Here is a 144,179-nt window from a genome sequence, read left to right as displayed (position 1 = left end):
GGGAAGTTCTCTGATAGGATCCTGTTAAATAAATTTCCTAGACCCTTATCTTCTGTCTCTCTGTCTCTAGGCCCTCCTCTACACCCATTATCCTCAGATTAGGCCTTCTGATGGTGTCTTCTAATTGTTGAGTCGATTTATCATATTTGTTGGATTTGTCTGTCTCTTCTTTCTCTATAATATCTAGGCTGTCTTCCATCCTAGAGATTCGATCTTCTGCATGGTTTAACCTCCTGTCAAGACTTTCTACTTTTTTTTTCTTTCCTTCTAATTGGTCGGCTTTGATGGCTTCAAATTCGTTGTTGGAGCTTTGTTTTAGATCTTGTATGGACTTATTTACTTCCTTAATTTGGTTTTCAATGTTCATTCTCAAATCCCTTAGTTTTCTGGTTATGGTTTCATTGTACTCCCTTTCCTTCTGATGGTCTCCATTCAGCATTCCATTTGTGACCTCCCTGGATTTTTTCAGCTGTCTGTTTGTCGATTCCATGAATGCCTCCATTAATCGTTGTCTATTCTCACCTTGCTCATTCAATTTCTGTATTAATCTTTGATTAGCCCCCTCATTGTCATGAGATTCCTATATTAGTATTTGTGTAGTCTCATCCTGCTCACACAGTTCCTATAGCCTCATTACACTCATACAATTCCTCTATTAGTCTTTGTTTAGCCTCTTCATGTTCATGTTTTTCACTATCCCACTCATGCATTTCCCTATATTGCTCACACAGTGTCCTTTGTAGACTTTCCATCATTTCATTCAGCATGTTTACTAGTAGTGTTTGTAGAGAATTTGGAAACTCTCCTTTGGATTATTCATTAACTGCTCTGTTGCTTGATTATCATAAGTGGGAGTTGAGATACCTGGAGTTGCCATTTTCTTGTGTTTCTCTGGCTTGTTCTGCCCATTTGGTATGAAAGCAAAACCAATTTTGCACTGTAACACTATTTTAAGGCAAGCATCAACCAGAACCCTGTAGTTGCACAGATTGTTTGATGCAGTCAAAATGATTACAGATACAAAGAGGTTATAATTCTGTAAGTTAAGGTTATGTCAGTGCTTTTTAACACTGCCCCAACTCTCAAGTTACATAGGTCATTATTTTACATTCTCTACATTGGCTACAGTGAGTAAATTTGCTCATCTTTACACTCTTCATTTTTGTGCTTGCTCTTTGCCACCTCCCCACAATATTTCCAATCCCAATATTCATTTCAGGAAACAGTACAGTAGTTGTTCAGAGGAGTACTTCCCTAAGTATACTATTCTTTAGTCTGTTTGTGTCTATATGCATAGAGCCCTGTATATGTTACACGCATATTGGTATTTTAGATCTAGCTTTCACATATGAGAGAAAACATACACTGTCTTTTGAGATGATTAAATTTTTCTCCTCCATTGTTCTGATACTTCTTGAGTTCATGAATTAATTTTATATGTCAAACCAACCATCTTACCTTGAACAACCTAATGTGCTTATTTTTACTTACCCTTTGCATTGGGCTCTAGTGTGTCACTCTCCTACCTACAAGATGGAACTCACAGAGTATTTCATAGGATGATGTCTATGAGTTCTATGAGAAATGGTTATGTGAATGTACTCCTTAAACTGGAAGTGAGGGGCATATTTCAAAATATTGTTGTGTTATTGAAAGTTTCTTAGAGAGAAGAGTGCAGACAGTAGAACATGCCTGTGTTTCAATCTGGGATGTGTTGGTCCCAAGCATGAGGGACTCCATTCTGCACTTTTAATTTCCTTTCCTCTGAAATGGGGAGGAGGGGTATTAATAGTACCCATCAGTACCCATAGATTGATGATGTCTTAGCACCCATTGTGTGACTGATTAAGGGATACAAAAATCAGAGGAATATGCGGGTTGTTGTCTGTTTGATAGTACACAGACCCAGGTGACAGTGAATCTCTGAATTCAGATCCATATTCTAGCTGGCTAGCTCACACATCTTCTGTACCTCTCCAACTTCCATGAGCTCAAAAGTTTGCTTTTGAAGAATGGCAATCCCCTGTGGCTAAGAGATTCTAGTTGTGTATAAGTTGTGCAAAAAATGAAACAAAACAAAAATTCCAACCTTATGCTCAGGAAGATTATCACTCTAGGATCAGAAAAACTGTATTGCAATCTACTTTTACTGTCATGCAATTTAACGAATTTTAATAGCTATGTCATTAATTTATGTTTGTTTTTATCAGACTCCTTTGGCTGGTCCTTGAGAGCCTTTGAATAGAACATTCCCTTTTTCTCCAGTCACCCATCATTTAGGGGTTTGGCTTTAGTCTCTATCCTTTTCTGAACCCCTTTAGTGTATGGATATTGTGGTAATGAAATGACCATAGCACCGTTGATCCATGCCCTGCCCTTAACATTCTTTAGCTATTTATGCTGGTGATATTTTGAAATCTTCAAATAGTCCTATTTTAAGTTTTCTGAGGAACTTCCATATTCTTTTCCATAGAGATTAATTTACATTCCCAGAAACAGGTTTTTCTCCACATCTTGCCAGCACTTTATCTTTCTGATAATTGCCATTCATCCTAGAGTGAAGTGATATCTCATGGTGGTTTTTCTCTGTATTATTGTAGTTTCTTTCTTTTTCCCTCTCTTGTGGTCTTCAGTTATGATTGTATGATTTACTCCAATATTGGGTTTTGCTTTCTTACTTATTATTTATTATTGTTTGCTTTATCACCTTTGTCTATTGCAGATTTTTGCTTTGTTTTACTGTGAGACTTAGAAAACAAATCTTGATTATAATCTATTTTGAAATGATAGCATCTTAACATATTAAAGTTAAGAACTAAGAATTACTAAGAATTACTTCCGCTACCTACTTCCATTACTTCTATATTTTATGTTTCTTAACTCCCTTAAATAGATACCTAATTCGAGGTTTTCTGGGTTTGGTATGTTGGCACTAGAATTTGTGTGAAACCCTAGTTTGTCCAAGTCCATTTTGTTGGTATGTTGTTCACTATAAATCAGGACATATCTAAAGATAGTGTAATTCATTCTTACAAGACTGTTTCTGGGCTAAGGTAAAACCAAATACCTTATTCAGAGTCATCAGTCAATGGTAGGATATTGCCAGATTTCCCCTAGCTCTGAGTAGGATCACTCTTATGTTATGCCTGTAGTACTCATCCCTTAAACCAAGAACTTTCAAAAGAGGCATCTTTATTTACTGCCACATATAGGTTATTTCCTGTGAATTCCACTTTTTGTTAATGACATTTTCATAAATACTAAGGCTTATATCTCATATCGTTGACTCTTTCCACTTTTTGAGCTCATTTAGTAAGTTATAGATCACTAGAATTTTTTTCACATATTGTCTCCTCTATCATTGACTTCATTTCTATTACTGAGACTCAGTGTGAGCTTTCTTCTCAATTGCTTTTTTCCCCATGCATTTTATTATTTAAAGGTGCTGTACAGAGAGGTTAGAGCTATATAAGTGAGGTAATGAGTGTGTTACTTTTTGGACAATATCATCCTTTGCCTTACTTGTTCCCAGTTTTCTCCCCCACTTAAAAGGCATATAGTTCACTTTCAACACGGTGTTTAGTGAGTCCAGTTTCTAACTGGACTTTCTCCAAATAGTCTCTTTCTATTCTAATACACCTAGCAAAGAGATTCCAGGGAGGTAGATGTGGTTCAGCAGTAAAGTACATAATTGCATGCATGTACCAGTTCAATACCCAGCACCCTCTACCTCCCAGAAAGTTCCACTTACAATCTCCTAAAGATTCATCACACAAGGTTATTTACTCTCTGAAAATGTTTGGTGCATATCCTCTTTCTTAATAAATAAACTATCACACCTCAACCTGGCACTCATTACCCACCTCAGTAATATCTCAACTCAATCTCTATATTTATTTCCTATCATAGTCAGCAAAAATATCTTACTTTAGTCAAAGTGAACTGATTGTAATTATTTACACACATTCCATGATTTTTTTCTCATTATTTTGTTTGGGGATTTTTTTCTTCTGATCACAAAAGTACCTGATAGCACATTGTATCTTTTGTGTTAGTAGAGAAAGTTTTCCTTATGGATATGTAAAATATCCTGGTTCCAAAGCAGATCACATGCTGTTCTCTGTTGCTTTCTTCCATCAGATTGTTTATCCTTAAGATCATGACTAATGATTAGTGCCACTTAGTTGCAAAAGAAGGCACCCAAAAAGTAACAGGGTATAAAATTAACCCTCAAAAATAATGGCTTTCCTGAATGCCAGTAATGAGAAGGGAGGAGCTGAAATTAGGAAAGCAACCCCTTTTGTAATAGCCCCACAAAAAATAAAATACCTATGAATTAACTAAAGAGGTGAAGGACCTCTATGATGAAAACTTTTAAAAACCTGAAAAATGAAATTGAAGCAGAACTAAGGAAGTAGAAAAACTTCCCATGCTCCTGGATTGGGAGGATTAACATCATGAAAAATGGCAATACTGCCAAAGGCTATATACAAATTCAATGTGATAGCTATCAATACCCCAACTTCATTCTTCAATGAAATAGAAGCAATCCAAAAATTCATAAGGAACAATAAAGAACCTGAATAGCAAAAACAATTCTTAGCAGAAAGAACAGCACTGGAGGAATCTCAATTACAAATTTCAAACACTACCACAAAGCCATACTAATCAGAACAGCTTGGTACTGGCACAAAAACAGAACTGAGGACCAATGGAATAGGATTGAAGACACAGAAATGAACCTACAGACCTATAGCCACATAATCTTTGACAAGGGAGCTAAAAATATAGAATGGAAGAAAGACAACATCTTTAGTAAATGATGCTGGCAAAATTGGTTAATCACTTGTAGAAAAATAAAGCTAGATCGTTCTATATCACCCTAAACCATAATCAACTCCAAATGGACCTTGAAATAAAAGCAGACACTCTGAAAACATTACAGGAAGGAATAAGAGAAACTTTGGACTCCTTAGCACAGGCTGAAATTTTCTTAATAGAGACCCAGAAACAATAAATCAAAGAAAGGTTGAACAAATGGGATTGCATGAAGCTGCAGAGCTTCTGCATGGCAAAGGACATAGCTAGTAAGATCAATTGAAAGCTCACGGACTGGGAGAGCATCTTCACTAGCAATACAATGGATAAGGGTCTCATATATAAAATACACTTAGAGCTCAAAAAATTAAATCCCCCAACAACAAACCCTCAATTAATAAGTGGGCTAAAGACTTAGACTTCTCAGAAGAAGAAATAAAGGCCGTTAGAGCCATGAAGAAGTGCTCATCTTCTCTAGCCATAAAAGAAATGCAAATCAAGACAACAATGAGATTCCACCTCACCTCAGTTAGAATGGCTATAATCAAGAAATCTAGTAACAACAGATACTGGAGGGGATGTGGCCATAAGGGAACCCTATTGCATTATTGATGGGAGTGTAAAGTTGTTCAACCACTTTGGAAAGCAATATAGAGGTTCCTCAAAAGACTCCACATAGAGTTCCCTTATGACCCAGAAATCCCACTTTGGGGCATTTACCCAAACCATCACATACAATTCTATACTAAAGTTATCAGCACAACCATGTTTATTGCAGCATTATTCACTATAGCTAAGATATGTAGCCAACCCAGATGCCTCTCAGTAGATGAATGAATCAAGACAATGTCACTCACACACACACACACACACACACACACACACACACACACACACACACATACACACACACACACACATAATGGAATTCTATGCCTCCATCAGAAAAAATGACATTACCCCATATGTTAGGAGATGGAAAGACTTGGAAAAAGTTATACTAAGTGAAGTAAGCCAGGCCCAAAGAAACACAGGTCCCATGGTTTCCCTTATTTGCAGTAACTAGTACATGTCTAGGACAAGAAGAAAGGTTCAAAAGTTATGTACATATGACCATATAAGATGATGTTAAGAGAAATGAACCCCAGGACAGAACACAAGTGGCTTTTTCTTTCTTGATATTGTTTTTAAGTACTTATAATGCACTATGTGATTCTCTTGTTTCTTTTGTATATTCTTCCCCCATGGTATAATCCCTGTTTTCACTGTATCTGATTCCAGTTTCCTGCATCTTGTATATACATTTTATAATTTGGGAAGGTGAAAGAATATAACAAAATGCTTAAATAAGGATACAGGTTGACCCATTGTAGCAATGAGATGTACAAGACACTATTGCACACAATTTTAGGAGGTGGGAAGGAGGAGTTGGGGAGGTTGGGAAGAAAGAGATTGTAGGGGAAAACAAAGGAGGAGGTAACAATGCTGGATAGGAAATGTACTCATTACCCTACTCATGAAACTGTAACCCCTCTGTACAGTATTTTTACCATAAAAATATACAAAAAAGAAGTCACCTAGTAATAACTCAAAATTTTGGCAGAAAAACATAATAAAAATTAGGAAGAGTTATGATTAGAGGCCCAGAACATTTTTAATAATCTGTAGGTGGGAAAACTTTGTTGTCAGAATTGGAGAAACTCTATAAAGAAATGATTTCCAGAGCTGAATTATAAGTGATTATGCAGGCTGGTAAATAGCAAAATTGAGTTGTAATTCTTAGACACGTCTTCTTATTGTGTTGTGGTTAACAGATTCTGAGGAAAACCCTAAACAATTATGCTCTAATTATGTCTTTGGCAATATAGTTATTGTTGAAATTAGGATATGTACTTTTAAGGTGCCTACTTTGAAAAACTGGCCTCCTTTAACCTAAACTTATCCTGATTCTGTGAAGCTTTAACTTCTCACCTAACTTTTCTATTTCTCCTAGCATCACACTCCAACCTTGGCCCCTGATACCTTACCAGTCTTTTGAGCTTAATTTTAGCAATGCCATATTGAGGAACATACATGTACTTGATGTGCACAAAATAGGTAAATTATTTAATGACTTATGAAGTAGGTACTTATATTTTTAAATGGTAAATTTAAGAAATTCAAACCTTGGAAAGCTTGCAATGCTCATATTCACACAAATTATTAAGAGTCATGGGTTAAGATTTATGCTTCAAAGCCTAAAACCACAGAAAAGATCACTCTAAGGAACATGTTCCTGTAATATTATCAGAGCTTCCCCTGAAAGTCTAGCATGGAATTTGAATGAGCTATTTACTCTAAATTCCTTTCTCCTGAACCCTCCCGGATGCTCTTAGGTTTCTCAAGAGGGAGCATTTTTCCATGGGGAGGGAGCCCTAGGCCTATCATATTTATATTGGACCAATTTCATGGGTTTTCAAGAATGACTTTAGAGACAATAGCAACAAGAGGAATGGATCTTCCACATGTGAACAAAAGTTCTTAACTTCTATAATCCTCACACTGAAATTCCCACTCCACAACACTATTGAGCAATAATAGCCTCATTCCAGCAGTGCTTCTTGACTGTGGACATTTATGGAGGTTGTAATGTGCTAGCTATACTATATGCCTGTATGTGTTGCTTATACTTATCTGTGTCACTAATAAATTATGAACCTTGCAAACCATAAAATAAGTAGAAACAATATATTTTATAGTCTGTTCCTCTTAAAGAAAACTTTTAAGGGCATAACAAATTTATAAATGTCATTGCACAACAGTTGAGACCTGATGGAAATAGAGTGACATCTGAGACCTGAAGCTATTCTAACACTATATTGCAGATTTGTTCTAGGGAGAATGTTAGAATTCCTTCACTCAATTGGTTAATTTTTTTGGGGGGTGTGGTCGTGGGGCCTGAACTCTGGGCCTGGGCGCTGTCCCTCAGCTCTTCAGCTCAAGGCTAGGGCTGTAGCACTAGAGCCACAGTGCCACTTCCGGCGTTTTACTTTTTGCTTCTGTGGTGCTGAGGAATCGAACCCAGGGCCTCATGCATGCAAGGCAAGCGCTCTACCACTGAGCCACCTTCCTAGCCCCTCAATTGGTTCATTTTTTTTTTGTCGGTCGTGGGGCTTGAACTCTGGGCCTGGGCGCTGTCCCTCAGCTCTTCAGCTCAAGGCGAGCGCTCTACCACTTGAGCTACAGCGCCACTTCCGGTTTTCTGGTGGTTTATTGGAGATAGGAGTCTCACGGTCTCTCCTGCCCGGGTTGGCTTTGAACCGTGATCCTCAGATCTCAGCCTCCTGAGTAGCTAGGATTACAGGTGTGAGCCACCAGCGCCCGGCTCAATTGGTTCATTTTTTTAATACAGTGACTTCATAGTACTAGCTAGCAATTTCTTTGCCCTTACTGTAAGCTTTCTTCCCAAATAGAAGTAACATGTGCTTGGAAGTTGAGGGGGAAAACTGAGCTGGTAGTAGTATTTCACACATAGTGTTTACTGTTTGCTAGGAATTAGTCTAACAACTTTACCTCATTATCTGTTCATCACTTTTCTCTAATATGTGAAATCTTCCAGACAGAGACTATATAGTTCTACCAGGACACTGACCTTCTCTTACACATTCCTGCATCCTCAGAGTACTTCTCTACCATTTTGGTTATGTATCCCCTGCCTAGAAAAGCAAAACCCCAGGCTTTCCTTGTTTTACTCATGAAACTTTATTTAATATTGATATTGGATTAATTAGTAAGTGTTAAGCTAGATAATGAGCTTTACATGAACAAAGGGCTGATTTTCTGCTAAGCTAAGTTGTGTTTAAATTGTAAATCTGTCTCCTATGACATGTATTAACATGGTAAAATTACTTAAATACTCATGTTATTTTTCCCTGTCAGTTAAATGAAGACAAAAATGTCTGTGCTACTGAGTTGTTGCAAGTATTGTATGAAATGACATATTGTACAGTGCTTTGCTCATAGTTACATGTGACAATTGTCATTGTTCAATATGATCATTATTTTATTATAAATTACAGTAGTGCCATTAATGTTGCATTGTGACCAAATCTCTAGTTTCTTGGTGAGACATAGAAATCAGCTCTTACATGCAGTTGATCCACAATTGTGCCCTTTAATCATTTCAAAATCTCTGCAGAAACTTTATGCCCCTGATATTCTGATTTGAATTCAGAACCTCATGCTCACCCAGCTTGGTTGTTTGGTTGGTATTCTATCACTTGAGCTATGCTTTCAGCCTGGCAATTTGTTGGTTATTTTGGAGATGGAGTATCTCTGATTTTTCTGCCTTGGACTGGCCTTGACAGCAATCCTACTAATCTCACCTGACAAGGTAGCTAAGATTAAAAGTGTAAACTAATGACTCCCTTCTCTGAAGATAGTTTCTTTAAAAAATAAAATAAAATTTACCTGGGCATGATATCACATGCTTGTAGTATTGGTACTCAGGAGGTTAAGGCAGAACGATCTTGAAGTTAATACTAGTTTTGATTACACAGTCAAAATAAAAATAAAGAAAAATAAAGTATCTCAAAATATCTAAACTAGTCAATTAAATAAATGAACATATCCAACTTGTGTTATTAGAGTTTCTCCTTTAGTACATTTTTTTTGTTAGTCATGGGGCTTGAACTCTGGGTCTGGCTGCTGTCCCTCAGCTCTTCAGCTCAAGGAGATCACTCTATCACTTGAGCCACAGTGCCACTTCTGGGTTACTGGTGGTTGATTGGAGATAAGAGTCTCACAGACTTTCCTGCATGGGCTGGCTTTGAACTGTGATCCTCAGATCTCAGCCTCCTGAGTAACTAGGATTATAGGCATGAGCCATGGGTGCCTGGCTCATTTAGTACATTTTTATAACTTTTTTTTTCTTTTTTTATGAAGGTTCACTTGAAGAAACAATTTGCAATCTAGTTTGGGAACTATAAGTTTAGAAAACAATATTCATATTCTCTATAATAGTAGACAAGGTTTCCCATGTCCTTTCTTTTTATTCTTGGAACCCATTTGATAAAGAAGTCTGGTGATCTGTGATACCTACAAGAGAGGAGTTGAATTGACAGACAAAGCTCTCTAGGTGCTACAAAGAGTACCAGTATTGAGCAGCAGATGTTTAAAACCTGTTACACCAGAGAATCACTTAGATGCACTTGTTGAACATATGTATTCATGGGCTTTATTTACTCCTAGAGTTCCTTGGGGAACAAATCTTTTTTTTTTAATTTATTTATTTTATTGTGAAAATACTGTACAGAAGGGTTACAATTACATGGGCAAGATAGTGAGTACATTTCTTATCAAGCATTGTAGCCTCCTCCTTTGTTTACCCTTCCTATCCCTTCCCAGCCTCCTCCCGGCTACCCCCAACCCTCCCCCCGCCACCAAAGTTGTAAAGTTCGTTTTTGACATGACAATTTGTACTTCTCATTGTTGCAATGGGTCCACCTGTATCCTTATTTAAACGACATGTTTTTCTCCTTCCTCTCCATAAATTGTACTGACATCAAATACAATGAAAGCAGGGGTTATACTGTGGGGGAGGGACATACAAAGCAACAAAGAAATCATCTTATAAATGCGTTAGAAACAAATGCATGAATAAAAAAACATTTAAATACATATCTTAGGGTTCATTTTCCTAACATCACCTTATCTGACCTTTTCTGCTTGACTCATACATATACTAGATATTGCAAATAAGGGAAACCATGGGACCCATGTTTCTTTGGGCTTGGCTTACTTCACTTAATATAATTTTTTCCAAGTCTTTCCACTTCCTAACAAATGGGGCAATGTCATTATTTCTGATGGAGGCATAGAATTCCATTGTGTATATATACCACATTTTCTCGATCCATTCATCTACTGAGGGGCATCTGGGTTGGTTCCAGATCTTAGCTATGGTAAATAATGCTGCAATAAACATAGTTGTGCTGGTAGCTTTAGTGTGGTCTTATTTGTAAACATTTGGGTAAATGCCCAATAGTGGGATTGCTGGGTCATAGGGGAGCTCTATGTGGAGTCTTTTGAGGAACCTCCATACTACTTTCCAAAGTGGTTGAAAAAGTTTACACTTGGGGAACAAATCTTGAATAAGACTTGGGAATGAACATTTTTGAGTAAGTTCTCCTAATGATTCCAAAAAGAAGTCAGGCTTGGAACCCACAGTATAGTCTCTCTCCACACATACACACACACACACACACACACACACACACACACACACACACACACACACGGGCAGAGACCAGGTATTTGCTTCTTGCTAATGTTCAAACCCAGTAGGCCAGTGCGTGTATGCCATGCTCATCTAGCAAAGTTGGGTATTATTTATTGATCCACCAAAGGATTGGTTGGCTCAACATGGAAGATAAGTTTTGCTGTGCTTATTTTGTATCAGACGTTTCTTCTCTGGATTGAAGAAGGAATGTGGCATCCAATTATTCTATTCCTGTGTCCCCTGAAACCACATAAAAAAGTCGTTACAGTTGTAGAAGTTTGTATTTTTCTTCATTTTTTTGCAGTGCTGAGCATGGAATTCAAGGCTTTGTGCATGTTATACAAGTGTTTCTTCACTCAGACACAGCTACAGCTTATTCTTTTTTGTATGGTATGGGAATTGAATACATTTTTCCCTCATACTGAGAATGTGCTTTGTATGCCCTATTGATGGTGTCAGAACACAATTGTTCCTACTTGGATTAGCACTATCATTTCAAAGTTAACTTTCTTATAGCTTTTTTAATCTATGAAAGCAAAGCAAATGAGCTACTTAGACCCAATGCTATAGCATTTTGATTAACAATGAAGACTGGCTTTGTACTCCTTGTGTTCCAATATTTTTCTTGGCTTATTGTCAAGGCAATCTCTTGATTTAACTATTTGTGTATCTTTCTGTAACTACTGAAGCATCTTCTATATGCACATATCCCAATTTTCAAAGAATTCTGATATAACTCCCTAAAATGTACTTTGATGAGTTAACCTCTTCCTTAGAAGTCACACTTTCTTCATAGTGCTAGGGAACATGTTTTGACAATGTGTTGTTCAGAAAGGCATCCAATTACTCATACTTCTTTATGTTTTCACCAGTATGTGCAAAATGGGAGGCATAAGATGATTGTAATTGTCATTTCTTATGCAAATTTTCCCTTTACACAAAGATGATTTCATTCCTACATTTGTGGGATTGATATGCTGCCTGTAGGTATGACATAATGTCTTTATATGACTTAGAACTGGGATGTGGATGGGGGGGGGAGATTCACATACCAATAAACCTGTTGTGCATTATAATTATACAAGTTGCAAATGCATTTAATACCCATAGCCTACCAAATGTTGTTGTAGCTAAGGCTATCTTACCTTAAATGTGCTCAGAAAACACACAAGCCTATAATAAGTCAAAATAATTCAATATGAATCCTATTTCTTTCAAGTAATTTATTGACTTTTGTACTGAATGTAATGATTTCTACTGAATGTTTATCATTTTATGCCATCATAAATAAAAAAAAATCAGGCCAAGTCATAGAAGACAAGGAGCAGTTACTTTAAGAAAAAATAATGCGCCCTACCTATGTCAAAACCGAATTGTTTGAAGTTCATTAGTTATTTTGTGGAATACATCAGTTTAAGAAGCACTATGCCAAGGTATATGATTACTATCTGATTCATATATAAAGCTAAAATATCAAAACAGAGGTTTTCATTTCCTCTGGCCACCTACTAGTACAGATACACATTTCTTTCAGCTGTTTTGCATTGTGATTTTACTCTCCAGTTGACAAATTTCCCAAAACACCTGCCATTTTGACATGAGGTAAATTTGTCAAACTTTTGAGAAGAGGAAAACTTAAGACAATGGTGTTAGTGACTTCCAGTTGTCATTTTAGGGATTTTTATGTACTTTACAGGTAGTAAAATGACTTACTGTGTTTTAAACAACTAAATCATGGTAATATTAGAGGGGACCATTGATTCTGTCATTTTAATCTTGCATGCTAATTCTGTCCAAAAAGGGGAACTTCTTGTGTTGCATTCAATTTCATAGAAGGCATTTAATGTTTGCAAATATAAAAGCATGAGTTAAATGCAACATATTATTGATGGGTTCCATGTGAGATTATGTCTTTCATTTTTATTTTCCACCTTTATATATCTAATATTATATGGATATAACGTTTCACATGCAAGAGAGAAAAACCTAACAGTGTATTTGGATACCACCTATAAAGCACTGTTTTTGCAGTCTTAGGTTTAAAATATTGGAGTTGTTGCCTTTTCTTTTTTAAGGTTCTGAGCATCAAACCCAGTTGCTTTTTGAAAAACAAGCCAATAAGTAATATTTCCTTAGACATTTTTGGACTTTCCAAAAAAAGCTTTATGTATTGTGTATAAAATAAAAAAATATAAAGCTTAAAATGAAAGCAAATATAAATCTTTGGCACATTGAAATTTCATTTCCAAGGGTTTCTTTTTGTTATATGTCCTGGCCAGCTTTTTTTCTTATTCTACCCATACAAAAATCAACATACCCACAGCTGTTGATAGCATACCACTTAATGGTGGATACCATGGTCATTTAAATAATATCCCCTTGCTGTGTATGTTTTCTTTAAACTAGCCAATCTACAACTTCTATGAAAAAGCTTAAGGGACAGTGCCCATAGATTTAATCTGTTGAGATGAGGCCTTGGTAAATTTTTCACTAGACTGGCCTTGAACAGCATCCTTCTAATCTCTGACTCCTGGGTAGCTGTGATTACAGGAATGCGCTTCTGTGCTCAGACTGTAACTCTTTTTCTTCTTCTTTTGATTTAAAATAATTTTGTAAAAATAATTACAAAACTATATTCTGAGTCCAAAAAATAGTCTGATCTGATTTTCCTAGCTATGCAAATAGACATGTCCTTTTATTTCTCTCTTTATAAGCTTTAGTTTTCATTACTTGCATAACACTCTTAACTGTCTTATAAGCATTGAGGAATTTAAAATAGATAATTCAAATTTAGGTGTTTTGTCATCTATATACTACATATATAGGTCTGTTTTATAAAATAAACTTATATTTTAGAATAGTGTTAGATTTATAAAAATCTGCAAATAAAACCATAGTTTAGGCTGTTATTAGCATATTAAAGAATATGATAGAATTATTATAATATATAAGCTAATATTTATACATCATGAAGGAAATGTTAAAATTTATTTAAATTTCTCCTCGTTTTATCCTAATGTCCTTTGTCAGCTCTAGACTATCATATTACTAGAGACATATTCGCATTTAGTCATCCCATTTAGTCATCCTTTCTCTGTTAACTCCTTTAGAATATAATTGGTTAGATGTGGTTTCTTTCTTTTTTCCAGAAATTGCTTATTTTATTAATTTTCTTTTAACAAAATGTTTAGTGTATTTATTTACTCACATATGTGATTATGTATAAAATCCATTACCATGTTGTTCTCAGAAGCACCATGTAAATGAATCTGATGGCAAGAATTCGATAGAAGTAGATTGTAGTTACTTAGGACTGAATTCAGATTTCAGAAGTTCTAAGTAGATCCTATTTAAAAAATCAAATAACTCTATACAACTGGGTGCCATCAGCTCGTGCCTGTAATCCTAGCTACTCTGGAGGCTGAGCTCTGAGGATCCCGGTTTGAAGCCAGCCCAGGCAGAAAAGCCCTGATGAGAGTCTTATCTCCAATTAACCACTCAAAAAATGGAGGTGGAGCTATGGCTCAATTGGTAGAGTACTAGCCTTAAGCACAGAGAGGCTCAGGAATAGCACCCAAGGCTTAAGTCTCACAACTGCCAAAAATAATCCCAACTTTATGCATATATCTTATTTATGGTTAACACTAAGACTAATTTAAATTGTGGGGATTTTTTTTTAAATTTTATTTTATTTTATTTGAGAACATACTGTACAGAGGGGTTACAATTACATGGGAAGGATAATGCATACATTTCTTACCAAACATTGCAGCCTCCTCCTTTGTTTACCCTTCACCTCCCTTCCCAGCCTCCCCCTCCCCCCCCACCCAATCATACCCCCACCCCCCACCGACATTGTAAAGCTGGTTTTGACATGACATTTTGTACTTCTCATTGTTGCAACAGGTCCACCTGAATCCTTAAACGACTTGTTTGTCCCCGTCTCCTCCACATGTTATAATGACATCAAATATAGTGAAAGCAGGGGTTACACTGTGGGGGAGGGACATACAAAGCAACAAAGAAATAATCTTATAAATGCATTAGAAACACATGCATGAAAGAAACAAAAACATTAAAATACATATTTGAGGGTTCGTTTTCCTAACATCACATTCTCTGACTTTTTCCGCTTGACTCATACCTATACTAGATATTGCAAATAAGGGAAACCATGGGACCTATGTTTCTTTGGGCCTGGCTTACTTCACTTAATATAATTTTTTCCAAGCCTTTCCATTTCCTAACAAATGGAGAAATGTCATTCTTTCTGATGGAGGCATAGAATTCCATTGTGTATATATACCACATCTTCTTGATCCATTCATCTACTGAGGGGCATCTGGGTTGGTTCCATATCTTAGCTATGGTAAATAATGCTGCAATAAACATAGTTGTGCTGGTAGCTTTAGTGTGGCCTTGTTTGTGATCATTTGGGTAAATGCCCAAAAGTGGGATTGCTGGGTCATTGGGGAGCTCTATGTGGAGTCTTTTGAGGAACCTCCATACTGCTTTCCAAAGTGGTTGAACAAGTTTACATTCCCACCAACAATGAAGTAAGGTTCCTTTCTGCCCACATCCCCTCCAGCATCTGTTGTTGTTAGAATTCTTGATTTTTGCCGTTCTAACTGGAGTGAGGTGATATCTCAATGTTGTTTTGATTTGCATTTCTTTTATGGCTAGGGATGTTGAACATTTCTTCATGTGTCTATTGGCCATCCTTCTTTCTTCTTCAGAGAAGCTTCTCTTTAAGTCTTTCACCCACTTACTTATTGGGCAGTTGTTTCTTTGAGGATTTGTTGTTGGGTGGTTTAATTTTTTGAGTTCCAAGTATATTTTAGATATGAGACCCTTGTCCGTTGTATGGCTAGTAAAGATCTTCTCCCAGTCCGTGGGCTTTCTATTGATCTTGCTAGCTATGTCATTTGCCCTGCAGAAGCTCTGCAACCTTATACAATCCCATTTGTCCAACCTTTCTTTGATTTGTTGTGTTTCCGGGTCTCTATTCAGAAAATTTCGGCCTGAGCCAAGGAGACCCAGGGTTTCTCCTATTCCATCCTGTAATGTTTTCAGAGTGTCTGCTTTGAGTTCAAGGTCTTTGATCCATTTGGAGTTGATTCTGGTGCAGGGTGATATATAAGGATCTAGCTTTAGTTTTCTACATGTAGTTAACCAGTTTTGCCAGCACCATTTACTGAAGAGGCTGTCTGTCTTCCATTCTATTGTTTTAGCTCCCTTATCGAAGATTAGATGGCTATAGGTCTGTAGGTTCATTTCTGGGTTTTCAATTCTATTCCATTGGTCCTGAGGTCTGTTCTTATGCCAATACCAAGCTGTTTGGATTACTATGGCTTTATAGTAGAGTTTGAAATTTGGTATTGATATTCCTCCAACAGTGTTCTTTCTGTTGAGGAGCGTTTTTGCTATTCGGGGTCTTTTATTGTTCCATATGAATTTTTGGATTGCCTCTTCTATTTCCTTGAAGAATGAGGGTGGAATTTTGATAGGTATTGCATTGAATTTGTAGATAGCCTTGGGAAGTATTGCCATTTTCACGATGTTAATCTTTCCAATCCAGGAGCATGGGAGGTTTTGCCATTTTTTAAGTTCTGTATTGATTTCCTTTTTCAAGATTTTAAAGTTTTCATCATAGAGGTCCTTCAGTTCTTTAGTTAAGTTAATTCCTAGGTATTTTATTTTTTGTGGGGCTATTACAATTGGAGTTGCTTTCCTAATTTCAGCCACACTTTTCTCATTGTTGGCATACAGAAAAGCCATTGATTTTGGGGGGTTAATTTTATAACCTGCTACTTTGCCAAAGTTTTGAATCAGCTTGAGTAATTTGGGAGTGGAGTCTATGGGATTCTTTAAATACAAGATCTTGTCATCTGCAAAGAGGGAGAGTTTTATTTCTTCTTTCCCTATTTGGATCCCCTTTATGTCTGCATCTTGTCTTATTGCTGTAGCTAGGCATTCTAATACTAGATTGAAGAGAAGTGGAGAGAGTGGGCATCCTTGTCTTGTTCCTGAGTTAAGAGGAAATGGCTTTAGTTTTTCACCATTGAGTATAATGCTGGCTGTAGGTTTGTCATATACAGCCTTTATTGTATTGAGGAATGTCCAACGGATTCCTAATTTTTCCAAAACCTTCATCAGGAAGGGGTGTTGGATCTTGTCGAATGCTTTTTCTGCGTCTATTGAGATAACCATGTGGTTCTTATTCTTGCTCCTGTTGATGTGATGAATAATATTAATTGATTTGCGTATATTGAACCAGCTTTGCATCCCTGAAATGAATCCTGTTTGATCGTGGTGTATGATTTTTTGGATGAATTGTTGAAGTCGGTTGGCCAAAATTTTGTTGAGAAGTTTTGCATCAATGTTTATCAAAGAAATGGGTCTATAGTTCTCTTTCTTTGATGAGTCCCTGCCTGCTTTTGGGATGAGGGTTATGATGGCTTCATAGAATGTGTTCGGTAGTGAGCTTTCTCTTTCAATTTCATTGAAGAGTTGGAGGAGAATTGGTGTGAGCTCTGCTTTGAAGGCCTTGTAAAATTCCGCTGTAAAACCATCTGGTCCTGGACTTTTCTTAGCTGGGAGGTCTCTTATTGCTGTTTCTATTTCAGTGCTTGATATGGGCCTGTTAAGATAGTTTAACTCATCTTGGTTTAGTTTTGGCATGTCAATATTTGCTAGGAAGAGGTCCATTTCTGTCAAGTTCTCAAACTTATTAGCATAAAGTTTTGAGAAGTATTCCCTTATAATGTTCTGAATCTTGCTTGTTTCCGTGGTGATGTTTCCATTCTCATCTCTGAGTTTATTAATTTGGGTGTGTTCTCTTCTTTTTCTGATAAGATTTGCTAAAGGTCTGTCAATTTTGTTAATTTTTTCGAAGAACCAACTCTTTGTTTTGTTGATTCTTTCTATAGTTTTTTTGGATTCTAATTCATTTAATTCTGATTTAATTTTAATTATTTCTTTCCATCTACTGGATTGGGGTTTATCTTGCTGCTCTTTTTCAAGGAGGTTCAGATGTCTCATTAAATTGTTGGTTTCAGATCTCTCCAATTTGTTGATGTAGGAGCTCAGAGCTATAAACTTGCCTCTGAGTACTGCCTTTGCTGTGTCCCAGAGGAGCTGGTATTTTGTGTGTTCATTTTTGTTGAATAGCATGAACATTTGAATTTCCTTTCTAATCTCTTCCATGACCCACTCATGATTCAGCAGTGTGTTTTTCAGCCTCCATGTGATACCGGACTTTCTTTGGTGGCTTTTGGTGTTGAGTTCTAATTTTATTCCTTTGTGGTCAGAGAGAATGCAAGGTATAACTTCAAAGTTTCTGAATTTAGACAAGTTTGCTTTGTGGCCTAAAATGTGGTCTATTTTAGAAAACGTTCCATGTGCTGCTGAGAAAAACGTGTATTCTGATGCTGCTGGGTGAAATGTTCGGTAAATGTCTGTTAAGTCTAGTTGATCTATGCAGCTGTTTAGATCTGCGGTTTCTCTGTTGAGTTTTTGCCGAGTTGATCTATCTAGTGGGGAGAGTGGTGTGTTAAAATCCCCAACAATTAATGTCTTTGGATCTATATGGGATTTGAGGGAAAGTAGTGTTTCTTTGATAAATTTGGGTGCTCCATTGTTTGGCGAATAGATATTTAGAATTGTAATATCCTCCTGAAGGAGAGATCCTTTAATTAGTATGTAGCGACCTTCTTTATCTCTTTTCACGAATTTTAATTTGAAGTCTATTTTATCTGATATTAGGATTGCAACTCCTGCCTGTTTATGCGGTCCGTTTGCTTGGTAGATTTTGTTCCAGCCTTTAACATTGAAAATGTGTTTGTTTTTATGGGCAAGATGTGACTCCTGCAGGCAGCAGATAGAAGGGTCTTGTTTTTTAATCCAACTAGACAGTCTATGTCGCTTAATTGGAGAGTTCAGTCCGTTAACATTAAGAGATAGGACTGAGAGGTATTTGGGAGTTCCTGCCATGTTATCTACCTTCTTGGGGGCTGCGAAAACTGGGTTCTTCCTATGGTTCTTGGATTCTCAGTTTGGGTGCAGTTTCTTGGCCTTTATTGCGGTCTTGTTGGTTTTCTATGTGTAGGACATCTTTTAGAATCTTTTGTAGGGCTGGTTTGGTGGAGATGTATTGTTTCAATTTTTCTTTGCTATGGAAGGTTTTTATTTGGCCTTCAGTTATGAAGGAGAGTTTAGCTGGGTACAGTATTCTTGGTTGATAGTTGTTTGTTTTTAGGGCATGGCATACATCATTCCAGGCTCTTCTTGCTTTGATTGTCTCTGCTGAGAAATCTGAGGTGATTCTAATTGGTTTTCCTTTATAGGTGATTAATCTTTTCTCCTTGACAGCTTTAAGGATCTTTTCCTTGTTCTGAGTTGATCCTGTGTGGATTATAATGTGGCGGTGGGATGTCCTATTCTGGTCTGGTCTATTTGGGGTTCTAAAGGCTTCTTGTATCTGGACAGGCCTATCTTTTTGCATGTTTGGGAAGTTCTCTGCTAGGATCCTGTTAAACAAATTTCCTAGACCATTAACTTCTGTTTCTAGGTGCTCCTCTACACCCATTATCCTTAGATTAGGCCTTCTGATGGTGTCTTCCAGGTGTTGGTAGATCTATCATATTTCTTGGACTTGTCTTGGATGGTTGTATGTTCTTTCTCTATAATATCTAGGCTGTCTTCAATCCCTGAGATTCGATCTTCTGCATGGTCTAACCTGCTGTCAAGACTCTCTACTTTGTTTTTTATCTCTTTTCCTTCTAGTTGGTCAGCTTTGATGGCTTCAAGTTCTTTGTTGAAGCTCTGTTTTAGGTCTTGTATGAATTTCTTTACTTCCTTAATTTGGTGTTCAGTGTTTGTCCTCAAATCACTTAGTTGATTGGTTATGGTTTCTTTGGGCTCCCATTCCTTCTGTTGGGTTCCATTCAGCATTCCCTTTGTGGTCTCCCTGACTTCCTTCAGCTCTTTGTTAATGGATTCCACGAATGCCTTTAGTGATCTTTGTGTGTTCTCTACCTGGTCTCTCAATTCCTTTATTACTCTTTGATTAGCTTCCTCCTGTTCGTGGGATTCCTGCAGATCTCTTTGAGTGTTCTCAGCCTGCTCACGCCATTCCTCCCTTTCTCTTTGAGTATTCTCAAGTTGTTCACGCAAATCCTGTATCAGTTTTTGAGTAGCTTCCTCATGCTTATGATATTCCTGTATAAACTTCTGGGATGCCTCCTCTCTTTCCCTATCACACTCATACAGAGTCCTTTGTACGTTGTCAAACTTCTCATTTATCATGTTTGCCAGCAGTGTTTGTAGAGCTATTTGGGAACTCTCCTCTGGATTATTCATTATCTGTTCTAACCCCTGATTATCAAGATTGGGAATTGAGATACCCGAATTTGCCATTTTTCTTGTGTTTTTCCGGCTTACTCTGCCCATTTGAGATGAAGATAGCACCAGTTTTGTGCTAGAACACTATCTTAAGGCAACCATCAACCAAAGTTTGCATTTGTACAGTCAATAGTCTACAGATACAATCTAGTTCAACAGATACATCTATTCGACATCAAACAACTATATGTTAAAGGGCTTCGACCCACAGAGAAGAATTTGGAAAACCAGAAATTATTAGGGTTAGGGAGAGATGTGGGTAAAAAATAGGAATAGATTGGTGTGGGGAGGCACAGGGAGAGTTAACTATGTCCTAATCACAATGCAGGAAATAGGTTGGGTAGGATGCAAGTAGAGAGAGAGAGAAAAAGAAGAAAGGAAAAGGGGAATGAAAAGAGACCAGAAAAAAAATAGAAACGTAAAAATTAATGTTATTTCAGAGATTAAAAGACCATCTATTTATAGAGGAATATGAATATGTTGAGAGAAAGGGAGGGACATATAGGAGATGTGAAAAACTTTAAAAAAATGCTTAAAATATTATATAGGTATAAAGAGGTAGTACTGCTATTAACGAATTTAAGTCTCAGAGGTTTTGAATTGAGTAATAAGTTTGTGGAATCAGTGTGTACACAATGGGGGATAGGGTCTACTGGTTAACTACGGGTTTATCTGAGGATGTGCAGGACAAGAGTTAAGTCACATAAAGAAGAACAAAGAGGAAAAGATGGAAAGGATAGGAAAATGAGAAGAAAAGATCAGAAGTTCAGTAGAGCTAGACAAAAAACAAAAAGATAATTAAGAATGAAAGAAAAAGAGAAAGAAGACAAGAAAAGAAAGGAAAACACACATTCATGTATTCCTAAAATAAAAATTATAAGAGGAGAAAAAAAAAGTTAATGGAAATTATTTTTTCAGAAGAGGCAAAAATTAAAGATTAATAAAAGTTTTAGAAAAGCAAAAAAATTTTTTTATATATATAAGGTAACAAAAAACGAAAAAAAAAACAAAACAAAAAAAAAGAAAAAAAGAAAAGAAGGAGAAGAAAAAAAAAAGTTCTTTCTTTTTTTTTTTTTTGGGAGGGGTGGAAAGAGTCCTGTATCTCCCTTTTGTCTGTAACCAGAGTCTGGTTGGAGTCTCTGGTCAGCTTGAGGTCCTGTGGCTTGATTGGTTTCTTAAGTCAGTTTGTTGGAACAGGCAGAAAAATGCTCTGCTTTACCCAAGATTTTGAGATCCCCCTCCCAGGTTAGTTTACTGGGAGGGTGATCTGCTTTGAGAATCACAAAAGAGGGGGATGCAGTGATGAGGCTAGGTTCTGGGTAGAGTTGAGGCCTTTCAACAAACAGTAGCTTTTCCCTGGAGCTATTTTGTGAAAAAAAACTCACAGCACCCAGCCTGGAGCCATTCTCAGGGTTTCTGTTTTTCAGTTGATTGTGGTGGCTGCTAGAGGGAGGGGCAGCCTCTGGCTCTGGTTACCCGGTGAGGAGAGCCACTCCAATGGCTGGCGCCTGAGCTGGGTGACTTTTCCCTGGATGGAACTGAGTCTGTGAGGTCACTTCGCCGTTAAATTCTTGTGACCTGCTAAATGACTCGTTTTATTCCAAGGCCTGAGCTGGAGCTAGCCGCTCCTCCGAGCTTTGTCGGTATCCAAGATGGAGATCACCGGTGCTGGGGGCGGGGAGGGGTGGCCTTCCCTCCTCTGCTCCCTGAGAAGGAGTGAGGAAGTCGGGCTTCTACTCACGCCGAGTCTTGGATCCCGGGTCGTCTCTGGTCTGCAAAGTGCAGGATGAAGTTGTCCGCTCCTTGTCGGTTCTTGCTGGTGTTGAGCGTAATCTGCTCGTCTGCTGCGTCTGGCTCCTTCGTCCCGGACTGTGTCTCAGGTGTGCCCCCGCGGTGGCGGTGGTCGCTGCCGCGACCCTGCCGCCCCAGCAGCTGCTGGCAGGCGCTCAGATGTGTCTGCTTGGCTTTCCCTCTCTTGACTAACTCTCTGTCCTGTGATGGCACACTTGGTGTGATTCTCTGGCTTGGGACTGTTCACTGGAACTCTGAAACTGTTTTCTATGCAAGAGCTTGTTCAGATTCCAGCTTCTCCTCCGCCATCTTCCCGGAACTTCAGAAGACCTCATTGTGGGGATTTTTAAAATAGAAAAGTTGTCCTTATTGCAGGAAGCTTAGGGATGCAGGACTTTGCCTGATTTAAAAGTCTGAACTCTACTTTTGAAGGTAGTCATGAATATCCATGTATGACCTATGAAAGGTCTGCTCTGTCCACAATGGAATAAAATTAGAGCTCAACACTAAAAATCACAATAGAAAATCCTGCAAAACATGACGACTGAACAACACATTGTTGAATCACCAATGGGTCATGGAAGAGATCAGATCCAAAATTCAAAGGTTTATATTAAACAAAAAGGATCACACAAAATAACAGCTACCCTGGGACACAGCAAAGGCAGTTATCAGAGGAAATTTTATAGCTCTGAGTGCCTATGTCAACAAAACGGAGAAAGCCTAAACCAACAATTTAATGATACATCTTAAGCTCCTTGTAAAAGAAAAACAAGCCAAACCCCAATCCAGCAGATGGAAGGAGATGATTAAAATTAAATCATAGTTAAATGAATTAAAGACCAAAAACATCATAGAAAGAATCAACAAGACAAAGAGTTTGTTCTTCGAAAAAAGTCAACAAAATTGACAGACCCTTAGCAAGCCTCACCAAAGAAAGAAGATAACACATCCAAATAAAATCAGAGTTGAGAATGGAAACATCACCACAGAAACTAGCAAGATTTAGAATACCATAAGAGAATACTTCTGAATTTAAGAATATGGAAGAAATGGATTACTTTCTAGCAAAAAAATGACATTGCCAAACTAAATCAAGAAGATTTAAACCAACTAAATAGACCCACATCAAGTAACATAATAGAAACAGCAATAAGAGACCTCCCTTTCAAGAAAAGCCCAGGACTAGCTGGATTCACAGCTGAATTCTATAACCCCTTTAAAGCAGAACTCACTCCTATTCTCGTCAAACTCTTCAATGAAATTGAAAGTGAAAGTTCACAACCAAACTCATTCTAAGAAGCCACCAGAACTCCCACCCCAAAACCAGACAGAGACTCATCAATGAAAGAGAACTATAGATCCATTTCTCTGATGAACATTGCTGCAAAACTTCTCAATAAAATTCTGACCAATCAACTTCAGCCACTAATTGAAAAAATTATACACTATGATCAAACAGGATTCATTCCAGGGATGCAAAGCTGGTTCAACATACACAATTCAATGGAATTCAACACATCAGTAGAAGCAAGGACAAAAACCACATGATTATCTCCATAGATGCAGAAAAAGCATTTGAAAAGATCAAACATCCCTTTTTGATGAAAGCTCTAGAGAAATTAGGAATCAATGGAGTATTCCTCAATATAATCAAGGCTGTATATGACAAACCTATACCCAGTATAATACTCAATGGTGAAAAGTTAAAGCCATTTCCTCTAAAATCAGGAACAAGACAAGGCTGCCCACTCTCTCGACTCCTCTTCCATATAGTATCAGAATTCCTAGCTAGAGCAATAAAAAAAGAGGCAAACATAAAGGGGATCCAAATAGGGAAAGATGAAATAAAACTCTTCCTCTTTGCAGATGACATGATCCTATATCTATACAAACACATAGACTCCACTCCCAATTTACTTGAGCTGATCTAAAACTTTGGCAAAGTAGCAGGATATAAAATCAATCCAGAAAAATCAGTAGATTTCCTCTACAACAACAATGAGAAGAGAGAGACAGAAATTAGGAAAGCAACTCCATTTGCAATATCCTAAAAAAATACCTAGGAATCAACTTAACCAAAGAAGTGAAGGAGCTGTACAATGAAAATTTAAAAAATCTAAAAAAAGAAATTAAAGCACACCTCAGGAAGTGGAATAACCTTCCATGTTCCTGGATTGGGGGGATTAACAGTGTGAAAATGGCAATATAGCCAAAGGCTATATACAAATTCAATGCAATATCCATCAATATCTGAACTTCTTTCTTCAATGAAATAGAAGAAGCAATCCAAAATTTCATATGAAACAACAACAGACCCTGAATAGCAAAAGCAGTCCTTAGCAGGAAGAACAATGCTGGAGGAATTTCAATGCCAAACCTCAAACTCTATTACAAAGCCATAGTACTCAAAACAGGTTGGTACTGGCACAAGAACAGGCCTGAGGACCAATGGGATAGATTCGAAGGCTCAGAAATGAAACCACAGACCTACGGACTCCTAATCTTTGGCAAGGGAACCAAAAAATAGGATGGAAGAATTCCTCTTCAGTAAAATAGAACAATAAAGTTAGATCTCTATATATTACCCTACACCAGAATCAACTCCAAATGGATCAAAGACCTCAAAGTAAAAGGAGATACCTTGAAAATATTAAAGAAGAAATAGGAGAAACACTTGGGCTCCTTGGCACAGGTAGAAACTTTCTTAATAAAGATCCAGAAACACAACAAATAAAAGAAAGGCTGGATAAATGGGATTTCATTAAGAGACCTTACCACCCACACAAGGATGATATGAGACAAGGGTCTCAGCTCAAGAAACTAAATTCCCCCCCAAAACAAACCCCCAAGAAACAACAACCCCGTTAAAAAGTGGGCTAAATATCTTAAGAGAGACCTCTCTGAAGAGGAAATACAAATGGCCAAGAGACATGAAGAATCGCTCAATATCTCTGGTTATAAAAGAAATGCAAATCAAAACAATTTTGAGATTCCACCTTACACCAGTTAGAATGTTCATAATCAAGAAATCTGACAACAACAGGTGTTGGCAGGGATGTGACCAAAGGGGAATGCTACTACACTGATGGTGGGAGTGTAAACTTGTTCAACCACTCTGGAAAGCAGTGTGGAGGGTCCTCAAAAAACTACACATTGAACTCCCCTATGACCCAGCAATCCCACTTCTGAGAATGTACACAAACCAGGCCACACTAAACCCACCAGTACAATGATGTTCATTGCAACATTATTTACCATAGCCAAGATATGGAGCCAACCCAAATGCCCCTTGGTAGATGAATGAATCAAGACAATGTGGTACACATACACAATGGAATTTTATGCTTCCATCAGAATGAATAACATTGTTCCATTCATAAGGAAATGGAAAGACTTGGAAAAAAATTATATTAAGTTAAGTAAGCCAGACCCAAAGAAAAACAGGTCCTATGATCTCCCTCATTTATAAGAACTAGAATATGTAGAAGATACTCTTTAACTGGGGATCTCAAGAACCCAAATACTTAGTGCAAAGGATCATATGTAATGAAGCATATTAACATGAACTCCAAGTTATGGGAACAAGAGGCTCTCATTATATCCTGTATATAGTTCTTTTTTGTTTGTTTTACTTCACTTCTCTTAGCTTTTTGTACTTTGTGTTTTTCATAATAGACAATGCAATATGTGGAAGGGAAAGGGAATCACAGAAACAGCAGAACAACAGATGAACAACAGCAATATTGATAATCACTCGACACTATGTGTGATATGAACATTACAAATTGGGAGGCAGATAGGGAGGGGTAAGTGGGAGTTAAAGAGGGATGGGGTAATGATGATTAAAAACAAATTACTTATTGTCTTACCTATGTAACTGTAATCCTCCAACACATCGCCTTTTCAATTAAAAAATATCTACTCTGTGTATGTAGTGTGTGTGTGTGTTGGTTAAATGCATCTTTATATATGTGGTAATGTACAGCAGTAAAGTCTTCAAACTGGCACAATCTGAAGACTGCTTAAAATATTTTGGAAAGTTATTTCCTGAGTTTGGTGTTTTCTCAGAAACATGAGAAGAATTTTTTAATTCCTGGGTGCCACCCAGGTCTTGTAAATTAATATCTTGTGGGCTGAATGATTCTGCAAGAATTCCATTTTGTTGTTTCTTCTTGAAGTAAATTTCCACTGTGGTTATGAGACCACTGATCAGAAATAGGTTATAGACAAGCACTTGAGATTAACTCCTTGGGAACATTTCAGTTATTTGCTTCTGAAGTATTTAGCTTATCGATAATGACATAGGATTGTTATTGAATACACCATGTACTTCTCTAGGTCTATGAATGATTCCTCTAGCAATTTTTACATAATGGGACATCTGTCCACACAGTAAAGAAATGATTCAATATTCCAAGTAACTAAGGTGCATGGAGCCCAGTGCTAGTGGTCCATGCCTATAATCATACTGTAATAGCTACTCAGGAAGCTAAGATTTAGATGATTGAAACTTGAAGCTAGCCTGGGCAAAAAAGCTCATGAAACTCTATTTCCAAAATAATCAGCAAAAAAGCTGGGCTGGAGGTGTTGCACAAGCTGTAGAGAACTAGCAAAACAAATAAACTAAGTGTGAAGCCCTAAGTCAAATTTCAGTAACACACACACACACACACACACACACACACACACACACACAGAAGAGGGGGGGAAGAGAGAGAGAGAAAGAGGGGGGAGGGAAAGAGAGAGGGGGGTACATGTAATTCAGATACTGAGTTGTGATTGGTGCTATCAGACAGAGAAACCTTTATTTGTTAAATAGATAAGCTAAGGGGAAAAAATGACTTATATGGTAAACACAACATTGAAGTTATAGAACCCAGAAAATAATGTTGTTCAGGCAAGTTTCTGTCCAACTTAAAACCTGACAAAAACACTTCTGGGTTGGGCTGTGCCAAACTCTTCTCCAGACAAAATGAGGTATGTGTCAAGCAGCTTTGACAAGTACAAACACATTAGACAAGCCAATCTAAACTATAGACTCAGGGAACCTTATTCTCAAATTAGTCACAAGCATTTGTTTTATGGAGGTAAGGTTAGTTCATATGGGGGGATATGTTAAGTTGAAGACTCAAGAATTTCCCACAAAGAATCTAAAAACTGAATTCTTCTAATGACATGTTATGCCCTAATCATTTCTCTTCTTTTTTCTTCTATCTCTCCTCAGTTTGATTTTTTAATTAAAATTATTAATGGAAACATTTGTCCATAATTTTGGAGAACTTGTCAATATTGGAATATTAGAGTTTCTCCTCTAGGATATTATCTTCCTGGAACCAAGAATCTCATATGTCAGACCAGGGATATAACTCAAAGGTAAGGTGCTTGCCTTGCATGTGCAAGACCCTGGGTCTCAATGTGATTAGCGTTTATTTTCTTCCAGTCTATAATTAATCTTTTCATCTTTGTGTGTGTGTGTGTGTGTGTGTGTGTGTGTGTGTGTGTGTGTGTGTGTTGTACCATGGGACTTGATCTCAGGGCCGAGGCTCTGTCCCTGAGCTTTTTGGTCAAGTCTAGCACTCTACGTCTTGAGCCACAGCTCCACTTCCAGATTTGTATGAGTAGGTTTTTTGAAGATAAATGTCTCAAGGACTTTCCTGGGCTGGATTTGAACCATGATCTTCAGATCTCAGCCTCCTGAGTAGTTAGGATTATAGGGATGAGCCACCATCACTGAGCTGAAGAATTTTTTTCTTTTTTTTCTTTTTTTTTTTTTTGTCGGTCGTGGGGCTTGAACTCTGGGCCTGGGCGCTGTCCCTCAGCTCTTCAGCTCAAGGCGAGCGCTCTACCACTTGAGCTACAGCGCCACTTCCGGTTTTCTGGTGGTTTATTGGAGATAGGAGTCTCACGGTCTCTCCTGCCCGGGCTGGCTTTGAACCGCGATTCTCAGATCTCAGCCTCCTGAGTAGCTAGGATTACAGGCGTGAGCCACCAGCGCCCGGCAGAATTTTTTTTTTCTTTACAGAGGAAATATTTTAATTTTGATGAGATCTAGTTTATTAAATATTTTGTTTGGATTTTGCTTTTGTTAGTAACTCTAAGAATTCTTTAATATAAATGTTGTCATCTGTTTTTGAAAGAAATAGTTCTTGCTACTTTACAAAAAGTGTTAATGAGATCTAAATGTTTTTAGGATGTAAGATCATATCTGCAAATAGGGATAATTTGGCTTCTTTCCTTCTTTAAATTCCTGTTATTTCTATTTATTTCTTATTGCTCTTGCTAGGAATCCCAGTATGATATTCAATAGGCTCCTCTGTGTCAGAGTGTAGACGAGGCCCAAGCTGCAGCCTGTCTAAATAAAAGCTTAAAACAGCTGTAAAGTCTGACTCTCAGTGGTCTTCTTGGTGGGGGTCCTGCGACCTGGCCACAACAAATTAGTGGGGGCTCGTTCGGGATCCCCCCAAAGACCCCTGAGACGTCAGACTCCAAAGGTAAAACAGTGCTGTCTTTGTTAATTTGTCTTGTCCTGTCGTTTGTCTGCTTTACTTTCGTTTTCCTTTGTGAGGATGGCTGCTATGATTCATATTGTGTAAAGGGTTGTTGAAGCGGATGCGCTTGCACGACAATCCTGGAGGAACTGGGAGACGTCCCAGATCCTCTTGTGAGGGGGGACTCCTTGGAACCCTGCCGTGTGAATTGTGGGGCGGGGGTTGGTTTGGTGTTGGAACAGAACTGACCAAGAGGGCCTCCTAACCGAGGCCCAATTTGCCCAGTGGATCTGCTCCTTCTGCTGTGGGGCGTGGGTGTGGAACCCCACCGTTACAGGAGTCAGCGGACCAATTCGGGAGATCTCCACTTCGTAAGTTTTTTTTTTTACTGTCAGGCCTGAGTGTGTTTTGTTTGTACTGTTTATTGTTTTTTTGGACTGTATGACTGACAGGACTGGAAACCATGGGCACCACTCCATCTAGCCCCCTAGACTTACAAAAAGAAACTAAGAAAAAGAAAAAGAAAAGATACCCCTCGGTTTTTCAGGGAGATAACTTGGAAGAAGAAATATTTCCTCCCCCATGCACCCCTTCCTAGGTTCCTTTTGCAGAACCTGAGAATGATCAAGAGGAGGAGGGAGCTATAGAACACTCAGCACCTGCCCTTAAAGTTTCTGAGGGGCCAGTCACTCGATGACACCTTGGGATCAACCCCCCTTCTAATGCAGCTGTTTTTCCCTTATGTGCTATAGGTCCTGTGGATGTGGATGGTCAACAGCAACTCCAATATTGGCCATTTTCTACCAGTAATCTATACAATTGGAGCACCTAAAATGCCCCCTTTTCTGAGAAACCCCAGGATTTAATTTGTTTGCTTGAAACTATTCTCTTTACTCATCAGTCCACTTGTGATGATTTTAGTCAGCTTTTACAGGTCCTTTTTTTTTTAACCACTGAAGAGAGAGACTGTATCCAAGAGGCAGCCCAGAAACATATCCCTGGCCCCACAGGAGTGCCCATCATGGATCCTGCCCTGATTGCTGCCTATTTTCCTGAGATCTGACCAACATGGGACTACAATACAGTTGAAGGTAGGGAGCAACTCCTCGTCTATCGCCAGGCTCTGTTGGCAGGTCTCAAGGTGGCGGCTCGCCGATCTACTAATATGGCCAAAGTTTATGATATTAGACAGGGAGGAAGTGAAAGTCCGGCAGCATATCTTGAGCAGTTCATGGATCTTGAGACCCAGGAGTCAGCTCAGATGATTATGTTTGCCTATATAAATCAAGCTGCACCAGATATAAAGCTAAAGTTGCAGGCTCTAGACAGACTTGGTGAAAAGTCTATTAGGGATCTAGTAGCCTCGGTGGAAATGGTTTATGATAAGAGAGAGACAGAGGAGCAAAGACAGGAAAGGAAGGACAGAAATGTGAAATTGAGCGTGAAAAGAGATACCGGGCCAAGGAAAAGAGGCCAGACTTGTTGGACTCGCCACTATCGCATGCCGAACATACCTGGTTCACAGACAGCAGCAGTTTCATTCCAGATGGAAAAAGGTACGTGGGTACAGCAGTCACCATGGACACTGAGATAGTGTGGGCAGAAGTACTCCTCCAGGGAACATCTGCACAAAGAGAAGAACTAGTGGCAATAACAAAAGACCTACAAATGGGAAAAGGGAAGAGACTAAACATTTACAGGACAGTCGGTATGCTTTTGCCACCGTGCATGTCCATGAAGCCATTTACCAAAAGAGGGGGCTGCTGACAGCTGAGGGAAAGACTATTAAAAACAAACAAGAAATTTTAAGCCTCATCCAGGCCTTATGGGAACCAGCAGATATTGCCATTATGCACTGCCCTGGCATCAAAAGGTAAATAACTTGGCCTATCAGGCAGCTAAGGAGGTGGCCCTCCAGCCCAGAGCAGAAGTACTGACTCCAGTTGACCCAGGGCCACGAGCTTTGCCTCCTGATCCTCAGTACTCCCAAGAAGACTTGGAGTGGATAAAGAAAATTCCCAGCCGGGCGCTGGTGGCTCACGCCTGTAATCCTAGCTACTCAGGAGGCTGAGATCTGAGGATCGCAGTTCAAAGCCAGCCCGGGCAGGAGAGACTGTGAGACTCCTATCTCCAATAAACCACCAGAAAACCGGAAGTGGCGCTGTAGCTCAAGTGGTAGAGCGCTCACCTTGAGCTGAAGAGCTGAGGGACAGCGCCCAGGCCCAGAGTTCAAGCCCCACGACCGACAAAAAAAAAAAGAAAATTCCCATAGCCTATAAACCCCTGGAGAAGAGAAGAAAATACTGGTGGAAAACTGGTGGTGGGAAACTTATCTTGCCACAAAGATTGGGCAAGGGGATTCTTAAGAGAATCCATCGGGTCTCTCACATGGGAACCCGAAGAATGTAGGACTTGCTCTGACACTCAGAAGTAAAAATTAGGCAAGGAAATCAACTCATTGAGGATATTGTTAAAAATTGTAAAGCCTGTCAGCTCACCAATGCTCCCAATCAACTGGTTACAAAAGGAGCTTGCCTGTGTGAAGACAGGCCAGGTGTGTATTGGGAAGTAGACTTCACAGAAATTAAAACTGGAAAATTTGGATATAAATATTTGCTAGTTTTTGTAGACACCTTTTCAGGATGGGTTGAAGCCTACCCAATAAAGCATGAGACCGCGAATGTCATGGCTAAGAAGACCCTGGAAGAAATCCTACCCAGGTATGGCTTCCCATCCACCATTGGGTCAGCCTTCGTCTCAAAAGTAAGTCAGGGAATAGCCGCGGCACTGTGCTTATAGACCCCAGAGTTCAGGGCAGGTAGAAAGAATGAATCGGACTCTAAAAGAGACCGTAACTAAATTGGCCTTGGAGACTGGTGCAGACTGGGTATTGCTTCTTCCTTTTGCCCTGTATAGAGTAAGAAATTCACCCTATCAACTTGGCTTTATTCCTTTTTAAATAATGCATGGACACCCTCCACCCATTATCCGTAGCCTTCAGACTGAATTGCTTGCTGATTTGGGTGATACTGAATTTCTGTTTAAGCTTGACTATTTACAGCTGGTGCATAAGAGTATGTGGCCCCAGCTTAGAGAATTATATGATTCTGCTTCTATTCCGCCCCCCCCCCCCCCCCGCCATTTGTTTAAACCAGGGAACTGGGTGTTTGTTCGAAGGCACAACTTGAGATCTCTGGAACCACGGTGGAAGGGACCTTACATGGTGCTACTGGCTACACCTACTGCCCTTAAGGTGGATGGCATTGTTGCTTGGATCCACTGCTTCCACGCCAGATCGGCTGACCCCTTTGCCCTGGACGACTGTGGGGAAACATGGGAAGTCTCCAAGCATCCTACCCAACCACTCTGCGTATGCCTCAAGAAAAGAAAAATGGACTGATTGTTATTGATATTCTTGTTTAATAGTATGGATAAGGTCAGAGAGGGACTATACCTGTTCAAGATCAAGAGCTCTTAGAGTTTAGTTTTGGGCTGGAGCCACAAGATTGTGTCTCAGGACCGTAAGTCAAGGAGGGGAATGAAGGATTAAAGTTTTGAGGCAGTGACCACTTGTAGCTTGTTTAAACTAAACCTAAGATCAGCAAATTCTGTCTAGCAGAGCAACACATGGTGGTAATCCAAACACCTGGTTGGTTGTGTGCCTTTATAAGCCCTGCAAATCTTTAGCTCAGGGCTCTCCTCCTAGGCTCCTCTGTGTCAGAGTGTAAGACAAGGCCCAAGCTGCAGCCTGTCTAAATAAAACCTTAAAAGAGCTGTAAAGTCTGACTCTCAGTGGTCTTCGTGGTGGGGGTCCTGCGACCTGGTCACAACACTTCTAGGCAGCAAGAATTAAAGGAATCTAGACAGTTTTAAAATTATTTTATTTCATTTATTTTAATCTACCTTTTTTAGAGATTGTCTATGTATGCCGAGGCTGACATAGCATTCCTGGTCCCAACTGATTCTCTTCCTTCAGTCTTCCAAGTAGCTGAGAGCCAGAGAGCAAACTGAAAATAAGCAATTAAACTATCTTCCCACCATAGTTCTTTTCTATGAAACAATTATATGCACACACATACATGCACTTACATGTGTGTACATGTTCCTAAAAAGCATTTCAGGGTGTTTCAGAGTAAATGGAAGTTTCAAAGTAAAAGTGTAAAGCAAGGTTTTATTTTAGTCTAACAAGGTAAAAGAGAGATGGAGAAGAGAGGAACATTTCTTGCAATTATAGAGGTTGAAAAATTCTAATACCTGAAATCATTAATCTGGAGGCACAGGAGAGCCAATATATGATTCTAGTTTGAGATGAAAAGACATAGAACTAGGAGAGCCCAGGGTATAAATTTTTGTTAAAAACTGACAACCTTGAAACTTGAGAATACCTAAAATTCTATTCAAATCTGACACTGAATCCAAAAGATCAGAGAATGGTGTCCTGGATCAAAGCTATCAGGCAGTAAGGATTTCTACATGCCTAGACTTTTTGTTCTATTCATTTTTAATCAATTGTGTGATGCCCACCCACATTGATCAGGGCAATTTCTCTTACTAAATTTATTATTTCAAGTGTAAATCTCTGGAAGCACAATCACAGATTCACTTAGAAATGATCTTCTACCCTCTATTTGGGCAGTGGCTAATTGAGTGGGTCCCTCATGGCCTGGGGGAAATCTGTAAACGAACTGGTGGTTACTCACTTCTTCCCTGGAACAGGAACCTTAGAGATATTTTATACTTAACCATATCTGGAACTGCTAGGATAGAGCACAAACTGATGACTGTAAAGTATAGGTTTAAAGAAAGATAGAGTGATCTTTCTTTCATAAATAGAGGTATTAAACCCATTCAAACTAGATCTGAGAACAGTATCTGAGACTAGAAACACAGATCTATTTTGATAATAGAGAAGATCTGGCAACAAACATTTTTCGTCACCAAGGATGATTGGGTACTTGATTTTTATTCTTTTCATTTCTTTTATTCTCATTGATGTCTCTTGTAACCTACTCTGTCTATGCTTTTCCTTTCATATTCGGAACTCCAAGGACTATTGGTAATAACATTCAATGAAATGAGAAATAACCATTGCAGGAAACCACCTGAACACAAATAGACAAACCACCCTCAAAGAAACAACTCAATAAATTGGCTAATGACTTAAAGAGAGACTTTCAGAAGAAGTAATAATAGTCAATAGACACATGAAAAAGGACTCAATATCTCTGGCAACAAAGGAAATGCAAATCAAAATAATACTGAGCTTCCACCTTACCCAAGTTAGAATGGCCAATATCAAGAAAACAAATGCTGGTGAGGATGTAGCCAAAAGGGAATTCTATTACACTGCTGGTGGGAACATAAAGTTGTTCAGCCACTCTGGAAAGCAGTACGGAAGTTCCTCAAAAAACTTAACATGAAACTATCTTATGATCCATCAATTCCACTCTTGAGCATTTATTGAATAGAACACAAACAAGGTTACTCTAAAAAGCCATCAGCACAGCCATATTCATTGCAGCAGTATTCATCATAACCAAGATATGGTTATCAGGCCAAAGGCCCATCAATGGACAAATGGATTAAGAAAATGTAGTTTATATTTTACAATAGAATTTTACTCATCTGTTAGGATGATAGTATGCTATTTTTTCAAATTCTTTATTGTGATTAAGTGATTACATAATTTCCCAAATTTCACAGTATTGTGGGATAGTTAAAGTCACAAACACATTCTAACTTTCATGGGGTAAATTGTCTATCGTGGTCTATAACATTTATGAGTTCTATGAGCTTTGCAATACAGTTATTTCTTCCACATTGAGTGATATGTACACTTCTTTTGTTTTGCATAGCATCAGCTCTTCCCTCTTTCCCACTCGGTCCCTCCCTCCCATTGCTGCCATTGAATTGCTTAGTTCATTTTGATCAATGTCCAGTGCAGCTGATGGGTCCCACTGCTGTATGTTTTACCCTGATTCCCTCTAGTTCTGTGTCTTCCTCCTGGTTTCCCTCTGGTGTGATCAGCAGCATAGGGTTATTTAGTAGTGATTCACCAGATGAGTGGAAGTCCTTTGTTTCTTAAGTCTTATTAATTTTTGTCATATCACCTTACATTTTGGATTTAACATCCACTTATCAGGGAGACCATATGCCATTTGTCTCTTTGCTTTTGGCTTACCTCGCTCAACATGATTTCTTCTAGTTCCATCCATTTTCCTGAAAATTATTTTATCCTTTCTAATGGCTGCATAATATTCCATTGTGTATAGATACAATTTGTGGATCCATTCATCTGTGGTGGGACATCTGGGTTGATTCCATATCCTGGCTATTGTGAACAGTGCTGCAATAAACATGGAGGTGCATGTGTATTTGTATATTGGTTCCTTTTGTTTAGGATAGATGCCTAGAAGTGGTATGACTGGGTCATAAGGAGGTCAATATTTAGCTTTCTGAGGACCCTCCAGACTGTTTTCAGAAGTGGTTGTATAAGTGGACATTCCCACCAGCAGTGTAATAGGGTTCCTCTTTCTCCACATCCCCTCCAGCATTTGTCGTTGGCTAACTTTAGGATGTGGGCCATTCTGACTGGAGTAAGATGGTGTCTCAGGGTTTTCTTTATTTGCATTTCCTTCTCAACCAGGGATGGTGAACATTTCCTCATGTGTTTCTTTGCCATTTGTATCTCTTCTTCTGAGAAGTCTCTCTTTAGTAATTGGTTTGTTAGGTTTGGGAGGGATTAGTTTCTTGAGTTCCCTGTATATACTGGATATTATCCCTTTGTCTGATATATTGCTGGTAGATATTTTTCCAGCCAGTTAGTTGTCTTTCTAGCTTGGTTGCTATAGCTTTAGCTGTGCAGAAACTTTTTATTTTAAGGTAGTCCCATTTGTCAAGTCCTATTTGTTGTGACCGTGGGACTCTGTTCAGGAAGTTCCTGCCTGTGCGTACAAAATTCAAGTGTCTCTCCTAGTCTGTACTGCAATAGTTTCAGAGATTCAGGTTTGATGTTAAGGTCTTTAATCCATTTTGAGTTGATGTTGGTGCATGGTGATAGGCTGGGGTCCACTTTTAGTTTTCTGCATGTGGCCTTCAAGTTTTCCCAGCACCAGTAGTTGAAGAGGCTGTGTTTCTTCCACTGTCTTTGGCTCCTTTGTCAAATATCAGCTGACTGTAGGCATGTGGTTTTATTTCTGGATCTTCTATTCTATTCTATTGGTCTTCAGGTCTGCTTTTGTGCCAGTACCATGCTGTCTTTGTTATTATGGCTCTATAGAAGTGTTTGAAGTCTGGCACTGAGATCCCTTCAGTGTTGTCTTTTTTGCCTAGAATTTTTTGGCTATTCTAGGTCTTTTGTTATTCCATATGAATTTTTGGACTGTTTTCTGTATTTCAGAAATGTACATCATTGGGATTTTAATAGGAATTGCATTCAATTTGTATATTAATTTGGCAGTATTGCCATTTTCACTATATTAAGTCTGTCTATCCAAGAGCATGGAAGGTCTTTCTATTTCCTGGTGTCTTCTGTAATTTCTTTCTTTAAGTTTTTATAGTTTTCCTTAAATAGTTCTTTTACATCTTTGGTTAGGTTAATTCCTAAATATTCTATTTTTGCGGGGGGGTGGTTATTGTGAATGGGTTATTTCTTTTATTTCCCTCTCTGCTTGTACATTGTCAGTGTACAGGAAGGCCACTGATTTTTGTGGGTTGATTTTGTATCCTGCAACTTTGCCGAAGTGGTTTATAAGTCCTAAGATTTGGGGGATGGAGTTTTTGGGATCATGGAGGTATAGTATCATGCCATCTGCAAAAAGGTTTAGTTTAACTTCTTCCTTCCCTATGGGGATCCATTTAATGTCTCCTTCTTGCCTTATTGCTCTGGCTAAGGATTCCAGAACTATATTGAAGAGGAGTGGAGAAAGTAGGCATCCTTGCCTTGTTCCTGATTTTGGGAGAATTGGTTGTAGTTTTTCCCCATTGAGTATAATATTGGCTGTTGGTCTGTCATATATGGCTTTTATTGTTTTAAGGATGTTCCTTCTATTCCTATTTTCTCCAGAGCTTATAAAATGAATGAATGTTTTATCTTATCAAAAGCCTTCTCTGCATCAATGGAGATAATCATGTGGTTGCTAACCTTGGATCTGTTGATGTGATGGATTACATATACTGATTTAAGTATGTAAATCAGGATGAAGCCTAGTTGGTATGTAAATCAGGATGAAGCCTAGTTGGTTGTGATGTATGATTTTTTTTTTGATGTTTCAGGATTCTGTTGGCTAGAATTTTGTTAAGGATCTTTGCATCTGTGTTCATCAAGGAGATTGCTCTGTAGTTCTCTTTTTTTATTGGGTCTTTGCCTGGTTTATGGATGAGTGTAATACTGGCATCATAGAATGAGCTTGGGGTAGCTCCCTCTTTTTCTATTTCATGGAAGAATCTGAGGAGTATGGGTGTTAGTTCCTCATTAAAGGTCTTATAGAATTCCATAGTGAATCCATCTGGTCCTGGGCTTTTCCTTGTTGGAAGACTTCTAGTTGCTTCCTGTATCTCATTGTAAGATATTGGCTTATTTAATTGATTTATTTCTTGCTTGCTCAGTTTGGGCAACTTGTATTTCTCTAAAAATGCATCCATTTCTGCTAGATTGTCTTTATTTAGAGAGTATAGATTCTGGAAATAGTTCTTTGTAATTGTTTGGATGTTTTGGGTATTTGTTGTGATTTTTCCCATGGCATTCCTGATCTTGTTAATATGGGGTTCCCTTCTTGTTTTTTTTTAAATTAATCTCGTCAAAGGTCCATCTATTTTATTTATTTTTTCAAAAAAATAGCTTTTTGTTTCATTAATTTTATTTATTATATTCTTAGTCTATCTCATTAGCTTCAGCTCTTAATTTGACTATCTGGCTCCATCTAGTAGCTTTAGGTTACATTTTTTTCATGTTTTTCTAGCAGTTTTAATTGCAACTTGAGATTATTTACTTGGTTTGTCACTATTTTCTTGATGTGGGCACTGAGGGTGATAAATTTGACCCTCAGGACTATATTTGCTGTGTCTCACAGGTTTCATTGTGATGTATCTTCATTTTCATTGAATTGTAGGAGCTTTTTAGTTTCTTCTTCAATTTCTTCTGTTACCCAGATGTTGCTTAGAAGTGTGCTGTTCAATTTCCATGTATTTGAGTAATTTCTATGGTATGCTTTTTTGACAACTAACTTGATTCCATTGTGGTCAGATAGGATACAGGGGATTATGTCAATCCCCTTGTATTTGCTTAAATTCCTTGTATGAACTATGATATGGTCTATTTTGGAGAATGTTCCATGTGCTGCTGAGAAGAACGTGTACTGTGTCATTTTAGGGTGAAAAACTCAGTAGATGTCAATTAGTTCCGCTTGAAATATGGCTTCATTTAATTTGGTGTCTTCTTTGCCAACCCTCTGGTTGGTATACTTGTCCTTTGGTGAGAGTGGGGTATTAAAGTCTCCTAGTATTATAGTATTTGGATCTATTTTATTCTGTAAGTTTGAGAGTATTTGCTTAACATATTTGGGTGGTCTATTATTTGGGGATTATAAGTTGATAATGGTAATACTTTCTTCTTGGATTGTTCCCTGTATTAATATGTAGTGTCCTTCCTTATCTTTTTGCATTGATTTTAGTGAAAAGTTTATTCTGTCAGATATCAGGATAGCTACTCCTGATTTCTTGCTTGGGGCATTTGCCTGGTAAATATTTCTCCAACCCTTCACTTGGAGTTTGTTTGCCTGTGAGATGTGTCTCCTGAAGACAACAGATGGTTGGGTCTTGTTTTCTGATCCAATATGCAGTTCTTTTTCTTTTGATTGGTGAATTGAGTCCATTGATATTTGTGGTTACTATAGGGAGATGCATTGTGTTTCCTGTCAATTTCTGGTTTTCCTAAGTTTTTCTTCTTTCCTTTCTTCCTGTGCTTACTAAGTTGTACTTCTAGTGATACCTGTCTGATAAGAAGCCCTGTATCACCAATGGAATAGAATTGAAAACCCAGAAATGAACCTACAGACCTATAGCCATCTATTCTTCGATAAGGGAGCTAAAAAAATAGAATGGAAGAAAGACAGCCTCTTCAGTAAATGGTGCTGGCAAAATTGATTAACTACTTGTAGAAAACTAAAGCTAGATCCTTATATATCACCCTGCACCAGAATCAACTCCAAATGGATCAAAGACCTCGGAGTCAAAGCAGACAGCTGAAAACATTACAGGATGGAATAGGAGAAACCCTAGGTCTCCTTGGCCCAGGCCGAAATTTTCTGAATAGAGACCCAGAAACACAAGAAATCAAAGAAAGGTTGGACAAATGGGATTGCATGAAGTTGCAGAGCTTCTGCATGGCAAAGGACATAGCTAGCAAGATCAATAGAAAGCCCATGGATTGGGAGAAGATCTTCACTAGCCATACAACAGACAAGGGTCTCATATCTAAAATATACTCGGAACTCAAAAAATTAAATCCCCCAACAACAAATCCTCAAGGAAACAACTGCCCAATAAATAAGTGGGCTAATGACTTAAAGAGAAACTTCTCTGAAGAAGAAAGAAGGATGGCCAATAGACACATGAAGAAATGCTCAACCTCACTAGCCATAAAAGAAATGCAAATCGAAACAACATTGAGATACCACCTCACCCCAGTTAGAATGGCTATAATCAAGAACTCTAACAACAACAGATGCTGGAGGGGATGTGGACAGAAGGGAACCTTACTTCATTGTTGGTGGGAGTGTAAACTTGTTCAACCACTTTGGAAAGTAGTATGGAGGTTCCTAAAAAGACTTCACATAGAACTCCCCTATGACCCAGCAATCCCACTTTTGGGCATTTACCCAAATGTTTACAAACAAGACCACACTAAAGCTACCAGCACAACAATGTTTATTGCAGCATTATTTACCATAGCTAAGATATGGAACCAATCTAGATGCCCCTCAGTAGATGAATGGATCAAGAAAACGTGGTATACATACACAATGGAATTCTATGCCTGCATCAGAAAGAATGACATTGCCCCATTTGTCAGGAAATGGAAAGACTTGGAAAAAAATTATATTAAGAGAAGTAAGCCAAGCACAAAGAAATATAGGTCCCATGATTTCCCCTTATTTGCAATATCTAGTATATATATGAGTTAAGCAGAAAAGGTCAGATAAGGTGATGTTAGGAAAATGAACCCTTAGATATGTATTTAAATGTTTTTTCTTTCATGCATGTGTTTCTAACGCATTTATAAGATGATTTCTTTGTTGCTTTGTATGTCCTCCCCCACAGTATAACCCCTGCTTTCACTATATTTGATGTCGATATAATTTGTGGAGGATATGGGGAAAAACAAGTCGTTTAAGGATACAGGAGGACCCGTTGCAACGATGAGAAGTACAAGTTGTCATGTCGAAAACGAACTTTATAACTTTGGTGTGGGCGGGGGGGGGGGGGGGGGTGGGGGGGGGGGTGGGGTGGGGGGGTGGTGGTGGTGGAGGGGGGGAGGATTGGGTGGGGGGGCGGGGGGGGGGAGGCTGGGAAGAGATGTGAAGGGTAAACAAAGGAGGAGGCTGCAATGCTTGATAAGAAATGTACTCATTATCTTGCCCATGTAGTTGTAACCCCTCTGTACAGTATGCTCACAAGAAATAAAAAAATAAAAAAGAAGCCCTGTATCATTTTAGATCATAGACAAATATGATCAGAATTTAATAGCAAAGGAAATCTCACGGAGGAGTAACACATTGCTAAATGAATGATGAATGGTTCATCAAGGAGATAAGAGGGAAAAATTTAAAAATTCTAAAATTGAACTAAAATGAAAGTACAATCTATGAGTAGTTATGGGATATGTTAAAGGCAGTTCTAAGATGAAAATTGATTGCTGAGTGCCTACATCAATAAAACAGAGCAATCTTATAGCAGTGCACAAATGCTGTACCTAAAACCTGTAGAAACACAAGAATGATTCCTGAAGCAATAAGGTCTTCTTTGAACCACCTTATAGGACTGGCAATGACATAATGATCTACTAAGCCATACTTTGACCAGTACTGCTTAATTTTGCAGGCCTCTGATTCTCTGACCCAATGTTTCCTCTGTTTAAACCTAAAGCTCAAGTTAGTATCCTTAAGATGAGCTGAAATGGTTATTTTCTCTCTTCCTATGGCTGCTAGCACTCACATCAGTAACTCATTGCTATGTCCTATTATTATGTCATATTATTTTCTTTTATTGATATAGTAGGATAAGTGGCTGGGCCTGACATGTTGGAAGTCCCAATACTGGTCTTTTGGCCTTGGACTCTGGTTATACAATCAGCAGAGTCATTACGATTACAAGATTACAGAAGATGTATTTTTCAGCTTGTAAAAACTTAGGATATACAGTGGCAATTACTCTTTCTGGAAAGTATTGTTTAAAAATGCATAAAAGTGGCTTAGACTATAGGTCAGTGCTTCACATGAACGAAGCCTTGGGTTCCATTCACACACCAAAACAAAATAAAAAAAGTGAACAAATCTCAAAATAGAACTAAATTGAAAGCTAAGAAGATAAGGACACACAAAGCAATGACATTGAGCAATAAACTTTAACATTAATGAATAATGTATATACAGTTATAAAATTAGTATGTGTCAGAAACATTTCAATATACCATCTATGTACTGCATAAATAAAACTAATACCATGAATATTAAAGTCCTTTAGAATATTAAAGAACACAGATTCAAAATAAAATTTTATTAATTTAAGAAAGCACTATGAAATTAAGTTAACTTATTATACTGGAAAAGACCAGTTGAAATGCAATCAATATATCAAAGAAATCTAATTTGTTAAATAAGGAAGTAGTGATCTGACTCTAATCTGGAAGTTTAATGAGAAAGAGCAAATACACTAATTAGAACTAAAATCTGGGAAGTAATTATACATGAAAATTTAAAGGATAGATAGTCCTTGATTATGTTTATGTAAATATATTTGGAAGTAAAATGAAATTAGGGATTTGAACCAAAATTGTTCTCAAAAGAAATAGAAAATAAATTACTATGGAATATACTGCAAATGATGTTGAAGAGATTTCTTTTTAATTCCAAAGTAAATCCCAGGGTAAGAATTTATAGCCTTATATTTTTAAAGGAGTTATTTATTTGTTGGAGATTTCTTTCCTTAAGACAAACTTTTGTTTCCCAAACGATTCTAGCATATAGAGATAGATATATTTCAAGGAAAACTTTCAATTTCACTAATGGAGTACAGACAATAAATAGTAGGAAAGATAATACACACAGTGGAGTAGAAGTATCATTTCTTTGTGAGTTTCTTGTATATGTGGAATTAACTAATTTATAATCCATAGTAATTTAACCTCTATTTACACACACACACACACACACACACACACACACACACACACACACACAAAGACCAGAATATTTTACCTAAGGGTTATTTAGAGGTTATTTGGAGAAAGGATGAAGGACAAGCTCTGAAAAACAAGAGCACTAGTCATCATTTTGAGTGAAATTTACAATTAAAGAGAGACTCAATATTTGGAAGGGTAGCTCTCTCCCTGTACCAGAACAAGAAGGCTGACTGTAAGTCTCTACAGATTGATACTAATGGAGAAGGCGGATCCAATCTGCATAGCCAATACTATCCTTGTTTATCTTGCTTTCCTCCTAGCCCGTTCTTCATTGCATCCCTGATGCCCACTCTTTAGTTTCACTTGAGGATGTTATTTCAGTCTAAAATCAAGCTACTTCTTTGGGATTTTATTTATTTCTCAATGTATCTTGAGATGTACATGAGATGTACATTTTAATAAACATTTTTCCTGTCATTTTTGTCTTCTAGATGTGTGTACGTTATAAATTGTGTAAGTTGTCAGGACTAAAATGGAATCATTTATATCAAAACCTAACAAAATGACAGGAGGTTGTATTAGTTACTATACTTGTTAATATAATAAAACACCTGACAGAAGCAACCTAAAGGAGAAAGGATTTATTTTGGCTTATTGTTCAGAGACTTCATGGTAATGCAGAACATCTTAGAGCAGGAGTATTTTGAGAAGAAAATTGTTCTCTTCATAGCTGACAGAAAAGCAGAATGAAGAAGGGACTAGGGACTAGATTTGAGCTTAAAGGCATACCCTCAGTGTCTTATTAGAAGAGTTGCTTATAAGTTGTTTTGTGCTGAGAAACACTGACTACTTGTATGGACCCATGAAATAACTGGGAGCAGAATAAAGGCTAGGCATTCCAGCCTCTATTTTTGTATTTATGTCCTGAACTAGGCCCTCCTTCTGTCACTTGGAAGATATCTTAGAAGCCAGGAAGAAACAGAGAGGATATTAGACAAGCTGATAGACATCAGTGACTCTTAATGAAACAAAAGTTTACCTGATCAATCTTAACACAATAGACTATCCGACAACCAGTGATGCAGCCTCTAGCCACTCCTGACCACCTCTGAGCACTTTTGTTACTAGGACTGATTTAATTATGCATACTTTCTCATCCATGTCCCCATTTCTCCCTTTATATAGACAAAAGTCTATATAAAGAAGACAGTTGAGGGCTGGGAAGGTGGCTCAGTGGAAGAGCTCTCCCCTTGCATGCATGAGGCCCTGAGTTCGATTGCTCAGCACCACATAAGCAAAAAAAATCCAGAAGTGGTGCTATGGCTCAGGTGGTAGAGCACTAGGTAGCCTTGAGCTATAGAGTTAAAGGATACTGTCCAGGCCACAGAGTTCAGGCCCCATGACTGACCAAAAAAAAAGATGGTTGAAGATGGGCTGAGGTGTTGTCTTTCTGTGACATGACCATGCTGAGTAAAAACCTCCTTTCTCTACCTTCCATCATATCTCTTTGTCATATAATATCTGGAACCCAGACCTGACATGTGGAACACCTATTTTTGGGTTTAGGAGTAAAACTCCAATTTCATTACTTTTGATACTAGTTGCCACCTCTTTAAACTTTTAGAATCTCCTAAAAAACATCACTATATGGATAGCAAACATTCAACACATGAGTCTATGGGAGTTATTTCATATTCAAACCATAACAGAAGTTGTGACGAATATTCAGTCACAATATTCAATTGCAAAAATCCCTCCAAACCACAACTTGATGCAAAGTCTCCACAACTCTAGATAAAGTAATATTTCCATGAAGATGCCCACTTAGCTTTGTATGGACGCCACTCATATTGATCCTTGTAGCCAAGACTATTGTTTCAAAACAATGTATGTAACTCTCATTGTCTTACCTTTTCAAAAATTGTCTTCTTTTGCCTCCCTGATAGTGTGTAATGCCTGTCATATCACATATGTTCTAGATTGCAGTGCCCTGTCATTCCCAAGCAAAATATTTGCTCTGGAAAAAAATCTCTCTGCTGATTCTTGACAAAATATTTAATCCACTTCTTTGACTTCATGACATACCATAATTTTTTTCATTTATTATTATTATTGTTATTATTATTATTATCTTTAAGAAGTTGTACAAAGAAGTACCCATTCTACAAAACAGTATATGAATACAAGGTGTCTGACAACATTGTCACCCCTTGCTCCTAACACTTTTCTTCTCTCACTTTTCTTTCCTTTTTTCATATATAATTTTTATTGTAAAAATACTGTACAGAGGGGTTACCATTACATGAATAGGGTAATGAGTACATTTCCTATTGAGCATTGTTACTGGCTCCTTTGTTTTTCTGCTACCATCCCTTCCCTCCCCACCTCCCAAGCTCCTCCCCTCGCCCCCCGAAGTTGTAAAGTTTGTTTTCAACATAATGTCTCGTACATCTCATTATTACAATTGGCCAACCTGTATCCTTGTTTCAACATTTTGTTATTTCCCTTCCTCTTCCCAAATTAGAAAAATGTATATATACAATGCAGGGCATTGGAATCAAATACAGTGAAAACAGGGGTTATACCATGGGGGAATAATATACAAAAGAAATTTAAAAATCACATAGTACTTTATAAATACATTAAAAAACAACAGGAAGAATGATAAAACCACTTGTGTCCCTATCTTGGGATTCATTTCGGTTAGCATCATCTTATATGATCACGTGTACATAGCTTTTGAACTATTCTACTTGTCCTAGACATATATGAGTTATTGCAAATCAGGGAAACCACGGGACCTATGTTTCTTTGGGTCTTGCTTACTTCAATTAATATAATTTTTCCAGGTCTTTCCATTTTTTAACAACTGGGGCGATGTCATTCTTTCTGATGGAGCCATAGAATTCCATATATTCCATATATATGGGATATATTCCATACATACATTTGTATTACACACACACACAAATACACACACACACACACACACACACACACACACAAACACACACACACACCATATTTTCTTGTTCCATTCATCTACTGAAGGGCATCTGGGTTGGTTCCATAGCTTAGCTATGGTGAATAATGCTACAATAAATATAGTTGTGCTGGTAGCCTTAGAGTGGTCTTGTTTGTGATCGTTTGGGTAAATGCCCCAAAGTGGGGTTGCTGGGTCATAGGGGAACTCTATGTGGAGGCTCCAGTTTATATTCTCAACAACAATGCAGTAGGGTTCCCTTTTGGCCACATCCTCTCCAGCATCTGTTGATACTAGATTTTTTGATTATAGCCATTCTAACTGAGGTGAGGTGGAATCTCAATGTAGTTTTGTTTTGCATTTCTTTTATGGCTAGACAAGTTGAGCCTTTGTTCAGGTGTCTATTGGCCATTCTTATTTCCTCTTCAGAGAAGTCTCTCTTTGAGGACATACCATAATTTTAGGCATACAATTTACCTCTTTTAATTATATTATTTAGATTCTTAGACAATCATTAACTCTATGTTTATAGATTATTGACTCTGAGTATTTTATATAAACAGAAACATACACTATTGTAACTTTTTATATCTGGCTTTTTTTTTTCAACCTGTAACATAATCAGTACCTCTTTTTTAAATTAAGTTTTTTTTTTATTGTGAAAATACTGTACCAAGGGGTTACAGTTACATGAGCAAGGTAATAAGTGCATTTTAATATACTATTTTATGTATTACTATGTTAGTTTGTTATTCATCAGTTGCTACACACATGCTACACGCCTGCTATTTTCCCATATTACATATATGGTCCTATTGTAACTCTATTTAATCATTGGAGGAACGGTTATAATACCCTTAGAGAATAGTGTATTTCAATTTTCATACTTTTTACTTTTTAACTTCATTGTTGTTAGTTCTTTTTTTGGGAGGGTAGGAGCAGTACTGGAGTTTTAACTCAAGGCCTTTCACTTGCTAGGCAGCTAATCTACCACCAAGCCATGCCTCTAGTTCTCTAGTCCAAATATTCTGAGATAACATCTTGCTTTCCATGTTACATGTACTTAGGCCACAATCTTCCTCTTTATACTTCTCACAGTAGCTGAAACGATAGGTGTACCCTACAACTCACAGCTTCTTTCATTGCAGTGGAGTCTCCTGTACTTTTTCTTTTCTCAGATGTAGGGCCTGAACTCTGGGCCTGGGCACTGTCCCGCACCTCTTCAGCTCAAGGCTAATGCTCTACCACTTGAGCTACAGTGCCACTTCCAGCTTTTTCTGCTTATATGGTGCTCAGGAATCGAACCCAGAGCCTCATGAATGCAAGGCGAGCACTCTACCACTGAGCCACCTTCCCAGCCCCTCTCCTGTACTTTTAAACATGGGCTGGCTTGAAATTCAGTCTTCCTGATCTCAACCTCCCAAATAGCTAGGATAGAATTGTAGTAGCGAGCCACTAGCACCTGGCTATGTATTGTTTTTATTTATTATTTTTTTCCTTATTGATATTTGCTTACAGCAAAGTATCATTGTTTTATTTTAAAATTTTTAAATTTAATAATAGCAAGTTTGAAGTGTGATTTTGCTGACTAAAATCTGGGCCCCCACAATGTCAAAGTATATTACTTACTTTTTTCTTGTACCAAGTAGGATGATCCTGTCTTTACATATAAATTATAAATAAGTATATGATATATGCTATAAATCTATGCACAACATAGGTAGATGCATAGACAGACAGATATACTGAAAACGGGATAGTTTCCAACCTATACTATAGCAAGTGTGGATTCCTATTGCTTTCTTGGGTTTGGGAGATTCTTTTTTGTTGTTGTTGGTTGTGGCACTTGAATTCTAGGGCTGGGTGCTGTCACTCAGCAGTTTCAATTCAAGGCTAGTGCTCTACCAAAGGAACCACAGTGCCACTTCCCATTTTCTGAGTGGTTTATTGGAGATAAGAGTCTCACAGACTTTCCTGCCTGGGGTGGCTTTGGACCGCAATCCTCAGATCTCAGCCTCCTGTGTAGCTAGGATTACAGGCATGAGACATCAGCACCCAGTTGGGAGGTTCTTTTCTTTTCTCTTGTTTTATCTTTTTCCCATAGTAGAGCTTGAACTCAGTTCCTTGCACAGTTGATTAGCTTTTTTGCTCACAGTTGATGTTCTTCCACTTGAGCCATACTTCTCACCCTTTTCTATTTTCTGGTTAGAGATATGGAATCTCCTGTACATTTCTGTTTAGACTCATCTCAAACCAAGATCTTCTGGATCTCAGTCTTCTGACTAGCTAGGATTACAGGCATGAATCAATGGCTTCCAGTGTTTTTTTTCTCAATGGACACTGCATGCTTATCCTGTGAAATACATTTCTCTCTCAATGTGGATATCATAGATACTGAGTATTTGCTGTAAGTATTGAATGGGTATGGAAATGGATTCTTAGCCTGTGTAGTCTGTGCTAACCCCAGGTAGTGTTTAAAATGTCAAGGAAAAACAGACTGTAGTGTTGATTTGCAACATGTAAAACTAATCAGGCTCCACAAAAGTCTGAAACAGGACTAACCTTCAGACCTGTAAGCTTCTTTCACAGCCATGTGAATTCACCTTTGAACATAGTTAACCTGTTCACCTTCTCGATATCAGATATTTCCTAAAGTCTAAAAGGGCACTCAATTGCTTTAATGAGGTAGCTTAACTTTTACCAGAAATTCATGACACATGATACAATTTCCCCTGCTTCTTATGGCTTAAATGTGTAAAATGCAGGTGCCATTTTGTAACCCCCCCCCCCAGAGAACCATTTCAAGACTGCTTAAATCTGTGGTTTCCCATATTGCAACCCTAATTTTATCCTTGTTCTCCACTAGATTGATTTTATTCTTGATTAACAGAATTGAATGAAATTGAGTCAGTTGGTGTTTTCAGAGAAGTGTTTAGCTTGGAAACCCCACATGTTTATTGTCAGAAGTTAAGAGTTATAAAAATATACCTTAAGGGTTGGGAATGTGGCTTAATGGCAGAGTGCTTGCCTAGCATGCATGAAGCCCTGGGTTCAATTCCTTAGTGCCACATAAACAGAAAGAGCTGGAAGTGGCACTGTGGCTCAAGTGGTAGAGTACTAGCCTTTAGCAAAAGAAGCTCAGGGACAATGCCTAGGCCCTGAGTTCAAGCCCCAGGACTGGCAAGAAAACCACACAGACAGACACACAAACAAATACCTTAGTGATAGTGAACCATTTGCTATCCAATTAGTATCCTATTCCTCATGGATACTATGGTACTCTGTCCTTTGGGGCTAATTTGGTATTTCTCAGGAGCTGACAGCTCTCATATATAACTGAAGTCTTCTTTGGGAGTTGCTTAGTTGTACAGAATGGTGTGGCCACGTATCTTGGGGCCACTCATCTCTCTTAAGGGCAGTGGTGTCACAAAGGCCTGGCACACTCATCTCAACTTAGAACTACACTGAAGGGCCATCCTAAATTCACAGCTTCCCATGGGGATCAGCAAAGTGCAATACTATTTTTTGTTCACACATTTCAATCATTTGACCTCTGCTATTATAATATTTTGAGTACATGCGTACTGTTTGGAAAATGACACCTTTTGTTAAATTAGTCTTCAAGAAGTTGTTTTTACAGGATTCAATTCAACTTTTAAAGGAAAAGAGGCTATGTGGTGAATCTTCCCCTCTAAAGGGAAAACTTCTCACGATTACACTTTTTTTCCCTTTTCTTAGTCATAAGCATCCTAAAACCTCTCTCTGATAGACTTTCTGCACACTTAAAATTAGCACCTCACAATTAACATATACAGTAACTGTACTGCACATAGTTCACATAATATTTTAAAACCACTATTATGCTACCTACTTCTGTGGATGTGCGCAGGTGTGCACTCTAATATTGTCAGTCCTCTAGGTGACAAGTTAACATAAGAGTAGGGGACAGATAGAAGGATAAATGGGACTCAGCATTGGGAATTGCACTAGGAAACTGAATACTAGAAATGCATTGCTATTCAATGGCATGTAGCAGGTTTTTTCATCACATCAGAAAAGGCTTCTAGTGCTATGCACTGAAGGTCTTCTGGATTCTCAAGCCCACATTTCCTTTCCTATACTTTATAGCTAGTAATGAATCTAACACTGCGACATCGAAATTTTAGCCTCTTTCCATTGCCTCAGAGTTGGGCAGCCTCAACACTACCAGCTATTTCTGCAAGTAGCTTTTACACTGCAAGTAGCCCTATTGTTTCAAGTGGAAGTTTAACTTGTATCTTTTGATCTTTCTGGAAAAGAAGTTATTTATGTTTATAAATGAATGAGGAATTGATGCTTTTTTCTCAGGAGCTGAAATCAGCCCAGCATTGCCTCGGCTCACCAAGTACCATAAAAATAACATGGAAAGACAAGGTCAATGTATGTAGTCATTTCTGGATCCAGATATAGAGAAATATATGGTTTAGTATGGTGGATCTGATTATTTCATAGGTGTCTTCTGAGATTAGAGGTTGATTAAGGTGACTGTGCCAAGCTATGTGACTGAATTGTGAGGAGTTGTAAGGCTCATTTTGCCAACAGAAATGGACAACCTTGGGCTGTTTCATATTAAAGCTCAGTGTATATCTGTTGAAGGTAGCTGCTAAATGTTGGAGATATAACCATGAACAAGATAGACATGATCTTTCTGTCCATGGGGAAAAGACAATGATAATTGCTATAGAAAGGTAAAGACATGAGACACCCAGCCTCTGTGCAGGAAAGCAAGGCAGGAAGTTCTTCTCATGAGGAACTGGTATTGATAGTGTGGTATTGTTTTGACATCCCCCACCTCTTGTTTTTCCTCTCATGTTATAGATTTTTCAAGTACATACATAAAGTGATATTTTCTGATGGTGTTCATCTTTGTAAGCTTATTTTATAGAAACCAATTTAACTTCTAAAAAAAGGAAAGAGATATTTTTGTCCATGAAATTCTCATGGGGAAAAAAAGACACATGACACAGTATCAGACATTTAATAAATTTAATAAGTTAATAGGAAGTATCACAAAAACCTGGAGTGGATAACATACAGGAATCAAGAATAAGACATCACTTTGCAACCATTCACAAAAAGTACCATTGGACAAAGGAGAAGGAGAAGAATTACAGGAAATAATATAAGGCAGTCTGTTGCACATGTCTTAAACACATATACATATATAATAGCACATCAAAGTGATTTGTTTGACAGTAAATTCAACACATTTACATTTATCACATGGACTGTTTTAAAACACTTAGAAAAGTTTGTAGCTTTAACACTGAACTGTAAGATTTATATCCAAATGAGTATATTTGTTTTCATACCAAACAGCACAGAACTTACGAATAGCACACAATTTGAGGATAATTTACTGTGTTGGGTACTATTAAGTACTACTACTTGATGATATAAGAATTATTAACAAATGTGCTGTAAGCTATTATCATTCAACTTATTGCTAGTGCTTTTGGAAATCTGTGGTTTATATTTTATTTCTCTGTAAAACATGTGCTATGAGCTTGCCCTGATAATTTAGAAAGAAATCAGATGTTTCCAATTTTCTCTAATACTATACTTCAGATCTGAATGTATGCTCTTTTTAAGGAATGCTGAAGGCTTTTCTTTATGCCTCTTTATATCAGCTACTCTGCCCTACATTAATACAAATCGATGGATTCATGCAACACACATAGCATACATGCAGGGCACCATCTGTATGTGCAGAGCTCATGCTAAGTGCATGCTGTGTCTCTTCAGACATTTTCATTTCTGTAAGAAATAGATCATCTCATTCAATTTCAGATAATTGTTTTTACATGCAATTCAACTGACTTAACAGGCAGGTAGACTTGACTTTCGTGTTATATGTGGGCATGCTCAAGCAATTGACTGGCATTTGGCAGTGTTGTAATCAAATAGAGACTGTTTGAGTTTCCTCAAAAACAGCCACACTCCCAATGCCCCTGTGGCAGACTAAGATTTATCTATGCTGTGTGCTGAAAACACAGACCAGGGGTATTGAAAACTCAGATTCTGCAGTCACCAGTTTGAAAATACTAAGAAGTACACCCTAAAGTGTATGAGCAACTGTCAGGCATAAGAAATAGCATCATGAATTCTTCAGAAATTTATCCACAGTTGTGTGAAATGGACACACAGTTACTGGAAACACGAGTATACCCTGCACACAGTATAAATTTAATGGTTTAGTTTTAGCAATGTTTGAAAACCTCTCATGGTTTACAAACTATTAAAGTAGTACTGAATTCTTAGAGAGCAGTAGCAGGCCCAGGAATGAAGCAATGGCCCACACTTATTGTAACACAACACCATATTTTAACAAAGATTTTAAATTCAGATACATAATTGCAGTAACAATGAAAAGCTTGCCATTTGCACAAATTAGCTGCAGCCTTTCCCTGCACTAGAGAGTTTGGAAGGATCTGAAAATGAGACAAATTTTGTTTAAAATCCAAATGGAAACTCTGTGTTTCTATTATTCCCAGAGTTCAGTAAAAGAGTCTTTTTAATTATTTTTTTCACATTCTAAGGGCCTAATTCAGCAGTCCTTAGTCAAGTAAAACTTCCAAGACCGTTGTCATCAACCCTTACAATACAAATTTTACTTAAAAATGGACTGCTAATTTAGGTCCTATAGATAGAGGTACCACAATTAAGAAAATATTTTAATAAGGCTCAAAATGTTAATTTCACTTTGTGTGTAGCACACGAATTTCCAGAATTCTGAGATCAAAACCGAATTGATGTTGAATCCTGGATTGGGAAATAACTCTGGGATCTCATTTCCCAGTTTAGTCATGGAATTAGGTATTTACTAAGGACCAGAATGAAGACACTAATTCCAGTTTACTTGTCATAAGAATCAGAATTTGAACATTGTCCTAAAGAAGTGAAAAGCGATTTGGTGTGTATATATATATATATATATATATATATATATATATATATATATATATATATATATATATATATTTACATGTATATATATATAAATTTGTCATCCTTCCACTTCTGTAGTTCTGGTTAACCAGCTGCGTGTTTAAATACCACTATGTTTAGGGACAGACATTGCAGCAAAATACCAACACAACATTGTGACAATGTCAAATTTTGCCCCTATATGTAATAACAAGGCTAAGTTCTGCCTTTCACACACAGGAGTGTTTTTCGCAAAGGCAGAATCTATCTTACTTACTGCATGGATGTGTGTAGATGAGCAGAGCAAGAGATTAAAGTATATATTTACTGTCAGTCTGGAAAACATAACACTGGGCTTGACAGTTTCGGTGTGGTTATAATGTAATCACTGTCATGTGTGTGTATCATTCTGGTCTCCTGCAAATGCCACCTGAGACAACATTAGTGTGTCCACATTCACATTAGTGTGTCCACATTCTCTATTCAGGAATAGAGAAAGAGAGGGAAGAAGGGGAGGAGGGAAGGAGAGAGAGAGTGAAGAAGGAAGGAAAAATGGAAAGGAGGAGGGAGGAAGAAAACCATAAACACTCTATTCATCAAAGATTCAAAATAACTTAGTCTCCATCTATTATAAACAGTAAATATAGAACCTTAAATCTCACTTTTATAGGCATGATTGTAAAGTACAGGATTGCAAAGCTATATATATATAATATATGTATGTATATATTATATATATAAAATCTTTTTCACACAGCAATATTTACATATTAGGAAATACCAACAAAGTCAAAGAAGATTTCCCCTACACATGTAGCATCACTGTAGGAGACTATGCTGTTTTCTTACACACTACTAATCCTTTCACTAACCACACTGGAGGGATTCACTGGTATCTCTAAATTCTCCACCTGCATCTCTATACCAGGCTCGCATCGCTGAGGTATCCTCATCACAGGTTCATTGGTATGCCGATAAATATTAACATTAAGCTCCCTCCCAGACAAAGCAGTAGCAGCAACCCTAGGAATCTGTCTGACTGGAGGCTTTTTGTCTGGCTTATAATTGCAACGCAAATAGTTGGAGAAAGCCCTTCGGTAAATTTTGTTAAAGAGAGTATACACTAGAGGATTAATTCCTGAGCAAACATAGCCAATCCAAACAAACACATTCAGAAGTTTTTCCATCAGCTTTTGGTTACATGACTTCCCGCAAAGAACCGACAGAATATTGGTAATGAAAAATGGGCACCACATGATCAGAAACACAAAGAACACAATACCAAGAACTTTGGAAGCTTTCTTTTCATTGTTGATGGCCTGCATCGTGCCCCGAGGACGCCTTTCTTTCTTCTTCTTGCGGCGCGGCTTCACATCTTCGTTGGTGTTGGCAGGGTTCTCTTCCTCAGCCGTGTTCTTCATGCAGCACTTCAGGAAATCCAGGCTGGGCCCAATAGGTTCCTCCGTTTGGCCGCGCAGCAACATCAGGGCTTGTCTGCGTAGAACGTAGATCGTCAGGAAATACGTGATCACCATGATCGTCAACGGGATGAAGAATGCCACGAAGGACCCAATAAGAACGAAATTGGGATCGTTGAGCACGCACGTGGTGTTGTTCACGAACACTTTGTCTTCATCCCTCAGTCCAATCACTGGGATAGGGACCGATACACCTGAAGGAATGGGACACTGTTACAGCACAGGAAATGATAGAACTGATCGCTTACAGTGTAGTACATTCATTTGCTTGCATTTTCCTGAAGACACTTTAGACTGAATGTTTGTTGAAAGCAATTCACAGCATAACTGATGGTCATTGGAATGATTGGATCGCTGTTTAATATCAGGTAAGGGTGGCTTTCTCCTCTAAATTTCTGTAGATGGGATCAAATTATGATTATTGAGATAAGTTATCAGAGATAGTTTATTGAGTTTTAGAAGGCACTGTGATTCCCTGTGTCAGATTTCCAGTATCTGAAGCTGTCCTGGCTCATAGGAGTCAGTCAATAAATATTTGCTCACTCAATAAATAACTTCACATCTGGCCTCAATGACATTACTAACAAGCACTCATTGTTGGCATGTTATCTTTGAAATTCAATAAAAATTATATGTACACCACTTATAAGAGGCTAGTGTGTATGAATATTATTTAAAATAATCTATAATCTATAAGCAGAAACTGAAATGTTTCTTTTTAACAAGGATTTTTTTTTGTTTATGGGCATAAGTAACATTGTTTCAAGGTCAAGAGAAAGAGTACACAGTAGTCTTTCCACAATAGTTTAGTAATAGAGCTGAATAGGAGGCAGAGAGGGGGGGAGGGAAGAGAAAGAGAGGAGAGAGAGAGAGAAGAAAGAGAGAGAAGTGGGAGAGATGAGTATTTTTTGTAATAACATGGACAGTGGAGAGTTTGTGCTTTACCCAGGAAACACTTTAAAAAATAACAAAAGTAAATAGAAGATTAGAGGTACTTTCTGACTTTCTGAAATAGACAAATGTGTCTAATCAAACTGCAGATCCAAATAGTTTCCAAGTATTTGTGGCAATTGCTAACTTTGTAAATGATGGCTTTTTGAGCAAAACATTTGGACCTTAGTAGAAACACTCAGCATGACCATAGGGATGACCATAGGGAAGAAGGACATTTTTATGAAACAATGTTGGTAGAACACAGTTATCTTCCTGCATACCTCCAGTAAGAGCAGTAGTGTGTGTGTGTGTGTGTGTGTGTGTGTGTGTGTGTGTGTGTGTGTGTGTGTGTGTGATGATAGTTTTCAGGTTGCCACATTCTCCACTCTCCCACCAACCTGGAAATTGGAGCTTGAGGCTCCGATTTAGCTGGGAGTTTTGTCTGCCCTCTAGTGGCATCCTGACTTCAGTAGATATAACCTAGATGTGGAGATTTTTTTCCTTCTGGAAATGGATTCCTGATCAATCTTCTAAGTAGTCCTGGAGAAACCCGAGTCTCTGGGGAAGGCTTTGTACAGTGGCTGTAATAGGACTTCATACACTAAACATCTATCTGAGGGATGGTATCCCTCAGAGCACACCTCTAGAGGTGTGTTCACTTACTTCTATCAATTGAGTTCCTCATTTTTCTGAGAAACTTTTGGGTCTACAGAAGACTGTCAAGGGACAGCAAGATAATGGAGCAGAGTCATTGTAGATGAGATGAAGACATTTGGGGAAATTTAAGAGCAACTTCACCCCTAGAATCTAGTGGCATAATTTACATACGCTGAGGAAAGAGTGATCCTAATAATTGCCATTTATTATGCCTATCTTCTGTGCTTTTCAATTTGGTTCAAATTCCTAAACAACAGATGTTTGGTGAGATAGCTTAACCACTTTATCAAATCTATACCATCATAAATTTTGTGTTTAAAAATGATGTATGCTGTCAACAAACAAGCAAACATTCAACTTTCAAACAATATCAGATTATAAATTAATAACAATATATCAATCATAGACTATCTTACTTACTTTAAAATTAAAAGATTGAGTCAGCAGTTCTCAAAGTGTGGTCAAGGACCTTGCGGGTTTCTGAGAATCAAGTATATTTTAGGTTTCCATCCTCAAACATTTATCTTTAAAACTATATTGTTTCCTCTTTTTAGATAAATTTTAGCTAAAACAATGTACCACAATATCCTGAATTTGGACACATGTGTGAAAATTCAACTGTCTTTGTATCAAATTTAATAATATGTTAAAGAGACTTTAAAACCCATAAAAATGCCTGTTGTCTTTCTGATTTTTTGAAGTTATAGTTACCTTTCATAAAAATATGAATATTACTTTTATTCATATTAAGGGGATTTTTCTTATTTAAAATAAGACTATCACAATTTTCAACATTTCCAAATATTAATTTCAAATATAAATGTCAGTAGATATATCTTGTGGAAACAAAAGCTCTTTGGAGCCCTCAGGTATTCCAGAGTATAAAGAGGTCCAGGACATCAAAGTTTGAGAACTGCTGTTCAGTATTGATAGGTGAAGTTATTGAGGTTCTGAAGAGTTAACCCAGCACCACTAAGTCACACACAGACACAGACATAGACACCCCCCCACACAGACACACACATACACACACACACACACACACACACACCACTTTGTCCTCTTTAGCATTTTATTTATTTTAGTGGTTTTGTAATAAGAATCTCATCGATTTTTCTGCCTGCGCTGGCTTCAAATCTCTATCTTCAGATGTCAGCCTCCTAAGTAGGATGACAGGCATGAGCGGCCAGTGCCTGAACCTCTTAGCATTTTAAATTACAACAATACTGACCAATATGCTATTATAATGCCAGTTAAGTATAAATATCAATACTATCAATGAAACACCTTAATTCATAAGTTTATTCATTTCTATAAAAATTCTAAAAGGTATATGTTATTTGGTGAAGTTAATGTCAGAAAAGTTGAGTAAATTTAGCAAATACAATGGGGAAATTTTGGTATTTTTAAAATCTTTAATGTAGACGAGGAAAAGTGGAAACAAATGCATTTTGATAATAATAGTAGTAGCCATTGTCTTCATCATCGTCATCGTCGTAGTAACTTTTACTGAGTGGTTTTCATTTCCTACATCCAGGGCCAAGTATTTTCAAATCAATATATGCTATAATGTAATTTATTCAACCCAGATGAAAAAAGTCCACAAAGAATTATTAAATGGAATGAATTCACATTTCTGAAATTAACTTCAGTACATCTATATCATCTTATAAATATATATAAAATATTATTTTTGAAAAACATGTTATAATCTATGTTCTGCTGTAAATATTAGGTACTACTTCAAGTAATAATAAGTCAAATATTTTGCATGCATTATCTTATTCAATCTTTGTAAACCCCTCAAAAACACTTATAAATTGTTAGGCTTAACTCAGAAAGAAAAAACCATCTTCAGTAAACTTATAAAGTTATAGTTTTGTAGAAAATATCATGCATTTCTGCTAGCACTACTTCATTGAAAATGCATTACAACAGCTACTCTTCACTGAGAGCTTTATTCTGTCTTCTACCCTTTCTGCATTACGTGTTTCATGTATTGTCTCATTCTAATATAATTTTTAAAACTCAGCATTAAGTAAAGTTATTTTACTGCAAAAAATAGTTTCTATTACTTCTTAAAGCCTTGAATTCAAGCAACACAGATTAGTTCTCTTTAAACCATCAGCAAACATCATTTGTCAAGGAATTTTAGATGTACAATTCTTGCAAATTTTAAGACCTTTGAACTTAGGATGTATCTTACAAATTAGTGACTTTACAGTTAGTGCTGGCAATCCAGTAGTTGTTAAATAGTTACCTTTATTAGCAATTATGGTTTGAAAAATTTCTCTTGACATTTTGTCAGATCAAAACTACCACTAAGAAAATTTGTAAAATAAGTTTCAGCTTACAAAATGAGTTTCAGTTAAAATGTTTAAATGAGTAAAAATGAGTTTCAGTTACAGAATTTGTAAAAATGATATTTCTATGTAAATAAAAAAATTATGCCACAACAGCCTAAGAATGTGAAAGCTCTGAGGTGGGGTCCTTAACAATTTCAAATGCCCCAATAAAGTTCAAAGTTTTCAACATTTCCTCCATCTTTGAAAACGAGGAGTTCATTGGTCATTGTACAGAGAACAATTCAGTGAAGTAAGAAATAGATTTCCAAGGGATAGATTATAAGTAAATGGTGATGTGAAAGAAATAATGGAATTACTTTCCTAGGATAGTTTGCCCTACATCAGAATGAAAATACAGATTAGGAAAATTAAAGTCTAACTGCAAAGATAATTCAGAGGGACCTATTTTTTATGTGAGTGTGCCAAGCAGACCTAGGTGACCATACATTATCAGGCTGACTTGAGTAACCTTTTGCCTTGTGGCATTATTAGTGAGTTCCTTGAATGTGGTAGTTGATAATAGAATCGCAGATGGTCATCACTTTACAGTCCATCTGCTTGTATTGACAATTTTGTATGGTCCATATAAATGTTGTAAATATCTAAATGTCCCTTGGCAGATAAAGGATTCACTACTGGATGGCTGAGAGAATGGTGAAGTGAAATGTGAGGTACAGTCAAAGATGGCCACATTACTACTACAAGCTAATGATTAGTTAAGGAAGATTATACTTAAAATGATAGAAAAACAATCACAAAAGAGTTGATGACATATATTCTAAATGTTTTTGTATTTATGGACTTCCTCTTGGGATGACATTTTTTTTTTTGGTTGGTCGTGGGGCTTGAACTCTGGGCCTGAGCGCTGTCCCTCAGCTCTTCAGCTCAAGGCGAGCGCTCTACCACTTGAGCTACAGCGCCACTTCCGGTTTTCTGGTGGTTTATTGGAGATAGGAGTCTCATGGTCTCTCCTGCCCGGGCTGGCTTTGAACCGCGATCCTCAGATCTCAGCCTCCTGAGTAGCTAGGATTACAGGCGTGAGCCACCAGCGTCCGGCTGGGATGATATTTCTGATGGCATAAAATGCCATATAGAATAAAGGTAAAATTTTGAAATGGCTGTATATTTGGGTTATTTTACTAATATTTTAAACTTTTCTTTTTTTATTTTCCTCATGATTCCATTAAGATAATTGTGCTATTTCAAATGTAAATTTTGCCAGAACTGTGAGTTTATTTTCTTTGGTTCAAGTCTAGCACTCTACCACTTGAGCCACAGTGCCATTTCTAGCTTTTTCTGAGTAGTTTACTGGAGATAAGAGTCTCACGGACTTTCCTGCCTGGCTGGCTAAATAGTGATCCTCAGATGTCAGCCTCTTGAGTAACTAGAATTACAGGCATGAGCTGCTGGCACCTGATTAATGTTTGTATATTTTACAATTATCATTACATTCATTTATTTATTTAGCAGTACTGTGTATTGAACTGAGGGCCTTGTGCTTATTAGGGTGACATGATACCACAGAACCTTGCATGTCTCCAGGCTATTTATTTAACTTTATTGCTCTGACTATGAACTAAAGTTAATAAAAATGGAAAGAAATAAAAAATTTAATTACTATTTATCTATTGATATCAACTCATACTAAAAAACTATCCTCAAATTCCATGTCCAAATGGCTTCACTGTTGAATTCTGTCAAATATTTAATAGAGAAATGTAATCTATTTTACATGAATGGCTCCAGGTAATAGAAAAGGAGGGAACTTCTCTAATCTTATGAGGCTAACATAACTCTGATGTAAGAATTTAAGTTAAAAATTATAGAATTGTATCATTCTGGCCATAGAAGTATAAATCCTCAATAATAATTAGCAAAAAAATTCATTGGTATGTAACTATTGTATTGTGAGCAAATGAAAGTCCTCAGAATGATTCCAAAAATGCTAGGATATTTCAAAATTGTATATCAAACAAATTGTCAACATTAATAGAATCAATTAGAGAAAAGTGTACTATTATCACAGTAGGATAGAAAAAAATAGCTTGGCAAAACTCCATACCAATTTCTGATAAAAAAATAAACTTTCTGAAACCAAGAGCAAAAGGTAGCTGGGTGCCAGTGGCAAATGCCTATAATCCAACCTGCACCAGAAAGTCCATGAGCCTCTTATCTCCAATTACTCACTAAAAGGCGAGAAGTGGAGTTGTGGCTCAATTGGTAGAATGGTAGCCTTGATTAGAAACACTCAGGGACAGTGTCCAAATCCTGAGTTCCTGTTATGTGTATGTTTGTGTGTGTTTGTGCGCACATGCACATGTGTGCATATACACACAGAACCAAAGGTCTTTTCCACTGTTTATAAAGGATATTTATAAAACTACAGTTGTTATTAATTACACTAAATGATGTTACATTTAAAGCTCTGTCACTATGATGAGGAAATGCAATGGGAGTTGATATTCAGACACTCAATGCCTTTCTTCTCAATCCTTGCTTTTGGAGACCTATGTACTTTTGATGTGCTCTGCCTCCTTTGAATTATACCTCCTGACACTTCCAATGTAGAAGACATCTGCTTTCTGTTATTTAAGATGAGAACAATTCTGCTTCTATGTAGATTTGCAGGGTTACTATGTCTGTATTTAAATGTGTTCCTCAGCAAGTACTAAATCTAAATGTAAACTTTCCCCAAAGGCTGATCTTACAACTATATGGGCACATAGAAAACAGTGAAGCACAAAAAAAGAGAAGTAACTATAAGCCAAGAAAACTGAGTAGAATCATATTCTGAATAATGGGAGGGACACAGAAGGTGTATTTTGGGTATGGAAAGTTAACTGCCTCATAGAAGAGTAAGACAACAGTCCTCACAAGATAAAATAAACTAGAGAGTAATATACTATTTAACAATGCCCAGTTTCTCAAAGAAATGTTGTTAGATACTCAAAGAAACACAGACTAAAAGCAATAGACAGTACAAAAGGAAGTTAATATAAGCAGACTACAACTAGACATATATAAAATATTGATATTTTAAAGTGAATATTTTACATATCAATTAATTGAAGGAAAGTATGATATAAATGATCAGTGAAACAATAATGTTAGTAGAGAAATGGCAAATATAAAAATATCAAGTGAGAATGGTAACATTGGAAATTTAAAAACAAAAGAATCATCAGATAATATGATTGCAGATTTCAAAGATCAAAAGAATCAGTGTCTAGGAAATGAAAGGATAAAGGGAAAAAAACAACAAAGCCTAAGATATGTGAAATATCTATGAAAATGGCAGTTAGGACCTTCAAACATTTGTTCCTCCATAAAAGCAACAGAAATGCTGAGCAAAAATAGTCAATAATTGTAGAACTGTGGAAACTAACCAAATTCTTATGGCAACATAGCAAATATTAGTTCAATAAAAATGTCTCAGTATTGCTAAGAATTTTTCTTTTCCTGTCACCTGTTCTCCAGATCAGTATCACCTTGAAAAACAACAGTTGACATTCCGATATTAGAGGTACCAAAATAGAGTAGCTGTTCGTTTGAAGCCATGAACCGAAACAATTGTCATTATTTAACCTGTCTGCTTTTCTTTATTGGCTCTGACTTTAGGAGTTTAATATCTCCCAGAGGGACAGTACTGAGAAAGTTTTACTGGAAAATGTTTTAACATCTGGGCTGCCTGAGGCAGTGACTAACAATCAGGAAAACCAATAGACTAAGAAAAAAAGTTGAAAAAATAGCTGAAGAAAAATATGCCCATAAGGGCTTTCAAAAGACCCAACATATTCCTTATTATTTAGAAGAAATCCTGTTTATCTAAGTCTGTATGCATTGCCAAGACTGCGTTTTTAAAACCTGAGAAGACATGAAGTTCTTGTTTCAGGCTGACCTTAAGCTCTCTTCAGGAAGTAAAGACCATGCAGAATTGCAAAGTGCCTGGCTGAATGTTAAAGAAATGTTCCAACTACAATCCAGCACCTGGCAGGGACTGGGAGATTTATTGGTTCCAGGCATTTAAAATAATCTAAGAATTACTTCCAGAAAGTCATTAAACAAACAATAAAATAATAAATAGCGGAAACAACAAATATTACATAATAAATATAATCTAATTGCTTAAGTTCCAGGTGAGTATGACCAAGAACTGGTCTAGATGCTAGCCTCTAGATGCTGGGAATACTGATAATGGACACTAAAATAACAGTTCCAGAACCAGAGAGGAAAGTAAAGAAGAACCGAGGTCATCATCCAGCTCAACATCCCAAAAGGGTGAACTTCCTAAAGTGAAGACAATACTCAGAAAGAAGAATGCTTTCAGTTGATCCTAGCTCTATAGATGATCCAAAGATTTGGATGGAGGAGGGAAGTAAAGAAATTGGGAAAGAGATTACTGGAAGGATGTTACCCAGAGCAAGAGTAAAATCTAAAACTCACCTCAGAATTATTTTCTCTAAGCCATCCAAATTTGATTGTAATAGTCTGTTGAACAGTTGGAACATCAGGGCATTGTTGAAAATATTGATAGAGTATGATAATGCTTATTGAAATGAACTTCAAGAAATGGAAACAAGAAGAATTTTTTATTTTGCCTTTTTGCTTTTGTTTTTGTTTTTCTCCTTTGTTGCTGTTTTTGTTTTCTGTAACTTTTGTCTTGTATGTAAGTTTATCTGTTTTGGGGAAGGCAAGAGGGGAGCACAGAAGTGGTGGGACAAAGGGTGGACAAATATAGCAGTGATACTCACTAGACACTATGTTGAAAATGAACTATACAACTTGTGGGGGGGGGGATTGAGAGGGAAAAATTGGGAGAAAGTGAGGGAAGGGGTGACACTTTTTGAAAAGAAATGTGCTCATTACCTGACTTACAAAACTCTACCCCCTCTGTATATCAACTTTACAATGCTGTTTTAAAAAGATAAGAAAATAATAGAACAATTGGCTAGTTATTAGTGGAGCTTAACAATTGATCATAGTCAAGAGCCCAAGGCATTGTTATCCGGGGCAAACATGCCAAACAAGGCATGGTAAATAACAATAAAGGAAGGGGTGCTAAAACACGTTCCCTAAAATGCCTCAATTGCAACAAAATTACATGATCTATAAAGAAACAAGTAAATATAACATATACACTGGAATAAACAGTAAAACAAGCACTTGTGGGGCTGGGAAAGTGGCTCAGTGGTAGAGCGCTTGCCTTGCGTGCCTGAGGCCCTGGGTTCGATTCCTCAGCACCACATAAGCAAAAAGAAAAAAGCCAGAAGTGGCGCTGTGGCTCAAGTGGTAGAGTGCTAGCCTTGAGCTGAAGAGCTGAGGGACAGCGCCCAGGCCCAGAGTTCAGGCCCCACGACCGGACCCCTCCTCCCCCCCCCAAAAAAAAACAAGCACTTGTAAGAGTAAACAACTGATATTTAAGAAAAAGTTTTCAAACTAACCTATAAAGATGTTAGAAGAACTAAAGGACTTGCCTGGGTATGCTGGGCATGGTAGGTTTCAAGTTTAAATTAAAAAATAAACAAAGGAAAGTGTAGTTAAGCAAGAAAAGGAAGATATAATGAGATAAGGAATAAAAGGAAGATATAATGAGAAATAGACAATATAAATAGTAATTATTAAAGGGACAAATATAAAATCTGGTATTGATAAGCATACTGATAACCCCTGTTTTCACTGTATTTAATGTTGGTGCCCTGCATCTTGTATATACACTTTTCTAATTTGGGGAGGGGAAGGGAAAAAATCAAATGCCTAAATAAGGATACAGGATGTCTCATTGTAAGAATGAGATGTACAAAACACTATGTTGAAATGAACTTTACAACTTTGGCAGGGAGGAGGGTAGTTGTGGAGGTGGGAGGGAAGGGATGATGATAGGGGGAAAACAAAGGAGGAGGCAACAATGCTCAATAAGAAATGTACTCATTACCTTGCTCATGTAATTGCAAACCCTCTGTATAGCATTTTTACAATAAAAGATGTACAAAAACAGAAAATTTAAAAATCCATAGAGGTATTCAAAATTGAATTTGAAGTGACCAAAGAACCATTTATTAACTTGAATATATTTTATAAAGATTATGCAAAAAAAAGAACAGAAAATAAATGGAGTATTGTAGTTGAAGAGAATTAATCCTGCAACAAGCACCCCACAAAAGGCAAGTGAAAATGGAGAAGATGACTAACCCAGCCAGGTAGAGATTTGCAAGATGGACTATCCTTATGCTATCCCCTCATACATGGGATTTTGCTTCACCTAGTCCTGAAACAGCACATCAACCATAGACTTGCAGCAAAGTTGGATTTAGGGTACTATTAAGAGCTGAACTAGAAGTGACCAATGGATAGAAGAAAATAATGGCCTGCTTAGAATTTCTGGAAGACATATATACAGAATATAAAAACTGGACTAAAATAGCTAATTCTTCAAAGCACAGATGATATTGTATGCCAACAAGCATCGTGGCTCACAACTGAAATCCCATGTATTCAGAGAAAAAGGAGAAGAGAAAAATTACTTTTCAAGGCCAACATTAGGGAAAAATTTAGTGGAATCTCATTCCAACAAATAAATTGGGTGTTCTGGTTCATATTTGTAAATTCAGTGATACCTAGGATGCATACATGGGAGGATTACAATCCTAGGCATACCTACAGAAAAAGTGAGTTCCAGCTGGATGCCAGTGGCTCACGCCTATAATCCTAAGTACTCAGGAGGCTGAGATCTGAGGATCGAGGTTCAAAGCCAGCCCAGGCAGGAAAGTCAGTGTAACTCTTATCTCCAATAAACCACCAGAAAACCGGAAGTGGCGCTATAGCTCAAGTGGTAGAGCACTAGCTTTGAGCTGAAGAGCTGAGGGACAGTGCCCAGGCCCAAAGTTCAAGCCCCACGACCCAGAAAAAGTGAGTTCCTATGTAAAAATGGCCTAAAGCAAAAAGGGTGGGGAAATGGCTCAAGGGACAAAGAGCTTGCCTATAAAACACAGGGCCCTAAAATATAATCCCAGGAACACACACACACACACACACACACACACACACACACACACACACACAAACTAACCAAATAGCAACCAACATGGGAAAACTCAGAAAATTTGAAATAATTATTTCAAGTACAATCAGAGTCTTTGTGAAATAAGATAAGTGAATCTGTTATATTATAGAAAAGGTCTAGAAAAATCAAAACAATTTAAATCTCAAACAAAAATCCTAAAAGTTATAAGAAAAGTTAAAATAAAACAATAGAAAGTATCAACAGTAGAACAAATAGAGAAGAAAAAAATCACTGAGCTTGAAGATAGGCTACTTTACCCAGTTAGAGAAGGAAGACAGAAAAATAATGAAAAGGATTAAAGAAAATTCATAAGAACCTTGGGGAATTAACGAGGGAATTGAGAATAACAAATGTGTTTATCCACTTCTAAGGGCATGTAGCTTGAAAATGATTGGATTGGAAAAGATATTGCATGCAAATGCAATCCAAAATAAAGCAGGATTAATCAAACTTTTATCAGATAAAACATACTTTACTCAAAAACAGTAAAAAGCAAAAAGGAAGTTCATTGTTTAATGATTAAAGGATCAATTCTTCTAGAGAAAATAGAAAGTACACATAAAACAATAAGAAAGATAATCGAATGAAAAGCTTGGTTTTTTGGTTGTTGTTCACTAAAAGAATGAATAAACACATTGGGCCGGGAAGGTGGCTCAGTGGTAGAGCGCTTGCCTTGCATGCATGAAGCCCTGGGTTCGATTCCTCAGCACCACATAAGCAAAAAGAAAGCCGGAAGTGGAGCTGTGGCTCGAGTGGTAGAGCGCTATCCTTGAGCTGAAGAGCTGAGGGACAGCGCCCAAGCCCAGAGTTCAGGACCCACGACCGGACCCAAAAAAAAAAAAAAAAAAAGAATGAATAAACACATAAAACAAATATTAATCAACCTTTTCCCATAATGATTGGGCACTTTTATAGCCCACTTTCAGCAATCGACAGACCATTCAGGAAAAATCCCAAGTTACTCTGTAACGTATGACAGATATATTTAAAAAAACATCAGGGGGACAATGTTCTCAACATGTACCAAGTGTTCTTCAGAAAAGACCACATCACAGGCTGAAAACAAGTTTGATTTAAAAAAAATCCTCATATTGGATACCTTTTTAGGCTGTTGCAATAAAACAGTAGTAAATACAAGAAAATATTGGAAACTAAGAATTAATGGAATTTAAACAACTTGGACAGCCAATATGTAAAGGAAGAAATCAAGGAAGAAATAGTATACATCCTAGAAATCAACGAAGATGGAAATACAATATATTTAAATATATGGAATACAAAAAAGGCAGTTTAAAAGACAAGTTTTCAGCATCAATGACAACATCAGAAAAACAAAAAGGAGAAAGATATCAAATAAGTTATTATTGTACTCAAAGAATTAGAAAAACAAGAGAAATGCAAACCTTAAATTGGAAGAGAAGAAATAAAACAGATTAGAGCAGAGATAAATGAGATAGGGACTTAAAACCAACGTGGAAAACAGAATGAAGAGCTGTTTATTTATAAAGATAAATAAAAGTCTTAGCTAGATTATGATCTATAACAGGCAATGGGATTAAATTTTCCCCAACAGAAAAGCCCTAGACTAGAAAAAATCCCTGTTGAACTGTACCAGACCTTTACAGAAAAATTATCACTAATGTTCTTCAAACTATTGCATAAAATAAAAAGAAAAGGCACACTATTAAACTCACTCTATAAAGATAGCATTGCTTTGATATCATAATACTGATGATATAACTGAATAACAGCAAAAAAGTGAACTATAGACCAATTTCTTGATAAACATGAAAAACTTGAATGGATCAAGAAAACGTGGAATACACACACACACACACACACACACACACACACACACACACACACACACACACACACACACACACACATTGGAATTCTATGTCTCCATCAGAAAGAATGACACCTCCCTGTTTGTTAAGAAATGGAAAGACTTGGAAAAAATGATATTAAGTGAAGTAAGTCAGACTCAAAGAAACATAGAGTTGGGTGTCGGTGGCTCATGCCTGTAATCCTAGCTACTCAGGAGGCTGAGATCTGAGGATCAAGGTTCAAAGCCAGCCCCGGCAGGAAAGTCTGTGTAACTCTTATCTCCAATAAACCACCAGAAAACCGGAAGTGGCGCTGTAGCTCAAGTGGTAGAGTGCTAGCCTTGAGCTAAAGAGCTGAGGAACAGCACTCAGGCCCAGAGTTCAAGCCCCACAACGGACACACACACACAAAAGAAACATAGATCCCATGGTTTCCCTTATCTGCAATAACTAGTATATGTCTAGGACAAGCAGAAGAGGTCAAAAGCTATATACATATGACCATATAATCTGATTGTAAGGGAAATGAACACCAAGATAGGGACAAAAGTGGTTTTATCTTTCTTCTGTTGATTTTAATGTACTTATAATGCACATGTGATTTTTTTTTTGTATATTCTTCCCCTGTGATACAGCCCCTGTGTCACTGTATTTGATTCCCGTGTCCTGTATCTTGTATATACATTTTTCTAATTTGGGGAGGGGAAGGGAAATAACAAAATGCTGAAAAAAGAATACAGGATGACTCATTGTAACAATGAGATGTACAAGACACTATGTTGAAAATGAACTTCACAACTTTGCGGGGGTGGGGGTAGGGGGGCGGGGGAAGGTTGGGGAGGGATAAGTTGGGAAGTGAGGAGGAAAGGGATGGTATGGGACAAACAAAGGAGGAGGTAACAAAGCTCTATAGGAAATGGACTCATCACCTTGCTCATCTAACTGTAACCCCTCTGTACAGTATATTTACAATAAAAATATATTTAAAATTTTAAAAAAGAAAAAATAAAACATAAAAGAAAATTTAATTACACATTAAAAAGATTATACACCGGGATCAAGTTGGTTTCATTCTAGGGATGCAAGATGATTCAACATATATGAATCAATAAATCAATAAATGTAATGCAGTACCTACACAGGATCAGGGTCAAAAGTCTCATGATCACCTCAATAGATGTAGAAAAACCTTCAACAAAATTTAACATTTCTTGAAGATAAAAGCTTTAAAGATACTAGGACTAAAAGAATGTGCCTAAATTTAACGAAGGCTATATATGACTTATAGTATAAGACTTATATATAAGACTTATAGCCAAAATTGTACTGAGAAATCAGGTACAAAACAAATGCATTCACTCTTCCTACTATTTTTGTTTTCCAGTATTGGAGTCTTTATCAGGGCAATATACTTAGCAGTAAGCACCCTACCATTTGAGCTCTACTCCAGCCTTATTTTTCATTTCCTGTAGTTATTTTTTTAATAGGGTCTCATGCCTTTGTCCAGAGACATCCTTGGACTGAAAGCCACCTAAAATCTGTCTCACATGCAACTAAGGATTACAGATGTGTGCCACCCTATCTAACCATTATCTGTACTCACATTTACTGTACTGAGGCAAGAGAAAGAAAAGGGAATACAAATAAGAAAGAAGAAAAATTACCACTATTTGCAGATACAGTGTTACACTTAACGGATCCTAGATATGATACTAGAAAATTTTTAGATCTGATAATATTTTCAGCAAAGTAGCAGGATATAAAATCAACATAAAACCCAGTGGCTTTTCTATAAACCAATGATGAACATACTGAAAAGGTAAACCAAAAATATTATCATATATATAGTAGCCTCAAAAACATACCTAGGCATAAACTTTAGGAAATATATAAATGATTTCTACAATTAAAAACTATAGCCACTGTGGAAAGAAACTAGAAGAAAATGGAATATGGAAAAATAACTGTCATGGTCATGGAGGGCAGAATTAATAATGTGAAAGCAATGATACCGAAGTCCATAGGCAAATTCTATGTAATTCTTATTGAAATTCCAATTATGTCCTAGGGCTGGGAAGGTGGCTCAGTGTTTAGAGTGCTTGCCTTGCATGCATGAGGCCCTGGGTTCAATTCCTCAGCCAGAAGTGGGGCTATGTCTCAAGTGGTAGAACACTAGCCTTGAGGTGAAGAAGTGAGGGACAGTGCCCAGGCCCAGAGTTCAGGCCCCATGACCAGCCAAAAAACAAAAACAAAAACAAAAACAACTCCCCAAAACAAAAAAAAACAAACAAACTTCCAATTATGTCCTAAAAATCATAAACACAAAATCACCAAAGCTGTCATAAACAAGAAGATTAACTTCACCTCTATTATAATACCTGATTTCAAATTATGCTACAGAGCCATTATAAAAAAAAAACAACTTGGTCCTGGTACAAAAACAGAAACCTAGATCAATGGAATTTAGGTAGAACTAGAAATAAATCCACATAGCTATAGCCATTTGATTCTTGGCAAAGGCACCAATACACACATTGGTAAAAGATAAGCTTTTCAACAAGTAGTGCTGGGAAATCTATGTATCTATAATAGACTAAAATCTCATCCTTACTTTTCATCTTGTACAAAAATGAACCCAGAATAGATCAAAGACCTTAATGTAAGACTGGAATTTGAAACGAGAAAAAGAAAACACTTGAAGATACAGACATAGGCAATGACTTTCTGAATTGGACTTCAATAGCTCAGAAAAAAGATAGCAACAATTGATAAAATGGAATTGCAACAAATTTAGAACATTCAGCTTTCAATGCCTATGTGCATCTCTTTGTTTCTGTTTTGTTTTCTCTTCTGTCTTATTTGTTCACTCATCTGTCTTTGGGATGGTAAGAAGGACAGAGAAATGGAGAGACAAAGGGTGAACAAATACATCAGTAGTACTCACTAGACACTATGCTGAAAATGAACTACACAACTTGTAGGTAAGATGGGAGAGAAAAATTGGGAGAGAGCGAGGGGAGGGGTGACTTTGTCCAAAAAGAAATGTACTCTTTACCTGACTTATGTAATTGTACTCCTCTGTAATCACCTTTGTAATAACAACAATAAGGCATAAAAAACCCTTCTGCGTATCAAAGGAAACAATTACCAGAGTGAAGAAGGAGCTTATAGAAATGGAAAAAAAAATCTTTACCAAAAATTCACCTGACAAAAGATTCATATCTAGAATATAAAAACAAGTAAAACATAAACACCCAAAGAACAACAAATCCAATTATTACATGGACAAATGAAATGGACACAATCTCAAGGGAAGAAGTACAATTTGCCAATAAATATGTGAAGACATGTTCTTCATCCTCAGTCCTAAGGAACTGCAAATAAAAACTTAATGGAAATTATACCTCACGTCAGCCAGAGTGAGCATTCATTATCAAGAAAATAAAGAACAGGGAGCTGGGGAGGTGGCTCAGTGGTAGAGTGCTTGCCGTGCATGCCTGAGGCCCTGGGTTCGATTCCTCAGCACCACATAAGCAAAAAGAAAAAGGCCAGAAGTGGCGCTGTGGCTCAAGTGGTAGGGCGCTAGCCTTGAGCTGAAGAGCTGAGGGACAGCGCCCAGGCCCAGAGTTCAGGCCCCATGACCGGACCACCCCCCCCCAAAAAAAAGAAAATAAAGAACAACAAATGCTAACAAGAATGTGGGGGAAAGAAAGCCTCATCATATGCTATTGATGAAGTGTAAACTAGTGAAGCCACTATGAAAAGCAATATAGAGGTTCCTGTGCCAGACTGCATTCTTATTTGGTCCATGTTTGCTTACAATGCTGTGAAATGAGCTTTTTTATTCTCTATTTGCCACTGAAACTTTTAGTTGCATACTTGCTAAAGTGAACTAAAAGTCACAGTCATTTTTTTGCAGTTTCTGGCTGTTTCTAAATGCTGTCCATGTGATTGTTCACTATTTTATTAGACTGTCAATGCTTTTGGAGATTTTGTGCACATTTTTTAGTTGTCTTCAGTCTGATGGGAAAATTGCCCAGTTTGTCATTACTGAAAGCTGATGTATCTAAATTTCACTAATCCCTTATCTTAAAACACAAATTTAACTTATCCCTTATCTTAAAACGCATAAATTCATTTGATCAGTAAAGACACAAATCTTTAGATCAGTGAAGATTGTAGAGAGTTCTTGATCTTATTATAAATGTTACCTAAATATTTTACAGAAACTAATTTGAATAGAAATTATTTAATAGGACATAAAGCAAACTCAACTGGAAGAAAACACAAAGAGGATTGTAAAAGCCCTCAATAGGATTTAGATAAAATTCTTCATTTTAATATTAGCACTGTTCAAATGTTTTAAAATATATGCTTTGTATGTCCCTCCCCCACAGTGTAACCCCCGCTTTCACTATATTTGATGTCAGTATAACATGTGGAGGAGACGGGGACAAACAAGTCGTTTAAAGATTCAGGTGGACCTGTTGCAACAATGAGAAGTACAAAATGTCATGTCAAAACCAGCTTTACAATGTCGGTGGGGGGGGGGGGAGGGGAGGTATGATTGGGTGGGGGGGAGGGGGGAGGCTGGGAAGGGAGGTGAAGGGTAAACAAAGGAGGAGGCTGCAATGCTTGGTAAGAAATGTATGCATTATCCTGCCCATGTAATTGTAACCCCTCTGTACAGTATATTCTCAAATAAAATAAAATAAAATTAAAAAAATATATTAAATATAAGCAATTTCATGACGATTTATTTCCCTTAAATTCTCTCAATTCTTAAAGGAGCCAGTAACTTCACTTCTTGTGTAATCAGAATTCAAGAATATAATTTAGAGCATATGATAAATAGTGGCTTGTAGATTTAATAGCACCAGAAATTTAAAGCATATGTACTTCATGAAGATTCAGATTGCATTATTAATTTTTCCATGTAACAGTTTGTGAAATTACAATAAAAATATGAAGGTTTATATTCTGGGATTGATGCAGCTTTTCTAAGATCTAAATGTTATCATTTAAAAATTTATACTTCATACAAAATGTCATGTCAAAACCAGCTTTACAATGTCGGTGGGGGGGGGAGGGGGGGTATGATTGGGTGGGGGGGAGGGGGGAGCCTGGGAAGGGAGGTGAAGGGTAAACAAAGGAGGAGGCTGCAATGCTTGGTAAGAAATGTATGCATTTTCCTGCCCATGTAATTGTAACCCCTCTGTACAGTATGTTCTCAATTAAAATAAAATAAAATTAAAAAAAAATTTATACTTCAATTTATAGCTTTTTGGTTGTTAGAGTGTTCTAAATATCACAATGGATTTGTATCTGTGTTGCAGAATCTGTTGGCATACTAAAGCAAAAATTACCAGAGTAAATGGAAACTTTATATCATTATATTCATATGAATTATATTTGTTTCATTATTGTTAACCTAAATATCAGATAAATAGGTTAAGAATAATTGTTTTACACATTCCCGAGTACACGCAATTTTACCAGTCGACGTCTGTGCGTTGTTCACAGTACATAATCCGAAGGTATTGAGCATAGCCGCTGCAATTCTAATGGCCCAAGTGTATTTACCTATTGAAATTGCCCAAACGATAGCAATCTTCATGATGGCCTTAGTCCGCGAATTGAAACGGCTATGCTCAATAGGATTACGTATTGCTACATACCGATCCAGCGATATAGCGCAGAGGTGCATGATAGACGCCGTAGAAAACAGGACGTCTAAAGAAATCCAGACGGGGCACAAATATCTAGGTAATGGCCAGACATAATCTGAAAGAGAGCAGAGGGAAGACAAAAACACATTATTCAAATTGTACTGCCTAAAGTTAAATTTTAGTCTGCTTATTTTCTTCTTTATCTAAAGCTTTCAAATAAAGTGAAATTTTAAAATTACTTTTCATACTGATGATGATGGTGATGATAATGATGATGATAACAGTGACAACAACAATGACTTCAGTGATATTTTTATTGAATTAAACTTTATATACCATGAAAGTAATAAAGTGTAAAATTCCATTGCAGTTAAAAATTCACAATATCGTACAAACATCGTCTCTCTCAATTCTGAAATATTTAATCACTTGTTCGAGAAACCAGTATCCATTAGTTAGTCATCTCTCCTATTTCTTCCTTGCTTAAACCCTGGGCAATCTCCAATCTGCTTTCTGTCTTTACTTAATTTAGGAATTTCACATAGTTGGAATTTATAAACATTTTATCTTGTTACTTTCACCTCACAATGTTTTCAAGGTTTATTTATTTTGCAGCAGTATCAGTATTAATTGTTTTTAATGGTTGATATTGTGTTCAGTTGGGATTTTGGATTCTTTTTTAAGGGCTTCTTAGTGGTGCTATGTATAGATGCATATTAGTTTTATATACTACATGTTTACTGAAATGCTTTATTATGTCTACTTTTGTGTGCATGGAGTCTGGGATTTTGCACATACAAAATCATGTCATCTGTGGATAAAGGTAATTTTTATTTAATTTTTTCACCTTCCTTTTGACTTGTTCTTTTCTTGCTTAATTGCTCAAGATACATTTTTCAGTACAATGCTGAATGAAAATAGTGAATGTAGACATCTTTTCTTTTTTCCTTACCTTATACAAAAATATTTAGTTGTTTTTATATTGGATTTTTCATAAATACATTTAATCATTGTTGACAAAGTTCACTTTATTCCTACTGTGTTAAGCACCACTAATATTTTTAAATGCATAAAATGTGTTTTAATATTTCAATTATTTTGTTTAAAAGCACTAAAAAGTCTCAGCCAATTCTTTTTAAAAATTTTTTATTTTTGTATATTTTCAGCCAATTCTTTTTTTTTTTTTTTTGTCGGTCATGGGGCTTGAACTCTGGGCCTGGGCACTGTCCCTCAACTCTTCAGCTCAAGGCGAGCGCTCTACCACTTGAGCTACAGTGCCACTTCCAGTTTTCTGGTGGTTTATTGGAGATAGGAGTCTCAGGGCCTCTCTTGCCCCGGCTGGCTTTGAACCGCGATCCTCAGATCTCAGCCTCCTGAGTAGCTAGGATTACAGGCGTGAGCCACCAGCGCCTGGCATAACACAAGTTTTAAATGCATTTACTTGTGATACCATACATGTATGAAAAGATAACATCAATCATACACAGATTGTTTGAAGAAAGGAATTACTTCTCAACATATTTCACGAGCAATCCTGTCCTTGAAAATAAATCTGAAATTTGCACTCTTATACAGATAAAGGAGGAAATTACGGAATGAAGTAAAAAAGTGAACAAACATTTTTTTTTTTTTTTTTTTTTTTTTTTTTTTTTTTGGGTCCAGACATGGGGCCTGAACTCTGGGCCTGGGCGCTGTCCCTCAGGTCTTCAGCTCAAGGCTAGCGCTCTACCACTTGAGTCACAGCGCCACTCTGGCTTTTTTCTTTTTGCTTATGTGGTGCTGAGGAATCAAACTCAGGGCCTCATGCATGCAAGGCAAACGCTCTACCACTGAGCCATCTTCCCAGCCCCAGTGAACAAACATTTTATATGATAAAATAATATCTACAATCTAGAACAACATGTTAACTTTCTTAATTCTCTAAAGAATATCTAGATATTTTATAGCATATAACATAAATAATGGTTAACTTTTGAAGGATTTCCTTTGCATGTGGAAAGACAAGAATGCTCACTAAAATGACATCCATTAGTGTACTATGAAAAGTAAAAGGAATAAAAACTTAGGGATTTAAAAAATACAAACAAAAATCCCCCACCAATGTGAACATAGAATAGTGCAACAACTTTACAGATAAATCTTAAGTACTAGTAGATAACTTTAGAAAGGTTGTTGGATATAAAGGCGGCAATTAGGAGGATTAAAGCCAGCTTAGGCAAAGAGTTAGTGGAACTTCGTTTCAACAAAATAAGCTGAATGTGATGCTGCTTTGTTGGCATTACTAACAGAACTGTTTTCCTGTGAACCCCTTCTCTTACAGAGTGGTGATTCTTGTGTAAGAATACATCAATCTACTATGAAAATTAGAGAAACATAATGGGAAGTTATTAGTAAATATATTCTGTTTAAATGTCTTATTTTTTAGTGTAATTTTTTTTGTCAATCATGGGGCCGGGCGATGTCCCTCAGCTCTTCAGCTCAAGTCTAGTGCTCTATCACTTGAGTCACAGTGCCACTTCCATCTTTTTCTGCTTATGTAGTGCTGAGGAATCAAACCCAGGGCCTTGTGTATGCAAGACAAGCACACTACCACTGATACCTTCCCAGCCCTAAATTGTACTCTTTCTATAGAATCAGAAGTAGAAGGCCTATGTAATTAGCTGAGGGTTGCTCCCATTTTCTGGACACCAGACTCTACACTGCTTATTCTCATTACCTAGCCTTGTACAGGATTCATTGCTGATTGGATAGTGCATCAAACATTATCCCTATCTGCTAAATATTGGGGTGTATGAAACTAGCTTTCTTTCTTGAAATTACATATGTCCTTCTTGTTTCTTGCCTGATATTAGATTGTGTTTCTACTCAATTTAGGATTTTTGTATCCTCTCTGGACTATTCCCAAATACCGCACTTCTGATTTGCATATTCATTTTTGGCATTTGTGTCTTTTCATTTATAAACTTTTCTTTTATCTATAAATAAGAATGAGATTGTCTCCCCTTGTAGATACTTTGCTGCTGTCATCCTAAATAAATATATCCAACTCCCAAGTGCCATGACCTTGGTGCAGTTCTGATAGTAGGGGCATTATATATATGATTAGATTAATTTCTGGCAAGTCGCTTGGCTCTTCTGATGGCTAATATGGCTCAATGCAGATGTACTTACCTGAATTTAGAGACCTATACACAACTTCCTCTTACAAACTACAGTCATATGCTTAGTCTATCGTTTCTACTACACATTTCTCAGAGTGCCTTCCTAGTGATGTAACTCAGCATTTCTCTTTTCTTTACGTGTAGATTCAATAGCTCTTCAGTGATGCTGAGTGGTAGTCCTGGTTTCTGACCTGATGAAGTGGGCCAGGTGATGGGACATCCTACATATGCAACCAGCCAGCCCCCTCTTAGTATGGAATAGGGTTTTCCTGGCAGCACTATGCAGGATGTTCAACCTCCCAGCCCATGTGAAGGTCAACTGCTCCACCATGAAAGTTCCAGCAGCTGTTGGAAGATGTTATTAATAGAAGCTTTTCTGTATGATTGACATCATATAGGCTCCTTCTGGTCATGTATTTTGTTCCTGATGAACTGGCTGTGATTATTAATAGTCCAAATGATCTAGAAATCTGATAACTAATAATTCATTTAATCCTCAAATTTAACCCCCAAATCTCAAAACTATAATTTCATACATACATACATATATATCTACATACATAAATACATACATAAAAGGAGAAGTCTTTTGATAATTCTAGGATATTTCATGGGTTACACACTCCAACTCTCCTTCCATTTTAGGCTTGCCCTTCTGAATAATGCACATGGATGTTTTATACACTACATCCTATAGCTTGAAGAAAGTCCATAGATGTGACACACATAATTTTTCCCCAGATCTATCCCAGTTGAAACAAACTATCCCATAAGAATTACAGCTCAAATGGCCTAGAGGCATTGCCCTGAGACATGAGGCCTTGGGGCTAGTGTAGCTACCAAATCCTGAAACAGAGATTTATCTAGGGAAATATTCTATTACATATTTTTTTAAGCTGGAAATTCCATCTAAGTTATTTTTTCATCTCAAGTCTTAGAAGCCTGAGAATTTTACCTGTAAAACTAAGTGATACCACATTTCTAACTGGATTGAACATCTGGAAGATTCTATATGACTTACAAATATTTTTAGAAAAGTACCCTAGATTTATCCTCCTGAGATAGTTCTAAAGCTTCATAGATTTCCTTATGATTTCTGATTCAGTGGCTTCTTTTCCAGTTGACTTCAAGCATTTCTCTATGGGTACATGGTAAAGATTTCCATTCCTATTTATATTTTCTTCAGAGTCTATTGGCAGACTTAAGAATAAGTTATATGGATCATAAGTTGTGAGAAAGGAATGAGAACCATGAAGAAATCATGAATTCGGGAGTCTGGAGGAAGATGACAGAGGAAAAGATGGAGGCTAAAAAAGCTCTTGCATAGAAAGCAGTTTCAGTGCTCTAGTGAACAGTCCTAGGCTAGGAATCACACCAAGTGTGCTATCACAGTACAGAGAGTTTTGCCAGAGAAGGAAAATCCAGGCAGCTTGGTCAATGAGACAGATCTGAGCACTTGGTAGTGTCTGGTGTTCATGGCAGCAGCAGCGGCAGCAGCAGCTGATGCCATACCTGCCATATCATCAGAAAGAGCCCTGGACAAAGGCACCAGATGCAGTGTGTGAGCAGATTCTACTCACCACCAGCAAGAACTGACAAGGAGCAGAAATCTTCATCCTGCTGATCTCAGAAACTAAGAGACTTGTGTGAGTACACTCAAGACATTCTCACCCCTTCTCACAGAACAGTGGTGGGAAGGTAGCCCTTCCCCCACCACCGGAGAAGAACTCCACCTTTGATACTGACAAAGGCTGGGGCTGATCAGCTAGCTCCAACTCAGGCCTTGGAAGAAATCAATAGGAGCCATTCAGCAGGTCACAGGAACCTGACCTGACCTGCTGGGCTCAGTTCTACCTGGGGAAAGTCACCACACCCAGGCAGAGAAGCTCTGCCCCCGGAGGAGTGACTTTCTTCACTGGGTAAACAGAGGCAGAGGCTGCTCCTCCCCACTACAACCTAGGCAGCATGCCCAGCAGCAGGAGGGGTAAAAGGCAAAAAATTAAAACTCAGTAAGCATAAATCTGGAGAATGGCTCCAGGCCTGGCTCTGTGAGTATCTCAAGATCTAGCCCCTCAGGGAAAAGCTATTGATTGCTGAAAGGCCTCAATCCTACCAAGAACCTAGCCTCATCACAGCAACTCTGTTAGAGGAAGCAGCCACTTTTGTGATACTCAAAGCAGATCTCCCTCCAACTGAACTAGCCTAGGAGTTGGATCACAAAGTCCTAGGTAAGGCAGAACATTTTTCTGCCTCCTCAAACAAACTGACTTAAGAAACAAGTCAAGCCAGAGGAGAACCAAACACCACAAGCAAACTAGAGACTCCACCAAGAGACTGGTTATGGACCCAGGGGAGATACAAGATCTTCCCCCCCACCAAAAAAAGTCAAATAACTCATTTTTCTACCTAATTGTTTTTATTTTAAAAAATTGTTTTCTATTTTTTCCTTTCATAATTTTTATTTTAGGTGTGTGTGTGTGTGTGTGTGTGTGTGTGTGTGTGTGTGTGTATCTGTGTGCGTGACCTAATTGCTGTTCTGCTCATCCTCAGATATGTACCCATTGTTGATTATTATTATTAGATCTTATCTTTCATTGTGTACATAATGAATTGATTACACAATTCACAACTTCTTAGGCTTAACTTCTTTAATAGTAGTGTTCTTTCTTTTTTTTTTTTTCTTTTTCTTTGTGTCCAGTCATGGGGCCTGAACTCTGGACCTGGGTGCTATTCCTCAGCTCTTCAGCTCAAGGCTAGCACTCTACCACTTGAGCCACAGTGCCACTTCTGGCTTTTTTTTCTGCTTATGTGGTGCTGAGGAATCAAACTCAGGGCCTCAAGCATGCAAGGCAAGCGATCTACCACTGAGCCACCTTTCCAGACCGTGTTATTTCTTTATAGCTATATAAATTTTAAGTATTCCATTTTTAATTTTTTCATTTTTTCTGTTTTATCTCTCTTCCTCTCATCCTATCCTTTTCTTCTATCAGTATTAATTCTTTATACTTACATGATTTTTAAGTGTTTCTTTTTTTAAATTCAAGTTTTTGTTTTTTCATTTTTTCTTGTTTCTTTATCTCTCTCCTTTCATTCTGTCCTATCCATTTCCTCTTGGAGATTAGGACATGGTTAAATTCACTCTTTCCTTTTACCTCTCCACATCCCTCTAATTCTATTTTCCCCCACAATTCTCCCTAAACCTATTAATTTCTGGTCTGCTGAGTCATTCTTTGATGTTCTTAGCCCATTAATCCAGAGTTGTTTGATGTTGAATAGATTGTATTTGTTCAACTAGATTGTACCTACAGCCATTTTGACTGTGCAACTACAGGATGAAACCATAAACAATCAACTAAGGGAAATGAGAATAAACACTGAATACCAAATTAAGGAAGTAAAGGAGTTTATACAAGATTTAAAACAAAGCTCCAACAAAGAATTTGAAGCCATCAAGGCCTACCAATTAGAAGGAAAGGAAATTAAAAAAAACAAAGTAGAAAGTCTTGACAGTAGGTTAGACCATGCAGAAGATCGAATCTCAGGGATTGAAGACAGCCTAGATATTATGGAGAAAGAACATACAACTATCCAATACAAATGCAAGAAATATGATCAATTCAACATTTAGAAGACATCAGCAAAAGGTCTAAGCTGAGGATAATGGTTGTACAGAAGCACCTAGAGACAGAAGTTAATGGTCTAGGAAATTTATTTAACAGGATCCTAGCAGAGAACTTTCCCAAACATGCAAAAAAAAAAAATTGGCCTATTCAGATACAAGAAGCTTTTAGAAGCCCAAATAGACCAGACCAGAACAAGACATCCCACCATCATATTATAATCCACAAAGGATCAATTGAGACCAAGGAAAGGATCCTTAAAGCTGTCAAGGAGAAAAGATCAATCACCTATAAAGGAAAACCAATTGGAATAACCTCAGATTTCTCAACAGAGACAATTAAAGCAGGAAGAGGCTGAAATGATGAAATGAAACAATAATCAACCAAGAATACTGTACCCAGCTAAACTCTCCTTCATAATGGAAGGTCAAATAAAAGCTTTCCATAGCAAAGAAAAACTGAAACAATATATCTCCACCAAACCAGCCCTACTTAAAGATGAAAACCAACAAGAGCACAATACAGGCCAAGAAAAAGCACCCAAACTGAGAATCTAAGAACCATAGGAACAACCCAGTTGTCACAGCCTCCAAGAAGGTGGATACCATGGCAGGAACTACCAAACACCTCTCAGTCCTGACTCTCAATATTAATGGACTTAACTCTCCAATTAAGCGACATAGACTGTGTAGTTTGGTTAAAAAGCTGCCTTCAAGAGTCACACCTTGCCCATAAAAACAAACATATTCTGAAAGTGAAAGGGTAGAATAAAATCTACCAAGCAAATGGCCTCCATAAACAGGTGGGCTTTGCAATCTTAATATTAAATGAAATAGACTTCAATTTAAAATTAGTGAGAAGAGATAAAGAAGGCCGCTACATACTAATTTCGGGGTCTCTCCTTCATGAGGATATTACAATCCTAATATCTATTCACCAAACATCAGAGAATCCAAATTCATCCAAGAAACACTATTTTCCCTCAAATCTCACATAGATCCAAAGACATTAATTGTTGGGGATTTTAACATAATACTATCCCCACTAAATAGATCAACCTGGAAAAACTAAACAGAGATACCACATATCAAAAGAACTGCATAGACCAACTAGATTTAACAGACATCTACTGAATATTTCACCCAGCAACATCAGAATACATGATCTTCTCAGCAGCACACAGAACATTTTCCAAAATAGACCACATTATAGGTCACAAAGCAAATGTCCAAATTCAGAGACATTGAAATAAGGCCATGCATTCTTTCAGACCACAAGGGAATAAAATTAGAACTCAACACCAAAAGTCATTAAAGAAAGTCTGGTAACACATGGAGAATGAACAACACATGGTTGAATCACCAGTGGGTCATGGAAAAGATTAGAAAGGAAATTCAAATGTTCATGATATTTAACAAAAATGAACACAGAAATTACCAGCTCCTCTGAGACCCACAAAAGGCAGTACTCAGAAGCAAGTTCATAGCTCTGAGTTTCTACATCAATAAATTGGACTGATTTGAAACCAACAATTCAATGAGACATCTGAACCTCCTTGAAAAAGAGCAGCAAGCTAAATCCCAATCCAGTAGATGGAAACAAATAATTAAAATTAAATCAGAATTAAATATATTAGAGTAAAAAAAAAAAACTATAGAAAGAATCAACAAAACAAAGTGTTGGTTCTCGGAAAAAATTAACAAAATTGACAGACCCTTAGCAAATCTTATCAGAAAAAGAAGAGAACACACCCAAATAAACAAACTCAGAGATGAGAATGGAAATATCACCACAGAAACAACCAATATTTAGAACATCATAAGGAAATACTTCACAAATCTTTATGCTAATAAGTTTAAGAATCTTGAAGAAATGGATGATTTCCTAGGAAATATCAACATGCTGAAACTAAACCAGGATGAGTTAAACCAACTTAACAGACCCATATCAAGCATCGAAATAGAAACAGCAATAAGAGACCTCGTATCTAAGGTTTAATATTTTTTGTGAGTGTATCGGCCGTGGGGCTTGAACTCTGGGCCTGGGCACTGTCCCTCAGCTTTTCAGCTCAAAGCTAGCACTCTACCACTTGAGCTACAGAGCCACTTCCAGAGACCTCCCATCTAAGAAAAGCCCAGGACAGGATGGATTTACAGTGTAATTCTACAAGGCCTTCAAAGCAGAACTCACACCAATACTTCTCCAACTCTTCAATGAAATTGAAAGAGAAATTCACTAATGAACTCTTTCGATGAAGCCATCATAACTCTCATCCCAAAATCAGGCAGGGATTCATCAAAGAAAGAGAACTACAGACCCATTTCTTTGATGAACATCGATGAAAAACTTCTCAACAAAATTTTGGCCAACCGACTTCAACAATTCATCAAAAAAATCATACACTACAATCAAACAGGATTCCTTTCAGGGATACAAAACTGGTTCAATATATGCAAATCAATTAATATAATTCATCACATCAACGAGAGCAAGGATAAGAACCACATGGTTATCTCAATAGATGCAGAAAAAGCATTTGACAAGATGAAGGCTCTGGACAAAGTAGGAATTCATGGAACATTCCTCAATACAATAAAGGCTGTATATGGCAAATCTGCAGCCAGCATTATACTTAATGGTGAAAAACTAAATCCATTTCCTCTAAACGCAGGAACAAGACCAGGATGTCCACTCGCTCCACTTATTTAGTAGTAGAAAGCCTACTTACAGCAATAAGACAATATCCAAACATAAAAGGGATCCAAAACTCTCTCCTTCTTTGCAGATGACATGATCTTGTATTTAAAGAATCCCATGGACTCCATTCCCAAAATACTCAAGCCGATACAAACGTTTGGCAAAGTAGCAGGGTATAAAATTAACCCTCAAAAATAAATGGCTTTTCTGTATGCCAACAATGAGGAGAATGTGGCTGAAATCAGGAAAGCACCTCCCTCTGTAATAGCTCCACAAAAAATAAAGTACCTAGAAGTTAACTAAAGAAGTAAAGATCTCTATGGTGAAAACTTTAAAAACCTGAAAAAGGAAATCAAAGCAGAACTTAGGAAGTGGAAAAAAATTCCCATGCTTCTGGATTGGAAGGCTATCTACAAATTCAATGTGATACCTATCAATATTCCAACCTCATTCTTCTATAAAATAGAAGAAGTAATCCAAAAATTCATATGGAATATTAAAAGACCCTGAATAGCAAAAATGATCCTTAACAGAAAGAATAGTGCTTGAGGAATATCAATACCAAATTTCAAACTCTACTACAAAGCCATAGTAATCAAAACAGCTTGGTACTGGCACATGAAGAGACCTCAGGACCAATGGAACAGAATTGAAAACCCAGAAATGAACCCACAGAAATATAGCCACCTAATCTTTGACAAGGAAGCTAAAAAATAGAATGGAAGAAAGACAGCCTCTTCAGTAAATGGTGCTGGCAAATTTGGTTAAATACCTGTAGAAAAGTAAAGTTAGAACCTTATATATTGCCTTCACCAGAAACAACTCCAAATGGATCAAAGACCTGGAAGTCAAAGCAGACACCCTGAAAATGGTACAGGAAGGAATAGGAGAAATCCTAGGTCTCCTTGTCATAGGCCAAAATTTTCTTACTAGAGACCCCAAAACACAGCATTTTGCATTGCAAAGGACATAGCTAGCAAGATCAATAGAAAGCCCACGGATTGGGAGAAGATCTTCACTAGCCATATAATGGATAAGGAGCTCATATCTAAAATATACCTGGAACTCAAAAAATTAAATTCTCCAACAACAAATCCTCAAAGAAACAACTGCCCCATAAACAAGTGGGCTAAAGACTTACAGAGAAACTTCTCTGAAGAGGAAATAAGAATGGCCAATAGACACATGAAGAAATGCTCAACCTCCCTAGGCATAAAAGAAATGCAAATCAAAACAATATTGAGATTCCACCTCACCCCAGTTAGAAGGGCTAGAATCAAGAACTCTAATAACAACAGATGCTGGAGGGGATGTGGACAGAAGGGAACCCTACTGCATTGTTGGTGGGAGTATAAATTTGTTCAACCACTTTGGAAAGCAGTATGGATGTTCCTCAAAAGACTCCACATAGAGCTCCCCTATGACCCAGCAATCCCACTTTTGGGCATTTACCCAAATGATCACAAACAAGACCATACTAAAGCTACCAGCAAAAATTATGTTTATTGCAGCATTATTTACCATAGCTAAGATATGGAACCAACCCAGATGCCCCTCAGTAGATGAATGGATAAAGAAAATATAATATATGTATATGTATATATATATATATATATACATATATATATATATATATGATTACAATAGAATTCTATACCTCCATCAGAAAGAATGACATTGCCCCATTTGTTAGGAAATGGAAAGACTCCGAAAAATTTCTATTAAGTGAATTAAACCAGATGCAAAGAAACGTAGGTCTCAATGGTTTTCCTTATTTGCAATAACTAGTTTATGTCTGGGAAAAGCAGAAAACATCAGAAGCTATGTGCATATGACCTGATAAGACGATATTAAGCGAAATGAACCCCAAGTTAGGGACACAAGTGGTTTTTTTTCTTTCTTGCTATTTTTTCTAACGTACTTATAATGTTCCATGTGCCTTTTTTGTATGTTCCTCCCCCATGGTATAACCCTATAACTCCTGTTTTCACTGTATTTGATGTCGGTGCCCTCCGTCTCATATATACCTTTCTCTAACTTAGGGAGGGGAAGGGAAAAAAGAAAATGCTTAAATAGGGATACAGATTGACCCTTGTAACAATGAGATGTACAAGACACTATGTTGAAAAACAAATTTACAATTTAAGCAGGGGGGGGGGGGGTGGGTAGTGGGAGGAAAGAGTGTAGTTGTAGAGGTGGAGGGAGGGCATGGTAGGAGAAAAACGATGGAGGAGTTAACAATGCTTGTTAGGAAATATAGTCGTGAGTTTTCACATATAACTGTAACCCCTCTGTATAGTATTTTTACAATAAAAAAACTATTAGAAAAAAGAAATCATGAATTCTTTCTTGGTGCTTTCTGCGAAAGAAAGTACACATCAATAAGGATTTCACCTATGCGTGTTCCATGTGTCCCAACTCTCTCCATAGTGAAGGAAAAATAAATGATGCAGGACAGGGAGCAAGGTGCAAGTGTGGATTTCATTTTATGGTTCTAGAGTTTCTGTTTAAGATTTTGGCTCTACTTTATTACATTAAATATATCCTAATTCTGATATTTTATTTTCCAAGAACAAAATATAAAACCTATTTGAATGTCATCTATGAAAAGTGATTTAAAATCAGTATCAGAAAAATAGCTCTTTAAAATATAGTTTTGATGATAATAGCAGAATTAAAATTGCTGACTTTCCTAGGTAGTACTTCAGTGAAATGTATTGTAGGTACATCATCTTTTTAATGAAATAGACTAAATTGTAAATGCTGTTCCATATATGTCTTTTATATTCATCAAACAAATCTCTCATAATCTATTCATAAATACTTAAATGCATTGATTATTATAATATGATTATTATGATATGATTAATATGATAATATTTGATACAGATCTTATGGAGGGGAAGGATGGGGGTGAATGATGAAATGGTTATATTACTGATCAGGACATATTGTACTCATAAACTGGTATATTGAGTGGAACAAGTACAAGTACTTAAAGATAATAAAAATATGATTAAAATTACTAAAATGCAGATATTAAATATTATTATTATTTATTAAATATAAATATTCTAAATAAGAATTTATTCTCAAGGAAGTAATTCAGGATTAGGAAAATTTTCACAAATATTTCTAGTTTTAAGACCATTTACAAAGGATTTGGCTGTAGTACATTATTTTTTACAGTAAAGTTTATCTTACATGTAGTTATTAATATATACCATTCATCTTAAGGTAAGTAAATAGCTAAATATTGCAGATGGATAGCAAGAAGATTTCCTTAAAACATCAGGTATCAGTCAGGCTTTCAGATTGCTCAATGTGGAGTTAGTTCAAAGAGCTACAGTCTACAGCCTGAGATCAACAGACTAGCTGCTTTCTGTTATGAGCTTGTAACCTGTATTCACATCTGTTTTATCCAGTTAATAATGCTTTTGTTTACTAGCAGTAATGACTAAAGGCTTAGCAAGATACATCTTAGAGAACCTCAGATATTTGGCCTTGAACACCCCCAATTTCCCTTTCTTCACATTATGGTTTGAACCAATTATGGGTTAAAACTAAGTAGTTCATTACTTTTCATGTGCCAAATTTGCAAATATCTTCACACCCTAAATTTTACTACTATCCTTCACAATGAAAATAGATTAAAACAGAATATGAGTTTTAATGAACAGAAAAACACAAATGCCCTCTAAAGCTTCTAAATGGAACTAGAAAGGTAAACATAATCAGGGCAACCAAGGAAGGAGCCAATGAAATTTGGATGGTTACTAAGCCAATGCTTTTTTGTTTCTACTGAAAAAAATAGGTATGTAAATAATAACTCTCGGAATAGCAAGGTAGCAGAGAGGCCAGTGGGACAAAGATATCTCAAAAAATGTGCCTGCGTGAAACAGTAGGAAGGAGACACTGGGAAGAATGGTGACTATTCTGTCACAAGATTCCTGATACTGGGAGACTTTAGGGAAATGTTAGTAATCTTTTAAAATAAAAAAATCTCTTTGAGACCCTTCTCAGAAGCCACCTCTCTTGAGAAGCAAATAGAACGCTGCCTCACACATAATAGAGACTAAGTAAATATTTGAATAAGAAATGAGTGAATTTCCAACTGAAACTTCATAGTTTGTATATCCCTCCTAGAAGTTAATATGCTCCTCTAGTTTATCATGTATCAAACATTTCAGGAGAGCTGTTGGCCTAGGACTCATGCCTTCTATCCCAGTTACTCTGGAGGCTGAGATATGAGGATCACAATTCAAAGCTAGCATGGGCAGGAAATTCTTTGAGACTCTTATCTCGACTTAATCATCAAAAAGCCAGAAGTGGAGGTGTTGTTCAAATGGTAGAATGTCAGTCTTCAGTGAAAAATACCCTGCCCATCAATTCAAGATCCAGTATAGACACAAAAGTGTTATCAGTAGAATATGTATAAACACAAATATAGAAACATGATTCCTATAGAACTTTGACCTATGCTTAGTTTTACTCTCTAAGGATGTAGAAATTCTGAATATACAGTGTCCTCTCTAACACTAATTTGTGGAATGAATATATTTACTGATGAATTTAAATCTATGCTACTTATCACTTTTTCATTTAATGAATTACTCATAATCTATTTTTAGATATTGCAAAAGATTTATTTTTCTCACTGTGTAGAAAACATATGTGCTAAAACTACAAATATTCATTTTTAAAAAGGAATCTTTGTTATTGACTCAGAGAGAAATTATTTCAAGTGACTATTGGTCTTATCCTCATCCTAACCTTTTGTGACTCACAAATAGTGATTTAAATTACACTAATAAATATAGATTTCAACTTACTGTGATTTTCCTTATTGCTTATTTTATCATTTTTGAGGAGAAGTTATTATTAATGAATTGTGACAGCAACTATTATTTACTGAACATAATCCTTTTTCTATTTTTAAGATGTGACCTATGTTGACTCATTTATTGTTTTTTATTATTATCTTTAATGGTTATGTTACAGAGTTGCCATTTAACAAAGTAATTATGAATACAATATAACTAGAACAATGTCGCTCTTTTTGACATTCTCACCCATATTTCCCCTATCCATTCCTTATCTTAATGGAGAAATTAATATATTAAGAATAAAGTTAAAGGGTTTCTTTCCTAATATTCACCAGTCAAATCAAATGTCATTTGAGTTGGATAATGTTTACCTGAGGTACTCTCTGACCACTAATTCTGTCATTTTCTGTCCTTTTACATCACATATTTGTCCCTTGGTCTAAACTATTCAATTTTCTTTTATTTTTTTCTGTAGACATAAAGGGTAGTTATTGTGCCTTGTCCTACATCTTTGTGTCACTTGTGTCTGACAGCTAGAAACTAAATATATATCTAATTCCTCTCTCACTCTCTTTCTCTTTCTGTCTCCTAGAGGCTTGACACTATGGGCTATTTAACTTAATTGAATCCAAAGATCATAGTAGAATTTGACAGTTCTTTTTTTTTTGTAGACAGCACACAACTAATCTGACCTATCAGTCAAATTCCAAATACCTTGGGTTATCCTTTCACTGATATACCCAAAAGTTATTACATGCAGCTAAGTGCTTTAGCCATTAAAAATGTATGCTGCAATTACATAATATACAAACACATATATTTACGCACAGATATATAAAATATACATGTATTACATACAATGTAATATGTAAGGAATCAGGGGTAATGTGCTAAGGAATTAGTAGTAGTTTTCTGACATGAAAACACCAAACACTAGAATTTCATCAGATTTATCAGTTCCTAGCAGAATCAAAAGTAAGTATATGAGGGAAGCCCTAAGGGTCTGGGGTTCTTTGGATTTTCAAGGGCTGCAGTCTGGCTGGATGGCCAGCCTCTGGGGATGGACTTCATTCCTGGTTTTATGCCTCTTAGCTCTCTCTGTGTCACTTCATAGTAGTTTCCAAATCTGCAAAATGAGGGAACTGAATAACAGAACATTTTTTTTAATTTTTAAGTATTTTGTATGTTTTTTTATTGTAAAAATACTCTATAGAGGGGTTACAGTTACATAAGCAAGGTAATGAGCACATTTCCTATCAAGCATTGTTGCTTCTTCCTTTGTTTTCCCCCTACCATCCCTTCCCTCCCACTTCCACAACTATCCCCACATCGAAGTTGTAAAGTTCGTTTTCAACATAGTGTCTTCAACATCTCATTGTTACAATGGATCAACCTGTATCCCTATTTAAACATTTTGTTTTTCCCTTCCCCTCCCCAAATTAGAGAAATGTATATACAACATGCAGGACACCAACATCAAATACAGTGACAGCAGGGGTTATACCTTGGGAGAAGAACATACAAAGAAACAAAAAAATCACATGGTGCATTATAAATATGTTAGAAACAATAGCAAGGAAGAAAATAATATTTGTGTCACTATCTTGGGGTTCATTTCGCTTAACTTCATCGTATATGGTCATAGGTACATAGCTTTTGACCTCTTCTGCTTGTCCCAGACATAAACTAGTTATTGCAAATAAGGAAAGCATGGGACCTATGTTTCTTTGGGCCTGGTTTACTTCACTTAATATAATTTTTTCCAAGATGCTGGAGGGGATATGGCCAGAAGGGAACCCTACTGCATTGTTGGTGGGAGTGTAAACTTGTTCAAACACTTTGGAAAGCAGTATGGAGGTTCCTCAAAAGACTCCACATACAGCTCCCCTATGACCCAGCAATCCCACTTTTGGGCATTTACTCAAATGATCACAAACAAGGCCATACTAAGGCTACCAGCACAACTAAGTTTATTGTTTATTGCAACATTATTCACCATAGCTAAGATATGGAACCAACCCAGATACCCCTCAGTAGATGAATGGATCAAGAAAATGTGATATGTATGTACACACACACACACACACACACACACACACACACACACACACACACACTGGAATTCTATGCCTCCATCAGAAAGAATGACATCACCCATTTGTTAGGAAATGGAAAGACTTGTAATGGAACATTTTAAAAGTAAATGTTCTTATCAGAATGTAGCTAAGTATTTCATGTATTTCTTTTCATAAATCCCTATTTTAGCACATACATATTGTAAAATCTGATGCATGTAACAAGTGCAAAATACATTTTACTCCAGGGTATCAAAAAGATATTGCTTGCCCCAGGTCCTTATTTGATGATAGCTAATTCCTTACATCCTAGGAATAATCTTTTTCTTCATTATACTGTTCTATGCTATCTCTATTTATGAGAACAGATGTCATTTCAGGCTAACTAGAAATATTTCAGTCACACACATCTGTCTTGGTCAAATTTTCTTTAGCTTGATTTAATACTTTTTGCCTACATCCCAAGTGAGAACATTTATTGAACAATGTGCTCTTTGTGAGCTGCTAATCTCATTTAACCTTGATTGCACTGCAATATGTTCTTCAATTAATTTAAGGCCAAGAAGTAACAATTCAAGTTACTTTTCTTTTCATGAATATTTAATCTATACACCTCATTTTTAAAGTTAGAAATGGAAGGCACAGTGTGGCTCAACCAGTGAAACTGAACTTAAAAAAATCATAAAGGGTTTTCAATTCATGATGTTAGCTTATGAGTACAATGCATCTTGATCAGTATGACGTTTTTTTATCTCATTTTCTCTCATCTCTCACAACCACATCCTTCCTTTCAATTTTCCTGGCTCCATTTTCAAATATGTACATTGAAGATTGTGATTGACATAAACAAAAGTACATTGAAGATTGTGATTGACATAAACAAAATTGAATATGTAATAATTAAAAATTATCACAAACTAAATGATGACATTTTTGACATGGTTGTGCAATGTTTTATAAGCGCAATGAACAAAACATGGTATATGTACCTATCTTTCTCTTGACACTCTAATTTCTCCCTATTGCTCAAACTACTTTATTTCATACAGTTTATCCCCATCTACCTTTCTCTATATTTTACTTGTTTCCTTTATTGTCAATTTCCTTCCATGCATTTTGCTTTGGGGATGTTTATTTTCCCTGCTTCATCCATAGTCATTACAATACTACCTGACATAATGTAGATGCCTAATATATATTGGATGAGTAAGGCATAAGGGTGATTTATTGATTCTGTTGTATTTATGCATCATAGAATAGTTTAGCCAAATCTAGATACCAGACCTCCTGGGTTTCAATGCTATACTTCTTACTAGTGGAAGTGAAAGATAATTATGAAAGTACATAATAATTCCCCATTAAAAGTAAGTAGGAAGTGTCATACAAGTGATGAAGGTAATTAAAAAAAACATTCCTTGAAGACTATTGACTTATATAGTAATATTTCCTGGGAAAAGCAAATTGTGCTAAGTCCAAGAAGCAATGAGAAACGATAGTTGCATAGATTAAATGATTAAATTATAGATATCAGACAGTAACTCATTAACATCTTCCTAAGATCTTCAATATTAAATAATATTTTAAAGATTGCTCATATTCTAATTCTTTTATTAATTAATTAATTAATTTTTATTGTGAAAATACTGTACAGAGGGGTTACAATTACATGGGCAAGACAATGAGTACATTTCTTATCAAGCATTGTAGCCTCCTCCTTTGTTTCCCCTTCCCATCCCTTCCCTTCCTCTCCCCCGCCCCCCACCCAATCTTCCTCCCCCCCTTCCCCCCACTCAATCCTCCTCCCCACCCCACCAAAGTTGTAAAGTAGATGAATGGATCAAGAAAATGTGGTATATATACACAATGGAATTCTATGCCTCCATCAGAAATAATGACATTGCACCATTTGTTAGAAAATGGAAAGACTTGGAAAAAATTATATTAAGTGAAGTAAGCCAGGCCCAAAGAAACATAGGTCCCATGGTTTCCCTTATTTGCAATAACTAATATATGTCTGAGTCAAGTAGAAAAGGTCAGATAAGTTGATGTTAGGGAAATGAACCCTAAGATATGTATTCAAATGTTTTTTTCTTTTATGTGATTGCTTCTAACACATTTATAAGATTATTTCTTTGTTGCTTTGTATGTCCCTTCCCCACAGTATAAACCCTGCTTTCACTGTATTTGATGTAGGTATAATTTGTGGAGGGGAAGGGAAAAACCAAAGCGTTTAAATAGGGATACAGGTGGATCCATTGCAACAATGAGATGTACAAGTCATTATGTCTAATTCTTTTTGTACTTGTTGAGTTCAATAATTGGTAGGCCTTAGAGCTTTGTAGTAGGAAATACCTTTTTATATATAAACATACACAATACATACATGCATGCATATTTTAGAAAATAAAAGGAATGTCACCTAAAACAGCCAGTCCTGAACTTTAGTGTGCATCATAATGACCATTTTTAAAATGCTAATTCAGATCAAGTAACTGGTATTGATATTCAATATTTGAATGAATGAATGAATTTGATACCCATCTTTAATTGGTAGATACTGAAGAGAATTTAGCTGAAGCAATCTAAAACTTTCCCATTCATAATATGGTCTTGAACCAACTGAAAACTTGGTTGTGGGAAGAAATCTTCCCAATTTTTCCTTTTTGGCCAATACTGGAGCTTGAACTCAGGGCTCTATATTTTTGGCTCAAGAGCTAGTGCTCTGGTACTTGAGCCACATCTCCACTTCTTGCTTTTTTGCTGGGTGATTGAAGATAACAGTCCTTCCAATTTATCTTTCTGGGCTGACTTTGAACTCATCTTCCTGAGTAGTTTTGCTTACAATATGAGCCCACATTGCCTGGCTTACATATTTTTTTTCTAAGAGAAAGACGGAGAACTCATTTCATTCTTCTACCACATAGCTCTATTTTTGCCTCCTAATTAACTAAAATGTTCTTTTTTTTAATATTTTCTATTAGTACCAATTAATTGTATAATTGAATTTCATGTTGACATGTCCTACACACATAAATGTAATCTGATCATGCTCACCCCTCTATGACTCTCACTCTTTGCTCCATTTTCACCTCCATTTCAACCTCCCCCACAGGCTCAGGCTTTCCCCCATATAAATAGCCAAACCTTAGAGAAGCTCTGTTTTACATTCCTATCATTCACTCTTTAGAGATCCATAAGTTGTTCAGAGGAGTTTCACCAGGGTATTTAAAACATGCATACACAGTACTTTAGATTGAATCCTCACTTTCACTTTCCTCATTCCCGCTACTCACTATTATTCAATAGCTTTGAAAGAGTTTCCTTTTGCTATTTTCAATGTCTTCTCAAAGTAATTCAGCTTTCCTTTTCTGTGTATGAAAGAAGAAGTTGAAAAAAATCCTGCAGACTGTTCTGACAAATTTTATGTATTTGTGTCCCTATTTTATGTAAGAATGCTTTCCTATACTCATGCATATGTTCATATGTAAATATTCATTAGTATGTTCAGATTAATGTACTGGGGCATTATAAACATGTTTGGCACATACTTTCTTATCTTTTCTGTCTATTTTATTGTCACACCTGTTACATGATTGAGTTTTTATTGTGCACTACAGTATAATGCCATTTATGGGACTTGCTTGTGTGCTCATGTTGTCAATGATTGCTGTGTTCAGAAATCTATATCTGTTCAGAATTTTAAAGGGCCTTGGAACTGTTGCTTTGTTAAAATGATAAGAAAATTATACTGCATTTTTAGTTTGCTTATTTTAAAATTCCAGATGTTCCAGTGATGAACTGAATAGTCTTGAACACCAAGGATATTTATACTGTTTCCATAATAAAACTTGTGATTGATAAGTAACTTTCTGTGATTAAAGCTTCAGATAATTTATCAAGTTCTGATAAAAACAAGAGTGGCTTATAGCTTAATATATATTTTGGAAGAAAATAATATATATTTTGGAGTGGGTAACACTGTTCAATAAGAAATGTACTCATTACCTTACATATGTAACTGTAACCCCTCTGTATGTCACCTTGACAACAAAATAAAAATTTTAAATTTTGTGGGGAAGTTTATAGTGATATATAGGACCTTACTATATCATTCAGGCTGATCTTGTATTTGCTAGGTAGTTTAGGCTGGCTTCAAAGTTATAGTCTTTCTGCCTTCATTTGTGCAGTGCTGAGATTATAGGCATGTGCCACCACATTTGGCTTGCTGTGCTATATTCTAAATGGATGAAAGAAAAAGGGTTTCTATTTTCTCCTTTTTACCTCTGTTTGTATAATGTTTAAAATGCTTATTCTGCAATTTAGTTTTACCTTAATTGTTGGTGTTTCCTACTTGAGAGAGCTCTGATAGAGTTTAGCTCCCCTTCACAAAGCAATTCTAGTCTACATATCCTAAGAAAGTGAAATCTGTATGCTGACATCTACCCTCTCATGATCTTTTCAGTAGTATTTATAATAGCTAATAAATGAAGACAGCATAAAAGTTTGCAAACTAGTTAATAAAGAAAACATTGTATATATGCAAAAATACTATTCTTCCATACAAAGAATGAAATCTTGTCATTTGTAGCAGCATGAATGGAACTGGAGATCATTATACTAAGTGATAAGCAAGGCACACTAAGAAAAATACTGTATGATTTTGCTCACATGTGGAATCTATATAATTCAGTGTCATAGAAGTTGAGAGTAGAATGGTGGTTTCCAAAGGCAGTGGATGGCAGGGAAAGGGAGATCTTGGGAAATATTGACCAATGGCATTACCTCATTGTTAAAAAAGAACAGGAGGTTCTAGTAGGCAGGCTATTTAACAATAGGGTGACCATAGGGAATAAGAATATATCCTCAGAGTTTGTAGGAAGATGGCAGAGGAGAAGCCAGGGGCTAAACAAGCTCTTGCATAGAAATCAGTTTTAGTGTTCCAGTGAAAACTCCCAGGCTAGAGAGTCACACCAAGTATGCCATCATAGTACAGAGAGTTTGTCCAGAGGAAAAATTCCAGTAGCTTGGTTAAGGAGACAGATTTAAGCACTCACCCGTGTCCACTGCGGTGGTGGCGATGGCTACTGCCGTGGCCACCATATCAACAAAGAGAGCCTGGGACAAAGGTGCCAGAGGCGGTGTGCAAGCAGATTCTACTCACCACCAGCAAGAACTGACAAGAAGAGGAAATCTTCATCCTGCTGACCACAGCCAGTTACAGATCATGGATGGCTCAGAAATCAAGGGAAAAACATGAGTATACCACAAGACATCCTCACTCCTTCTCATGGTGCAGCAGTGGGAATGTAACCCTTCCCCACCACTGGAGAAGAACAACATCTGATACTGACAAAAAGCGGGCCAGAGCACCTGGCCCATGACTAAGGCCTTAGAAGAAGACAATAGGGACCATTCAGATGGTCAAAGGAACCTGACATGAGGGCCTCATGTCTACCCCTGGTGAAAGTTGCCCTTCCCAGGCAGAGGGAGGAGTGACTTTCTTCACTAGGTAAACAGAGCCAGAAGCTGCCCCTTCCCACTGCAGCACAGGCAACAGACACAGCTGAAGGAAGTAAAAGAAAAACAATGGGAAACTCACTACACATAAATCCTGAGAAGGGCTCTAGGCTGGGCTGTATGCATGTTTCAGGAGCTAGCCCCTCAGGGAAAAGCTAATGATTGCTGACAGGCCTCAACCCTACCCACAACCTAGGCCCCTCACAGCAACTCCAAGCTAGAGGAAACAGCCATCTCCTTCTTTTGTGATAGTCAAAGCAGATCACCCTCCCACTGAACTAGGTCAGGAGTAGGGTCATAAAGTCCCTGGTAAGGCAGAGCTTCATTTTGCCTACTCAAACAAACTGATTTAAAAAACCAACCAAGCCACAGTCAAAACAAACATCACAAGCAAACCAGAGACTCCACCAAGAGGCTAGTTACAGACACAAAGGGAACATAAAAGTTCTTTTTTCTACTTAAGCTTTGAAAATTAAAAAAATGTTTTCCATTTTTTTCATCATTTTTATTTTAGTTTTGATTAAATTCTATTTTACTCTTTTCCTTTTTGTTCCTTTTTGGTTTCTTTTGTTTTATTTAATTGCTCTTCTGTTTACCCCCAGAAATATTTCATTATTAGACCTTATCCTTCATTGTGTGGGTACTTAATTCAGATATTGATTATTCAATTCACAAATTCTCAGCCTTTCATTGTGGTATTATTTTTTATACTTACATAATTTTTAAGTGTTTCATTTTTAAAAAATTTTATTTTTCCTTTTTCCTTTTTATCTCTCTTCTCCTTTCCTTCTCCCCTTTACCTCTCTCTGAATTTAGGTCTTGGTTATATTCCCTCTCTCCTTTTCCCCTTCCACATTCCTCTAATCTTATTTTCTCCTAAAAATTTTCCCCAAGCCTATTTATTTTTGGTCTGCTGACTCCCTCTTTGATTTTCTTAGTAGACTGATCCCTAGTTGTTTTTTGTTGAACTAGATTGTATCAGTTGAACTAGATTGTATCTGTACTCATTTTGACTGCATGATGCTTGCCTTAAAATAATGTTCTAGTGCAGAATTGGTTTTGATTTCATACCCAAATGAGCAGAAAACCCAGAGAAACACAAGAAAAATGGCTAGTCCAGGTATTTCAACTCCCATTCATGATGCAACAGAGCAGTTAATGAATAATGCAGAGGAGAGTTACCAAAATGCTTACTGCAAACATGTTGAATGAAAAGATGGAAGCTTGCAAAGGACACTGTGTGATCATGTTAGGGAAATGCATGAGTGTAATGAGGCTAACCAAAGATTAATACAGAAATATTACAAGCATGAGGAGGATAATCAAAGATTAATTGACCAATCTAAACCAAGATGATTTAAACCAATTTAACAGACCCATATCAATAATCAAAATAGAAACAAATAAGAGATCTCCAACAAAAGAGAACAATAGGACCATATGGATTTATTGCAGAATTCTACAAGGCGTTCAAAGCAGAATTCACACCAATACTCCTCCAACTCTTCAATTGAATTGAAAGTGAAAGTTTACTACCAAACTCTATTAAGCCATCATAGCAGTCATCCCCAAACCAGGCAGGGATTCATCAAAGAAAGAGAACTATAGACCCATTTCTTTGATGAACATTGATGCAAAATTTCTCAACAAAATTTTAGCAGTCGAATTCAATAATTTATCAAAAAAAAGCATGGGACTAGGAAGGTGGCTCAGTGGTAGAGAGCTTGCCTTGCATGCCTGAGGCCCTGGGTTCGATGCCTCAGCACTACATAAGCAGAAAAAAAAGCCAGAAGTGGCGCTGTGGCTCAAGTGGTAGAGCGCTAGCCTTGAGCTGAAGAGCTGAGGGCAGTGCCCAGGCCCAGAGTTTAGGCCCCACAACCGGACTCACCCTCCCCCCCAAAAAAAAGCAGACACCATGATCAAACAGGATTCCTTTCAGGGATGCAAAGCTGGTTCAATATACACAAATCAATTAATATAATTCATCACATCAACGAGGGCAAAGATAAGAACCACGTGACTATCTCAAAAGATGCAGAAAAGCATTTGACAAGATCCAATACTCCTTTATGATGAAAGCTCTGGGAAAACTAGGAATCCATGGAACGTTCCTCAATATAATAAAGGCTGTATTACAAACCTACAGCTAGCATTATATCTAATGGTGAAAAGGTAAAGCCATTTCTTCTAAACTCAGGAACCAGACATGGATGTCCACTTTCTCCACTTCTCTTCAATTTAGTATTAGAATGCCTAGCTGCAGCCATAAGAAAAGATGCAAACATAAAGGGGATCCAAATAGGAAAAGATGAAGCAAAACTCCCCTTCTTTGCAGATGACATAATCTTGTATTTAAAGAACCCCATGGACTCCACTCCCAAGTTACTTGAGCTGATCTTTAACATTGGCAAAATAGCAGGATATAAAATTAACCCTCAAAAAAATCAGTGGCTTTTCTGTATGAGAATAACAAGAACAGTGCAGCTGATATCAGGAAAGCAACTCTTTTGGAACACTCCCACAAAAAATAAAATACCTAGGAGTTAACTAAATAAGTGAAGGACCTCTATGATGAAAAACTTAAAAACCAGAAAAAGGAAATTAAAGCAGAACTAAGGAAGTAGAATAAAACCTCCCATGCTGGGATTGGGAGGATTAGCATTGTGTACATGGCAATACTGCCTAAGGCTATATACAAATTCAATATGATACCTATCAATATTCCAACCTCATTCTTCAATGAAATTAGAAGAAGCAACCCAAAAATTCATATGAACAATTCATATGAACAATGTCTTTGCTGAAGAGCAAAGACAATCCTTAGCAGAAAGAACAGTGCTGGAGGAATATCAATATCAAATTTCAAACTCTACTAGAAAGCCATAGTTATCAAAACAACTTGGTACTGGCACAAGAACAGACCTAAGGAGCAAAAGAATAGAACTGAAGGCCCAGTAATGAGCCCACAGACCTATAGCCACCTAATCTTGGATAAAGGAGCTAAAAAAATAGAATGGTTAATTGCTTGTAGAAAACTAAAGCTAGATCCTTATATATCAGCACCAGAAACAACTCCAAATGGATCAAAGATCTTGGAGTCAAAGCAGACACCCTGAAAACATTACAGGACAGAATAGGAGAAACCCTAGGTCTCCTTGGCACAGGCCAAAATTTTCTTAATAGAGACACAGAAACAACAAATCAAAGAAAGGCTGGACAAATGGGATTGCATGAAGTTGCAGAGCTTCTGCATGGCAAAAGACATAGCTAGCAAGATCAATCGAAAGGCCACGGATTGGGAGAAGATCTTCATTAACCATACAACAGACAAGGGTCTCATATCTAAAATATACCTGGAACCCAAAAAATAAATCACCCAACAACAGTTACTCAAAGAAACAACTGCTCAACATAAGTGGGCTAAAGACTTAAAGAGAAACTTCTCTCAAGGAGAAATAAGAATGGTCAATAGAGACATGAAGAAATGCTCCACCTTTCTAGCTAAAAAAGAAATGCAAATCAGAACAACATTGAGATACCACCTCATCCCAGTTAGAATGGCTATAATCAAGAACTCTATTATCAATAGATGCTGGAGGGGATGTGGACAGAAGGGAACCCTATTGCATTGTTGGTGGGAGTGTAAACTTGTTCAACCACTTTGGAAAGCAGTATGGAGGTTCCTCAAAAGACTCCACATAGAGCTCCCCTATGACCCAGCAATACTACTTTGGGGCATTTACTAAAATGATCACAAACAAGATCATACTAAAGCTACCAGCACAACTATGTTTATTGCAGCATTATTCACCATAGCTGAGCTAAGGAACCATTCCAGATGCCCCTCAGTAGATGAATGGATCAAGAAAATGTGGTATATATACACAATGGAATTCTATGCCTCCATCAGAAAGAATGACGTTGCCCCATTTGTTAGGAAATGGAAAGACTTGGAAAAAATTCTATTAAGTGAAGTAATCCAGACCCAAAGAAACATAGGTCCCATGGTTTCCTTTATTTGCAATAACTAGTATATGTCTGAGACAAGCAGAAAAGGTCAGATAAGTTCATGTTAAGTGAAATGAACCCCAAGATAAGGACACAAGTGTTTTCTTTCTTGCTATTGTTTCTAAGGCATTTATAAGATACGACGTGATTTTTTTTCATTGCTTTGTATGTTCCTCCGCCTGGTATATCCCCTGTTTTCACTGTATTTGGTGTTGGTATAATTTGGGGAGGGGAAGGGAAAAAACAAAAATTTTAAATAGGGACACAGGTTGATCCATTGCAATAATGGTATTACAGGACACTATGTTGAAAAACAAACTTTACAATTGAGGTGGGAAAGGGAGTGGAGTGTACTTGTGGAGATGGGAGTGTAGGGATAGTAGTGGAAAAACCAAGGTGGAGGTAATACTGATTGATAAGAAATGTGCTCATTACCTTGTACATGTAATTGTAACACCTCTGTACGGTATTTTTACAATAAAAAGCTGATTAAAAAACAGAAGAATTGGTAAGTGCTTCAAATGCTAAATTCTGTTTCACCTGATTTAAACATTATGTATAACATCAAAAGATCATTATATTCCATTAAAATGTATAATATTTATATTTTTGTCAATTAACAAATTTAAAACAAATCAAACCCAAAGAAAGTAAAAGAAAAAAACAAATTGAAAAAAATTCAACGACTGTTTTAAAGGTTTAGTTTCTAAGGAAAAGTTGAATCTTGGGGAGGATCTGACTCAAAATTTTAGAGGGACAATGCCTGACAATAATGAGAAGTACCATAATATTATGATAAAACTTTACTCCCACCTCTCTTATGTAGTGCAAAATAACTACACCAAAATATTGTCATTCTGTGGCAAAGTTAAAAATCTCAAGCAAACTCCCAATTTCAATTGGCACAAAAAAGGTAATTAAACAGTTTCAAAATCTTTCCAACTAAATTATCCGTGGGCCAAAAAATGTGAAGCGAATAATTTCCTTTATTAAATAGTACCAGTAAGGAGAAGGTATAAACTTTTGTGAGAAATGTAATTTTTCTAATGATTATCTCAATAATAGAGTATTGTCAATGTATTGTGAGAAGGCTGACATTAATAGTTATTTATTCCTCAAAGTCAAGCTAAAATACAGTGTGAAAACTTCAACTTGGTATACAGTGACAATGTTCAAAAAATGTTTATGATTTTTCCTTAGCTTATAGCTCATTTTGTCTGAATTGAGGTTATATTGATGAAGGCCAAAGACACCATTAGGATTTCAAATACTTTTATTGTGGTGTTTGTGTATATAGTACTAGTTTCACATGTAGTATGGATGGTATGATTTATGATTGGTTTGGAAGTAGATGTAAGGAAATAGCAAAAGGAATATCCCTAAATTTTCTCCTTCTGAGTGAAAATACAAGATGATCTCTGAACTTCAGTGGGGTTTTCTCATCCTCCTAATGCTTGTCTAAACTAAAAAGTATTTTAAAACATATACAGGAAATATTTTTGGGACTTCAAATTTAGCTTTGAATTGATTATTTCTACATGAAGTGAAAATCTGTTTTCTAAAGTATTTATGCTAAAACTGCTTGGCCATTCCAGATTAGGTTAACTCTATCTACTGCATTTAAGATGAAATTTCAAAATCTACTATCCATATGTTTCAGATAAGAATTTCCAGCATATGAAATCTTAAAATCTTTCTGTGATGATGCTTTTCATAACCTCTTCCATATTGTGCTATGTTCTTAAAATATGTGAGAAATTTTCTTATGCAATATATTTACTTATTGGCTTCTATGTAATGTTAGACTAGCTTTTCAATTTTATTGCTGTTTGTTTTATATAAATTCATTCAGAATAGGAGTAGCGGCCCAAGGACAGAAGACTCATTCTCATTAGGGACATGCTATAGATCAGAGAAAGGTTCTTCTGTCACCCTGGAGCGGCTGACCAGTACAACTGTACACTAAAGATTATATGTTTTGCAGTTGTAGAACATTTTTAAAGCATTTTTTATCTCTTTTCCTTGTAGTTAGTTGTGTGTGTATGTGTGTGTGAGTGTGTGTATGTTTCATTTATAAAACAAATGTCAGATAAAAATAAACAACCAAAACCCTTTATTAATGATGCTTTTTGAGAACACAAAGGAAAGAAAATTTTCTTTCACTAACTTACCGTTTAGGAGGTCATATTGGGTGAAAAAGCTAGAGAGAAATTACTGATTCGGGGTCAATGAAAATTTTAACCAGTTCTATTAGAATGATTCATGAAAAACTTCTCATAGTCAACACTTTTCATCTACAAAAATGTTAATTTAACATAGTTCAACCAAATTTTATTCCTTTACTCCAAAGTAAATTTAACAGAGGTGTCAAGAGTATAATATGTATTAGAGTTAAACATTCAAACACTTGACTACAAACCCTACCTTAACAATTGAAAGACTGTGATTTGGGTCAAATGATTGCATTTTGTAACTGAACCTATTCACCTATATAGTATTCATCTGAATAAGTGGGGCACTAATTTAAGTATATTTTTAAATTGTTGCCTATAGTTTAGTTCTTTCCAGTTTGGAGTAATTACTAGCAACCTTGATATAAATATTTCCATTATAATTATATTTGTGATTGGTTGTAAGCCTTTTTTGATCTATATAATCAAAAATTAAATTTCTGGGTCACAGAATATGGTTTTATAATGTTATCATATAATACAAAATTGCTTTTTAATATAGTTCTATCAATATACATTTGTATTATACCCAGCTTCCCAGACTTGCTGACCATGACAATTACTGTCATACTTTGATAGTGTAAATCTGATATGTATTAACTAATATTTAATTCTGGGTTTAATATCTGATTATTAAGACATTTGATCACCTTTTCAAGTGTTTGTTTTGCATTTGGATTTCTTTGTGAAGTATAGTCTCGTCTTTTCCTTTGTGTAATTGTATTGTTTGCTGTTTATTAATTCATTATATAAATAAATATATATTTATATACATACTCTTGATACTAGTCTTTTTTTCTCAAAATTAAATCACTTTATTGAATATCCATCAATAAGATTATTATTCTACTTTTTCTTCTTATTGTGAAAATACCATACCGAGGGGTTACAATTACATGAGCAAGGTAACGAGTACATTTCTTTCTTTCTTTTTTTTTAGGTAAAGAGTAGGTTTATTCATCATTCTATGAATTTGATGTGGCCACACCTTTCTCCGCCCATAACCTAGATAAGGCTTAGCCCAGGCCCAGACGCTCTTTTTCCAGCTCTTTTCTAGCTCTTTCTCAGCTCACTCTTTCCCAGCTCTTTCTCTTTCCCAGCTCTCTTTCCCAGGCCTTTCACCACTGCGGAGGGCCAAGATGGCCTGGTGCCAGCCAGAACAATGAATAAACCTACTCCTTACCTGAATACCACGTGCGTGGTGCTGTTCTTACTCGGCTACCTCTTTTTAAAAACCTAACATAAATGGTGCTGAAACCCAGGAAGGGCCTGCAGCCTTCTCTGGGAGGGGACCAAATTCCAGCCTTTTACCCCTATTGTCGAAGCCCCTTGTCAGCTGGAAGTAGCCAGAGAGAATCCTCGCCCTGTATGAGTCAAGCAGAAAAGGTCAGATAATGTGATGTTAGGAAAATGAACCCTAAGATATGTATTTAAATGTTTTTTTTTCTTTCATGCATTTGTTTCTAACGCATTTATAAGATTATTTCTTTGTTGCTTTGTATGTCCCTCCCCCACAGTATAACCCCTGCTTTCACTGTATTTTATGTCGGTATAATTTGTGGAGGGGAAGGGGAAAAACAAGTCATTTAAATAAGGATTCAGGTGGACCCGATGCAACAATGAGAAGTCCAAGTTGTCATGTCAAAAACGAATTTTACAACTTTGAGGGGGAGAGGATGGGGTGGGGGGGGGGGCGGGGGGAGGCTGGGAAGGGATGGGAAGGGGAAACAAAGGAGGAGGCTACACTGCTTGATAAGAAATGTACTCATTATCTTGCCCATGTAATTGTAACCCCTCTGTACAGTATTTTCACAATAATAAATAAATAAAAATTTAAAAAAAAAGAAAAGAGAGAAAGTAGCTAGACTGGGAAAGAGAAGAGAAAGAAAGAGCTGAGAAAGAGCTAGAAAAGAGCAGAGAGAACGTCTGGGCCTGGGCTAGGCCTTATCTAGGGTATGGGCGGAGAAAGGTGTGGCCGCATCAAATTCATATGTGACGTCAGCGGATGCAGATGTGACCTCTTCCAGGTGTCCTAGTTGCCTAGGTAATGCAGGTACCAGGTGGAGACTTTGCTGCGAGGAGGGTGGAGTCTGTTAGCCATCCAGGAGCAGACCTTATATTACAGCCTTTTAATAATCATGAACCGAGTACATTTCTTATCAAGCATTGTTGCCTCCTCCTTTGTTTCCCCTTCCCATCCCTTCCCATCTCCCCAACAACCCCCACACACCCCACCACGTGCCAAAGTTGTAGTTTGTTTTTTGACATAATGTCTTGTACATCTCATTGTTGCAATGGGTTCACCTGTATCCTTATTTAAACAATTTGTTTTTTCCCTTCCCCTCCCCAAATCATACCAACATCAAATACAGTGAAATTAGGGGTTATACTGTGAGGGAGGGACATATAAAGCAAAGCAGAAATCATCTTATAAATATGTTAGAAACAATTGCATGAAAGGAAAACCATGTAATAACTAGTATATGAGACAAGCAGAAACAGTCAGATAAGTTGATGTTAGGTGAAATGAGCCTCAAGATAAGGACTCAAATGGTTGTTCTTTATTGTTACTAGTCTTATGTGGAATACTTGTATAACAAATATATTTTCATCCTTTGTGGCTTATCTTTTTATTGTGCTGGGTGTCCGACAGTTTTTGCTTTTGTCCTCATTATAAAGATATAATTTGTATAAAAATTCACTGGAGGGGGGCAGGGGGAGGCTGGGAAGGGATGGGAAGGGTAAACAAAGGAGGAGGCTACAATGCTTGATAGGAAATGTACTCACTATCTTGCCCATGTAATTGTAACCCCTCTGTACAGTATTTTCACAATAAAAAAATAAATTAGGGTACCAAAATCTTAGGGAAGAGAAGGGGAACAACAAAATGGTGAGACAAAGGACAGGAGGGGAACCAATGCACCAGTGATAGTCACAAGACAATATGGTGGAAATAATCTGTACAACTCAGAGAGGGGGAATTTGGGAGGAGGGAAAGAGGGAGAAAAATGAGGGAAGAGTTAACAAGTTTGACAAAAAATGTACTTATTCCTTTACTTATGTAACTGTAACCCCTCTGTACATCACCTTAACAATAAAAAAAAAAGAGAATAAAAAAATTCACTGAAAAATGTCTTGGTAAATAAATGTTTTTTTATTTTAAAATAGTTAGATTTTTCATTTTTATAATTATTGTTTTCTTACCTTATTTACTAATTTTTTCTTTTATTAAGAGATCCTAAAAATATTCTACGTGATTTTGTGAAATCTGAATAATTCATATATTTCATTTGTTCTTCAATGTAACTCTAAGTTATTTGAGATATAGCTGTGAGGGAATGGTCTGATCTCTTTTTTTTTTTTTTTTTTTTTTTTTTACAGTTTTTTTTGTTTTGTTTTGTTTTTGGATCTGGTCTGAACTCTGGACCTGGGCACTGTCCCTCAGCTCCTCAGCTCAAGGTGAGCTCTCTACCACTTGAGTCACAGCACCACTTCCGGCTTTTTTTCTTTTTGCTTATGTGGTGCTGGGGAATCAAACCCAGGGCCTCATGCATGCAAGACAAGCGCTCTACCACTGAGCCACCTTCCCAGCCCATGGTCTGATCTTATTTAGTTAGTTGGTTTTCTTTTTTTGTATGTTTTTTATTGTAAAAATAATGTACAGAGGGGTTATAGTTACTTGAGCATTTCCTATCAAGTATTGTTGCCTCCTTTTTTGTTTTTTCCCTACCATCTGTTCCCTTCTACCTCCACAACTATTCCCCCCCACCAAAGTTGTAATGTTCATTTTCAACATAGTGTCTTGTACAGTTGGTTTTCTTAAATAGTTGTTTGAATGCCAATTTATGTATGCAATGCATTTTGATGAGTCACTCCTTCCATCATTCTCTAATAATATGATGCTTTCTGTATGTGTTTTGAATACAACCTTTATCAGATTATCAGATTAATGAAACTTCCTTTATTTCTCATTTGCTGAGCTGTTTAATTATGAGAAAAGGTTGATTTTTTTCATGGTTCTGGGGCTTGAATTCTAGACCAGAGTTTCTTCTGCTCAAGGCTAGTACTCTTCTACCACTTGAGCCATAGTAACACTTCCAACTTTTTATTGTCGTTTATTGGAGATGAGAGTTTCACAGGATTTCCTGCCTGGGCTGGCTTCAAACTACAAGGCTTTGATCTCAGCCTCCTAAGTAGCTAGGATTAGAGGTATGAGCCACCAACACCCAGATATTAGAGAAGTTTTAATTTTATCAAATGTTTTCCTGTATCCATAAGATCATTATTTGGTTTTTATTCTCTACTCTGTTAAGGTTGTGAACACTATGAATTGATTATGTGATGTTAAAGTAACTTTGTATTCTTAGAATACACTGCTTCCTGTTTTTATAGTATTTTTAGGATTCTTTGATATCTATATAAAATAATTTTTTCTCATTAAGATCAAGTTACCTACCTTATAATGTTGTTCATGCTAAAATACTTTTCATGAATGAGTCAGATATTTCAGATATCAGCTCAGATCACACTTGTACCTATATTGCACTTTCCTCATAAGTTATCTACTGCACTGAATCAGACTCATGTCTGGGAACTCATTTTAAACTAAAAAGCCCATAGACTCAACTGAAAAAATAATGCTCCACCAAGAGGTGAGTTGGTCTTTTCCCACATCACATAAAATGGAGTCTTTACAGAGCTGTTCAGTCTATGATTATGGACGTAGGGTATATACACAAAAATTTAATAATCACTTGAAACTATATGTGTATATGTATATATGTATGTGTTAGTGTGTTCCATTCCTTTTTCTAAAAGAAGTCTGAGAAAATAATAAAGTAAGATGGAACTGAATTATTGGCAGTAATTAGAGCATTTGCATTGCTGATCTGGAATAGCAAATGTTTTGTACCCAATAGCATAATCGTCCATCTGCTTCCCAAAAAATTAGACGTTTTCTCTTACATAGAAGGCTATATCTAAGTAGCTCTATTAGATCCCTTTGGTGAATGGTGAAAAGTGATTACAGATTAGGTGGTGGATAATACAAAATGACTGCTTAACTATTATCAGATAAGATAATTTTATGATGTTTGTTTAAAATGTTATTATATTTGATGGTTGATAAGGATGTATTTATGAGGGTGGGACATCCAGAGTGACAGGGTTGAATTCCAGTTGAATAATTTCTCTGACATGAGTAAGAAAAATCTTTGCATAAGTACAAAGAAAATCAACCATTTTAGAATTAAAGAAATTTATAAAAGGTATAAAACTGACTCAAAAAGATATTTCTTCAAAAGAAACCTAATTAAATTTGGTAACAACGGTGTGATGTATATTGCCTTGAGCCTACTTCTATTTCTCTCTCTCCACAGCAAGGGAGTATAAAGAATATGAAAAGCTGGCAGCCAGTGGAGTGGGGTTGACCAGTTTTGGCCTGCCACACTTAGAACACTGTTACTGCAGTACCTACAAGAGTTTCATTGAAACATCATATTCCCAGGTCACTAGGCTATTTGACCTCACTCTGAGTTCAATTCCTCAGAAAAATCCCTATCCTCGGGTTATTATTGGAAACAGTAGTGATAAGCTGGATTTAGTAACATGACAGTTGCCTAAGGCTGTGAATGTAGTTGGAACTAAAAAAAAAAAGACTGGCTATAAATTTCAAAGCAAATTTGACAATGGGAATAAGAGCAACACAGGGGATTTTAAAGTTCCCCAACATATTTCAGGATATCTAAAAAACTATGCGCATATACTTGTCGATGCACATACTAAGATACCAGTAACATCATTTTCTGATTCTGATCCTCTGCTCAAGTGATGTCAACACTGAAATTTGAAGCTGTGACTTCTCACAAAAATTCCCATTGGAATCGGTGGAAGAAAAAGTGGTTGGTAATATTTCATAAAATATTCAGGACAGTATTCAGGACCAGAGTTCAAGTCCCATGACTTACAAAAAAATATATACAGAACCATCATTAGTTAACCATAATATACTGATTCTATGGGAACTCCTAAGATTTCAGACCAAAAGAAAAACATGAACAAAGGCAGATAGGAAAGAAAATAGCTGAAATGTAAGGAATAGTTTTAGCAAAAGTAATTTAGGAAAGTTATTGAAGGAAGCAGCAACAAGGAAAAATCCTAGCTACTGGGGAGATTTCATTCCAGTCACTAAAACATGTTACATAAAATATCTGGCTTTCCACCAGAGATAAGAAAGTGTAGCTAATAGAAAAAAAGCAGTTAACAGAAAGTATAAAGGCCAGGAATGGTGGCTTATTCATACAGTTCTATCTTTAGGCCACAAAGATTGGGCAAATTGTGGAATGAAACCTGCCTGGACAAAATGACTCCACCATCAAAACAAACAAAATCACCGGCATGGTGGTGCATGACTCTCACCTTATCTCTGAGGCATGTATACGAAGGAGGAGACCAGTCTTGGTCCAGGCCATCCCTTACAAAAATGCAAGACCTTACCTGGAAAATATCTAGAGAAAAATGAATTGAGAGTGTGGGTCAAGTGGTAAAACAACTGACTAGTAAATACAAGATCTTAAGTTCAAATTCCAATATTGAGAAGAAAGGAAAGAGGAAAGAAATTTTAGATACTTATGAATACAATAGATATTGGATTTTATTAAGCCCGGAATTTAAATCAGACTATACAAATCTTCAAATAAGTAGAGAAGAATTTAAATAAAGGAAACTATGATCATTCTGTCTTAATGAAGAAAATCAATAAAGAGATATAAATTAATCTGATATTTCAAAAAGTAAATACAACTAAAAACACTGGAATTGAAAAATATCTGAACTACATTAATGACATAGGCTTAATAGCAAATCAAAGTGTCAGAGCAAAGTACTAGAAGTTAAAAGCAATTATCTCACCTGAAGAACAAAATGAAAAAAAATAAAGAAAATGAACAGAGCCTCAGAAACCTATCTGGATCTCTTCAAATTATGCATAATGGATACCCAGGACAGAAAGTAAACAGATAGAAAAAGCATACGAAGAAATGATGGCCAAGATTTCTCTGAATTTGAAGAGAAACATGAATTAACATATAAAAAAGTCTATCTATACTAGCTACAATAAACTTAGTGATATATACCTAGAACCTTCAGAGTCAAACAATCAACAAGATAATGACAAAGATAAAAATTTTGGATTAACAGCTGATTTCTAGTCAGAAGCCAAGATGGACTAGAATTTGAAAAAATACACTCAAGAACCAAATTATAACATATGTAATAAGAGTAGCCTACCAACCAAGAATTCTGTATCTGGCAAAGCTATCTTTATAAACAGCATACTGTTTTTTATATTTTAAATTTTTATTGTAAAAGTTGTTTACAGTTATGTAAGTCAGGTAATGAGTACATTTCTTTTTGCACAATGTCACCCCTCATTCTCATTCTTTCCCAGTTTTTCACCTCTTGACTTCCCTCCCCACCAAGTTGTATCATTTATTTCCAACATAGTATCTAGTGGGTTTTACTGCTGAATTGGTTCACTCTTTGTTCCACCATTTTTGTGTTCCCCTTCCCCTCTACAAATCAGATAAGCATATATACAAGATAAAGGGGTACAGAAACAAAAACAGTGACAAATGGGAATAAACCCCAAAAAAAGGGAAAGAAGAAAATAAAGAACCACAAACAGTACAATAATAAACCTCTTACTTCAATTTCTTGGAGTTCATTTCGATAAGCATCATTTTATATGATCATATGCATATAGCTATCGAGCCCTTGTGATCCTCTCCTAAGAATATCCACTTTTGGTCTCACTGTGTAAATGTTTAAACAGCACTATTGACTTACCGTAGCTACTCAAAAGAATTCAGCTGAAATTAAAACTACATGGTAACTTGAATCCACATAAATTAAAACTATTTTTGCTTTTGAATGGCTTAAAAGACATAACTTAATTTTTTAAAAATATCTTCAACTTCTTCCCAAGATCCCTTGAGTTGTATTTTCAGACTGTGGACTCCACGCATTAAGTAGATCACTGATACACTGGACACTGGATTTTAAGGCTGTCCTGCTTATTTGAAGTAGCATTTATTCTGATGCAAAAGTTCTCTTGAAATTGTGACATACAGACAGAAAGGCAAGCATCATGAGTGTTACTTGTAGAAGACACACCCTGCCAGCTTGACACTGGCTGGGAGCACATGTGATTGGAAGAGTAACAACCTGGACCCAGATGCATGGCTTCATAAGAGATGATGTCTGACCCATGCATAATTCAGTTGGTCCAACATGGCTGTTATTTTTGCTTTTTAAAAAAACAACTTGTATAGGCTTCATAATTTTGCATATTTTCATTATTAATATGCTCTCTTATTCTAATAAAATAACCAACAAAGGCTGAGAATGTGGCGTAGTGGTAGAGTGCTTGCCTAGCATATATGAAGCCCTGGGTTGGATTCCTCAATACAACATACACATCAAAAGCCAGAAATGATGATGTGGCTCAAGTGGAATAGTGATAGCCTTGAGTAAGAAAGGCTTAGGGACAGTGCCCAGGGCCTGAGTTCAAGCTCCAGGACTGGGAAAAAGGAAATAAATCAAAAATATCCAACAAAATTTTAAAAAGAGCTGCAAAGGTGTTGTAATCTATGACAATATATATAGACATAATTTACATGACAATGCAGGGGCTAGGAATGGAAAAATAAATTTTTTTTTCTTTGACTAGTAGTATTTGGTCTTTCAAACTCCAGAATATTATTTTCATGGAGGTAGAAAATTGTGTACAAAATAATGATCTTTGAATAAAGAGGAGAAGGAGTGGTGGCGGGAGAATGCAGTCTAGAATTCATTGTATATACCACAAAATTAAGAATAGTAAGGGAAAGGGTGGGTCAAAGCGGGATGAGAATTTGAAGGAGGTGACACTGATCAAGTTGCATTGTATTCATAAACAGCTTCATTAAATCACACATCTTCTATACAACTTCTTTTTTTTTTTTTGTCGGTTGTGGGGCTTGAACTCTGGGCCTGGGCTCTGTCCCTCAGCTCTTCAGCTCAAGGCGAGCACTCTACCATTTGAGCTACAGCGCCACTTCCGGTTTTCTGGTGGTTTATTGGAGATAGGAGTCTCATGGTCTTTCCTGCCCGGGCTGGCTTTGAACCGTGATCCTCAGATCTCAGCCTCCTGAGTAGCTAGGATTACAGGCGTGAACCACCAGCGCCCTGCTATACAACTTGGCTATACAACTTCTTAAGCATAATAAAACATCTTTTAAAAATGAAAGAAAATAATGACCTTTCTCTTTTTTCTTCAAACATGTCATTCTTTATGTAAGGGGTTTGGCTTCTCCTCCTCCCTCCTTTCTTTATCTTTTAAGTGCTGGGATGGAACTCAGGCAAGTATTCTAACCCCAAGCTAAATCCCCTGCTTATTAGGTAATTATGTTAGTTTTAGATTTGTTCTATTCATTGTAGTGCTGGGGATGAACCCAAAACCTTTATATGCTTGACAAGTTCTGTACCACTGTGCTACAAACTCAACCCTGATTGTCTTTTGGTTTTTTTTGGCCATACGTGGGTCTTGAACTCTGGGCTTGGGCGCTGTCCCTACGCTCTTCAGTTCAAGGAAAGCGCTCTACCATTGAGCCACAGCGCCATTTCGGTTTTCTAGTGGTTTATTGGAGATAAGTCTCATGGACTTTTCTGCCCGGGCTGGCTTTGAACCTCGATCCTCAGATCTCAGCCTTCTGAGTAGCTAGGATTATATGCATGAGCCACAGCACCTGGCTCCTGATTGTCTTTTTTAAGGGAAAAATGATGAAGAATGGTTATATAATTTTTATAAATTTGCGTATTGTTTCAAGTTACCACCTATGCAGTATTTTTCCTGCTAAAATTTAAAATTATAGATAATAACACCTATAACAACACTGTTCTAAAGTTTATTTATTGATGGTAGGTTTGTTTGGAGTGGTAGAAAGAATTGAAAGTATCTTTCTATGTGGCCTCTTAGCCTCAAAAGTGCTAGGCTTATACATAATAAACAGCATACCTAGATGGTTCTGAGGTATTGATGAAGAATATTGTGTGACACAGTGATGGCAGACCGCTCCTTTAGTTGTACAACCTGAACATTGGTTTCTTTGAGGCAGGATTGGTAGATGAGGAGACAGATAATTTATTTTAGTTGTAACAAATATGGAAAAGGCCAGACTCTGAAGATGAAGGCAGGCCTTAAGATGAGGAAAAACAATTAGTTAAGCTTCCTTCTCACTAAACCTACTTCCCGATGTTAAGTTGTGAAACTTAAGAAATCTAAGAGGCATCAGCCCTCTCCTTTGAAATGGTAAAAAGTTGCTAGCTCTTCATGAAAAAGATGGAGGCAGAAAAATAAAAAGTGTATCTGAGAACAGAAATCCTAAGCTCTCTTAACTGTCCCTGTGTTCTTAGGGAAGTTTAGGTATATTTCCATATTTTAGAATAACAAACACAACCAATCCTAGAACCACTGTCTAAGGATTAGGAGTTATGAATTCTCTCAGTTCAGAAAGTATAAAGACTACAGATAGGAACCACCACTTTAACTACCATTTCCTGAATGAGGAACAGTGTTTTTCTATTTCTTCTTTCTTTAACCCTGTTATACTAAAAGAAATACTTGCTAAAACTTTCACTAGTATGAGATTCTCCTTTTTGTCAGACACCTTAAAATGCTTGTCAAGAATGGACCTAAAGGGCCTGTGATTTTGTGTGGAAGCTGGGAAGCTGAGGGAACTCCTTGCCTTCTAGTCCATCCTATAGCAACATCATTACCCCTAAGAGTTGAATAATAAAAACTGCCTTGATAATTTTGTTAGGGTGAAGTACTTGGTATACAATCAGAACTCAATATGTCATAGATTTAATTATTAGTAGTATTAGTTTTTGTTTCTGTCTTTAGAGTATAATTTTCTTAAGTCTATAACTGCTCTAGTAGGCCTTAATTTTTACAAAGGCAACAGATAATAAAATAGTGTAAGGCTGGGTGCCAGTGGCTCAAGTCCATAATCCTAGCTACTCAGGATGCTGAGATCTGAGGATCGAGGTTCAAAAATCTGTGAGACTCTTATATCCAATTAATCACTAGAAAACAAGAAGTGGTGCTGCTCTATAATTCAAAGTGTAGAGCACCAGCCTTGACCTGATGAACTAGCTCAGGGACAGCACCCAAGCCCAGAGTTCAAACCACATGACTGACCAAAAGAAAAAAGAAAACCAACTAGAAAATAAGGTGAGTATGAAGTATGTATAGCTTTCTTTTCCAACTATTTTTCCCATTTTTGCTCTAATTTTTCCTATTAACTATCAACTTTGTGAACCTTGTTTTTTCTTTAGTGTGTATGCCAGTCTTGAGGCTTGAACTCACTGACACTGAGTTTTTCTGCTCAAGACTAGTGTTCCATCAGTTTGGTTAAGCTTCATATACGTTTTATTATTTTTCAAGTAATCTTGATTTGTGTCTGAAAAAAAAAACTTCAAAGGCATTATCAGACACAGCTAATTTAAGCAATGTTTTTAAATTACATGTAAATTATATTATAAACTAGAAAAAAGAAACTTTTAGAAGACAATGAGAGCTAAATGAATAATTTTCTATAGTGCTGTTCACTAAGTGATTTTTTATGAAGCGTTCAAAAAATGTCTTAATATATTAAAAGGAAATATGGTAGGGGGACTTCGTTTATTTCCCACTTTACTTGAACTGTAAGAGGCTTACCTTTACTTAATTGTATTTAAACTGAAGAAATACATTTATACTATATTACATTATATTTAACTGAAAAATATTCTTCTAGAAATTTGTTCTAATATATGTGAAAACATGCGTTGTAATTTCATATTAATGTAATATTTTTATTTGTAGATAGAGATTTAGTTTGATATAATACTAAAGTAATGGAAAGATATTCTATACTGTTTAGTGGAAAAAAGTTTGCCTCTTTCTTTTACTCCAGTAGTCTGTCTAGAGGACACATAGTTGATTATATGTTCATAAGCGCCGCCTGCTGGTGGATTGGTGTATTCACAGAGATTGTGATTGACTTTTTGAAGAATTGAAAATTAGAGACTTTACTTTCTCCCAAAAGTAGAAACACTTCAAAGAACAAAAGGAAGTTATTTTGCACTACTTGCTTGGCTCTCATTTTAATGCACTTCATTTGACATTAAATACCTTAAAGTTAGCTTCAGCATCACTTCCCTATCACTTATTCAGCTCTACTTTTTACCAAAGTAGAAAACCAGCAAATATTCTTTCTCTTTATAAATATGAAAAGGATATTAAGTTTGGAGTATGTGAAATTGGCTTAACCAAAACAGAAAAATGAATATTTACTTAATAATGCTAAATAACTTTCTTCAAGATGTTTTAATGAGAATATGTTTTTTGCCATTTTCATACTTTTGGGTTCCTTGAATGAACTCAATCTAGAGTAAGGAAAGCTTTTGTTCCAAAAAACATAACCTGACCTGGCTTTCCAACATGAACTCAAAATATTAATTCAGAATACTTCATACTGAGTAAAGAAGTTTTGGTTTCTGTGATGCTATAATTACATCGATAAGACTAGTATGGGATCTAAAATGACATGTGTAATCTCCAATTGAACAAACTCCCATAAAGACTCCAAATACTCATCATATATAATTAAAGAATAAAAATAGAGATACATCAAGGGACTGGGAAGGTGGCTCAGTGGTAGAGTGCTTGCCTTGCATGCATGAGACCCTGGGTTCGATTCCTCAGCATCACATAAGCAGAAAATTCTGGAAGTGGCGCTGTGGCTCAAGTGCTAGAAGCGCTAGTCTTGAGCTGAAGAGCTCAGGGACAGTACCCAGGTCCAGAGTTCCGGCCCCAGGACCAGAAAAAAAAAAAAAAAAGAAAAACAAGAGATACATCAATAGATAATAAAAATTCTATCTTTATTGTCTAATTTATTAAATGTTTCTCAAAATCTACAAGAAAAATCTCATTCATCCTTGTTTGTTTTGTTGATTATTTAAAAAGAAACAGTAATATCAGCTCATGGAAAAATATAATTCAGTAAGTGTATTTGGGGGGATTTAGTGTCATATCACCCTTGAGTGTGTGTGGCTAACCTTTGCTTTATTTTCAATGCATAAAAATTAGAAAGAAAGGGGTTTGGATTTTGTTGGTTTCAGTTCTGTGGACTGAACCCAGGAATCTGCACATGCTAAACAGGGACTTTCATCACTGAGGCACACATTGATCTATGTTAGTTGATTCAGAACCCAAAGCACATTTCAGCAATCAAGATATTATGTAAATTTGCCTAAAAAGGAAGAGAATAAAAATGAGTCTTAAGGATTAGTCTATGGCCACCCAGAATACAATAGTTGAAATGCTATGAGAACATATAAGATATTAAGATATTAATAGTTGTAAGAGGTCCCATTTAGTATATGAAAGACAGCCTTCAAGATTAAATTTTTATTCTTTGAAATAGATATTGTATCCATCTCACCATCCTTAAGATCAAAGGTTTTGGGTCCATTCCTTCTAAGCAAATTTTATCTTATGTTCCCTTAGATAGCAACAACAGATAAATGCATAGTGAATTATTAAAATAATATAAAATTAATGACTAAGTTTTTCTTCTAGAGTTTCTTACCTAGATGAACCAAAGTTACTATAAAGATCATAGACACATAAAAGCACATATGACATGTAATGCTCTTGTATGACATAGTAATTCTTTTCATCTCCCATTTACAAAGACACAATATGCCTACCCTCACTTAATAATTTCATACTGCAGCCTGTTCAAAGTGGTATAATTATAGGGTTCTAGGGGGCAAAGAATACTATTGTTCAACCACTTGTCTAGTGTAAAAATTCCTTGTATAATGTCTAGTGGTGGTTGAATTCATCTCTCTGAAATACAGTGATTTTCATGTAATTAAACTTAGTCTATGTTCTGTATCTTTTACCATCTACTTCTCCTTAATTTTATTTTTTTTATCTGATGGCAGCAGAGACATTGAAATCTGGGCCTCCAATCTATGTCTTAAGGGGGATGAAACAAAATTATTTTCAGTAAAGATATGGTTCTGAAATAGTGAAAAGGAACAGAGAATCAGCTCAAATTTGCCTCTTTAATATAAATACATTTAAAATAGAAAATCACATACACAAAATATTCTCTCTATTCCTTTCTTCAGTTTCTACATCTAAAGACAGAAGTGGAAATTTTCACTTGCTTATTAGCTCCGACAAGGTGATAAAGGAATCTGCATAGAGTCTTTCTTCCCATAAATTTATACTTTCAGAGTTGTCCCTCTGAAGCTTGAACACTGCTTTCTTTTGTATTGTTACCTCTCTATAGTTTATTGATGTTTAAAAAATATCACTAAATGCAAGACCCTAAGCCACTGCTTTGAGTTACTTTATTGAAGTTCCTCTTGTATGGTGTACATTTCACTCACTAAAACTGCCTTGTTTTTTGATGTGTTTTGTTACAGTCTTTTTCAATTATGAATTTACTGAGGGTAGAGATAATTTCTACCCTTAGCGTCTTTATTTTGGCAAGCCAGGAAGAATTATGAATTCCTCTCTAATGACAGTATCTATCAGTTATGACCATGTATAGCAGTAGAAAATATACAATAACTGTTTTTTATTTTCATAAGGTTTAGATTATTTTTTACTTATTCTATACTGTTTCTACAATTATATTAGGCCACAAAGCAACCATCAACATCTAGTTTAAGTCTTTAAGAACACAGAATTCCCAACATTTGCACATATTTTTGTAGCATAAATATTGTTAGCTGCTAGGCAGATATGTTAGAGGCAAGGTCAGAGGTGGGAAGGTGCTGCTCCATTAAAAGACAGTTAATGCCTCAAAGGTTGTTTCAAATAAAGCCCTTCAGGGAAACTTACAAGGTACCAGCCAAATCATGGAGATAATTAGACTTACTGTTTTTCAGATAACCTAGAGTAAACTCATAGCTATGAAGTGAAAGGGAAAGAGAAAGGAGTCAGGGTCCCACCCTTCTAATGTCATACACCCAATGACATACCACCTCCCACAAAGCCTTTCTATTTAAAGGGTTAGAGCGCCTCTCAACATGGCCATCCTGGGGACTGACTTTGTGAACATAGACCTTTGGGGAACATTCAATTTCCAAATTCTACTAGAGTTAATAAGCCTACATGTACTGTACTGATAGAGGAAAAGAGAAAATTGAGAGAAGACATTTCAACCAATAAGTATGATTCATGACTATAGATATGGAGATGCAAAGTATCTAACTTCATGGGTAGATTAAAAGAGAAAAGATGCTTTTATTTAGTCATTAAGACTAAAGTATAGACATAAATAATAGGTATACACAAGGACATAAGATTGGCAAAATCTTTGCTTAGTCTTTTATCAGGATATTTTATGTGAATGCCTGAAGATGAGTTTAAAACATCAGGATGTAAACTATAAATCTGTGGTATATTGGAATATGTAAGCTCTGGAGATGTAAAGTAAAAAAAATGTATAGCTGCATTACAGAAAGGTTTTGCAAAGGGAACAGTGATAAACATTTATTTTTTTAAATATGGAAATTGTAACGTATGCCATAATTACAGAAAGACACTTTCCTAATTTGTGCAAAAAATGTAACAAAGTACAATGAAGATGGAAAGAAATGCATCTTGAAGGTTTGTAGGTTTGGTGGCACCAAATGAAAGCACCCTGGACAGATAAGCATCATTCTCATGAATGGCACTGGTGGTTAAGTGGCAGAGTATCAGCTGAGACTACAATGCCTGGTGGAAGACTGTGGATGTCCAACAGACATGGTGGTACTCAGCAGATACCCAGTACTGGGTACCCAGTGACAAATGATGGAGGCCAAAAGAAGATGAAGAAAACCCAATGAGAGATTATAGATATCTAGTGGCAGAAGACAGAAAGATGCATGACCAGCAGATACTGTGACTGATGGAAAATGATATATAGATATAGGTATAGTTATAGATGTGTATGTATATATGCTCTATGGAAATCTGGTGGCATTGTAGCAGTATATAATATAAACTAGTTCATAGGTGACCATGTGAGAAAACCTCTGAGGACTTTTAGAGGCACATAGGGGCAATAGATGTACTTTCTATAGGGCTAGAAGAACCTTGTAGCCGTATACATATAACACAAAAGTCAATTTAAGATATCTATAAAGGCCTTTGTGCACACAATTATGGGGCCTGTCACAAACTAAAGGTCTCATAGTTCTAGGGGGTCAGAAAGATAATATTCATGAGTAAGACAGCTAGGTATTAGAAGATAAGAAGTGTAGAAAACGTGACAACTCAGAACTCATGCACTATTAAAATATGGTCAAATCACAAAGTTGTAAAGTTCACAAAATTCACCGGCAGGCAGAACACAGACAAAAGAAACAACTACTTTGCTATCTGATTTAGACAAAAAGCAAGAATAAATGTCCTAGGATGGGGAAGCACCATTATACAAATAAAATTGTTCCAATTTTAGAATGGCTTTAGGTAGACACATTCTACTTAGTAGTACTTACTTATACGAAGATTTTCTTATATCATCTGTTAACTAATTCAAAGAAACCAGGGCAATGATATTGATCACATGTTTAAATTCATGGCAAGTTTTTTGACATTTGTTCATTCTTAATAATCAGTGTTACTACTAAGTTATAAAGCATTAGACACATTACTGGAGTTCTCTAAATATTAGTATGTTTTATTATAATAATCCCTATTTATATCTTAATAAAATGCTTTCACTTACATAGTAACATCCAATTTAGTTCTCAATGACATGGATGTATGAGAGCCAATATTTACTGAGTATGCTGTATGATACATAGGATACATCTTAAGTTTTTGTCCCTTCATTCTCCCAACAATCCTAGGGAGAAGGTAAAATTTTTTTTTTTTTTGTCCGTCGTGGGGCTTGAACTCTGGGCCTGGGCGCTGTCCCTCAGCTCTTCAGCTCAAGGCGAGTGCTCTACCACTTGAACTACAGCGCCACTTCCGGTTTTGTGGTGGTTTATTGGAGATAGGAGTCTCACGGTCTCTCCTGCCCGGGCTGGCGATTCTCATTTCTCAGCCCCCTGAGTAGCTAGGATTACAGGCGTGAGCCACCAGCGCCCGGCTAGAAGGTAAAATTTTTATGCCCCCTCTCCTTTTCTCTGAGTCTATATTTTTTTCATATGAAAAACAAAATTAATTATTGAGTATATCCTATGAAAATGGTTTTAGTTTCACCTGCCTGGGTCTCACATGAAATTTTCTTAATAAGCTCAGCTGACCTAGTATCTTTCATTTCAAATGGAGCATAGACCTCTCTTAATCTTTAGGATTATATAAAACCAGCTTTCAAGGGACAGAGATAGGCTTCACCACTTATTAACTACAGGCTTCATACATATTAATTTTTTATCTTTATAATAAGAAAATGTAATAAATGTTAGTTGTTAACAACTAACCCTTTAAAAGTTTCACAGGAATATTTGCTTATTCTTATCAACAGATTTCTTGAATCAGATGAACATAGGATTCAAAATAAGTATTTAAGTAATTATCACTACTAGTCTTAATATCAAATATTGAAAAATAACCAAAAGCTGTAATTAAACATATTATACTGATATTCAATTCCCTTAGTTCTTTAAAATGGCAGCATATATCAACTGTGTATTTTAAAAAAGTGAATCTGCTTCCTTTTTAAGAAAAAAAATGTTACAAGTAATGGTGGTTCTTGCTTGTAATCCCAGCATTTGGGAAGATGAGACAGGAGGATTGCAAATTTGAGGTCCACTTGGGTTATATTGGTATAATTTGTGGAGGGGAAGGAAAAAACAAATTGTTTAAATAGGGATACAGGTGGATCCATTGAAACAATGAGATGTACAAGTCGTTATGTAGAAAAACGAACTTTACAACTTTGATGGTGGGGGGAGGATGGGAAGGGATGGGAAGGGGAAAAAAAGGAGAAGGCTACAATGATTGATAAGAAATGTACTCATTATCTTGCCCATGTAATTGTAACCCCTCTGTACAATATTTTCACAATAAAAAAAGATCTAAAAAAAGGTTGCTAAAAATTAATGATACATTTCCTCTCCTAAGCAACCTAGACTTATAAAATTTATTTTTTCACACAGATATTTGATTGCTTGATTTGCCCACTAGTAGTGAGGTAAGAAAACTATTTCTTTCCAAATACCCTCAATACTTTGTATGGTTGAGGCCTTACTAATAAATGATAAACATGTTATTGTTTGAAAATAAATCATGGCTACCCAATAGAGGACTTATAGTGATGTATTTCCATTGTGGTAATTTGTATGTTCATGAGTGTTCAACAGCATATATTATTCGATAATATCTAGATGGAGGTTTGGAACTTTAAGAAAAGAATCCTTTTCTCCTCAAGTGATACTAAATATTGGTATGTAAAAATTTTCTCAAGAAGAATTTGTGGGGCTGAGAATGTGCCTAGTGGTACAGTGCTTGCCTAGCATGCATGAAGCCCTGGGTTCAATTCCTCAGTACCACATAAACAGAAAAAGCTGGAAATGGTGCTGTGGTTCAAGTGGCAGAGTGCTAACCTTGAGCAAAAAAAGCTCAAGGACAGTGCCCAGCCCCTGAGTTCAAGTCCCAGGACTGGTAAAATGAAGGTTGTGTTTTGGAACCTTGTCTATTGAACACTTTTTTGTGATACATTTATTACAAATCATATGGGAAATTTGTAATGATGATGAATAAGTTGAATTCTGCAAAGTTATTTGGAGACTGACAGATACATGATTTATGCAGCTAAAATTTTCATTCAGCATACTATATTATGCCAATTTCTGGGAAGGGTATTTGTTTCTCAGTTGTTACTTATTACTTATTCACAGCATTTATGAATTTGCAAAGGAAAGGTGCCACCTAGGTCTTGCTTTAAATTCTCAAAGTAGATTGTAAATTCTTAGAAACTGTGTCTTTTTTGTGTTGCTGCTGAATCTCATTGTGTATGACACTGGACGTTTAGTGAGTGGTCAGAACTAATGAATGAATGAATGAATGAATTTATTAAATGGCATTGCATTGTTTCCCGCTGCCCTTGAGTACTTAGCAATGAGCTTATTTTGTGTTGAGGGAAGCCATGGGTAAGAATAAGTTCTGTGTATCCTGTGCTCAGGAACTGTACTGAGAAGTTGTTAGGAGAGAGACGAAGATATAGGGACACAGAGACAGAGACAGAGAGTAAAGATATTAGTCCCTCAGGCATGCATGGTGCCATAGGGCTCGCTATGTGCAGAAAAGATTCAAGAAGTTGGAAGGAATAAAGTGAGCCCTGTAGAAAAAATACATATTAGATATTTTGAAAATAAAAAATATCAAGGGCAAGGATCATTTTCAACTTGCAAGATCTGTGTTTACATTTCTCCATTAAATATTTTTAAAGATGCATTTGACAAGACAAATAGTTTAACTATATAAACTTAATGTATTTATATACACATATGCTTTAATTTTAAATGAATATGAGGTAGACTGAGTGTTAACATTAAAAGATTTTACTAGTAGAAACATTGTATGATAATAAAAAGTAAATGATAGTTTAGCAAAATAGGCAACTTGATGTCTACTCTAAGCACTCCATCATTCAAAGATTCTCACCATATTCAGCTAAGAAACCAGAAAATGTTTGTTTTTTTTTTTTTTGTAGAAGAAAAGGATAGAAATCAAAACAGCTGATCTGAAAAACTTGATATGTACAAGCGAGGAGGTAACAATGTTTGTCAAGAAATGTACTCATTACCTTACTTATGTGACTCTAACCCTTCTGTACATCACCTTTAAAATACAATAAAATTAAATTAAAAAACCCTTGATATATAAGTGGTTAAGCCTTAGAAATATGGTGTCTAATTACCTAAATAATTTAAATACTTGTACAAATGTAATAGTATTTATTAAGGAAAGGTGAAAATTTGACCTTACAGATTTTGAGTTTGCTGTTATTTTTTTTTTTTTTTTGGTCGGTCGTGGGGCTTGAACTCTGGGCCTGGGCGCTGTCCCTCAGCTCTTCAGCTCAAGGCTAGCACTCTACCTCTTGAGCCACAGTACCACTTCCCGCTTTTTTCTTTTTGCTTATGTGGTGCTGAGGAATCGAACCCAGGGCCTCAGGCATGCAAGGCAAGCGCTCTACCACTGAGCCATCTTCCCAGCCCCTTGCTGTTATTTTTTAATTTGTGTTTCATTACGTTCTCAAAGATTGTGGAGCTATTATTAAAATTGTAGCTAGAAAGAATTAGTGTTGTTTGGGAAATATCTGAGATATGATTGAAATGTAAGAATGAGCTTGTTGTTGGCACACATTAATAATCCAATTTACTTGAATGGTACTAATTGGAGAATTGGGGTTTGAGCCTAGTCTGGGGAAGACAATTATTGAGACTTCATCTCAAAATGCAAGATAGGTGTTGTAGTTCGCAGTTATCCTCAGCTATTTTAGAGGCAAAGTAGGGAAGAGCAAGGTCTGAAGCCAGCATGGGCAACTATGTAAGATCCTACAAAGAAATATAAATGAAATAAGAAAGGGCTGGTGGTGCGACTCAAGTAGAGTGCTTGATTAGCATATGTAAGGTCCTGAATTCAATCCCTAGTACAGCAAATAAGTAAGAAATAAGTAGAAAAATAGGGGTTTAATTTTGTAATTTATTTATTCATATAACATTTGGATTTAATTAGAACTTCTCTAATGTGTAATTATTGTTATAAAAATAATTTTCTGTATCATTGTACCAACTACATAGTCTTTACAGTGAAATGTCTTTTTATGTTTTTTGCACCTTATCAAAGTCGGTTCTTTTTTTTCTACTGAGATTTTAGACACTTTAAAAATAGCCATGTGTAGCCAGGCACTAGTGGCTCATGCCTGTAATCCTAGCTACTCAGGAGGCTGAGATCTGAGGATCGAGGTTCAAAGCCAGTCCGGGCAAGGAACGTCCATGACACTATTATCTCCAATAAACCACTAAAAAACCGGAAGTGGCTCTGTGGCTCAAGTGGTAGAGCACTAGCTTTGAGCTGAGGAGCTGAGGAACAAAGCCCAAGCCTAGAGTTCAAGCCCCACCACCGACAAAAAAAAAAATAGCCATGTGTTAAAACCCAGAAAGTGTCAATGTTAGGTTGTATGGCAATGAAGAAGGATCCATGCATGTGTAATTGAGTCAAGGATTTTGAGATGGAGAGATTATTCTGGATTATGTTCGTGGGCAGAATCAGTATCAATTAGTTGTACAAGGGCTTTCTATCAATTTGTTTTTAAACCAGTTAATTTGTGGCCATTCTAGCAAACTAGTAGATGTTTACTGTTTTGAGTCTTCCCATGCTTGAACTGGGTGTATCTCTTCATCTATTTAGTTCTTTAATTTATTTCACTAGCATTTTACAATGCTAAATGTGAAAATAGGTATATATCTTTTAAATTACATTTACACTGCAGCATTTTCTTTTGAATGACAGTACATGATATTAAATATTAATTTTTGTTTCCATATAACCATTGTTACCATGAAAATATGGCTGACTTTTGTGTTGTGGTCTTGTACCCATGACCAGGTTGAACCCACTTATTAGTTCTAAGAGGTTTTTGTATCATCTTTAGAATTTTTCTCTCATCATATACACCCATAGAAACAGTTTTGCTTTACTTCTTCCTTTCCAATCTACATCTTTTTCTTTTAGCATTACTACAATGGCTAGTACTTTCAGTATGATATCACTTAATGATAGTGTTTTGTTTTGTTTTTGAAAGGCTTTATTTGCATGTAATTTATACAGCACAACGATCACGTTTTTATTTAAATTAACTTAATTTTAATTGATATATAAAATATAAGCAAGGTTCTGGTGGCTCATGCCTATAATCCTAGCTACTCAGAAGGCTGAGATTTGAGGATTGCAGTTCAAAGCCAGCCTGGACAGGAAAGTCCATGAGACTCTTCTCTCCAATAAACCTCCAGAAAACCGGAAGTGGAGCTGTAGCTCAAGCCATAGAGCTCTTGCCTTGAGCCGATGAGATCAGGGACAGAGCCCAGGCCCAAAGTTCAAGCCTCATGACAAAAAAATAAATAATAAAAATATATATAAAGTATGTATTAAGAAGGTGCATGTGGTGTACTTGTACATAATTTTAAAATCAAACACACGTGTCTCCTCAAAAAAGATCACTTCTCTAGGGTGAAAACATTAAAAATCTTAGGTGGGAGCCAGTGGCTCACCCCTGTTATTCTAGCTACTCAGAAGGCTGAGATCTGTAGGATGGTAAGTCAGGCTGAAGGTATGGTTCAAGTAATAGAGTGCTAGCCAAACTAAATCTTTTCCACTAACTTTTTGAAATGTACAGTACATTATTTTTCTTGACAGGCATCCTACTATGTGATAACATATCACAACTTCTTATCCCTATCTTACTGTATTATTTGATGTTAGGAAAAAGCTTTCAATCTTGCACCTAGATTTCACTGTTTCCACTGCATTAGGTAGATAATACTGCTTGTTACTGGGGTTGTGTGTCCTTGTTAAATCTACTTTGGTTTACTTGGGGTTTTGTTGTTGTTGCTTTAGCATGCATTAATTATACAGAAGGGATTTCATTGTGCATGTATTACATGCAAACATGTAATACAATGTATTCCCATCAATCTCACCTCCCTCTATGACTCCATACTCCCCTTCTTCCTACAAGAATCTCAGTAAGTTTTATTATTCTGTTCTCATATATGCAAACAACCTATTTGATCATTTAAAAAAAATGTATACCTATTGGTGATCTTGAATTTCAGACCTTTCCAAGATCTGGCGCAGACACAGAAGAGATAAAAGAGAAACCTAAGAGAAGTCACTATAGTATCATTCTTGAAATACTGAATTCCCTAGTTCATCTTTATTCTTTTTATACCTTTTTATAAGTGCTTGTCTGATTCTTTATAGTTTCAGTTTGACACTTCTTAATTTAACAATCATTGTCTGTTTGTAAAGTTCTGTGTTGTATAAAAGTTGAGGCTAAATGGGAATCTTCCATCTTACCATAGCAGATCTCAGAAGTTTCAAGTCAATGACTGTCTCAAGGGAAGAATATGATAACAATAACAGCAATTATAGCAATAAGAATATTTTTAAACTGAAGTAATTATTAAAGTACATTGTTGCAAAAACAAGTCTTTCCATTTTGCAAAAATAAGAATGACCATTTTGAAATGCCCTGTGAGCTAAATACCTCAATGATATACAAGAACATCAGCTACAATTTGAAACACTGAACCAATTCACAAAACTAACTCCCCTTCTGACAATTCATTAAAGTCATTTTTTAAAACTATAGGCTTACCTCTTTCCTCCCACTTTTAACACTCTAGAGTACAACCTGGCTTCTCACTCTACTGGTCTCATCATGTGACCTTGAGTAAATCATAGCATAAGTAAGAAATGTATAACCTTCACGAGGGCAGGAATCTGTTATTATAGGCTGTATATTAACCAAAATATCCAAAAGTTTGCTTAGTATAGAGTAAATGCTCAATAAGTGATCATGGAATAGATGATACTCCATTTTCATGAATATTTTGTGAATATTTTAAATATCAACTGTTAAGATCTTCACATTAATGTAATTCAATGAAATTGTGCACTTCAAGATTTATCCATCCTCACTATCTCAGTGAAGTGTTTCTGAACTGTTCATTCTGTTTTAATGCAATCATGTAATACATTCTTAGTTCATTATCTCCCAATTAGATGGGTACAAATCTTTCTGTATTGTTTAGACTATGTGTGCCATTTTTCTTTGTAGGTATTTAGTTAAGTCTGTCTCTTTGAAAAGGATAGCAATATGTCTTATATTTATTTTATTGTTTAAGAACATAGGCTATAGCCAGGCGCCGGTAGCTCATGTCTGTAATCCTAGCTACTCAGGAGGCTGAGATCTGAGGATCATGGTTCAAAGCCAGCCTGAGCAAGGAAAGTCCGTGAGACTCTTATCTCCAATAAACCACTAGAAAACTGGAAGTGGCGCTGTGGCTCAAGCGGTAGAGCACTGGCCTTGAGCTGAAGAGCTGAGGGATAGCGCCCAAGCCTAGAGTTCAAGCCCCACAACCAACAAAAAAAAAAAAAAAAAAAAAAAGAGAAAAAGAAAAAAAGAAACAGAACATAGCCTCTAAAATCCAAATAGCCTTAGTTTAAAATCACCATTCTCAAGCTGGTCACAGTGATATGCACCTCTAATCCCAGCTTCTCAGGAAGCTGAGGAGGGAAGATCACTTGAGCTTGGGAGTTTGAGACTAGCCTGGGCAGCATTGTGGAACCTTACCTAAAAAATAAATGAAAATAAAAAAAACTTCCTTTACATTATCTTAATTATGCAAACTTCCACAAGTTTCTTATTATTTTGTTCCTCTGTTCTATCATATGTTCGAGTGATATGGGCAGATTAAATTATTTAGTTCAGCTGAAAAAGTGAATATTAGCCATGATGATTATCACTTTTTATAAGGTTATACACTATTATAGCTCTGCAACTTATATAAATACTTGCTTCTACACAATGCTGCCAAGTCAAGTAACCTATTTTTATATAACTTATTTATCTAAATAGATACTGGGTAATATTGTAATTTCTTAAGAATAATGGAAACAAAATAGATTAAACGTGACACTTTAAACACACAAAGAATGGTAGGATAGAATTGGAAATAAACTCAAGGAAGGAATAATTTGACCAATGATAGGATAAAAGCTACACATTTAGTGCTTTCAAATAGTATTTAGCAGAGGCAAAACTATTCATTTGTTTTCAAGATTCAGGGCAAGTTGAAATTCACTAATTTAATCTGTCCTTTAAAAACCATGTAAGTTGCCATATTGTGGTATATTTGCACATTGACATTGCTGTGTAAAACAAAAAACCCCAAAACATTTCAAGCTACAATAGAGAAAATGAGTGTGACCTGGTCTCCTAAACCGAATAAAAAAATCAAATCTAAGATTTGTTAGCTGCATTGAGATTGAATGAGCTCTTATTTATTAAGCAATTATGGTTTTGTAAACAGTCATTCTTATTACAACACTGTTTAATCTACAGATCATTTCTATGACAACTGACATTTTAAGAAAATCAATTTTTCTATCCATTATCAGGATCTATCTCTCAATTTATTTGAGTCTTCCTAAATTTATTTTTTCAGTGATTTGAAGTTATTGCTGTATAACTCCTGCACATATTTTTGGAATATTTACCTTATAAATAATACAGTTTTTAAAAAAATCTTTCCAGTTTTGTGGGTTTCCAAAAAAGGATGCTCAGACCAAAGGTATATAAAAGAGAAGGCTGGGAAGTGGCGCTGTGGCTCAAGTGGTAGAGCACTCGCCTTGAGCTAAGGAGCTGAGGAACAGCGCCCAGGCCCAGAGTTCAAGACCCATTACCGACATAAATAAATAAATAATGAGAGGGCTGGGAATGTGGCTTAGTGGTAGTTCATGTCTAGCGTTCGTGAAGCCCTGTGTTCGATTCATCAGTAATACATAAACATAAAAAGCTGGTGCAGTGTTTCAAATGGTAAAGCACTAGCCTTGAGCTCAGGAACAGTATCTAGGCTCTGAGCTCAAGCCCCAGGATTGGCACAAAAGGGAGGCTGGGTGTCAAGCCTTTTATATTTCTGTCAGTTAACGTGAGTTCAAGTAAAGTCAGTGCTTTCTAAAAAAAGAAGTTTTTTAAGTTTCTGTTATAGAAACCTGGAAATAATATTTTTCTTCAACCAGTAATACAGATGGACACTAAAAGAGTTAGTTGTAAAACTAAGCAAACGTGTACCAGCATACAAGTTGTTAATAGTAATAGTATGTATGCTGTCCAGAATACAGATCTGGGATGTTTCTGCCAATATCCCATTCTGGGGAACAGTGTATCTATGTCTAATTTCAACGTGCTATAAAATGTCTGCTTTGCTTTTTGAAAACTCTCTAACTTCTTTATTTTGTAAATCCAAATATACCCATCAATTCCTTCTGTCATACATTTTGCTTTTTTCTATATTTTGCAATTACTATAGGTAAAATAATGAATGATGAGTGTTGATTATGATATTTGACATGATTTTATGGTATAATCTGCAACTGACAATGAATTCCACTATACTTACCATAAAGGATTGCAAGCAGAGAAAGTGGCATGACAAGTAGTCCCACTAGCATATCAGCAACAGCTAGGGACATTAGGAAGTAATTGGTGGCATTGTGCAGTTTCTTTTCCATGCTTACTGCCATGATCACAAGGATGTTGCCACCTATTGTCATGATTATTATCACCACGATTGAAAGTGCTGGCCAGTTTTGTACCCCGTCTGGAAATTTAAAGCGTCCACCATCGGAGGTATTGAAAAGGTCAGTTACTATAGCAGCCACTGGACTCACTGAAAAATCGAATTGCCAAATCAATAGGCCAATCAGGTGCACACTGAAAATTAAGAAGAAGGAAAAAAACGCAATTAGGTACCCATTAGAGTAACTATATACACTGCATTACTTATATAATATATTTGCTTTTCCTTTAACTACTGTGATTATCTTATTCCTATCATTTCTACTCTCCTAATTAAACCTCAGAATTTACTTATTGCCAAAGAATACTTTTCCTGAATGATTGCTATGAGTTAGGCACTTAGTTTATTGAAATATATCTGTATAATGTTATTTGATTCCATATAACAATCACATGAGTTTAGTACTGATCTATACTGAATAATTATATGATAAAACAGGTTAAGTGAGATTAGTAAATTTTCTCAAGACAATACAGCCAAGAAAGTCACAAGTCTGGGGACCTTAACTGAAACTGAACTGATCTCAAAGACTGGTTATTAAACTTTCACTTCAATTCAAATTGTTTGATTTGTGGCAATGGTTTATTTTTTATTTTTTAAACATTAATTTCTTCAAAATATCCTTTGAGACAGCTGACAAAGAATAAAAGAATTTTGTGACCTTTCAAGAAAATTAGAATTTGGCATTTTTGATTGAAAAAAATTGCTATAAGATCAACTTCAGAAAAGTCCAGAAAAGTTACAGAGGGTTGTGATAATAGTACATATTCAGTTCTTTTGGAACTTTTCTTGCTTTCTCATATTTACAATTTTATGCCTTCTGCTGTCAACTTTTCTCCTTCACTCTCATTTCTAAGACCTGATAAAGCTAGAGAATTTCTGTGTAAGAAGTTGGAAGATTCTTTTTAGAATTGGAGAACTGGAACATAATGATATTAACATCCAGTGTTTATGACTTCTCCATATAAATATTTAAATCTCATCTACTTGTTCTTTGAAATGAAAATTTTGTTTTTATAAAGAGAAAACGTGTCATTTGATTGACTAGTAAGTCAATGGTTAATGATTTAATGACTGAGTCATTAATATTATCAGAGAAATTTAGAGTTGTAAAACTAGCTAATTTTAGCTATCAAAATTATGTCATATCCATAATGTAACATATACATGTGCATATACTGTCTGAATCAAAGCTGGATCACTTATTCTAAAAAGATGTAGGCATGATTTAAACCTAAGTCAAAATATTATGGTAATTTTCTAGCATATTTAAAAATTATTTCTTTTAAATGCCTAAGATAGCCCAAAATACCTTGTCATTCTTAATACCATGTTAATATGCTTCTATGTTGCTAAGACAATGAAGACAACATGAAAAATATTTTGTCTATTATTGTACAATGGATAAAAAATATATTCAGATATCTACTTGGAAATAACTTTATTAGTCAAAGTTACCTGGTATTCTAAACAATATGGATATAGACAATAAACAAAAATAATACATGATTCAAAAATCGACATCAAACCAGGAAGCTAAGGCAGCAGAATTGCTTGATGCCAGCATGTATTGAGACTACATCTCTTAAAAAATTCTATCAAAATTTATGACTAGCATAAATAGAAATTATTAAAGGGACCAATTAGAGACAAGTTATTTTGCTTTCAACTTTGGTTAACTTTTCCGTTTATTTGGCTTATGGACAATGTCCTGGCCCTATGATTTCTATGAGCTTTTAAATCTGTCACTTAATCTATTAAGGTATCAGTTCCTTTATCAGAAAGATTACAGAGATGATCTAGCACTGTTGTTCAAGTTAACTGAAAGTCCTATGTAAAGTCCTAAAAAGACGTGTCATAAAAGAACTTCAGTAAATTTTAAAGTATATTTCCTTTCTGATATTAGATTACTTTTTACTTTTTGGTTTTGAACCCAGGGTCTTGGACATGCTAAGACCACTGTTTGCTACAGAGCTACACCCCTAGTTTATCCTCGAAGTTAATCAGAAGTATTTTGGGTTTGCTATTTATCCAATCATGTGTTTAAAATTTGCCAAAAGTTTCAGTACTTTATATTTTGACATAATACTTTATCAGCTGTATGTCCCTGGTCACATAGAAGCATGTTTTATATGCACAAACAAAAATAAAGCTATTTTTTTTATGAAACTAAGAGGTAACAATGTCCTTACAGGAATGAGTGCACCGCGTTCCTCAGGTTCACCATGATTGCTTTAGTATTCAGCAACCCAAGTGGAAAATTGAGAAAAGGAAACTTAACAGATTGGATTCATTTTCTGGGGAGAGAAAAAGAAAAGAAAGAAATTAGTTAAATTTAAATAACTTTTATGGCTTCAATAAATGTAAATACACTTATAGGAAACAGTGAATACTTAATTTAGTAAAAGGATAAATATGCCATATTGTAGAAGCAATCAAGAAATAGCACTTTTTTCAACAAAATTGCAATTTTTCAACAAATTTAAAACTATCAGTTTTTCTAAAATTTCTTGTATAGGCTTCATTTATCTGGAATTCTGCTAAATCATCACCCAGTGGAGGAAATATACATTCAAATCAATGTTTTGAAGAAAGAATTATGATGGGTGGGGTTGGGAGAGATGGGGGGAGAATGATAAAAGGCAGAACATTGACCAAGATAAATTGTACTTATCAATTGTATGTTCAATTGAAATCTCTTTTGTATATCTCCTTAAAGATCACAAAATAATTTTAAAATATATCCTTAATTTGCAACCATTTGGAAAAACTATGCAATCTAGCCTAAAATAAAAAGATTCATTTTTTAGCAGCATGCAAAAGCCATAAATTTGAAAAAGCTTTATAAAATGATCATATTTTGTACGAGATTCCTAGTGTTTTGTTTTTTTCAAAATAAAGCAATCTGAATTAAGCAACAATATTCTCCAGAGGGCAGCAACAACTGGTTTATACCAAAGTAAATAAATTAAGTTTATTATATTAAATACACCTACTCTATGTATCAAGTGAGCAGCTAATTGTGTATTATCTAATAAAGATTATATAGAACAATATTGAAAATTGCAAACAAAAGATCAGTTGTGCTGGATAATTGAAGTAGGACTCTTTAGTTTCTCTTGTTGATTAACACATATCTAAGGTAAGAAAACATGAAATTCAAATTACTTATCAAATAATTGTAGAGTGAATACTTTGTATTTCTGTAAGCTAGTTTTCAAGGAATTATTATACCATAAACCTTAGCAGATGTTTGCAGAGATTTCCACAGTAGATTGTTAAAGTACTGCAAATTAAATTGGAAACAAACTTGCTGAGAATCCATGCTACACTCCTCGTGACCATATCACTATCAGTCTTCACACTGACAACAAATATTGTCAGAACATTAACTGTAAATTCTAGTAATTACCATAGAAATCCTTTGCTTTTTCTGCATAGACTAACATAGAATAAAGTGGTTAAGCCTGTTTTGTATTTTTAAAAGGTTTATTTAGTATTGGGGATTTTTATTACACACTCTTCCCACACTACACATCTATTTTTTTTTCTGAGATTATAAACCCATTCTAAGAGTTAATATTGAAATGATATTTTCATTGTGCTCTCAATGCAAGGATATGTGTGTGTGTGTGTGTGTGTGTGTGTGTGTGTGTGTGTGTGTGTGTGTGTGTGTGTATGACAGAGAGACAGAAAGACAGTTGAATGACTTGAGAACATGGTATAATGTTAAAGATAATTTTGTCTGACATAAATGTTTTCAAGGAATATGATAATGAAAAATGAAAATCTAGCTTCATAATATTTCCTTGGTGTTTTTTAGACTTTTGGAAGACAATTTTTCTAGAATAAACTTCATCTCCTTGTTTCTCACTTCACTTAATAGAACTACTCTTCTAGTCACTCAAACTACTAATTTAATGTTTTCTCTCTTCTTTGTTTTTCAATCTTCACATTTCACTTCTATCATACTATAAGTACAAAAGTATATCACATAATCATCCTCTTCTGCCACAAACACATAACATTGGGCCTTCTAATATTCAGGAACTCAAAATAATTTGTAGAATACAGTGATAACAACAAAACTGCTAGGCTGTTTGTATAAGATAAAATCCTGCCAGCCAGCACATAAATACCTTTTGTTCTGGGAGGTCTTCAAATAAATGACAGAAAGAAATGCTCACTGACTAATAAATATCAATATCTTTTACCTTTAATCTTCTTAACATTCAAGTATAGACAGAAAATCTTTTCCTTTTTCTAATGTGAAAAGGAGAATTGAAACTAGTTTTCAATACTTATTTTAAGTGTCCAAATATTACACTAATTTAAAAGTCTCAAATATGGTAAAATAAAACTCTACTCCAATAATTTGTAACAGAAAAACAAATCATATTTGCCATAGCTTGGTTGATCTATCATTTTGTGAAACATTTTATCATTCACATTCTCAGCTATGGTAGAATCCCATTATTACTCAAATATTGTAACCTCTTAAAAATTAACTGAGCCAGGTACCAGTGGCTCAAGTCCATAATCCTAGCTACTACTCAGGAGACAGAAAGCACCCAGGTCCTAAACTCAAGCCCCAGAATCAGGGAAAAAAAATCAATGTCATAGTTTTTGTATCTATATTTTCCTTTAAATATAGATAGAAATATTAAGTGGCAAATAATTAATTTTTAAGTTTCAATTCGTTAATTAGATAGAAAAAGTAAGTATCATAGAAGTTTATTCTGTATATAGATCACCAGTTTATTAACTAAAATAACTTGCGGGCAAAATCACATTTTTTTATGTTGTTAAATTTTTCATTTTTTTATTTTCTTTTTTTTGATGATGCTGAGGATAAAACTGAGGCCTTGCATATGGTATACCGTTACCTTCAAAATTATATTAAAGTTGATTTTATGTGAAAGAAAATACTCTACAAATGTTCATAAGCACTTTAGGATATTTAATATCATAAATTATGTAACACAAATCATGTTCCATTATGTAACACGAACATGTTCCATTATGTGTTTCCTCAAACAACTGAGTTCATATGATAATATTTTGCAATAAGAAATGCTCTGTGGGGGGGGGCGGGGGAGGATGGGAAGGGATGGGAAGGGGAAATAAAGGAGGAGGCTACACTGCTTGATAAGAAATGTACTCATTATCTTGCCTATGTAATTGTAACCCCTCTGTACAGTATTTTCACAATAAAAATAAATAAATAAATAAGAAATGCTCTGAATAATTGTACACAAAGGGAAGAGGTATGCAAAATCTCTCAAGATGTAAAGGCTAGAAGCACAAAATTAACATGACAAGTGTAATCAGCTTACTGATCTGTATACCATCTCAGTAGAACTCTCAGCATTTTTTTTTTTTTTTGCCAGTCATGGGGCCTGAACTGGGCCTGGGCGCTGTCCCTCAGCTCTACAGCTCAAGGCTAGTGCTCTATCACTTGAGCCACAGCATCACTTCTGGCTTTTTCTGCTTATGTGGTGCTGAGGAATCGAACCCAGGGCCTCATGCATGCAAGGCAAGCACTCTACCACTGAGCCACCTTCCCAGCCCAACTCTCAGCATTCTTTAAACACAAAAAATACCTATGAACTCCTGAATTCAAATTTGGATAGATAAGTGTTTCACAAAAAAAATTAAACCTTGTCAGATACTGACAGAATTAATTTATGTTTATTAAAGAATTATAAGACTCTCAAAATTATGAATGTGTAATATGTTTATATTGATGAAGTGGCATATGTGTATTTCTATATATATAGAAAGAAGGAGAGACACAAACATATATACACACTTACATGACTTTATGTACAAAAAATGATCAGTGGCCCTAAAATCAATGAGCCAACTCTGTTTTGACTGAGCAACATAGGTTGAATAATAGGAACAGATTTAGGATGGGTAAGTGCCTAGTTAGACCAATCTCTTATCTCTTTCTATAGCATAAGTAACAAAACTTTTCATGCCATCTCTAAACCATTGTAAGATTTCTGGACATCAATAACAGAAACTACCTTTTCTAAGGTCAGAAAGGGAACAAATATTATTTTTCAATGTTGTAATTTTATGCAAGATAGTGCAGAATAATCTTAATTAATGTGACACTTCCAAGTACAAATTTATATTTAAATGATTATGAAACTTATGCTTATTGTGTCAGCATGTGACATGTATCATTAGCATATGTCATTCAAATAGTGTGAATACTTGACAATAATTGAATTAATATGAGATCTCCACTGGATAAGTTAGAAATAAAATTCAAACTCAAAATACTTAAACAGCATAATCAATAATCATCTCTAAAGTAAAAAAAAATAATAAAATGTAAAAATTCTTCAGGCAATAAAGGCCGATACCAACATTCCCTTTTCAAGATTTTGCATTAAAGACAAATTTCTGAGTAAAGGAACTGTATATAAGTACTTTTTCATAGTCATTAGTCAAGTGCTGAGTAAAAATGATAGACAAAACACCACTGAATATAGTAAAAACATTAAGGTCTGATATGTCATGGCTAAATTTTCTAAAAGTCTGATGATATAATAATGAGCAAATATCACTATTGTACAGTGACAACTTTCCTTTACTGTGACTTACATGTCTCCTTAAATCCTACAGTTTAAAGTACTTCTTGATCTACCAGCATTTTTAGTCTCCTATTCGTGCAGACCACATTTCTCAGCAAACTACTAACTAACCAGTGATGATTTAGGTGTTGAGAATTTTTTACTCATTTGTTTCTTGGTTAGTGTGGGTTATTCCCTGCTAGTTTGTAGTGGAGGCTCTTTTTAAAAAAGTAATTAGCTTATTGAAGGGATGGTAATAGAAGAGACTTGCAGAAGTTGAAGGTTTGTGGAGTCAAAAGGCCCTACCTAAAAATCAAGGAAGTGTGGTTTTGTTAAAATTGTGTCTAGAGAGGATAGTTTACAGGTTTACTGTAAAAACAGGTTATTTTGTTGCATTCTCTGAAGCTAACCATTTCTAATTCATTTGGCACTTGAGAAAGATTGGTTTTCAATTAGTTGTTCAATTACATTTTCTATCCTGAAATTAATTTTTATGCTTTCTTTCCTAGAAGTGATTTGATGAGTTTAAAAAGAAGATGAATAATAGTATTTCTCCTGGTCTTTTAAGCAAAACTGGATGGTGTGGATTAATCTATGAAAAGATATACTTTTCGGGCTGGGAAGTTGGCTCAATGGTAGAGTGCTTGCTCACATGCATGAGGCCCTGGGTTCGATTCCTCAGCATCACATAAGCAGAAAAAAAAAAGCCGCAAATGACGCTGTGACTCAAGTGGTAGGGCATTAGCCTTGAGCTGAAGAGGTGAGGGACAGCACGCAGGCCCAGAGTTCAGCCCTCACAACCAAAAAAAAAAAGAAAGAAAGAAAGAAAAGAAAAGAAAAAAAAGATATAGTTTTCATGATCATTCTGATCTCCATGAAACCATCATGATGATATAGTAGATGAATTTCTTTGCTAATGAGAGACAATCTGCAAATGAATGCTTACAAAAATCACAAAATACAGTCAATAGATGATTCCTGTCTGACTTTTTATACTAAAACATTTTAATTGACTATATAATATTACATATAGAGGTTTGATTTAGTCAGTTATCACTGTTCAAAACATTTCCTATATTATTGTACCCATTGAACATTTAGCAGATTGTAAAATAAAAAATGAATTAGTAAAAAATGTTCAGATTAGTCCCAGAAAAATATTAATGCTGCACAGATTGATGACAATTTGGAAAGAACTCTTAATTTTAAAATTATTTTTATACCTATTGAATATTGTAGGAGTGTTACTTCTGTCTTCAAATGTGTGTTCTCATAAAGCATATATTTGTCATATTAAAATCCACTTTTGACTACAATAGTAAATTTTCTGATTTTGATGGTGATTTATATTTATGATTTTGATTATTATCTATAAACTTTTGAAATTAAAAACTTCTCTACGATCAGAAAATATAAGAGCTCCCAAGAAAGTGAGTTCATTTGGAAATGTATTCTATAAAGCCAAACTCATACTTTCTGCCTTAAATTGTAAGGTCTTATTTTATTGTATAATTTTGAATTCACTGAACTACTAGGACTGGAAAATTTCTTTCTTTCTTTCCTTTCTTTCCTTCTTTCCTCCCTTCCTTCCTTCCTTCCTTCCTTCCTTCCTTCCTTCCTTCCTTCCTTCCTTCCTTTCTTTCTTTCTTTCTTTCTTTCTTTCTTTCTTTCTTTCTTTCTTTCTTTCTTTCTTTCTTTCTTTCTTTCTTTCTTTCTTTTCCTTCCTTCCATCCTTCCTTCCTTCCTTCCTTCCTTCCTTCCTTCCTTCCTTCCTTCCTTCCTTCCTTCCTTTCTTCCTTTCTTTCTTTCTTTATTTCTTTCTTTATTTCTTTCTTTCTTTCTTTCTTGTGGGGCCTGGGCGCTGTCCCTCAGCTCTTCAGCTCAAGGCTAACGCTCTACCATTTGAGCCACAGTGCCACTTCTGGCTTTTTTCTTTTTGCTTATGTGGTGTTGAGGAATCTAACCCAGGGCCTCATGCATACAAGGCAAGAGCTCTACCACTGAGCCACCTTCCCAGCCCAGGACTGGAAAATTTATAACAAATAATCTAGAGCTTTCTCTTTAAACAGGTTTATACTAAAAACATTTCCATATAGTTGACAATTGATATTCTTCAGAACAATATTTGGGCAAAGCAATTTCATAACCTTACACTATCCAGCAGTTATATTTTATATATTTTATTTCAGGCAAAAAGCCCTAGGCTAATAGACTTCACTGGAAATTATTAATTCCTTATTAAGTTGAGTATATGATCTATACCACAAGGTAATAATAGGTAACCTATTGCATTTTTACTGGACCTACCTGGAATACAATGCTTCGGGCATAAAACTGGATGCTTCTCCATAATATCCATAGTATGAATAAATCTAAGAATTTTTTGAATATACAGTTAAATATCTTAGGCTCTTTTATAATTCTTTTTCCATAGTGAGACTTCAGTGAAATGAAGTGGGATAGCATTAACTGCATGAGACTTACATCTGTCCTTGATACTGCATTACATCCATAAATGTTAGGTAACTATTTAATTTGAAATCAGGCCTAGTGTCAGTGTTTTATTCTCTACTTTTCTGCTCCAAATAATGCAAGTGCTTGTGGAGACAAATGTATTATTTTCCCTGGACTTGGGATGGAAATGAAACTTTTTACCTTATTTGTGTTTACTAAATGCTTCTGTTTCATATATTTTGTGAAAGAATTAAGGTGTTAGGAAGGGAACCCAGGGCCTCACACATGCTAGAGAGGTGTCCTACTACTATGCTACCTCCCTAGCTTCTTGAGACATTAACTACTGTCAAATTTAGTGAGAATTAATAGAACAGTTAAAAAATCTACAGTGTGCAGGATTATATGTTTTTCACATTTTCCAAATTAATACAGTTAAAGTAGGTAGTGAAAAATATTATCATTATTCTATGGTTATAGTAACAGGTATTTAGAGGCTCTGTCTTAATGGGCAACATGCCAGTAGTTTGAAGCTGCCTTCTCCATAGGGAGTAGCAGAACCATCTCTAAATTATCTCAGTGTAAGTATCTATATAGCAAATGATCTAAAGACTTTTAAAGAGAAAATCTATGGCAGAACCCGTATGCTAAATTTCTGTGTTGGAAATTTATTCAAACTGATTTGCAAGGCTGACGTTGTTACAACACAACTTTCATGTGTTTGAGTATTTATTGATTGCCTATTATATGCTAGGTACTATGCCAAATCATTAAATGGTGAGTACATAGTGAGAAACAAGATGAATGAGGCTCTTGCTCATATATTATGTATATATATAGATAAGATAGTTTCAAATAGTGATCATTGCTCTGAATAAAATGAAATTGTGTAGAGATTGGTGGAAATACATGAGATGGGTTTAAAGACATAGCATGATATGGCTTTTTCTCGTTATGTATACAAACATACATACATCATGTGAATCATATGAGCCTGCATTTGCTAGCTATTCTCAAGCATGTGGAAACATACAGTTACCTCAAACTTTTGAGGTAGATATATGATAAATACCACTGATGGGAATGCTTCAAACCTTTCTATTAGTTTGATTTTACTTTTACAAGTAGAGTAAAATAACTTTTTTTTTTTTTTTGCTTATGTGGTGCTGAGGAATCGAACCCAGGGCCTCAGGCATGCAAGGCAAGCACTCTACCACTGATCCACCTTCCCAGTAGTAAAATAACTTCTTTTGTCAAGATACTTGCAATTCAATGTAGATTTGTACCAAAATTCATTCCCACTCACATTTACACATAGATGCTCCTTACTCCCTAGCTCATTACATCAAGACATTGCAAACAGGATTATCTAGCAGGCTGTTATGTTGTAGAGAGTTCCAGTTGAGTCATGAAAAGCGAAAAGTTCAATCAGTTGCCCAGATGTATTTATTGCCAAATAACTGGGTACTTGGATACATCTGGACAGCCGAATGAACTCTTAACTCCTCATCCTTCCAAAAGTTCTTCGTTTCATAGTTTAGAAACTCCTATAGAAAAGGAGAAGCAAGCCACTATGAAGATGAAGGATCAGTCTGTAGTTTTGCTGTTCCACCTGAAGATGAAGCAATCCCTGGTATTGTTCTATAACTTATTAACATAAAATGTATATAGATCACTAAAATCACTAATATATATAAATAATACGTTAATACAAAATTAAAATGTTTCATAATACAGAAAATTGAGTCAAAATCAAAATTATTTTGTATAATTTATTATTTATGTAATGTGTAATTAATCCTAGTATCATTCAGTACTCTAGTTTATAGGTCTTTGAGCTGGCCAGAAGGATACACATATTTGAGTTCAGAGTCTATAGTTCTGTCACCTACTTGATGTGTGTCTTAGAATACATTATTGACTCCCTTTGGGGCTCATTGTCTGCAATCATTCTAAAGGCACAGTAGAAAACCTATGCCCCTTCTTGCTCTAAGTCACTGGGGTTCAGATGTTTTTCTTCTGTAAATATTTGACATTATGTTGTGTGGAATTTACAAAAAGATACATCAGAACACCTAAGGATGATTGTAATTAATTCTATTTGTTATTACCAATTTAATACAAAGTGTGACATTCACGTCTCTTTACTTCTTTAAATGAATTGCAAATATGCACCTCATTCTTAGAGTTGAGTCCACACAGACTTACAAAAATTGAAGACAAAATTATTTGTGATTTAAGAAATCAAAAATTTACAGACAAATGACATTTAAGAAGTAATGTCTGACTTTCAGTGACTTAATGCTTGCCTGGAATCTGTTCACTCATTTGTGGATTTCCACAGTACATTTATTTAATTTGTAGGAAAAAAATTATGCTTCAGTTTGACAATTTTGAAAATACTCTATTTTTCACCAATTCCATAACTGTCACAACAGATGCTGTCAGCATTGAAAGAAACAGATATTCCTATTTTATCACTTCCTTTTATGTGATTGAAGCCAAACTATCAGACTAGAAATGACACACATATATATTTACTTTTAAAATATTTTAACTCATTTCATAGATAATTCTGTTAATTACTCCTCAAAAGTGCTTTCTGTTACAAATAAAACCTAACAAGTTCAAAGCAACAAAAATCCTCAAATCCTTTTGTCCTTAACTTCAAGGTATATGTATATGTGTATATCTGTGTGTGCATACATAACTGTGTATGTATATGGTTTATATGTGTTAGATTTGGGTAATGAAAAGAAAGGGATTTCAAACATACAAAACTTTTTATTAATATTCTCCAATGCACCATCATATCATAATTTGAAACCATTTCATAATGCACCAACGCCTTTTGCGTGATTGAATAATTTTCCTTTTTGAAAAATTATCTAATAATTAAAATAACCTATAGAATTCTATTTACCAAAAATTTGTGAAATGACAGATATTTTGCATGAGCGTACCTGAAAGATAATTCTATATATAGTCAGTTACAATCATTTAACACACTCCAGTCCTGTAGAAATTTGTTTTCCTATTGTATAAACTCATTTTATAACATACATCAACCCTAGGTTATTTTGGTAAAATATCAATGTGCTTCACAGTTTTATGTAAGGTTAATATTAAAGAGAAAAAAATGAAATATTTCAGAAACAATTGAGAAAACTTGAATATTGGCCTGGGTTTTAGATGACAGAAATCATTCTTAAAATTGCTAAATATGTTAATTTCTAAATGTGATTTTGTAAAATCTACCCTTGTTTGGAAAAGTTTGTAAAATAAGTTAAAATAATTCAGTAAAGAAAATAGAGTCTTATGTAGGTAGCAAGATCAACAGAAAGCCCACAGATTGAGAGATGATTTTCACTAGCTTTATAATGGACAAGGGCCTCATATAAAAAAACATACCTAGAGCTAAAAAATTAAATCCCCCAATAAAAAATCCTCAAAGAAACAAGCACCCCATTAATAAGTGGGCTAAAGAATTAAAATGAGAGGCCTTGGAGAGGATATAAGAATATTCAATAGACACATGAAGAAATGCTCAACATCTCTGGCCATAAAATAAATGCAAATCAAAACCACATTGAGATTCCACCTCACTCCAGTTAGAATCGTCATTATCAAGAAAACAAATGATAGATACTGGCAGGAACGTGGCCCAAAGGGCATGCTATTACACTGTTAGTGGGAATGTAAACTGGTTCAACATCTCTGGAAAGCAGTATGGAGGTTCCTCCAAAGACTCCATATATAGCTCCCCCTATGACCCAGCATCCCACTTTTGGGCATTCACCCAAATGAGCACAAACAAGGCATACTAAATTTATCAGCACAGCTATGTTATTGCAGCATTATTCACCTAGGTAAGATATGGAACCAACTCAGATGCCCTGCCCCTCAGTGGATGAATGGATCAAGTAAATTAATTTGAAAAGAAGATGTGGTATATTTACACAATGGAATTCTATGCTTCCATCAGAAATAATGACATCATCCCATTCACAAGGAAATAGAAAGACTTGGATAAAATCCTTTTAAGTGAAGTAAGCCAGACCCAAAGAAACATAAGCCCCACAGTTTCCTTCATTTGTAATAATTAGTATATGTCTAGGATAGTCATAGCAGAGGATCACAATAGCTCAATTGTAATTTACATATGACCATATTAAATTTTGCTAATTGAAATGAACTCCAAGGTATGGAAACAAGTGGAATTTTTTCATTGTTGTTAATGTACTGTGTGAAGTTATTTCTTTTTTCTTTTGTCCCCCCCCCCCTTTGGTTTATCACCTTTCATCACTGTTTTTGATTCTGGTACCCTGTGCCTTGTATATACTTCTATCTGATTTGTGGAAGGGAAGGGGAATAACAGAATGGCGAAACAAAAGACAAAGGGTGAACCAATGCAACAGCCATACTCACAAGATACTATGTTGGAAATGAACTTTACAATTTGGCCGGGGGGTGGAGGGTGTCCAAGAGGCAGGAAAATGGGAGAAAAATGAGGGAAGGGTAACAATGTTCAACAATAATTATACTCATCACTTTAGTTATGTAACTCTAACCCCTGTGTACATCACCTTTACAACACAATAAAATAAAAACAAAAAAAAGAAAGTGGAAAAGAGAAAGGGATATATTGATCTAGCCATTATGAAATCTTAATAATTACTAGATCTGGCTGATGGAATTATGGAGGATTATTATATTGCAATATCTACTCTTGTGTATGTTTGAAAGTTTTGCAAAATAAATTATATTGGCAAATGAGATATGCTTTTAGGTTAAGAAGCATGAAAATGACTAAGTTTTCTCAAGAATAAGTGTTATTAGGGTTTTCTTTCCCCAGTCAAATTTCATTTTTAGTATCTTAATATGCCACCAATTTACTTGTTTCAAACAAAAGGATGCAAAACAAAAGACATTATGTTAGCCATTTACTAAAGTGAGAATAATTTATTTTCCCTTAAAAATGTAGTCTTTCTCAGTATTATAAAATCATACTGGTGCAATTTTTCTTTGATGAGTTTCTTTCTAATAGATGTTATAATAATACATTTTGAGAAAAGCAGTCCTTGAGTAAATGACACTTCAAAATAACAATTTATTAAAGCCTTTTTGTCAGTATCACCTTCTTCACGTAATAACAGTCTATAACAGCTTAAGCTCTCTCATCTAAGATCTCTAGGGGAAAACAATAATGGAGAGTTACTTAATATAGGCCACAACGTTCTGAAGGACCACTGGCTCAACCTTCCATAGAAGAAAAACTTTTCAGTATCAGTGGCTAAATACAGTGATAAGTAACTTTGACTACATGTAATGATTTTTCATTGGAAATTTATTAAGTAATTATTTTTAGTTCAAGTCATCACCCAGAAACACCTTTGCATTACCGGGGACTTTAAATTATTAAGGGAATTAGATTAACTAGAGTATGTTTCTTTTTAATGTGAAAATACCGTACAGAGAGGTTACAATTACATGGGCAAGGTAATGAGTACATTTTTTGTCAAGCATTGTTGCCTCCTCCTTTGTTTCCCTTTACCATCCCATCCCATCTCCACTTCCCACTCCATCCCCCCTCCCCCCTCCCCACGCCAAAGTTGTAAAGTTCATTTTCGACATAACATCTTGTACATCTCATTGGTGCAATGGGTACACCTGTATCCCTATTCAAACAATTTGTTTCTTCCCTTCCCCTCCACAAATTATACCGACATCAAATACAGTGAAAATAGGGGTTATACCGTGGGGGAGGGTCATACAAAGCAACAAAGAAATATCTTATAAATATGTTAGACACAATAGCAAGAAAGAAAAACATTTGAGTTCTTAACTTGGGGTTCATTTCGCTTAACATCAACTTACCTGACCATTTCTGCTTGTCTCAGACATATACTAGTTATTGCAAATAAGGGAAACCATGGAACCTATGTTTCTTTGGGCCTGGCTTACTTCACTAATATGTTGCTCTTTTCTCTCATTTCAGTGGATCTGCATTTCCTGAGATCACAGAAATAGCATTAATGGAATTTTACCCCTCCATTGTGAAGAATAATGTTCTGTCATTTGTAAAGCAATGTATGGGCCTGGAAAAAAATGATGTGAAATGAAGTAAGTCAAGTTCAGAGGGACAAAGGAACACATGTTTTCTCTCATATTTGGAAGTTATATCTAATTTATATATATATATATATATATACAAGGCCATATGAATATCTATACAAATAGTATGATATATGCAGAGGAATATTCCAATTGGGTAAGTCCTTTGAGTACCTTGAATACCAGGTAGCTGGAACTTGTGGTCCTGGGGATATAAAGTTAAGGGGAGTGGGTAGAGAAATGGAGAAAGGAAATAAGGAAAGGCAGTTATAATATTCAATGTACATACATCAAAATGAAACCAGGTAATGAGAGGGAAGGGTGTGTTTGGGAGAGATGTGGGAAAATGATGAAAGAGGTGACATTGATCAGGATGAACTGTACTCACAGGCAATTTGAATTGAAATCCCTTTGTATAAGTATTTAAACATAATGCAAATACATTCCTTTTCTGAGCTACATATAATATTGAGCAAATTCTACATTTTAACAAAAATATATACATCAACATGACCATTTGTTCATCAAGTATGAGTTGTGGGTGCCATTGTTATCATTGTTATATTTTTAAAATGTCATATTTCCATGTATTATAAATAATAATTTCTTGATTTGTGTTAAGATACATTTAAAAAAGATATAGCTACTGTATTTATGAGTTAAAGCTATTATGTCATTATTGTACTTGACTTGTAAGAATGTACTCAATTTTTGATTGGTTTATGTGATATGAAATGATAAAAATAATTCAACAGAGAATTCACTCTCTACTATACAGCAACATTGTGTTAACTAGTTTTTCTTATTTTAACAAAATTTACTTTATAGAAAAAGGAACTGTGAATTTCAAAGATGTTGTTATTTTTTATAGGGTTTTTCCCCCACAGGGTTAAGATAAAAAACATTTTAGAGATTAGTAAAACAAACAAAGAAAAAAACACACACAGGAAGGCCACATCAGAAACTAGTTCTGTGTCTATTGGAGTGTTGCTCATTTATCCAACATTTATTTAATGTCTTATATGCTTGGCAATATTCTTGACTGGACACTTGGAATATACCAGTGAATTATGCAAAAATTTTTTATTATGTAGAGATTAATTTCTTATTCTTTCCTTCTATTTTTTCTTAAATGACCACTTAAAGTGAAATAACTTGTGTTTTTAAAAAAAAATTGCTCTTCTTTTCTATGGATAAAAGAATAAATGTTAAAACTTTAAAATCTTGAAAAAGGAAATCAACACAGAACTTAAAAAATGGCAAAACCTCCCATGCTCCTGGATTGGAAAGATTAACATCGTGAAAATGGCAATACTTCCCAAGGCTATCTACAAATTCAACGCAATACCTATCAAAATTCCACCCTCATTCTTCAAGGAAATAGAAGAGGCAATCCAAAAATTCATATGGAACAATAAAAGACCCCGAATAGCAAAAACGCTCCTCAACGGAAAGAACACTGTTGGAGGAATATCAATACCAAATTTCAAACTCTACTATAAAGCCATAGTAATCAAAACAGCTTGGTATTGGCATAAGAACAGACCTCAGGATCAATGGAATAGAATTGAAAACCCAGAAATGAACCTACAGACCTATAGCCATCTAATCTTCGATAAGGGAGCTAAAACAATAGAATGGAAGACAGACAGCCTCTTCAGTAAATGGTGCTGGCAAAACTGGTTAACTACATGTAGAAAACTAAAGCTAGATCCTTATATATCACCCTGCACCAGAATCAACTCCAAATGGATCAAAGACCTTGAACTCAAAGCAGACACTCTGAAAACATTACAGGATGGAATAGGAGAAACCCTGGGTCTCCTTGGCTCAGGCCGAAATTTTCTGAATAGAGACCCGGAAACACAACAAATCAAAGAAAGGCTGGACAAATGGGATTGTATAAGGTTGCAGAGCTTCTGCAGGGCAAATGACATAGCTAGCAAGATCAATAGAAAGCCCACGGACTGGGAGAAGATCTTTACTAGCCATACAACGGACAAGGGTCTCATATCTAAAATATACTTGGAACTCAAAAAATTAAACCACCCAACAACAAATCCTCAAAGAAACAACTGCCCAATAAGTAAGTGGGCAAAAGACTTAAAGAGAAGCTTCTCTGAAGAAGAAAGAAGGATGGCCAATAGACACATGAAGAAATGTTCAACATCCCTAGCCATAAAAGAAATGCAAATCAAAACAACATTGAGATATCACCTCACTCCAGTTAGAACAGCAAAAATCAAGAACTCTAACAACAACAGATGCTGGAGGGGATGTGGACAGAAAGGAACCTTACTTCATTGTTGGTGGGAATGTAAACTTGTTCAACCACTTTGGAAAGCAGTATGGAGGTTCCTCAAAAGACTCCACATAGAGCTCCCCAATGACCCAGCAATCCCA

General features: G+C 36.1%; 1 protein-coding gene across 1 annotated transcript; it reads right to left on the bottom strand.

Annotated features, from left to right (window-relative positions):
* Positions 1–52,954: 52,954 nt before the first annotated feature.
* Htr2c (5-hydroxytryptamine receptor 2C) lies at positions 52,955–128,851 on the bottom strand. The gene is made up of 4 exons (XM_042665831.1): positions 128,817–128,851; positions 126,445–126,758; positions 71,995–72,195; positions 52,955–53,781 (listed from the first exon to the last, which is right to left on the bottom strand). The coding sequence occupies exons 1-4, from the start codon at positions 128,849–128,851 to the stop codon at positions 52,955–52,957; spliced, it is 1,377 nt and encodes a 458-aa protein (XP_042521765.1).
* Positions 128,852–144,179: the final 15,328 nt, after the last annotated feature.

The sequence above is a fragment of the Dipodomys spectabilis genome, unplaced genomic scaffold (genome assembly GCF_019054845.1).
Source record: "Dipodomys spectabilis isolate Male_0828 unplaced genomic scaffold, ASM1905484v1 ptg000353l, whole genome shotgun sequence".
Classification (NCBI taxonomy): Eukaryota; Metazoa; Chordata; class Mammalia; order Rodentia; family Heteromyidae; genus Dipodomys; species Dipodomys spectabilis.
This window is presented reverse-complemented; position numbering and strand designations above follow the sequence as displayed.

Excerpts from the sequence above, each read along its gene's own strand:
- Htr2c (XM_042665831.1), bottom strand. The coding sequence starts at position 128,851 with ATGGTGAACCTGAGGAACGCGGTGCACTCATTCCT. Across the intron at positions 126,759-128,816 it reads AACGCGGTGCACTCATTCCT|TGTGCACCTGATTGGCCTAT; the intron begins GTAAGGACATTG and ends CTTAATTTTCAG. Across the intron at positions 72,196-126,444 it reads TCTGCTTGCAATCCTTTATG|ATTATGTCTGGCCATTACCT; the intron begins GTAAGTATAGTG and ends GCTCTCTTTCAG.